The sequence below is a fragment of the Strigops habroptila genome, chromosome 7, assembly GCF_004027225.2.
Source record: "Strigops habroptila isolate Jane chromosome 7, bStrHab1.2.pri, whole genome shotgun sequence".
Classification (NCBI taxonomy): domain Eukaryota; kingdom Metazoa; phylum Chordata; class Aves; order Psittaciformes; family Psittacidae; genus Strigops; species Strigops habroptila.
In genome coordinates this window covers 57048168-57192346 of record NC_044283.2, presented here as the reverse complement: position 1 = coordinate 57192346, position 144179 = coordinate 57048168, and the positions used below count along the sequence as shown (strand labels likewise).

The window sequence follows — 144179 nt, the reverse complement described above, 5'->3', positions numbered from 1 at the left end:
TGCTGACAAGTCTTCTCTTCTAGAATGGAGTAGACAACATCCAGCCTGGTCTTTCAGGAGTCATTTTTCAGGACCTGCATTTATGGTCAGAAAGGTGAATTGACATGGGATTTTGAAATATGGGAACCACATCCTTGAGAAAGCTTCCTTTTAAATAGACAAGACATAGGTGGAACTGTCAGAAAACTTAATGAAAGTGGTAAGATTTAAATAATACTTCTACTTCCCTCATTAGTACTTTAGTAAAAAGCAGGAGCATAATTTTTTTGTCCAAAATTTTCTGCAGCTGTTCTTTGAAAAGGGACAGGATGGTGTGGACATTGCCTTCTATGTAAATTAAATTTCTGGCAAGTGAGAAACTCCATGGTACTCTCTTCAAGCATAACTGCCCACCTCTCAGTCCTTCTGTTGTCCTCACTTTAACCCATCCACTCTCCCTTGAGTCTGTGCAGCAGCAGTAGCCTTAAGGAGTAAAAAAGACTTGATGGACATGCTTCTTGGTTTCATGCTGAAAATCTGCTCTGCAAGTGCTTGGAAAAACAACTGCACTTTGTGTCAACAGTAAAACAAAGTATTGCCCTATCCCTTCTGCCTTGGAACAACAGGAATAGCTTTGCTTTGGTTTTCCTCTTGGAAAGACACTTCTCTCCAAGTTTGTTCTGTCTACCTACTTTACACCTGCTTCTACAGTGACTAATTAATGTGTCCTCCAGGGCTTCTTTCCTGGACATAGGTTTATCTATCTCTGTTTCTATTTACTGCTGTAATTTGACATAATGGAGCAGATTTCTAGTTGTGTCTTGATTTTATACAGATTTGTTTTCAAGTATGCGCCAAAAAGCCAGATGATTTATATTGATTGTTATGATTTTGATGGACATCAGCATTTGGGTGTCAAGCAGTTGGTTATCTCATCTTGTAAGGATGAATAAACTGCTTTCGTAAAAGATTTGGCATCACTTTTCTCATCCTTTTTTCCCCTGTAGTGATTTGCAGTTTTCTGTACCCCAGGCTGTAACATTTAGGCACCCTTCTGCGCTAAGTTACTTGGCGTAGCTCATGATACAGTGCTATTTCTAAGAACGGCTTATTATCTCTGTGCTGAGTGTCAGCATGCATAGAGAAAGGAGTTTATTTTTAGAAGGTAAGATCCAAATATGCTTACAGTTACTCCCAATTCCTCTCGAGTGCTAGAGACACACCACTTCAAACAACCATAAAAGTTGAGAACTAAATATTTCTTCTCTGAGGCAAATGTGTGTCTGTGGAGACAAATTCTATCCTCAGATGCTTTATGTGCCATTCCCACTGGAGTCTGGGGCCTTCCTGCCTGGGAATGCTAAGCAGATTTTGGCATGAGAGTTAAGATGTTATGAATTGGCACTTTTGTTCTTACTGCTTTTGTTACAAGGCAAGGGTGGGAGAAAATTGAAAAAGTGCTGTGAGGCTTAACAGCCACTTTGGTTTTCGCAAAGCAGAGATTGTCTGCTGGGGAGATTTTAAAACCTACATTTACATTTTGAAATAAGTGGCCTGAATCTTACATATATTTCAATATACATTGCTTTTTGAAAGTCTTACCCTTCTCTGCTGCAGTGTTTGCTGTTCTTCACTGTCCACATGGTGTTATCTTACCACCTATGAATGTAACTGATCCCATGCCACGTATCATTAGACTGGAGGTTAAACCAGCCATAGCCAGGTCAATGGCCGTAACATGAAGCATCCTTAGTTATAGGAGCTCAGCCCATGTTTTGCTGTTCCTCCCATTCTTACAGAAGCCTCTGGAAATTATACATATTGGTGGTTTGGGCAGCATTTCTCCCAAGTGAGAGCACTGCCAGCTCAGTATTATGACTCGTTGAACAGCACGTTCCTATAATGGTAGGCTTTTAAAATATTTTATGAGGTATTTGTATGGGATGGAGTAAGACTAAACAGAATTGCATAGAGCATTTTCCACAATATCTGCTATAAACCTCTAACAGGTCAGAGCTCATTGCAGACTAATTAAAGAGATCCTACTGAAATGAGATTTATCTTTATTGCTCTCAATAGAATAGCTTGGAGTATAGTGGTGTAAGCAGACTATAAGATTTTTAATTTTAAGATACAGTAGGAGTATTTAATATTTCTTATTGTTTAACTGAAAAGACAATAGTGTACAAGCTCATCTTTTAAAGGTTATCCAATATTTGGAAACAAACTTCCCAGGCACTTTCCCACACTTTACATAACCTCCATATTGTGTGCACTTTCTCTTCGGGTGTCAGCACCCTGCAGCTCCATTGAGCACCCTGTGCTGTGAGGACTGGGGTTTGCTGTGGTTTGTGGAGTTGCTGTCTTTATGTTAGGGTTTGAACACCTTCTATGTGAAGTCTGAAGCTGTAGCAATATCCTTGTGCTAAGAGATAAGTAAGAAATGGTACCTGGCTTTAGATAGACTAGGTGCAGCACTATTCCAGCTTCTCCGTATCTTTAGACTTTCACAAATGCCCATACGCTGTCAGGAGAGAAGACAGCAGATACCATAATCTTGATCCTCAAGAGAGAAAACATATCTTCATATCTTCTGGGTTTTTTTATTTTTAATCTCACCTCCTGAAACTTGGAAGAACTAAGCAATATGTGTAGTAGAGGGGGGAGAACTTTTTTAACATGTGTGGTAATTGCAATGTCTGCCCTGGTGTGTACTTCATTAGATGCTGATAGTTTATTCATTAAGAGTTTTGTTAAGGACACAGACATCTGATGCTTTGGTTGAAAGAAATAGAAAAATCATTTTGTACGAAATTCTGACATAAAAATTACAAACAATTATTCTTCCTGATATATAATGCTTTTTTTTTTGAGGTTTTCTTCCATGCTGGAATGCTCTACCTGTAAAATTTCATCCAAGAGTGCATTTTAATAGCTGAGTTCTTAACCCTTCCAAATAGAAGTGTATAATGGAAATCATAACAGAGTGAAACTCTACACTTAATTTGAGCTGTGTTAGGAAGAATGTGGGTATAATATTATTCTATTACTTTTTCCTTTTCTGAAAAAGAGTATGTACTTGTGCCACTTGGCTTTACACATATTTATACACCATTTATAACCTTTTACTCAGATGAGATATTATGTAGGTAATCTGGCTCATTTATCTTCAGCAATGCAACTTTTGCATGACATTATTCACCAGTGGGACCTGTTAGACTGAAATGGATTATTTTTTTTTTAGCAGTAATGTGTATGTTTTTTCAGTCGTGATAAATGCTAAAAGCTGTGTATTTAAATTCAAGTGTATTTCCGCATGACAGAACTCAGTTTAGGAAATACTATCTGTAGTGCTTTACAAACCCTATTCTCCACTACATTTTCCCGCTTGTATACTAGTGTGCCCATGGATGACTTCGGTATAGGAGTGATAGGGAGATGACATGATAGAATGGACCATCAAACTCCGAATCCCCAAGTGCTTTCCAATCTGTTATGAATGAAAGCTCATTACTGGCAGACAGCAGTTCATGCAAGCTTTTAGCTCAGGTGACTCAGTTGCACAGGGAGTTAGAAAGAAAAATTAGGAGAATTTGTTAAAAGTTTACAGGAAGGAATTGCTCAACTAAGGATGACTGCAGGTCTTTTGATCAGAGTCTTTAGGATGTAACATCTAATGAGAGCTTCTCTGATGCACATCGCTTTCCCAGAACTCTTGTTACCAGTATGCTCATGCAAGCAACTAGCAGTTCAGTAGTGAAGTCCTGCATGTCACAAGCTGTTTGTTAGTAAAGTTCCACCTAAGCCGATGCAAAGTCCCTGTGAGCCTCTTTTTATTCCACCTCAAATTCCTTCCTGGAAGACTGAGTGGGCTCACAGTTCTGGTCTCACCTTCAGTGCCACATCCTGGCTTCCAGCTCCAGCATTTTCCTGCTGCTTTCATGATACCAGGGAGACTTGGGGCTGCATAGGGCTACAGCATGGCTTTCTTAGTGGCATCTATCTTACCCCAAATACATGGGGCCAAACAGACAGTTGTGATGGCACAGCTCTGAGCCAGTGAAAAGCCCCTAACCGGCATGTGCTTTGCAGCAAGAATGGTGAAGTCTGGTCTGATGATCAAGTGGTAAACAAGTTAAAAGCAAAAAGGCCCAAGTGCCTTTTTTTCAAGTAAAAATAGCACATAGATCGAGGACTTGTTTAGAAGAGTTAAATTCTAGCCATTTTGGGCTTCTCTGTCAGGTTCTTGCTTTGACTGTGAAACAATTTATATGTACTTTTGTCCACCAGTAAGTGGCAATGGAAGGGGGGAAGCAGATTTCAAGTCTTCTTTATCATCGAAGTTGAAAAGGTGAATTGCTGCTTCTGGGTTTTTTTTTTAATGACTGAGAAATATTGTTACTCCTTAGCTTTAAACTTCAAGGCAATCAGTGTTTTATGCCACACAATTTAGAAGCACTTGATTTAGATAAGGTATTCCCTGCCACTCCCTAATAGAAAGAGGACGTCAGAAAAAAGCTTTGTCCCTGTATAAGCAAAGTATCCTTTTCATGTAAATGTCTCATCAACAGAGATCTGTTAACCTACATACATTTCAGAAAAAAAAAATAATTGTTTCTTCTTTTTTGCCTCTAGGCAATGGTGAACCATTCATTGAATCATAGAATAATTTGGTTTGGAAGGGACCTTCAAAGGTCATCTAGTCCAACTCCCTGCAATGAGCAGGGATTTCTTCAGCTACGTCAGGTTGCTCTGAAAGCACACTCCCGGCTCATGTCCAATCATTCATCCACCTTCAAGTCCTCCTCCTCAGGGGTACTCTCAATCCCTTCACCCAGCCACCTGTATTGATACCAGCAGTTGCCTGGACTCAGGTGCAGGACCCTGCACTTGGCCCTCTTGCGCCTTATGAGGTTCTCATGGACCCACTTCTCAAGCTTGTCCAACTTCCTCTGGATGGCATCCTGTAGGGTCCTATTTAGAGGACAATGGACATATGATGAACCAGCCATACGAGGGCCTCTTCTAAGCACACGGCCACATACCAAGAAGAAGATAAAAGGATGTGAACCAGCCATCAGAGAGCTTCTTCTAAACATGTAGCTGCATAGCAAGAAGAAGATAAGAGGAAGAAAACATCTGCAGTCAGATACATGGGAGGAACACCAGGAATTAGATGAACCAATAAGGACACTTACCGAGCCGCATGATTGCCTCGTGCAAGAGGGCTTTTACCAATCAAAAGGCGCGTGACCGCATGTAGAGATAGAAAACTCTGTATATAAAGGGATAGTGAGAACAATAAAGTGGCTTTTGCTCGATTCACTTTGAATTGTGCAGAGTCCGTTGTCGTCTGTCCTCAGCATCCCATCCCCTGGGTGTGTCGACTGCATCACTCATCTTGGTGTCATCTGCAAACTTGCTGATGGCACACTCAATCACACTACCTAGTTGTTGATGAAGATATGAAAGAGTACTGGTCCCAGTACAGACCCCTGAAGGACACTACTTGCCACCGATGTCCATCCAGATATTGAGCCATTGACCACTACCCTCTGGATGTGACCCTCCTGCCAATTCCTCATCCACTGAACAGTCCACCCACCAAATCCACATCTCTCCAAATTAGAGAGAAGGATGTTATGGGGACCATGTCAAAGGCTTTACAGAAGTCCAGATAGACAACATCCATAGCCTTCCTTTGTCCACCGATGTAGTTACTCAATCACAGAAGGCCATTAGGTTGGTTAGGCAGGACTTGCCCTTGGTGAAGCTGTGCTGACTGTCTGAAATTTAAAAAAGAGCCTTTTGTTTATTTACAGTTGGGTAGACCCCATGGGAGCACATATGTCATGCGCGATAGATTTATTGACAGATAATCCTTTGTTTGGGACTCTACTGTGAAAAAATGGTTTCACTTCAGAAATATCACCCTCAGAAATTATTAAGTATCTTTTCTTTTTAAATTATGAATCTTTTGCAGCAGGGAGAATTCTTGACAGAAACTGCCTGTAAGAACAGGAAACCTCATATATCAGTAGCATTAGTTCAGGAGTAATCTCCCCTAGTGTACATCTACATGGCCCATTTCTGTACAGTGGAGATACCCATGCTGGCTCAGAATGAGCTGCTGTAATGTAAAATTGTGAGCTGGTTTCTCTTTTAAAATATGTGTATACCTTGTGTAGCTCAGATAAATATGGTATAGAACTGGTCACAATCCAGATGCCTGCAGTACCTGGCCTGGGCTGCAGGGCTCAGATCTGGCCTGTGTGTTACACTGCAGCAGTGAGCTAAATCTGGTATGTGTGGGGAAATAAAAAATGTGTGGCTTAGTCTTCTGTGAGAATTAGAAAATGTGAGCTTAATAAAGAAACAAGCAGAGAAAGTTGCGGCTGTTCAGCCTGGAGAAAAAAAGGCTCTGTGGAGACCTCATAGTAGCCTTCTAATATCTAGAGGGGGCCTACAAGGATGCCAGAGAGGGACTCTTCATCAGGGACCGTAGCCATACGACAAGGGGTAATGGGTTCAAACTTAAACAGGGGAAGTTCAGGTTAGATATTAGAAAGAAGTTCTTTACTGCAAGAGTGGTGAGGCGCTGGAACTTGTTGCCCAGAGAAGTGGTAAATGCTCCATCCCCGCTAGTGTTCAAGGCCAGGTTGGACAGAGCCTTTGGTGACATGGTCTAGAGTGAGGCATCCCTGCCTATGGCAGGAGGTTTGGAACTAGATGATCTTAAGGTCCTTTCCAACCCTAAAAATTTTATGATTCTATGAAAAAAGTGAAGTGGGAAGAACTGGTCCTATTGGTCTGTTACAGTCTCTGTATTTTTAGTAGTACAACTCAGTGTAGCTTAGCTTGTCATGATCACAAGACTCTGAAGAAGAGCTTTACATCAATGCTTCATGAGTTGCTAAAACTTGCTGCTAATTGCCTTGGCCTGGAAGCCTCATAGGGAAACCAAAACAAAGATCCTGCAGGTGTTTTAATCAGTGTTCACAAAGCAGCCCTGTTGCGCTTCATGCATTTGATTCAAGCTGTTCTCATATTGAGATGTGAGGTCACAGTGCTGTTGTTATCTACACTCTGTGGGTGCTGCAGCCTCTCAAGGAACCCCAGCGGGCATCAAGGTTTCAAAGCAACTGGTGCTGTGCTGCCAAGCAGCGCAAAGGTATTCTCCTCCTCCAACAGCCCATGCTCTAGGATCCCAGCAGTATGAAGCAGGTGAACAAGCAGATGATGCAACATGGGGAATAGCGCAGATTAGCAGGTAACATAACACAGACTGTTGCAAACATGATGTAGAATCCGCATCAGTTAGCACTGTAACTAGTACCTGATGGCAATGCTTTTAGGCACTTTTGCAGTGAATGCTGGTTATTTAGGAAGATAAGGAAGTTATTTCTCCCAAAACACTTTTTTCTTTGGGAGTTTTTTTATGTCCTACAATATTTAGTTGATTCCTTATGAACAGCTCAAAGAAGTTTAATACACACTATACAGTAAATGCAGTGCTTAGAAACACTGCATGGATATTGGATATATGCTCATGATAATAGTGGCAAATAAAGGCAAACCTTGAATACCTGCCATTAGATGTTTCAGTATTTTTTGTTACAGTACATTATCTCAATACACTTGTGCTAGAGAGCATGGTGTTTTCTTGTCAGGCATGAATTGTGGTTACAAGAAAGAGGCAAGGTAGTCTGCTAGAATTAGCCAGAAATTAGGCAATATTAATTATTGTGAAAACTGCTGTTTAACTGCTAGCTTTTTTTTCTTACAGTACGTAGTTCTCCTGTGTCCAAATGATCGTAGATTGATTCAGTTGTGCATGAATAGTGCTAGGCGCTATTAAAATAAAACAGCGTTATTTGGCATTTACACACCATTGTGCGTATTCAAAGCATTTAAAAATATAAAAGTTTAGGTTATGATCCATTGCAGCTAATATCAGCCACAAGTCAGCGGTCAGCAAAGAAGGCAACACAGCATAATCATATCCATCCCTGTGTGAAATATCTTGTTTGCCACATAAGTGGGAAAACTATCATCAGGTGATGTTCATAGGTCTCCACAGTTGTATGTGCTTGGAATATCACAAGGCTGTGACTGTGAGTCAAGCTTGTTCACACAAAATGTGAAGTGCAGTTCTCATTTAAAGTAAAATCAAAACAGAAATGGGTCAAACTCTTCCCGTTGAAAGTTGATTGGAAATGTATGCCTGAATGTCGTCTTCCCTTTGAAAATCCAAGCTAGATATTTTAAGAATTACAATCAGTTAAACTTGCAGGGTTGGAGGCATGTAGCTTTGGACGTGCCATTTTCTATAAGACTATTTTATAGGCTGGTATAATCCTACACAGTTCTATAGCAACTTGACTTTATGGTGATAAACCAGTTCACTCAAGCGCTCTATAGGTTAATATTAATTTCCCTTTCCTGTAACAGGAGTGTAAATCTGATGCTTTTTTTTTTAAATGTCAATTTTAGACCCCCAGAGAGTATGACTTCAGGCTAGTGGGCACAGCAGTGAAATGTGGGGTCTGCCATAGCTGTTAGACTGCTGTGAGTGACTCATTTTGCTGTACTCCAGCTTCTGTACCTGGCTGTATTTAAAAAAGCCAGCAATAGTCTGGCCTTCTCTGTAAAGTGCTTGAGAGTTGTCTACTGGTTAACATTTTTAGTTTTGCTTGTTGTCTCAAAATATAATTTCTGTAACAAGAATGTAACATTGTCCTGAGTTCAGCTGTAGCAGTCATTTTTCTCCTTCTTAGTAGCTGTGCAGTGCTGTGTTTTTTAACTTTCAGCCTGGGAACAATGCTGATAACACCGATGTTTTTAGTTGTTGCTAAGTAATGTTTACTCCAACCAAGGACTTTCTCAGTCTCATGCTTTGCTAAGGAGGAGGGGAAGCTGGGAGGAAGCAGAGACAGGACACCTGACCCAAACTAGCCAAAGGGGTATTCCATACCACATCACGTCATGCCCCGTGTATAAACCAGGGGGAGTTACCCGGAAGGCCCAGATCACTGCTTGGGTCTGGCTGGGTATCGGTCGGCGGGTGGTGAGCAATTGTGTCCTCTCCCCTTGTTATTTCCCTTATCATTGTTATCATTGGTGGTAGCAGTAGTGGTTTTGTATTATACCTTAGTTGCGGGACTGCTCTTATCTCAGCCCGTGGGAGTTACATTTTTTTGATTCTCCTCCCCATCCCTCTGGGACCGGGGGGAGTGAGCGAGCGGCTGTGTGGTTCTGAGTTACCAGCTGGGCTCAAACCATGACAAACATGCAACCTTACTGCTAGAAAAGAAACTTGCAGTAGTCACTTTTTTCTCAAAAACAGAGGTTTTATTACAAGAAAGCAATGAATTAAAAAGCTACCCCAAAACTCTGAACTCATCTCCTTGAGTTTCTAGCTAGCTCTACATCTGCTAATGTTGGGTAACTTCCCCTCACAAAAACAGCCCTGTCCCATGCAACTGCATCAGGTTTGCTCTTGTGCTAACATATTTAGGGCAGGACACTTTTTGATGTGTTGACAGGGTTATAGTAGTGGAATACATACAAAGAAATCAGTGAAGACTACCAATGTCAAATTCATGAATTGCACTACCAATGCCTTATGGAAAGAGCCATGAATCACATTACAAGATAAAGAATGAATTTTTCCCCTCCGCTGTTGAAAGAAAAAGCAATATATGGTCTGAACTCTACCTTTGATATTTCTCTCTACTGTTCTCCCTCTCAAAGCTTTCTTAAAACCAATAAAATTCACAGGTTTACCATATCTTATTCAGCAAGAAGGCAAGTCAAAACTAATATGCTGCATTGGCACCAAGTGAAAGAAATTGATTTTGAAGATGACAGCAAAGGGGCCATGCTGAAATGTGTATAGCCAGGCAGTATCACAGTTCCTTGGAAAGCATTCAAATCGATTTCTCACGGAAATGTATTCCTGAGGAGCTGTATCAGACAAAAAAAGCTTCCTTCAGGAAGCGCTGATCCTTCCCTTGGGTTCCCACCAGTGCACTACCACAGTGCCACCCCGGACGGATTTACTGGATTAAGTGTACTTTAACCGTTGCTCTGGTATGTTAGTGCAGTCTGTCTGAGATGGCAGATTAGGCTGGAGTCCAGGGCACCTGGTGCTGATCTTATCTTAACTACTTTTTTTGTCACTTGGTCAGGGGAAAAACGTCCTTTTTAATGCACTCCAGTTTCTCTGCCCGTTGAATGGGACAACTGAATCCTTTTGCTCAGAGGGTAAAAAAGAAGTGCCTGAGGAAGAAAGGCTAAAATAGCCAGCTGTGTGCTGCTGCTGCAATTGTTAAACTTTAGTTCAAAACATATCTGATTTAGATATCAGTATTTAAAACCCAAATGGACTAGACACACTTTTCTTCTCCTATGCTGTGTCATAGGCTGTTCTGAGCTTCAGACTTATACAGGAAGGACCAAATTTCTGGTGGAAGTTGGGGGATTTGTGGATTGCAGTGCAAGGCAGACCACCAGCATTTACTTTTCAACATTAGTGTCGCTAGCCACCAGAAGTTCCTTTTAAGGTATTAGGGATCACTGTGTTTGAACTTGTACATTGACATGGAGCCTGGTGATTCTCAAAGGAAGCGGAAAGTTTTGGTAAACTCACAACGTTGTGACAAAGGTTGTTGGTTTAAAGAGTCAGGTAACACATAGAGAAATGGAGATTATATCCATAAAGAAGGGCAATGAGATGAGACTGTTTAGAAACTTGCCTTTTAAGAAATAGTGGCTGCAGGTTTCATATTCCCAGGGAATGAGATTGCATCCACACAGCAGTATGGAGAAGGAATAATAATGTAAAATAAAGCAGATGAGCAGTCTGTTTGCTGTTCTTTTCTTCCTCCCTTGAATCATAGAGACTGTCTGCAGAAGAAAATGTTAGAATCAGTTGCTGTTATTTTCCCTGGCAGCCAGAGTTTAGTAAGTTACTAACTCAGAGGTTTTTTGCTGTTTCTTAAGAAAGATCATAATCATTCTTCATATGGATGAAATCCTGCATACCTTTTTACTACTGCTGAACTTGCTGCTGCTTTGGCATTCATTATTTGGGGGATTAGTTTTCTGTTCAACTTAATGGTTTTGTCTGTGAGGAGTTTTTTTGTTTGGTTGGGTGTTTGATTTTCTTTTTACTACATAAAAATACACTTGAAAGCATTCCTGTATCTTCAAAATAAACTGCTCAACTCAGGTGCCTGTGTATCATCAATTTGGGTACATAGTTCCCTTTCTTCTTCACCCCTGTTCTTAGGGAAACAAGACTTGGCTGTTCCACTAATCAAATTAGAACCCTTTCTCTTTCCCATAGAAGTCTCCTATGTTTATTTCAGAAACTGAGAGCTTGGTTGGTGTATTGGAAGTTAGAATTTGCTTGCCAACTTTCGCCTAGCTGGTGGGGAATGGCAGCAGGCTGTGAAGGGTCATCTGTGTAAGGTGTGGAAGGGAAGCAGTTTTCTTTATGCCTGGGCTTGGGTATCTTGGTTTCTAAACAACCTAGACTTCATGGATGCTGTTAAGAGCTGCTTTTACCCTTTCAGATTGTTCCCCCCATGCTCAGTAGCCAGCTGTTTACCGTGGCCAGTTTTCCTCCGAGTGGCAGCTCATGAATATCTTATGTGAATCATGATATAAAGCTTCACAGGGTCTTGTATAGACTCTGCTGCTATGGTGAGAGTCAGGTGGGTAAGAAAATAAGTGTGACCAAAGCGGTCTGACCAAAGATGCGTGCATTCACTCCTATCCTCCTATAGTGACCCCAGCCAATTCTGCAAATACTTTAGCCTGTTCAGGACAGATCTGTCTTTGTTACTGCATTCCCTAGGAATTCACTCTGGAGTGGATCCCACTCCTGAGTGATTACTGTGCATCTGAAGTTCAGTTGGTATTGAAACAAAACAGTTATGCCAGGAAGCCACTCCACATCAGTAATTAATTTCTTACAAAATTTTTACATGTCCTCTATAAGCACATTTTGTAGGTGGCTCACATGCAAGTGCGTTTGGAGCAGCTGGAGGTACTGCATTAGTTTATTCAGTTACTAAAAGAGAAATGCAGCTCTTAATAGGGCCTCCTAGAAGAGTGGGTGAAGCTGTTGTGGAAAAAAAAATGAGCGCTACAAAAAAAAAATCAGATTTTGTCATGCTTTTTCCTTGTTTCTTTGAGAGAATGAATTGAAAAATGTTGGTTTAGAATTAAATATAAATTAAACGTTTTCATCTAGATGCTTTTTGAAGGGAGATGGAATGTTTTGGGTTTTCTCCCTGAGACTGTTGCTCCTTGTGTCTAATTTTGGTCTGTTATCTCAGTCCACTTTTGTAGTGATAAAAAGGAGAGGACAGGGAAAGAAGAAAAAATGCAAAACCTGAAAACCTAAGTTATCTTCTGATTTGTATCAGCATAGAATTTCTTTTCATTTGAAATATTTTGTTAAAATTATGTAAATCCTTGAGCCACAAGAAAACTTCTTGAATAAAAATGTTAGCACTGAAAAACTTGCTTTTGTTCTCAGAAGGTTTTACCTACAAACTACTCTAGCCAACTCTACCTATTGGTAAAGCAAGGGAGGCAGAAGTGTGACAGATAGGTGTGTTTGAAATAAGGTAATGTTGCTTAGACTGTAATATATTTTATAATAAAACACTCTGATCCTTTGTAAGCAAACGGAATAGTGTGTGAAGAGCTCGGATAATTATTCCCAGTTTTCAGTTTGGTAATCACTGGAGTACAGTGTCAGCATGTCAGTTTTCCCTGAGGACTAAGTAGAGATTATTTGGTCTCTTGGCATTTTGTTTTCCAACTGTTATATGGGAAAGGTCTGCATATTTTCAGATATCTGGCAGTCAGATATTGAGGATTTAATCTCTCTGTAGCTATTCTGTTGGTAGGACAAGACTAAGTGTCCAGAGAAGGATTTTGCTCTGTATTTGTACAGTACCTGTGTCATTGGGTTCTGGTTGATCTCTCCTGTGCAGCACATACTGTCATTTCTTCAGGACCTAAACGTCAGTAACAGCTCTAAGCCTCAATAGAGGGGCTTTCCTCTAAACCATCTTGGGTGTTTGAATGTAACCCCACTACCTGCAAAGAGCTGGCTGATTAGCCCTGTTCACTTATTTCTTTTGACTAATGGGCACAACAGTAGCTGTTTCAGACTCTGCACTGCTCATAAAACTCAGGTTTTATGAGTGTCGGGCTGAAAGCTGAACAGTGGCTCCTGCCTTCCAGTGCAGAATACCAATGTGTCCTCAGCATCCCCTTGTAACTGTGCTGCAGCAGAGCTGAGCTATGGCCTATCAATACCATTCATGGTGCTCAGATCAACTTCCCATTTGCTCTGGTGCTGTATGATATATGACACTAGAGATGAATGAATTGTATATTTTATTTAACAAAGACTAAAATAAATTAGTTAGCAATGTACTGCCTGACCCGAACACCCAGAAAGTACTAGTAGTTTTCATTATCCCTCAAGAAATCATTGACTATTTTATGTGATGCAGTAATGTATTATTCATAGACAATTTCATTGGTGACATTATTGCAGATTTGCAATGTAATGAGAATGTACATAAAGCTGTGAAATCCTTAGAAAGATAAAGATGGTGATCTTCCATAAAAATGAGAATATACGTGCATATGCATACACACAGAGGACTACAAGTCTTTGTGGAGTCAGGCAAATGCCTTTTAATCATGGCAGTGAGCCTTATTCTTAAAACATGTCTGCTACTAGTCCTTATAATCCACTAATCCCTCTCAGTTTATTAATGATAAATTTTGAACATTGGGTTGAAATGTTGTTCTCTCTGTGAAGCTGAATATTTCTGTCTCATTGATAACAATTCGCCTGTATTCATTACATGGATAGTGAGACGAGGAAGTCCAAAATGGTAAATAAGAAGATTCAGTTTTAAGTAACATTAAGCTTGGCGGCTTTGTACGTAATAACAAAACTTTCCAAACCCAAAAAGCCCAACCAAAAGAACATAATAAGGATCATTGTGTAAGATAAATGGTTGTAGCTGACATAGTTTTAGAACCTTATGACCTTTGCACAAAATTTATTGTAAGCAAAACAGGACTGTAGATAAAGAGTGTCTGAAACTAGCAGATGTTCAGGATGTGCTGTAGCTAAGTTAACCGATAGGTAGAAGGACGAGAAGAAATCACTCATGTCAGCAGTGTTACCGAACTAATTAAACTGGCGTAAGCACTTATCTACTGCGCAGGCCTCAAAGACTACCAGAACAAGAATTCAAGGAAAAGATAAGGTGATGAAGAGGAAGATGATGAAGAAACGACCACCAAAGACCACTACCATAATAAAGTGCGCGTGCAGGAAGAATGTTCTAGGAGTGTGATGTCATGTATAAACAACTTCATGAATATGTATACAATATAATGAATATGTATGACTAACGACAATATGATCACGGTTTGATTGATGCTCGGACAGAACACGCTAGGAGGAGCTATTCCCCATGTTCTCTGGCGCTGCAATAAAGAATACCTGCTTGTCAACTTAAAAATTTGTTGACGAGTTCCTGACGAGTTCTATGAATCAATAGGTATCTGCACTTCCAGCCAATTTATTCACCAGGCTTGGTACTTAAGAGTATGCACCTAAAGAAAACCTATCTGCATAGAATAAATCCCATCTTTTGCAATGACAGGACATAGAGCACAAAATTGTATACCCCACACTGTCATTGAAGGCAAGGGACTCAATTTCATAGAGTCTCTTTGGCAACATAGAGAGGGAGTGGCGCACTTGTTCAGCCCCTCCCTGGTGTAAAAAGGTGTAACACTTCTAGCATCAGGGAGGTTCAATTACCATCATTTCAGGCTGTGTCATCAGCCATAACTCTGCCTTTTCTGCTCCTTGAATCTCAGGTTGCTGAGCCTGAATGTTGCATCCAGGGCAAATTCTTCTGTTGCCACAGCAGGTTTTTGTAAGCAGAGTGCTTCTTTCCAACCTGCAGTTCCACCGGCATTGTGAAATGGAGGAGTGAGCCTTGACTCTGGTGGTAGCAGGTGGCACTGCTACTTTATGATTCCACCCTGAAGCACTACCCAGATGTCTTGGGCCCTAGGGCTGGAAGGAGTGAACTGTGTTGCTGCACAGGCTCCACCTCAAAGTTCAGCACATGGCCTCACCTGCCTTTGGGGACCTTGGTGCTGTGGCTGCACAGCCAAGATGCTCTAGAACTTACTGCTATGTCCAGCATCAGACCAGTATCTGTCTAAAGGTAGTGGAGAGCTTGGATTTCACATCATCATCAGAGGTCAAAAACTGGACTTGTATCCTCCCTTGTGTGTCTTGACTGGGTGATTGTGGCATGGAGTCATGAACAGAGACCTTGTGATACTTGTACTGAATGTAATATAAAAGCATATTGCGTTATTCCTTTTATTTTGCACTATGTCGTATGGTTATCCTTGAAACTTCAAAGGCAGTATTGTTATCTAAGCGAGATATATTGCAGTTAGAGCTGGCTTCACTGGGTTGGTCACTTTAGAAAGCTTTTACCACTTCATAATTTGAATGTATGTTTATCCCTCTTTAATGGAAAAGTATAAGGATTGAAAGGTTTCTGCGTTTTTGCACTGTTTGAAGGCTGCTTTGACTTTTGGTTACCAAGGAAACTGCTTTAATATAGAATAGGATTCCAGTGACCTTGAACTCTCTGTTCTTTTAGAGTTTGTGCAACCTTCAGGATGGGAACTGTTTCAGTGGGAAACTGTTTCAAGGGATTTTAGTCCCATCTGGGTTTAATATATCTAAAGCTGATGAGGCTTGAAAGTTCAGCTGGCACTCACACTTCTAGCCCATTTCTATGTTTCTTATGGATCAAGGGCTGGACCCAACACCAGCATTGATGACTCATGACTTTCAACTACGTGCACTGATACCTGACTCTTATCCTCAATTTCTTGTCCGCTTCTTTGCCTGTTCATACACGTGGAGCATGCACCAGTGATGTCAAGGTTTATTGAGTGATAGGTGTGTTACACTGGAGACTCTTTGTATTAAAGCAGCTATAAAGCTGGGAAAACTGCCTGCTTTGAACAGCTAATGATAAGATCTCATATGAAAAAATCAAAGGAGGTGATGGGTCTACAGGTCTGCAATTCTCATCCATCTCATGCTCAACACGTTGAGAAAAAGAACAAAGTGATCTCTTAGATAGATAGAAACCCATGTTGAGACTAAGATGTCTCTTAACTCTTCTTTCAGATATCTCTATTGTTCCCAAAGACCCATGGCATAATGCATAGGGTCTTCCAAACTTAGTTTAAAGCTGAGCCATGAGAGTGTAGATTGTGGATTTGCTAAAGCCCTTAGAAATATTGGCTTGATTCTGGTGTTTCACAGGCAAGTCACAGGACATCTAGGAATGCAGCCTCTGTCTTGGCTGCTCATCTCGTGGTCCTAAGGCTGGGAGTGAATAGGCACCTAACTCGACTGAACTCTACTGGCAGCATGGCCTCTTTTCTCACAAGCTGTCAGAACTGTGCAGCAAATAGATGCTGTGGTGCAACCTCCGGGACAGGAGGACACAATTAAACCCAGTTCTGTAGTGGAGGCACTTCCTTTTCATACTAAGTATCAGAAAGTTGGTTGGTAGACCCATCTTGCACCGACTATATTTAACAAATTGCACGGGATGGTGTAGGAAGGCGCTTTGTACTGCATGATAGTCAAAGCATTGGGCTGAGGAAACAGATTGGGAGGGAAAAACTCTTCTTATCTCAGCAGCTCAGACATCGGCCAGCCAAGAGCAGCTTCAGATCATGCAAGATGCAAAAGTGCTCTTCACAAACATTTCTGTCTCAAGTCAGGAAAAGATGAAACTTATCTACAGTGGTGATTTTATATACATATAAATTTATATATATATATATAAATTTTTATATATATATATTTTCTCCTGGAGGCACATCCTCCTTTTATGTGGAACATGAATATGCTAGTACAGAGAAAGAACTTACTTCAACAGCAGGCTCTGCTGCACAGCAAAAAGCCATGGCTGCATAGGTGTGAGCAGCCAGCCTAGAAGGGGAATTGCACATCAGCTTTGGAAGCTGATAAGGGCATGACCTTCTCTTCTAACAAAAGAAAGATTCCCAGAGGATGTCGTTCCCTGCTGGCTGTTTTATGTTTTTCCAGTCACAGGCTGCAGTTCTGGCCCTCCTTTGCAATCAGTAGCACTTGTGTTGTCACCCTGGAACCAACTGTGGGAGGGAACAGGTCTGGCTGGACATGGAGCTCTGGGTGAATGATCAGGAAATATTCTGGAGCTAAAGAGGTCAAGAAAATAAAACAGTTACTGCAAAAGGAGCATAGGACTTCCAGAAAATTGGCAAAGAAAATTCTTGATGGTGACTGGGAGGAGAAGTGTGGGTGATGAACCCTGTGTGTCTGAATGCTTTATATCTCTCAGAGTTTAGGCCATCTGGAACAATGCAGGTAGGCTTTAGGACATCTGGGCAATTTTTCCACTCCTGGTAAAATATGTTATTGATTTAATTGAGTTTTGAAGGTTCAAGCGCTGAACTAGGTCATAGGATGAGGTTGGCTGGAGAAACCTTGGTGAAACTAATGTATTCATTTTGGTGTCATCACAATCCAAATACCTTCTGAAAGTGAACTGATTTCTGTTCTGCTATTTTGGAAGGAGTGTGTGAGGAAAAGCTTGAGTTTGAGTCTCCTTTTTTTTTTTTAATATGCATAGCATCATTTTTAAGTTATAATGCAATATATAAATGCAATCTAAATTATTTCATAGCACAATGTCAGATGAGTTCAAAGCAATGTTTTTTCTCTAAGAACTTTATGTTTAATTTTGCTTCTTAATGAATTCAGAATTGAAAAACTTAAAGCTGTTGATGAACCCAAATGTTCATCGTTTTTTGGAAGGTTCTTTCTAGGTAGTCTACTCTACTAGTGGTAGAATTGCTCTGTAACACAGTCACTGTCTTCTCCTACCCTGAATCCTTTCTGGTTAGGGTGAAATCCCTTTAGAAAATAACTTTTTCCTGTGTAAATTGTGAAGGAGAAAGGAATAGTAATTGTCATCAGGTTTTCCAGGGTCTACTACAGTACTAATTCAGGCCATGTATCTTGTAACAGGCATTAACAACGACTGTATATATAATAAGCTTGACACATTTGAGTTCTAACAACCTGAAACTCCAGGGATTCAAGCCAACATCATTAAAACAGTGGGAGAAAATGTTTGCAAGTAATTTTAAATGGCGTTGACATATATACACCTTCTGACTTGAATCATTTCCTGTTGTCCCAGTAATTTAGTCTGGGTCTTCTGGCAGGCTGTGTGAATGTAAGTAGGAAGTGGTACAGTTTACTTAGGGTCACACTGATGCTTTAGCTGTATCTTTGCAGTACTTAGCTCCCTCTGTGTGTGTGTGTACATATACATATATATACACATGCATATTTATATATGTGTGTGAGTGTGTGTGTGTGTATATATATATATACACACATATATAAAACCTTGTATTTTCCCATAAGCAAAGTATTGTGAAGCATAAACCCAGGTTTTGGTGCCTAAGCCTCTTAAGTATTTTACACCCTGGTTGCTCAGGCAGGTAGAGAGGCTTAAATAATTCTGCTGTCTGGATACGTATATTTGTCTGTTTAGTCTAACAGGTTTTGAAGCTGTTGGCCAATTTCAATTATATTTGGAAGAGAAGCAGAGGTGTCAAAGGGACTGCATTCCTACAAATTTTTAAGTATCAGTGGCTCATAGAATAGCAGCAGTCAAGAAGAGCTAACCCTTTATTACACACTTGGAAAGCATGCAGAAGAGAGACTTGTGAACCCAATTTACTAGTTCCTATGGCTCATTCAAATTATTTGTTTAAACCTTAAATATACCTAATTTATAGAAAGTGCAGCATGTGTGTCTGTTATAGAAATGCACATTGTTCACTGAAATCCTTCCAGAAATTAATTGTGCTCCCCTTTGTTAAAAACATAACCTCAGCTCCATCTGGTGGCTCTGTATATTAATAAGACAAGACTGTTGAAATATATCTTGTCTGTGATTTTGCTTGTTGTCTAGTGAAAAAAACAAGTATAGCACCAGACATACAGACATGTGTCAGCTACCTTAAGACAGGTATGATGTATATAAGAGGAGACTTATGTTTTGATTCTTGTTTTTTGGGGGTTCCCATTTTCTGGACTTCATGTCTTTAGAGATAAGGGTTTTTTTCTTCAATCATCAGAGCTAAAAAACTATTTTAATTTTTTTTACACACACATACATATATATATGTATAGTTTCCCTCCACCTCACCCATGTATCTATTTAGAGGGGTAGATAAAGCTATATGAGGAAGGTCAAATATTGTATTGCCTTCCTTGTTTATAACACTCAACATGAGACCTTCAAGACAAAGCTTCAAGCTAGTTCTAAACCAGATATACTCATTGACTGCCCCATACAGCTAATTCTTCACTAATAACGTATTTTGCTAAAAGTCTAGTACTAACCGCGAGTATATTCTTTCATCATTGCCTTTCATCTGCTTATATTAGGAAGGCTTTTGACGTAGCTTTTCTATTATGCAAGCTGTTTTGTAGTCAGAAATTATTTTTATTCCAAGTGGGTTAACAAAAAGAATTCTGAAATTAATTTTTCATCAAAAATTAGTGTGAGATCTGGCAGAGTTTTTGTTTTGATTTTGATCACATGTTTCTAAAAAAAAAAAAATTAGGTCAATACTCAAAAAGTGAGGCAGGCATGGCTTCATGTTTTTGGCAAAATAAATGATACAAATGGATGAAACAGCATTTTGGTGAAAAAGAAAATTAGTTGCAGCAGTGGGTTGTGGAAGTGAGCTGTGCTCCCTCTCTGGCTTTGCATGAACATGAGGGCCTGGAAGTAGGGCAGTGAGAATCAGTATAGTTGTGTGTAAGGTCAGCTGAAAATTAGTTTCTTTGCTGTTTTCCCATTGTGAAATGATACAACAGCACTACTGAAATTTTAAGCTAGTTCATATCATTTAATTGCATTCTAAATTGAAAAATTTGTTTAAAAAATGTTAGAATTTAACAGCTTTATTTCCCTCTGCCTGCCTCTGCCTTTTGAATCTGACTTATATTCTGTAAAAGTTTGGATAGACTCAAAAAAATTTATTTCATTAATTTTAATAACGTAGTTGACACATATAATTCTTCACAATAGTTTGGCAATTAGCAGAGATGCTGGCTTGCAGATCTTGTTTTGTGTATTGCATGTGGTCATGAACTTGGAAAACCATTACACATAAGGTGTTGATAGGAGTAGGAAATTATGGACTAGTGTGATAGGAGGAAAGTCAAATCATTTCTTCAGCAGATACCTGCTAAGAGAAGAAGCGAAGCTGAAGATTTTGGTATAGAAACAGCAAACTAGAACTGGAATACACGTATTCCTTGTACCTTCTTAGTCCTCTGGCCATGCTGTCTCTGCTTTATAGCAACATCATCAATGCTGTTAGTGCTACAAGCAGAGACCAAATCTGAACCTGTATGGAGGAAGAGATGGGAAGACTAGGCCAAGGCATTGCAAAGTGCAGCAAATATATCCAGGTAGGACTTCTGAGTCAAGAGTCAATGCAAAACAAGGAAGTCTTGCAGGCAGTTTTAGTTCTTAATACATTCAGATTTTCTATAGGGGTCTCTTCACAGAAGTTTATGGTCTCCATGTGCTCCTGGCTTTTGTCACACCCATCATTAGGCATTTGGGAGTGGAACAGTTGCATATTCTCTGGTTTTTATACTTTGCACATTCCTACTTCTAGTATGGTGAAGAGTTTTATATAGCCACAAAGAGTTTTATATGTCTTAGTGACATTTAGCCTTCATATTCTCCTCTACTTCTGTTTCCTAATGAACAAGCTGTAGGCTGCATATTTGCATACATTAATGTTTTGTCACTTCAAACTTGAGGCAGAAGACTATTCCAGGCAGAAATGCCATCTTGTTCCTGTCAGAAGGCTTAATACAAGAGAATATAAAACCCATGGCATTTAGAATCTTTTAACCAATTCTTTGCACAGGGTGTTTTCCTTCCTCAGCTGTTTATAACAAATTTTTTAAGATCTCAAATGAGAGCAGTTTCTTGGTCCATGAAGCACTGGGTTCATTAATAATTAAAGACAGCCTTTATCCCTAAGCTGTGATAGATAGAGGCCAGGGAATGACCATCCCTCTTACAGGACCTGGTGTAAAAATCACCAGATATGCCTAAGATTCCACAGTGTGGTTCTGTTAGAAGGGAGATTTAAACTCAGCTGCCAAAAATAAGAGCACACACAAAATGTAGTAAATTATTTAAGACTGAGGCTAAAACAACATGTAGTCTACTGCTAAGCAATTTACTTTGGAAAAGAAGGAAGTGGCACCTTTCGCTTGGTAGTTGTAAACTGTGTGCTCCAGAGAAGGGAGACGTGCAGAAGGGTCAAGCAAAGCCCATGTGACAAAACCATATCCCTATTTCTGCCACCTGCACCCTTAAATTGGATGCTGAATGCATGTTTGAATGATGGCCTCTCAAGACAGTATTTTCCCAAGAACAAACTAAATAATGTTGGGGAGCAGAGCTGTTCGATATTTTCTATTCCACCTACGAAATACAGGTGAACACGAGAAAGCTGTCATACTTGCACGCATCTGTGTTTGCATTCAGGTGCAATAGCGGATTACAGTATAACAGGGCCAGGTATTGATCTGGGGAGCAGACACTTCTCAGGAAAGGCTGGAAGAATCCACAAAGAAGCATTACAGCCCACATCTTTTGAAATTAGCAACCCCAATTCTGCTTCATTGCATAGGGATACAATCCCTACATGTGCCTGTGTGCACCTCTTAAACATGCCATTAAGGACCCAGGCTGTCTATGTATGGAGACAGGATTTACTGAGGGAGCACCCTGTGCTACCTCAAAAAGGGCACTGACTTACGAGCTTACCATCCCATGTTCTCATAAAGGCTGTGAAATGTCAAATCATTAAGGCTACAGTAAATCTGAAATATTTGATTTAGAAGGAAAGTGGTCTTGCTTTGCTGATCCGTAAGGGGCATTGAAAAGAGGATGACTTGATAGGTAGATAAACACATAGCATACATCTCTCAAATCCCCTTATAGCTATTCAGACGCTTTTCAGTGGTATGGAAGCCTCTTTATTCTTAGGGACTTTTTGTTGTTGTTTTGTTTGTGCAAGCAGACAAAAGGGCATAAAAATCCAAACCTGCATGTTCACAGTAACACTGCCTGTCCATAGCATCACCAAGTTTGGATTTGTTTTGTGGGATTGCAGTATTCTGTAGCAGTAGCATTCCTTTACAGCAACTCAGAGAATTATTAGCTACAGGTCACAGGAGTTATGTGACAGCATAAGTAGTATCCACTTTCTTATGGAGTAGTTGGCTAAAACCTCACCTTTTTATCTTATTTTAACCAAAATGGGCAAAATCAATCATAAAATTCATATATATTCCCAAATCGAAGCATTCCTCTTAATTGGAAACTTCTACGGCGGTAACAGCTTTCAACACGCTTGAAGGCGATTTTGACATGTTGTAATTTGGTCTGTGGAGTTTTAGTGATTGTACGTGAGGCAACATTGATTTTTAGACTCATTCTGCTCCTTTACCGTTTTTCTTAGTCACCTACTATGGCATTTGAATCTACAGACATAAGATGAAGTGTTGCTCGGTCTTACCACAGTCATGGAATTGTCATTCCATCCGAGATTCTCTCCTTTGGTGTTAAAGGAACCTGAGACCAGGCTCCTGAGTTAAGCTTCTGAAGATAACTGCTTAGTACAGGCTGTGTGAATATCCCTTTGCTGCCCCTTGGCATCTCTTGTAAGGCTTACTTAAAGTCAAGTGTTTACTTAATTACAGTATTTTTAGAGGAATCTTTAGTATGGGCTCAGTGGATTTCAGATTGGGAATGTCTCTGAATGCCTTAACAGAAACATACTGTAGTTCTATGTGCTTATAGAGGAATAAGAGAACAGTTGTAGTGGTAGATTGTCTACATCTGTCTCGCTGGTTGTTCACTCTGTGAAGTTGCTTGAACTGCACCAGATCTGAGCAAGAAGGGTGACACTGGGTACAAAGAAAACGTTGGGAGGTCTCATTAGGGATAGCTAACCTTTCCATCCGAACTGTGCATCTTCAGTGAGTCCTGTTAGAAGCAAATGTCCAAGGACCTGATCAAAATAGGTGGTCACATTACATCAACAGTATTTCTCTGCTTTGTTGGGACCCCCACACAGGCACTTCATGGTCCATAAAAAAGTAATTTTTCAGGATCAGAGAAATACTAATTTGGGGACTGGCAGAAGGTAGAACGTTTTTCACAACAGCGATAAATTCTTGGTGCTTTGCTTAGCATTTTTTTTTAATTGAAATATCAGATGCCACAGGTTTATGATTTTGCCTTGGCTTCTGAAAATTTGGGCATGACACTATGGCTTTGGCCAAAGAAGATAGACAAGGCAGTCAAATTCATCTAAACTGAGCTTTTGAATAACTTGTATTTGTACTGCGCTGGTCAAAAAGCTGAATTTTTATAATCATCCCCTAGAACAGGTTGTTATTCGTGGCACTGATATTCATGTCATTGTCAATGATTGATCACTTTGTATGTGGTAGACCCACTCTTCTTCTCCTGGTCTATCACACACACTGCTCTACTCAGAGAGGCTTAGGAGGAGAAGACTTGGTGCCCAGTTGCAACAGCAGAAACTCCTCCTAGAGGAACTCTGGTTAAGATCATGAGACAAAGCACTGCGTAATTTAAGGAAAGATAATCCCCAGATGTGATATATTCTGTCACAGTTTAATTGAAATCAAACAGCATGCGAAAAGGAGAGACAGCAGACAAAAGGTTGAGTACCTTGTATCAAATGTGCAGCTGAAGATTAACTATTGATTGTGAGGTATAAGCCAAAAATCAAGTTTTATCGTGTGCCCTACAGTGATTTCTGTGTACAAAATGAAATCTGAAAAGCAGGCATTTGTTGATTTCTGTACATTACTGAATCATGTGTGACAAGAAAATGAAGTAATGAAACATCATTAAAGTTTTCTTTTTGTTGATTACTGAGTTTCTTTAGCTGCAGGAAATACTGGAGAAAAAGTATGGTTCCAACGTTTAGTTTAAAATTAGTGTAATTGTTAGGCTTTGGGATTATGAACAGCTGCTTGTTGAACAGTAACAAGAAGACACCTTTACAAAAAACACTTTATAAGTCTGCATGCATCAGGGAACTTTTGCACAATAAGAAAAGCTGATCAGTAAGAGTAATAAGCTGCTTTAAAAAGGGAGTGTAGGTGAGAGTAAATAAGAACAACTGTTGAAACTGGCAGCGCAAGGCACATAATGAAGCTATTTCAAGGAGATTTGCAGTAAATACAGCTTTTTTTAATAACAGGATGTTTACACGTTTCTCTTACTTTTTACTCCTGACTCCAGCAGAATAATTCCCCTGGCTTAGATGGCACAGTAATACAGTCAAGCCTGATGACAACTAGATTTCTGTTCTGTAACTAAATCATATCCACTTCAACCTCCTAGTCCACTTCTGCTCAAAAATGTTTCTTGTGGAATTCTGTCCTTTTCTTGCAGAAGAGTCAAACAGTGGGGGAAATAGCTTTATAAATAAGACATTGGTTCGTATCAGCTTTTGGGGTTGCCACCTCTTCTGTTCACAACTTTCTAAGCTGCCATTACAATGTTGTTGACTCTTCAATAGAGTAATGCCTCACTTTGCCTCATGCAGAACTCTTGCCCTTGCATGAGTTCTGTCTGTAGGGACTCAGGAGGAATCCTTTTAAAAAAACCCCAAAACACAAAATCTAAACGCTTTTAAAAGGTTGCTTCTGATTTATTTTTTATTTCTGTTCCACCCGCTGGCTGATACCCAGTCTGACCTGGGCAGTGATCGGTCCCTTCTGGGTAACTCCCCAGCATTTATATACTAGGCATGAAGTGCTGTGGTATGGAATACCCCTTTGGCTAGTTTGGGTCAGGTGTCCTGTCTCTACTCCCTCCTGGCTTCTTGTGCCCTTCCTCACTGGCAGAGCATGAGAGACTGAAAAGTCCTTGATCAGGGTAAGTGCTACTTAGTAACAACTAAAACATTGGTGTGTTATCAGCATTATTCTCAGACTAAAGCCAAAACACAGCACTGCACCAGATATTGGGAGGAAAATTAACTCTATGTCAGCCGGAAGGAGAACAATGGGAAATACAGTAGCTCACAGGTCTTCTGAGGATCTGGTAAGGGAAGCCAGTCAGGCAGGAGAAAAGCAAGTGATCATGCTTCATCAAAAGGGTCATTGTCCACAAAGCCTTTCAATTCTGACCATTAGCTCTTTCTATTGGAACAGTTCTGCTGAAAAAAATAGCTATTCAATGTTAGCTATAAGCCCTCAGGGATGTTTGCACATGTTTTTTATTAACACTAAGGAATAATCAAAATGGTAACATTGAAGTCATTCATGGTAGGAAACATTACAGTCATTCATGGTAAGAAAATTGCATGAGCGCCCAGTCTTTGTAAGATTGATTGAACAGATATGACCATGGGATTAACAAATACCCATCCAGTTAATCGCCTTGTATGACTCTTTCTCAGCTATCTATAGCACCCACACCAGGGATTATTGTTTAAAGAGCCCTGGGCTCAAAGGGACCAGATTTCTGAATGGCTTGGCACTCTTTGGGAACTACTTATTTGCCTAGCATCAGGAAGAGATATGCACAGGGTGAGCTGACAGAGCATGTTCTGACCCACTACAACAAAGGCACTTATCTCAGCCTTTAGTAACTAGCTGTAAGTCCTTGAAGATGGTACTGAAATGTAAAAGGATATGCAGCCTGAGAAAATAATGGCCAAATTTGTTTAACATACTTTACAACAACGGTTATGTCACATAATTTTAAGTGAATCTTGTTCATTAGAGGCTGAGCCTCTGTATTCAATACTGTAGAAGTCTGAAGGAATCATGAAGAATTTGTCTAATTGGCATCATGCATGAAGGGTGCTGAAACATTGGACAGGCTAGATCTTCCGCAACAGTAATGATCTTATCGCCATAGTTACAGTTGTCTGATTTTCCTTCTCCCTGCAAGTTGACAAATCACATTATTTTTGAAAACCTGAAAGTCTCACCTAGGATGCAATTAGCTGAACAGCTGCTTTAAAAGCAAGCTCTGCTTATAGTCATGCCTAATTCTGCTTCATCTGTGAGTGAAACCTTCACTGTTTGTAAAACAAAAACACCTACCCACTCCTTAATCCCAGGTACTGCCACCCCAGGGAGTTCTTGAGCAAATACTCTGTAGGGGCTTGGGGTATGCTGAGCCCTCAGAGGGCTATGGGGTAAAGCAGCAGTTTCTTATGTGCTTTCCTTCCTAGGAATATAAGTATAATGTTTGGGAACCTGTTCAGATCAGCAGCCTGGGTTATGTATATACAGCTGGGTAGGGCCACTGTTTGAGATCAGGGTGAGTTGCTGTTGACTTGTCTTGGCAAGTTCGAAATATCTCTTCTCTCCATGAGATAAGAGCAGTGATTCCAGGTGCCTCTGAAATATGGGCAAATGGAGCCATCTTTCATTCCCTGTCAGGAAGATGTACTTTACCTGAACCATGCAGGTGTATGGTAGCACAGGCTGTAACTAAGCGCCAGAGCAAAGGCACGCACCACTTTTAACTGAAGAGCCTGGACTATTCTGAAAATGAAAGAAAAAATGCTGAGAAGAATATGGTTGCTAACCCACTGGCACTTTTAATGGCAAGTCCCATTTCAACCCTCTTCATTTGTATCCTTTTTTCCTTCTTCCTCTGCATCTTCCCATTAACAAACAATAATAGCTTCTTTTTCAACTTTTTCCATTTCCAGCCCCTCTTGTCTTAAACTAGGTAGTAAACAGGGGGGGTTGAATAAGGCAGGTGTATGACAGGGGTTAAGAGGAATTTTCCCTTCCAAATCACCTTGTCTAAATTTCCTGGTCTGTAAGGATCTGTGTGGTGGTTTGGGTGGTTTCAGCATATTCTGTAATCCATTGGCTGCCTTTCTTCATGGAAAGTGTGAGGGTGTCATTTTGTGCTGTGCTCAGAAACTAGACTAATGGGTATTCCTTCATATATTTTCTTCTTCTTTTGAAATCTGACTTGGTAAATTGAGTGGCTTCCATACAAACAAGTAGGCCAGCAGACTTCAGAGGAGGTGTTTCCCAATGCCTTGCTTACTACAATTAATGAGATGGGCAACAGGACTTTCTGTCAAGCACATTGTCTTTGTATTCATCAGCCACCTCCTTTTCCAGCCTCATTTAAGGTGAATCTAAACTGTGTTCAAAGTTCCAGGAGAATCAACTGTTTCAATCTTTTAATTGAGCTCAGGTAAACAGAAGCAGCAGCAAAGCTGAAAATATGGCAAGGTGGAAAAATATCAGTTTGGGTCCAAGCCAAGCCTTGTTGCAAAGGGACAGAGTTTTGGTGAGAGGTAGGGCATGTTTTTTTTCTGACAATGTAGTGTAACTCCTGTGGAGGGTGGAAGTGAACCTCTCTTTCCCTCACAGGGACAGAGCTTGCCCTCTGGACCATATCTCAAGCAGGGCTCTGAGGGGGAACCTTTCAGCACCTCATGGAAAATGTAGTGGACTCAGGAGCTTCTGACTTGGAGGGAGAGAGGCTTTGGCACCTCACGAGGAAAATACCCATGAGGACCCACAGCAACATTTCCAATTGTGTCTGTGGCACTTCACAGTTGTCAGTGTTCAATTCTCCATAAAAAAAGAAACTGTTTCCAATGAAAAATGCTTCTCTAATGTGGGGTTTTTGTTTGTTTTGGTTTTTGTTTGGAGGGTTTTATTTTGTTGTTTTGTTTGTTCAGGTGTTTTCCCAAGCCTTTGCCTATATCTTTTGCACAAATAAACCCTATTATCAAACTATGTGGGAGGGATGAACTTTGTATCTGCCCATCATGCTCCACACTAACTACATTAGCTTCTCCTTGACCTTATGGATTAAGGTTTTGAGCTGTCACCTGTAGAGATTTCGTAATGTCTGTTAATAATATTTCAAAGTATATGTGTATTGAGGAGGGAAGCAAGCAAGTGCTCTCTTTAAGTTGTTTGAACAGCTGTTTCAGATTTGTATTATCTGGGTAAAGTGACTATTTTCCCCTTAAACTATAGCTTTTTTTTTGACTTGGTTGTTGACTGAATTGACTAAGATTGCATCAGGCATGACTTTGAAGGCATTAGACCTATGAAATACAGTGATTTCCACTGTATTATGCCATTCACAAGTTGTTTAAACAATGGATCAATAGTTCTTAATATTTTGTAATGAGAGATCAGGCTGTGGTCTTTTATATGGTTTTTAAGTTGAACCCTACTAATTTAACTGTTCAGGCAGAGTATATGTCTGCAATCGCATCTTCAATTTTAAGCTATAACCAAGCTGTAGGAAATAACAACTCCATACCGTGTAAATTATAGAATACTTTATTTAATTTTGCCCAGCAAGCTAAAATAAACATGCATCCTTAGATGTATCAGTAATTCATGTAACATGTTAATTACTCGGTATGCAGTCATTACATTTCCAGTAGCACTCATTATTCCAACAGCTCTCAAGTGTTTCTGCAGCAACACTTGGCTTGTAGCTGTAATGATACCATTTTGCAAGTTTCTGAAGGCGTTTTTTTACTCTGACTTGCATGGATTGCACTTCATTTACCTTTTTGCTACTGCTATTGTTTATTACCAAGAGCTTATCAATTAGCTCAGTCAAGATCCCAACGAAAACTACTGCTTCACTTGCTAAGAATCAATAAAGAAACTCAATAACTCCTTCCAAAACCAAATAAAGAAGCAGCAAATTAAAGTGTTCACAGCAGATATGTGCACAGTGCTTTTGTTGAATAGTTTATATGATGAAAAAATGCTGGGTTTTGTTATATGTAAGTACCCACTGAATGCTTCCTGAATCTGCTAATATTTTTTTTCTGCCTTGCCCTTTGATTAAAAATACTGAAATAAAGGTGGCATTTTCAAAAAGAAAGTATTTTGCTTGTTTAAAAATCGTATCTTGAGATAAAGTTTATGAAAATGTGAAAGAGTACCATTTGTGAAGGTTAAAACTGTGCTAAAGCCAAACTTCAATCTCGTGTGCAGGGATGGAAAGGGAGGATTTCAGTGCAAAGAAACAATGTTATGCTGCTCACCTTAGACCAAAGCAACCACTCTTTGCTTCTGCTTCCTATGTGACTCTATAGTTGTCATTTTGATATTGGTGGACATCCATTTCTCATGTTTAAAATGGAAGACCATCTGGAGTATGCTTTTTGGGGCATGGACTGAAGCTCATTTGTTTTGTTTATGCTAGGGTTAATGTAGCAGCCTTCATAGCAGAAAGCAATAAGAAATTACTATGCATTGTAGTTTGGGATGAAAAATTCAAGAGGAATATATCTGATGATGAGCTAACTAATTCTAATGCAGAAGCAGCAGGTGTTTTCAGCAGAGTTAAAGCAGGATCAGTTTTCAAATGCCATTTAGATATGTGTAATATTTCTTACTCTTTATATCACTATAACAGATAAAAGCTACTGGCTGAGCCAGGATCTGCTATGTTGTGAAATGCTGTTACTGTTTGTGCATACAGTGCAAGGCACTCCCATTCCAGAAGATGTGCTAATATAAGTAGATAAGACAAAAATACCAAGAGAAAGAAAATATTTTTTATTTTTGCTCAGTGGAGATAAGCGAGAAGTTAAGACACACTTTCTGATTACCCATGGAGTTGCAAGCACAGCCTTGAGGCAGACACTAGTACCTTGGTTTCTGGTAGGATACTTTAATCTTGTGATTATCCTTCATGTGCACAGGAACCAGAACACAGAACATTGTGTTTCTCACATTTTTAAATGGTCCAGAGCGAGAGGCCACTTTTGCATAACAAAACTGCTTAAGGCTTGTCAACAATTAACAGTATGTGAGAAGGGAAAGCTTATATTTTTTAAATCTGCTTCACTCTGATCAGATTAGGAAATCCTGTCAAGGCAATTAGAGGAAAATAAAGAAGGATGAAACTGCTCTCAGAGTAATGGAAAAATAATTGTCAGTGTGCTAGCTCATTGCATGTTGTCCCTGCTGGATGCCAGAGGAGAAACATCTATTTTCAAAATGTTTTTGGGGCCTCATCCTACATCATGTTCAGCTTGCTCAGTTCCTATGCAGTGTTAATGGAAACTAGACGCATACAGCACCTCAGTGGTTGCACTGAGCATTTTCCAGGATCAGCCCACCTGTCATTGACAAAAGCAGTTCATGTACTGGCAATGGGAACAACACAAAGGAGTTGAAAACACAACAAATGAAAATAAAATGTGTTGGAAAATGTGGTAACTAAAGATGATGGCATTTAACAATGATTTATTACCATGGTTGCTGCCATGTTTCCAATCATTATTTGTTGTTTTGGAAAAATGTCTCCTTGAATGTGCTTACACCTTTGTGTCTGCTTATCATGGAAGATCTCCACAAAACAGCTTAGCAGCTGGGAGAATGCCAGTACACTGGAAAGTGTGTGCACCTCCTGCGAAAAAGTCCTCTTGATTTTGGTGATGAGGATGGAGGTTATTGTGGAGAGACTTTGAAACCTTGTCCTTCTGCTCACAAGCAGCTACTTCGAAAAAAGGGCATAGAAAATAAAATAAGAGTGTGGGGGTGGCTGTCTTTAAAGAATCCTAAATTAGACTAAATATGCTTAGTCACTGCTGATAGGAAAAGAGTAGAGCTCAAGGGCTTATTGGGCTAGCTGTTGTACAAGCATAATTAAAAGATGGTCCTTTCCCATGGTTATTAGCATAGAGAAGTCAAAAACTGTGCAGTGAAATGACTTGCCCAGGGCCCCGGTGTCAGAGGCAAGAACGCATTTAGAGGTGAAATCTGGGGTTTACGGAAGTCAGTGGACCTTAGAGTTTTATCTGCATCTCAACACAGTATTCAACAGTCTCATACTAACTTATACCAATACAGATACTCACTAAATGACCCTGACTTTGATTTTAATGACAATTTTAGAAAGGTTTACATTTGCTTTTGTGGCCTTTGGTTTACAAACTCTTACAGCAGCCAAGGCAAAGGCCAAAAGAAGTACTGGGAGAGGGAGCTAGCACAGCTGCTGTTTCTCATGGCAGGAAAAATGTAATGAAATTCATTAAGCTGTTTTTCTTTTGCCTTGCTGCTATTTAACAAAAGTAAATGTATTCTGAAGACCAAGGGCAGAGCAGTCATATGCTCTGACCCGTGACATGAGCACATATATCGAACCATTTTGAAGTCTTCCCCTTGTTGGCCCAAGAAGATGATGGCAGCAGGAGTGCTTATGCTTTAAGCCTCCTGCTGTAAATGTACTTAGGCCTTTATAAGTAACAGCCAGGAGACAGGGATACACACACACACAAACTTGCTTAATCAACATCATTGGTGACCTAACTGGGAAGGTCTTTAGCAAGGTTTATTATTTTCTTCATCTTTGGCTTGCGCTGCTGAGGTGGGTAATTAATTATAGTTTATCCATTCGTCCGGATGATTAAAGCAGCTCAGCTGTGTAGCTTGACCTTCAGGTAACCAGAGTACTCTTTTCACTTAATGCTACCTACTATTCCATGAGATTTGTGTAGCCTTTTGCATGTAATATTTTCCTTTATATTTTTTCTCAACGTTTGTATTCTTCTAGTAGAGCTGTTCTTGGGGGTTTTTTGGGGTTTTTTTGTTTTGTTTGGTTTGGATTGGTTTTTTGGGTTGGTTTTTTTTTGGGGGTTTTATTTACTGGAAAATACATAGAATCATTCTTGTTAGGGTTGAAGAATTTCTGGGCCCCACAAGAAAATTCATATTGAATATCGTGGGCATTTCTTGTACATTTATCAGCTTCTCTACACACCTACAACTCCTTTATTGAAACTGATATGTAAAAATGTCCTGCCTTTTAGTAAATGATACTCTCTTTTTTTACCAAAGCTAAAGTTGTATTTTTTTGCAATCCTGCTTCCAGAGATTTCACTGAAAAGTGCACTCTTGCCTATAGAGGATCCTGAGAGATTCAGTTTAAAAGCCTACCAGGGTGGATGGCGGGTAGTGACGTTTTTGTGACTGTGAGCCCAGACTGATGCTGGAATGGGCATTCCTGCAGTTTTGCACATCATCCTCTTTCTTATTTTATTGCTTCAGCACAAGAATGACTTACAGATTTTCTTTGTCTTTACCATTCCTTGACTTTCAAAGTCTCTCAATTTCTTTGTCCTTCCAAATTAACTCTTTTGACTTGTCTAACTAGGCAACTTCAGCAGATGCTCCCGTTTCTGTCTTTAGAAGGACTTTTGACCTAGGATCCCAAACCTAGTGAAACAGAACTGGTAGCATGATAGAGGACAGTAAACCTGAAGCTTGGCTGTCTTCCCTCTGGTGTGCTCTTGAGAAGCACCTGCTTTTTATTCCCCAGCAATTTTTTTTACAGTATCATTGTGTGTTAGTTCACTGCATTTCAAAGGAAAATGTTCTAATTTAAAATATAATAGCACCTGGTGTTCATACTGTAATTGCATATTCATGTTCATGGATTACTTCAGAAGGGTTCACTACTTGCCAAAGTAGAGAATTTGTGAGCAAAGATTCCACAAATTATGAGATTGCCTTAAAATCCTGAGACTGCAAGGTATGTGTGCATGTATTTCTCTTGGGTATTTCTTTAGGGGTTACATTTTCAAGCTTTCTACTGCCAGCTGAAGGGCAAGTCACTTATGAATAATAGAAAAGCTGAGAATTTCCTTCATGTTAGAGGGCTTCAGGAGCCACAACTTCAGCATGAAATGTCACTGGATTTGTAATGAAATCATGGAAGCTGGCAGGACTGCAAACTTACTGTCCTTTGCCTACTCCTTTAAAATCTGGACGAGTTTTCCTGGAAAATTAAATATCACTGTCCTTTAATACATGCCTCCCTTGGACTCATGTTTCATTATTTTGCATTAAACATATGATTTGTAGCAGAGCAGAGTATTTAATATTGATAAATAGATGAGTATTTAATATATAACATAGTCCTATAGCTGTACTTTAACCTCTTGTTGTTTTTTAACTGCTGCTACACATCTGAAATAAAACTGTAGTAAATACTTTGAGGAAACTTTTACATTATACTTTTCAAGAAGATTTTTCTCCACATTCCAAACTTTTGTAATTTGAAACCAAACATATGCATTGTCCACACATTTCGAGAGGCAGCTGGGTTAAAACCTTTTGGATGAGATTTTAATGAATGACTGTGTTCTCTCACTGAGTCAGTGCAGGGAGTAAATTTTTAATGACTCATTAACAAAGTTAATAGTTTTGAAAATCATTACAGTGTAATTCCATTATTTTGTTTCTTTTTGCAGTGTGACTAATGCTCCATGCATCATAGTAATGCTTTGCTTTTGGTGCTTCCAGCAGAAGTTGTTTTGAGTCAGAGCTTCCTCTAGGAAATGTGTTATGAAAATGGCAATGAGAAATATTCTAAGACAGTCAGGAGTCCTTAATGGATTTAGGAAAACTACAGACCTACTCGAGGGCTAGACACCACAGGTCACATGGGTCCCTTGAGAAGCAGATTTATGCCTAATATGATTTTCAAAAGTGTTTTAGTAGCCTAATATCTTGATTTTAGTCTGAATTCCATAGGCACTCTGTGTAACCCTGTAAGCTGCCTAGCTTAGTTTCCCTTCCTTCACTATTTGAAATGTTTTAGATGGTCCTAGGTCTGCATTCATATGGCTGCTGCTCAGCAGCCATTTGCCTGAAATGGCAGAGCTTTATACAATACTATGTATCCCTTTCTGTCTACGGGAAACACTTTCTATTAACTATTTTTTATGTACAGACATATCTTTTATAGAAGCCTTTTTGCTACAGCTGTTGCCATGAAAATTATTCTGTTGCACTCATTTCAGATTGACTGCTTCTAGTGGATAAAAAAAAATACCTAAAATTATTTGCTGCAATTTATCTCTTAGTCAAATGTCTGTATAGTCCATTGCCCACTGAGTGAAGAGTATTTATAATAAATGTTAGCTAACAAGCTTCTTCCTTGCTAACTAGAGCATTAAATTCATTGACAAATGTTGTCATGGGTTGGTTTGTGAGCAAATAAATGTAGTTCAGAGGTAAGGAGAAGAAATATGAGGCCACAGAAAGGAGCCTGAAGAAATTTGAAAACTTAGAGTTTGTAAGCCTTAGAGAAGGCTTTTTTGCTAACAAAAACATTACAGGACAAAGTTTTATAAAGTGATTTACAGAAAAGGTAGTATGGTCCTCCAACCCATACTGAAAGGTATATACGTGATCAGAGACACCAAAATATGTGACTTTAAAACTAAAACAATGCTTCCTATTGATTAGAGATACTAAATTATATAAATACAACTAGTCTTATTTTTTGTGAAGATTGCCTCCCTTACAGGCTCATGGCCAGACTACTCAAGAAGTCTGTGGGTATCAGGAGCAGGTATTTATTATTTTGCAGACCACACCATGTTCCAGCCTGCACCCAGGGCACTCTGCAGCTTGGGCTGTATGTAAAATAACCACAAACAACTGGCTTCTTGTCCTTTAGATTACAAGATCTTTGGGGTCAAGAGACCTCCTACCCTGTAGCACGTACCTCTGCTGAGGCCTTGATGTGCTGCTATGGTGGTGGCATTATATTTCAGAAAGATGCTAAATTGCCATTTCTTGGCAAAGAACCTTGTCTCTGCTTTACAATTTTCTGCTATTCCTAACAGCCTTACTGCAGTGTCTTTTCCTTGACGTATGTCACCATCTTCATATGTACCTGTGTTATGATGGGGACTGTCATCCTGACAATCTTCATGGATGAGATTTCCTTTGTCTGCAGGAGAAGGACCCTGCAATAGTCTCAACCTCGCTGTTTTGCAGGGACTAAAGCCTGATGTCATAACAGTGAATTGGGTTACTAGCAGAAATGAATTTGAAGTGCTTTCATGGACAGGACCATAGAGAATCAAGGGTTTATGAAATGTGTAAATAGGAATTTGTAAGAAACTCTGCATCCACTTGCTTTTACCTACTGTTAATAAAAATGTATTTCTTTGGCTGCAGGCATGTTACCTTGCTCCTCAGTAATACATGATACTCTATTAACCACTGTATTTAGACTTGCCATTCATTCTGTACTTTTGCTTTCCTTTAAATAGAAGTATGGGGACAGAGTATCTTCTCATTGTGTATATGTGTGTAAAGCTCTTTTGTGCTAATGGAAGATACACGCGGTTACATTAATGCAAAAAGGAGCCAGCACCTCGTGCTCTTTTATCTCTCTTCTTCCCATAAGAACAGGAAACTCCATTTATTTAACAAGGTGACTCCACTTAGAATATTTGCTTATGAACTGGGGGGAGGTAGTCTTGCAGTCTGTTGCTGAGCAGGGCTCTGGGAGCCTGGTGCCACGCTTGAAATGGGCTGCAGACTTGGCTGCTTTCTGGGTATAACTTCTGCTTGCCCTGTCCAGTTGCTGTGCTACCCTCAGCCCCATGAGCCTCAGTGTGGTAGGTAGCTGCATAGGCAGCACCTACCACTGTTCTTTGTGCTTCTGGTTGGGCTGCAGGGGAAGGATGTGTGCGGAGGATGCACAGAAACACAGAGTAATTGTTTAGAAGGCAGCATTCAGTGCATCAGGCTTGCAGCAGAGAAGTTGTGTGGACTGCATATAGGGTGTGCAGTTTTCTCCACACCTTCCTGAGCAGTGTCTGAGTAGAGCCTGCTGTACCTACCTACCCAGGAAACACTTGCAGATCCGATAATTTCACTCATAACTGGGAAGATACCTGTGTGTCACTTATCCACTCTCACTCCTGTTCCTGATGCTCCCCAGGTCTGGATCCTTTTGACAAAGTCATCAATGTCCTCTGTAGTCTGTTGGTGCAATACTTAGAACTCAAAGCTGGCCCTGTCTGTGACAGGGGCCGGGTGGTGCTTAGCACAACTGAATAGGTCTTCAGGTAGTTTGATTTCAAATGGAGAAATTTATTTTTACACTGGAAGTGTCCCCTGATATTAAGGACTATAAAGAGATCCATGGAAAAAGGATACCCATCTTGAGGGATTAGACAATGTTGAAGAATGTGGACAGGTGAGAGGGAACCCGAGAGAGGGCACCAGCCAGCAACCATCAGGCCTAATTGCTTCTGCAGGTTCACTGTAGTTTCTAAATACTATATTGCTGTATTATTGTAGTTGTGATACAAGTTATGATCAACCCGTGTAAACAATCATAAAATTTTGACTTGTGCAAGCATGTTTAGGTCAATACACTGAAAGTGAGTAGCATTTGAAAGGGAGGCTATTTAGTATGTGCTGTCTGTTACTGGACATTTAAGTCAAGGGGAAATTCAGTGTGCTTTGTCCTCGTAAGAAAGCAGTGAACTATCTGTATACTAAAAAATTTGTGCAGAGCTCTTAAAAAGGAAAGTGCTTGAAAAATTTAATGGACTGTAGTATTGGCACATTCAGCATTGCAGTATTTTTAAGACTACTTATTGCTAATATATAGATTCTAATTGGTAATTCCCACTTTTAATTATCTTACATTTAGTTACAGCAAATGGTTCCCTTGCTCTTTAAGTGTAAATAAATTTGTGTAAGCATGTGTTTAATAACCTCTTTCATATTTTACTTTTCATCAACATTGGAGTTTATTCTACTCAAGCTAGACACCTCCATATTTTGTGGCTGTTTACTTATCTATCCTTTTTCTGAAAGTATCACAGTCAAGATAAAGGGATTGATACCTATTTGGTACTTGGGTGATTTAATGTGAAAGCCATTTCTGAACCATTAGTTTGTTTTATATGGCAGTTTGTCTTTGTTTAGGAAAAAGTGCATTAATTGCAGATGCTAACTATAGCTTAAGCAAATTTGGTTTGCTTTGAAATGTAATAAGCCTTGGAGGGGGGATTACCTCCAAAGGTATGGCCCTCACTTATAAGTGCTCAATGTGTCAAACATCTGTATTTTAAACCCACTCCTACTTTCGTTTGAGGTGTTTGTCTGTTCAAATAACACTGCACTCCAGAAACACTGATTCATGTTTTGTTTAAAAAAACAAAACTAACAAAAAACCCCAAACAAAACCAAAACCTAACACCACCACTACTCAAAATGCATCTTTCTGAAATGTGTGTTGTTATTCCTGCACATTCTCAGCAGCTGAGGACACTGACTAATTTTATATTCAATTTCCAGTATAAGATTTTGTATATGTCACTTCTGAGTGAAGATGTTTCATCTCCAAAAGTTTTCGTTAACATTTTTCATCTAACAAAAGTTGAAGGCTGTCCTTGAATACTTTTTTTTACTGATTTAAGTTACATATGTGTTTTTATGTCTGTATACAGCCTGGGTAAAGGCTTGGCTTTGGTTTCACACGTCCTTCAGTTTTACCAGCTGCAATTTCTACTGAAAGCAGCAAAATTTCCAGCCAGTTCGTGAAGGACAAGTTTCAGTCCTGAGTGTGTAACACATCAATGGATGTCACAATGGCCAGCTAAGAGCATCAAAAATTGGAAAACTTTTGGGAGGGAGTGATTCTGGGTGATACAGATGCACAGTCGCTATTTGCAGTTTGTCATCTGAACTTGCAGAGTAATAAAGCAGCAAAATGGTATTATCAATTACCATGGGCAGGGAAAGATGGTCAGTAGTGTGATATTAGTGAAATTCAAGGTATAGATTTCCATTTGCAGCCACAGTACTACTGATAGAGAAGTAACAACTGTGATGTCTCTAATGAACGTTAGAGCTCATGTGCTGTCTATTTAAACCCTGGTTTTGTAGCCCAAATCAGTTCTTGGTAGCTACAAAGTTATGCAGCAGCCCGAAGAGGTGACTTTAGTCCTTGACTAGATGGAAATTGAACTTAAGGAGTTAGTTGTTTGAAATAGCATGATTTATTCTGGCTTCTACCCTTAAATATTACTTTTTTCCTTCTATATAGTGTCTACAACATATTTTAAAATTTCAATATTTGGGGATTTATGTGGCCTGATTCTTGAAAGTGTTCATCTCCTAGGAGCAGCCAGGAGATGAGAGAAGCTTGCCACATAACTGAAGACATACTGTTAAGCACAGTTCCGCAAGGACAGGCCTCTTTAAAAGCCTCATTTTCCAGGAATCCCTATGGAGATCAACTTGTGTGCCCCAAACACCTTTGCAAATCACATGTTGTCAGTGAGGCATCTTTGTGTAAATTTGAAATGTTGATAGTCATGTATATCAGGTTTCTGCAGAGTTTACTCATACTGACTTCCTGTGGACTTTGGCGGTTCAAAGAATGCACTGACTGCAGAAATATTTCAGTGTGTCCTACAGCCTGTCTGTCATGTGGTATCTCATGGCTTAGTAACAAATGAAATAATTCTTCAACTGAATAAAAAATAATTTTGCAAAATGAGAGCTAGTAAGAAAGAAAATTTAATGCAGGAAAATAGAAAACAGCATGATAGAATTAATGGATTAATCTGTTCATCAATTACTCTTTGAAGTATGTGTCAACTTCTTTTTCTTTGATTTGTATCAGATGGATCAGCATTACTTCCAGGAATAAAGTCATCGTCTTTTTGTTCTTTTTGCTTTCTTTCCTTTCCTGTTTAGGACACATAAATGATATCTGAATTTCTTCATTTTTATTGTTCCAATGTAAAATCTTTTCAAAAATGTAAAATCATCTTAGCTAAGCCTTAATAGGCAAAACATTTTTTTCTTCATTTTTTCCCCTTTTTTTTTTTTTACAATGACTGCTTGAAGACATGTGTTCTTGATTCCTGCTCAACATTTGCAGTGACAGCTTCATCCGAAAAGGAGGGATCAGTGACTAAGGCATACCTTTATCTTATACCTCTCACAGCAGCTTCTTCATTCCCAGGTAGGAAATGCTGCAGGTTTGTTAACCACACATATATAGCATCCTGAAAATACAACATTAGTTCAGATTTTGGCTCTGTTGAGGACTCCTGAGCAAGTGGAGGGGGGAGCCCTTTCTTCTTCTTTTTCTGGGTAGAAATGGTCCCATTCTCCCAGATTTTATTTTCCTGACAAACTATAAACCTTACATAGCTAGGACTGCCTTTCTGCCTCTTTTGATGTGATATTAGCTACCGTTTGGAGATTTGCAAGTGGTTTCTGATGGATGGAGAAAGTGTTGGTATGTCTGAGACTGCTTTGCAGGAGCAGCAAGACCTACTCTCCTTTCTCTCTGACCCTTTCAGTGTGCTAGTGAAGGAGGAATGGTCACTAGGTTAAAATGAATGAGGAAAATAATGGAGGTGAATAGAGAATATGCATGATGATGTGGGTCTATTATTTATTCTTGGATTCAAGATTTCAAACCCAAATAGATGATTCCTTTCTGACCTTCATAGATCAGAGCTCATAAATCTTACATGGAACCTGTAGTTTTGGCAGAGATACTGCCTCTCCTAAAAGACGCTGGACCCTCATTTAAATGCTTCAAATGGCAAAGAAGCCCATGTCATCGCTTAATTAGGTTGTGATGTTAATTATATTCTCTGCTAAATAATAAATAATGGTAGGCAGTTCTCACCAGCATGCATTCAGCTCACCTTTCAGTCAAGTAATTCCACTGTAGTGTTGCTGGTTACATGCAGAAAAACCCAGTAATCAGCTATTTTCTCTATTGGTGTGTGATCAGGGACAGTAAGATAACTCGTTTCACTGAGCCCAAGACGCATTTTGCTGTTTCCATTATTCAGTAGTGATTGCTGTTTACCTTACCATATCAATGTGGGATCTGGGGCAAGGGGTCAGTATGTTGTGTGAGCATACCCCCTACTTTATATTGCTTCAAAGAGCAGCTGTTTGCAGAGGTGGAATCCTTCAGTGCTAATCACAGAAGCCTGTGATTCACTGTTCTGTGAAAAATTTCCCAGAGAAAAAATAAAAGATTAAATGTGCATGTCTGCATTTGTATGTGTGTACACTGACCTATAGCTCTAGGACTACTGCAGTCTTTGTGGCTAGGATTCAGGCATTCAGAGGATCTAGGAAACACTGTCCATGCCCCAACTATGAGTCAGCCTGTGTTCATTGCACCCCAGCAGATCACTTGATCTATCAACTTTTAAACTGAGTTTCCTTTTCCCCTCATCCTTTTGATTACAGCTGTTCCACTTTGAATGCATCATTAAATATTCCTTGGAACAGAGTGAGCCTGTTGCTCTCTGGCACATCAGGTCATTCCTAATTCATGGCATAAGACAGCTGGGGAGAGTTTGCCTGAGAAGGTACTGCAAGCACATGTGAATTCTCTAGCCAGTTTACTTTGTGACTGTTTTGTTTGCAGTCTTGTGTGGCATTAGTATTTGAAGTTTTCATTGGGCTTAGTTTCTGCTTAGGATTTTCCTTAGCTTAAAAGAAGCAGAAGTTACCGCAAAGTTGTATAATTTCTGGATGACATCTTCTTATTGGAGGGGCAATAGCGTAGGTGGGAATTACTTGGAAAAAGGAAAATAGCGACAGTATGCTCAAGGGTTGTATATTAGTGAAGTGAATGAGTGAACACATGTGCATTTGCTGCATGAAACACAGTAGGCCTAAAGCTTATGCTTGTAAATTTGTACATAATATACAGCAGGCTTGCCTGGGTAAAGAAATTCTGAGACTTTGTACAAGAAGCTCTTACATGTGCTAGTAGCTGGCTTTGGAGATGCAACATCATCTCCTGGCTTGCTCTCTGCAAGAATTCCACATTCTGCTTTATCCCACATCGAAGCTGTGATACCACTGAGGCTGTAAATGCAAGCATAAATAAAAAGGGTAGGTGGAGCAGCTCTGCATTGTCCCTTGGTGGTCTGTTTGCTACAATAGCTGGTATCAGGTCAGTGTGTGGGTAATCCTATTCTCTTTCCACCACATATGTGTATATCCAAAGGCAGTCCTCATCAGAGGCTGCATGATAGCCCTTCTCTGATGAAAGATGAGTTCATTGTTGTCAGTCCCAATATATAAGCTCTGAAAGTGGAATTTCCTGGCAGTTTCTTCTAGGATCTGTGGGGACATCAGATGCCATGAATGAATGCGTTCATATAGAAAAAAGACCAAATTATCAAAGGCAGCCAATGTTTTTATTCTATATTTTTAGTTCATAATGTAACACTTAATTTCAAATACAGTCTGGGGTATGGGAAAGCTCATTTAAATGTCCATGTGTGTGCTTCTTAAGGAGTCAAGTCACCTGCATCTCAGGTAGACTGTTTGGTTTCAGATCACATTCCAACAATCCTCAAAACAGACTTCTATGCAGTTCTGGGCCAAGAAAAATGGGGGACTTGAAAAATTTTAATTTCTAATTTGATCTGACTTTTGGTATGTATGGGTATATGACATCATTTGTATTATTTTATGTGTGGGCTGGTCAGAGAAATGATACATGTCTTACCGTCCTTCATGGAGCACCAGTTCAAGATGCAGCACAAGGTATGACAGCTTGGAGGGAAGGTGGGTCTCTGCAGCAGATGGGAATCAAGCTGTCATTTTGATTTCCCTATCCTGTGGCATCAGCCCAAAGGGATAAGAGAGCTGCTGCAGGCAAAGGCTGCAGAGCCAAGTGGCTGCTGAATCTTAATTCAGCTGCCCTTCTTAAAGGGCTAGAGGAGGGATCAGTTGGGACAGAGTGACTCTGCATTATACCTCCACACACTTTTTGAGGGGATTGAGTAATCCTTTGTGTGTGACTGAGGCCACTACACAATCTTGTTCACGATTTTCAACTGTAATGTAGTGTGTTCGCACTGGATCCTGACAAAACTATTTTAGGGCCATATTGCAAGAAGTGTGGTTTGGAAATCCATATAAATCGGCTGCAGTTCTAGTACTGTAGCAGAACATAGGTGTTCACAAAACTTCTACAAAGCAAAAAGATAAAAATATGAAACCTTTTTCGAAATACATGGTTTGATCAGAAAATGATTAAATATACATTTGAGAGTGTTTTCTTTCTCAATTTGCAAATTGAGTGTGAATGGCTTTCAAACAGGCAACAAGATGAAAATAAAAGTCAGGTTTATAAGAGATTTATGATTTTAGAGGTGATTATAAGGAACGGTACTAAGACAGAGCACCTAACACAATGCAACTGAATAATCTCAACATATATGTACAACAAATCCTGTCAAGAAAAATTAAGCTCACCAAAAATTGAAAAATTTCATGCAGGATAAAACCTAGGAGGGTTCCTTAGTCATTAATCCAATTTTAAACATTAAAGATCTTATAAAATTAAGCCTAACATGAGAGGAGGACAGGAATGAGTAACCCATAAAGCACAAAGTTGCAACATGGAATTTGAAGTCTTTGGTTTAGGGTCACCTTCATGATGGTCAGAAGGAACCTTTTCTGTTCTTAATAGAACAGCTAACTCTTTACAATATTCTGTAATTACTATTATATTATTAGTGTCTTTAAAGAGACACCACTTGTGGGTGAAAATTCAGCGTAAAATAAAACCCCTGAAAATAGTGATTAGTATTGGTAATTATGTTTGTCTGCTGTGTTTGATGTCCCTTGCTCTCCTGGAATCAGTCCATGGTAGTGCCATAAGCTTTCTCACCTATGTCTTCTCCACAAAACATGCCTGGAGATGTGAAAGCTCCTTTCTGCTATTCAGGTCAGGGCTGCATGTAGACTAAGAGCTTGTGTCTCAGAAGGGGCAGCTGCCGGGATTGCTGAGTCAAGTTCCCAGCATCATGAGATTGAGTCATCTTGGGCAACAGTATGGCAGGAAGTCCTCTCTGCATGTTGTTTTATTTCTACTGTAAATCAAAAGTCATGTTATTTGCCATTTCCTGCATGTAGAGTACACTCAAGTAGTGCACAGTGTAGGTGCTTGGGTATAAATATTAATAGGTCAGAATACTTGACTTGGTGACCTAATGTGGGCATTAACTCAAAAGATTCACTACTGATAGCATTAAAATGTGCACTCCTTTAAAAGCTTGACCTTTTAATTGCACACCATTTTGCAGGTTAAATAATAACCTTTCAGTGGGTAGAAGAGACTTGGGATGATCTAGATTTAAAATTCCAAGTGGTGTGTTCAGTGGCAGCTTTTCTTCTTATTTAGTTTAGCAGAACCTCACTTGCCCTAGCTGACAAAGAGATCCTTTTGCCAAATGGGAGGACACACTGGGTTTGTGTGCCAAAGTGGCTAGAAGCTCTGCAGACAAAAAGCACACCAAAGAACATCAGTGAGATACTTGGATTTGTCAGCGGAGTGTCACCGGGTAGCTGCAGAAAGCCTCACCTGAGTTGACAAGTTGGAAAAGGAGTAGAAGATTGTAAAAGAGCATTATGGTTGGCTGTGTTATGCTTAATAATATATATTTTGAATTGGGGAAGGTCACAATCTGATATGGACTTCTAGTGATATTTACTAGGATTGCTACTACTAAACCCCGATCAACACACGGTGCACAACCAGATGTTGCACCTGGTCCCATCAAACATGCTGTAGATCTCAAAATTCAACTAAACAGAGAAATTTCCCAAGCATGATCTGAAGATTTCTTTGCAAATGTTTGTGCTTTGAGCTAAAAAGTGCATTGTTTTCAAAAGACCTCACCATCTACTAGTTCTCACTGCTCAGACAGGAGTTGCAAAAAAAGTGGGCTTTCACTGTCATAGCCAGTTTGCTTACCCATGAACAAGGTAGTGAAGCCTTTTTTTCCCAGCAGACTCCATATTCTACATGTAGAAATAAGAGCAAAGAAAAATGTGGCAAAATTAGGTTTTTCCACTGGAATACTGTGGTTTCATCAAAGCAGAAATTTCATGGGCACATTTACATTTTGATGCCATCTTCAATGGGAAAGGGTGGAAGCAAATAGCTTGCCCATGTCAGTTAACTAATGCTGAGTTGCTTGTCTCAATGAGTTAAAACATTTAATTTTCATGCCATTTCATTTAATTCCTTTGAGACTTTTGTACTATAACATTCACTTTATGCTAAAATGCTCTTTATTTTCTTTTATACTGCTCCAATATTGATTTAAAATATTCTCTTGTTTAAAAAGAAAAAATAGATTCAGCATTATCAAAACAGGCTTTTGGTATTCCACAATTTTTAAGTTTCACAAGAAGTCTCAACTCTTGTGCTATTTTACAACACAATTGCGTTTCAAAATGTCAGAAGAGCCCACTGAACAAAAGTATTTTCTTTTCAATTCTAGTTGATAAATTGCTTTTGGACTGTTACAAGTACTGACAGGACATATTATTACTTCTGCTGGGTGGTATTTCTTCATTATGTCTTCAGCCTGAGTTCTGTCTAGAATGTGTTCAAGTAGTCATCATATTGGTCTTGTATCACAGGCTCTTTCTTTACTTTGAAAAAAAAAACCAAAGCATAATTCATTGTATTAGTAACCATGACCTTACACTATATAAAACAAATTGTCAGTGACTTTCCAAAAACGGCATTTTGTGCAATTTCTATTCAGGTTATGCTAGCATAGCCATCATTGCTGTTTGGTTTTTTGTTGCTTATTTTTGGGGGTTTTTTTATTGTTATTTTTCTCTCTGGGGGGCATGTTATTTCTAATCAGAAACCACACTGCTATTCTTATTAATCAGCCATTTGGGCTTTTTTTTTGTCTCTTATTGCTGAGGTTAGTTTCTTCTCTTGAAAAAGGGCTCATTTTTGTCACTGATCTAAATGATTCCTTATGATACCTGGGACAGATACGGTGATTGGGCTAGGTCAAAGCAAATTTAGGCAGCATAGCCAGCAGTTATGGAGCTCAGTCTAGGCTAACATGCAGGGCACCTGGATGTGTGCACTTCCTGGATTTGTGCACTCTTTGAGTCTGTTCTGCAGCCTACAGTCAGCTTGAAGTCTTCACACACTATTGTCAGTAACACAAGTAGCTTCTCTACAGTGACCTTGATAACACTTACCCACAAAGTAAAAGGTCATTTTAATATCAGGATGAACTATTGTGACAGTGATTGTGATTTTATAGATTCTGGTCTGTAATTTATCCTGCACTGTATTGTTTGGAGTGTCATGCGGCCTTCATTTGCAGGTGATATTTGCCCTGTCCCTGAGGACATGACTTTTAATATCAGTTTCTTCTACGGCAAAGCTCTTGCTTTTTTGAATCACACTTTTTGTCTTGGATATACCTTATCAAATGTCTTCAGTTTCCCATTATGAGGCAGGTGATCTACATCCTGACCAGTGATAGTAAGTGTTTTTAATCAGAAAAACACGGCAACAGATGGACATGCAGTGCTTTACATAATATAGCTGTGCAGAGGCAACTGTATTAGGCAGATGTGCAGTAAGTCAGAGTTGGTAGGCTGTAAGGACTGATATGACTAAGGTTTGGTACTGCTCACACATGACTTTATGAGGATGAGGGCTATATATTAACAGCTTCAGAACTGTTTGATATTGGTATTGCATTTTGAAGTTTAGTCTACATGCAGTATTTCTGACTGAAGATTTCTGGATTGGTTTCAGTTTGTGGTAAACAAGAACATAGCCTTCCCTTCCCCCTCACTCCCCACGCCAGTGCTGAGAAGCAAACCTACATGAGTGTGCTACAAGTGTGCTTTCTACCCTTATTTTTACAATCTTTGTAATCCATAAACACATTTTGACTTTATGTGAGGTACGTTTTGACAGTACCACAATTATCAAGACAGGATAATCTGTTCTCCTGTATAACATCTACCTAAATACCTGAGCTTCTTTGGATAGCCCTCCCCCTGTATTCCTGTTGGGAACTTATCCCTAAGGCTGCGTTATTGGATAGTAGGACATAGAAGAGGGAAGAAGAATGGCTGTGAATGTAACTGTTATCCTGCATAACAGAGAACTTGCAACTGTTCTTTCTGCTGTCAAAAAACAGGTACCAGGGATGTTATGATCCATGTTATTGGGAAATTGTTTTACCACTTATTTAATGCCCTATGAACTAATAGGACTGTATCATTCCTCTGCATCAAAGAGGAAAACTCTGATGGAAGATATAGTGTTTTCCTTAACTTGTCTCCCCTGCTAACAAAATAAACAAACAAGAGGGCATAGCATGTGTAAAGTCCATGGAATGCCATGTTTCTTACTCCTGAGGTTCTGCATAGGAGCAAACCAAATGGGAAAAGAAAAAAGAGAAGAAAAGAGAAAAGAGAAGACAGAAAAAACCTAATCCCAAAAAATTGGAATGATAAAATAAGCATTTCTAATGGCAGTATTAAGGGATCATTTGCTGTCAAAATGACATTCCATGTCTGAAAGAGGTGAAGAAATCCTTGGCCATGCTGGTCCAGATCTTTCATGGCACATTTTCCATTGCAGAGGGTCATGTCAGAGCTGGGAACAGCCAGGACAAAGAAAACAAAAAGTGCTAACCGCTAATGATAATTTCCAAGGTTAAAAACATGAGAAATAAAATCAGCGGCATGACTGTCATGTGGTGACACTGAAAATGTTTTGCTAAGTGTTCCAGTAAAGATGATACAGTAATGGTGTCACATTGTGCGTTTATATGTCACAATGCTTTTTACAGTAGCTATAGACTTGCAGATACACTCCTTGATAATCTTACAACTTTATCATCAGGGAGTGATAGCCTCTCAGATATGAAAGCTGATGTCAGCGTCTTCTGCCACTTTGATCTGCGTGAGCTGATGCCTTGAAAATTAATGAGAATGCTATATGTGAAATCAAAATCAATCTACTGTGGATTTTTGACTCTCTTCACCTTTCCAGGAGAGCTGGCAGGGGGAGGGTGTGGGTGGGACACATGTGTTATCAAGTCTGAAGCATGGCAGAGTATAAAGGCTGTAATCTCATCTCAGGATTCTTATGGCTTTAATAAACTCTCCATGCTTCATTTTTGCAGTTTACTGCATCATAGGGACCCCTCTGCAAAATTGCAGCCATAAATTTTCCCTTCTGCTGGACAGATTTTGCTCCCTTGCTTTGGTATATATGTCATTCTGCTTTCAACAGAGTCGAGACATGACAAAACTGATTAAATATTTGTATTCCTATATAAAGAACTACAATTTCTTAAATGGAGGGAAAGAAGGCAAAAGTATTATTGAGTACAGTTCATGGGTACTTCTTGGTGCTTACGAACACACTAAGAAAAGTAAAATTCAACTCCTCTCACCTCTTGGGATGAAAATTCTTTGTTGCTTGATCTAAGATGGGCAAAATGTCTTTATTATCATTGGCATTTGGTAAAAGGTATTAGTCAATCATCCAAAAAAACATTATTGTCCTGCCATCTGCTCCCACATCTGCCTAAATCCTGATGGCCCCCAAGAAACTATCTGCCATTAGCAGTGATCCCTAAAAATAAAGTCCTTCTTACTATGGGTGAGGTAAGCAGATCACATTCTCCCTTAAGGTGGTTGTCTGTCTGTGATTGCATGTTAATTATATTTGGGGCTGGCACGTGTAAATTGCAATAATTGTTTGCCTACTTCTGCTGGAAGAATTTATGAGGTGGAGCCTAATTCATCTGTATTCTTTGTCTCCAAGCCCATGCATGGCCTCAGCTCACCCTGCTGCTAGCAGAGCTTTCTCCTGTGCTGTGTGTATGGTTCTCTGGGGACAGCTTATGCAGTACTAGTCTGGCGGTAGCAATTGCTGTTAAAATGATCACAGCAATGGAGCTACCTGCCAGGTATGACATTTTTGTGTCCCTGCTGCTGTCACCCAGGTTGAGCCAGTGATCTTAGTGCTGCCTGTAGGGCCCATTCCAAGGAGGAAGCAAGCACCAAAGGCTGTGGTTTCCTCAGCCAGGAGTGCCAGAGCAGGGATGTTTTCTATGTTCTGCAAAGACAGAGTATCTGTGCTGGAGAGACAAGTGTTTTCCAGCAGGGAAGGCATCCCCAGAGCTGTCAAGGGAGGGAAAACTGCAGAATGCAATTAGAGTCAGTACAAATGGCAAATGTTTCTGTGCCCATGACAGTGGTCTGGTACACACGAGTGAATTAATATCAAATCAACAGTCAGAACAAAAGCATCTCAGGGCAGTCCATGCATGCATTTCTATTATGGTCTACACTCCATGGAAACCGTACTTACAGTTGGAAGTAAAGTTTTATGTGTTTGATCTTCACTGCAAGCTGTTTTGAGCAAAGTGTCATATCAGCATTGAAATGGGGTGACAGTGTGACATTCAGAAACCCTTTGCTTTATAACGTTTTGACCACTAGGAAGCAAACTAACTCTAACCTTGCCTTTGGTGGTTTGAGATGATCAGAGAAGTTGTTAAATGGACAAGGACATCAAGAGCTTCATCTTCCTTAAAATTTTCAAGTAAGTCATGGAAAAGGTAGGATATTTCTATTACAAAAAATGCTTTGTACTAAAACTTAGGAGTTAGAAGAGTTCTCCTTCTTTTGTTTCAGGGACTTGCATTCAGATTAATCATGACATGATATATTGAAGACTCTTTTACCGATAATGAAAAATAAATTCAAATAACCCTCGTGCCTTGGTATAAATGTCATAAAGTTTGAAAATGCAAGTATAGAGTATCAAAACTCAAAGGTCTTCAAATTAAGAACCTATTTTAAATTTGCAGCTATCATGCTGATTTCAGCAGGGAGCTAGTCTAAAAAGATGCAGTGCAGGAATTGAAAAAGCAGTTAAGATTTATGTGTCTGAATTACCACTGTCTAAAAAATATTTTCTTTTTTTTAAAAATGGCTCATATTAAGTCTGTAGATTCCTAAGGAAGGGAAGAAAAGTTACTAGGCCTTAAATATGAAGACAACCATGAGACAAACATTTCATAGTTAAGGAGGATTGTAAGATGGATGGGAAGATGGATAGACAATCACTGGGAGTTTCTTCAGGCCCTATTTCCGGTTGCGCTGCAAATCTGAGAACTCATTCTGATCATTCACATCCATGGTGGGACCCAGTAGTGCGTGGCAGTGGAGGTAATGGTGTCTTGCTCAGCTCTTTACATATATACCCACTAGGAGCACTTCTGCAGAGTGTTGCACCTCTGATGTGTAGAAGTCGGTGCTGCTTGGAATCCAGAGTGCTTCCACAGCATGCACACTAACTGTATTAAAGGCCTTGAGATGTATATGCTGTAAAGACTCTGAGGACCTTTATAGTGCCTCACTGATGTTTTGCCTAACAGGATGTAACAAAAAAAGGTGATTGAAATATGGAAGGCCAGATTTTTATTCTCAATGGGTAGGAAAAAACAAACAAACAGACAAAATGAGGCTTTCCAAAATAGTTATGGGATTGAGAAAGACTGTGTTCAGGTTTCAACGTTTGAAATTGTAGGGATCTATAGAGTTTCATTCTAAGATGTTAAGATGTGCATTCTTCTAGTAATCTGTATTTCCATTTGTTTCCATCTGGATAGTACTGGTATTTCCAAGGAGACACCATGCTAAATATATGTAACCAAACTGTCCAGCACAACCTGCCACCAACATAGTCACAGTGTTTTAGGGTAGACGTAGGTCACAGCAGGAGCTTGGGCCACAAGCAGGGCTAAGAAGTACCCCTTCTACAAGACACTTTAGGTATCTCAAAGGAAGACGCAACCACTATAGTGTTTTTCTGCCAGTTTTAGCCGGACAAGGACTATGCCCATTAACCTTCACATCACATTGCAAGGTCTGTTTGCTCAAGACTTTCCTTGAGAGAGGTTATATGCTGAGCTGATTTGACAATAAAGGCATCAATGTCAGTTCTGCATTCCTTTATGAACTCATAAAGTTTTAAATTGAAATACATTTGTTCAGAGACTGCGATGGGTATACATCCATCAGAGAGGAAAATAAAATATCACACTATTTCTGATTCACCAGCAGCTGTATAGAGCATTAGAGGCTGCTGTTCTATGTCGAATGTGTTACTTAACCAGGTGGAACAGGGGAAACAAGAATTTTCAAGCCCCATCCTCCTCCTATTGTCCTGCTGTGTTGGTTGCTGCATTTCCAAGGCACTGAGTTCCTAGACAAAACTTGCCTGAGCATTGGAAATTTTCAAAGACATTCAGGACAGTTTGTCACCCAGCTCCCACACCAGACCCTACCCATTTCGGGATCCAGATATGAGACTACCCAGTCAGATGAGATTATGTTTCTTGTAGGTTTATTCAGTCCCTGTAGCTGTACATACTGGAAGGTGAAATAGAAGAAGAGCAGGGTGCCAGAACAAGTCACTGCTGTGGCCAAGGGAGAAATGGATGAACATCTGCTAAGCAAGAGGATGTCCAGGGAATGTATTGGCCCGGTTAATCCCCAGAACTCTGATCAGACCTGTTTTAGTGAGATTTGTGGTCCATGCTGTGTCTTAGAGCCTCAGAGGATTCAGTCAGTGTAAAGCAATTTCTTGTTCAAGGGAAACATTGCGCTGAAGTTGCAACCTCCCTGTGTGCAACTAGGATGTCTCAAAAGCCAAAGGCAGGCTACAGGTTTGGTAGCAGTGTTTAGACTGTCCTCTGTCATTGTCATGCCTTATGCCTGTCATTTGGCATTTGTTAGCTTTCTGCCTATTATGCCTGCTCAGCTGCTTAATCTGTTCTCATAACAAAGCTACAAGAAACAGGTTAAGCTACATATTAATGTTTCAGTGCAACACTGCAATTTGATAACAATAAACAGAAGCTTTTATAAGGCTGTAAATGTCTCTTTCATTTATAAATATTGTACTATAACTGCAGGCTCTGGGGTTATCAGACAGTCAAACCTTTCATCAAAGCCAAATAGTTCCTAAAGTACCACTCTTAAAAATCTTTTGCAGGCATTAATGTTTCATTAGTTCTCTCAAACGAGTCTCCTTGGGAATCTATATAGCAAGTAAAATCTAGCTCGAACCCATGGAAAAATTAACAGCATTTTTAATTCATTTGCTCAGAATTTATTCCACATGGCTTGCAGTGATTCATAGCTAGTATTCCAAATGTACTCAATTTTAAAGGGTAGCAGTGAAATTAATAACATATGTACAAATGTACATTGAACAAATGCACACTCACCCTCCAGCCAGGTTTCTTTCTATATGCCCATCCAGCCCTACATCTCTCTCTTGCTTTTCCATGGAGAGGGGTTGTGTCTACCCTGAATATGCACAGAGCATATTTCAAAGCCTGCTGAATCTTTGAGTATGCTTATACTACCATGCAGCACCCTGCAGGGATAGTCTATTTCATCTTGAAAAGTTTGTTGTTCAGCTAGTATGATATAGCCCTGAAGTTTGGAAATCTGTCTTTAGGATATAGCTCTTGCTGCTGCTAGCTCCAGATCGGTCTTGTTTTGCCCATACTGGGGAATCTGCATTGTGTGGGGTCAGCATGTGCACAGGCAGGCAGGTCTGTATGTGCATCTCTACATGGTGCTTCCTGTCTCTGCTTGGCCAAGCCAAATATCCAGAAGCTACGCTGCAGTTGCATCCATGATGCAAGAACCAAAAAAAAGCACTGTCCAGGTATTTGATTGATTCACAGATTTTCAGGTCAGCAGGAACACTGTGACTGCCATAAGTGCACATATTACTTATCTAATATACTACTCAAATTGTGCCAGCAACACACAGAGCCATATTCACTGGTCTTTGATGGGTGTTTTTTACCTCTAGTCTTGTAAAATATATATCCTCAGTTCCTGCTCACTGTTTAAATGTAATTGGCAACCTGTTGTTACTGCACATTGGCATAGAGCTTTTTAATTGGTGTGAAAGAAACTGATTTCAGCATCTCTGCTGTCTTTGTTTTTTCCAGTTTGTATGTGGTCTTCCAAGCAGTGTTTAGTTTTGCGTAGCTTATCCAGTAAGCATTTAGTATAAAGTACAGCCAGAGTGCAAGCAGGAAAGATTGAACCTGCATCTTCGTTTCACAAGTGACTGGTGGTTTATTCTCTATGGGCAGGATTTTCTGGGACAGTCAAGGCCTGAACTGTTCAGTAGATGTGCTATGTGAGCATTTGTGCTCTTATAAGGCCTCTTAGAAATAGAAATAAAAAGAAATTCCTTTGTGATGTTAGGAGTTGGGATGGCAGGTACTAGAGGAAGAAGGGAGGTAGGGGAAGGAAGGAACACGAGGGAGATACATCTCTGGGTGTCTAGGGGACTGCAGGTGTGGAAATGGGCATGAGCATGTGAAGTCTCTTGATTTACATTGGTGTTCACACTATTGGTTTGAACAGGGTTGTAGTTCAAAGTACAGTGAGCTGAGCTGTTCCTTGCTTGGTCACACCCAGCTCGGTGTGATTTTGACTCTCATACCTCAGAGAACTTTATATTTGAGGCTGAAAAAACTGTTAGCATTGGGAAGAAGAGTAAGTCTGTCCTTGACAGTAAGCTTGAACATGGTTATACATGATGTCAGCATATCTGTAGATTTCTGCAAAATGCTGTCATTCATCTTGTTCATCTTGCATCTCTCTGCTATTGAACCAATTGCAAGTGTGTTTATTTATAGTTACCCAAAAGCATTAGTAAACAGGGACTCAGCGACAAAATGGTCACATACCTAATGACTCTCCCATGAACCTTTTTGGACTGATTAGTCTACATCATCTGTTCTTGTGGTCTAGAAGAAACTGTCTAGCTTTGCTGGGGGAAAAAAATGGAATTAGTAGAGTGAAAAATAGCAATGGGGACAACTGAATTGTATGGGGCAAGTGAGATTGTGTGGTGCCATTTTGATTTGAACTACTGATTTAGCACAGTCAACACAGGATTATGCACCCAGGAATGCACAGTATAGTTCCTGCTGACTAGATGGTGCTGAATATCTCAGAAAATGGTGTCTCAGGAAAGGAACTGAGCATCACAAGAGAGCAGAATATAAGTTGACAGCTTCTGCAAAAATCTACCTGTGCAAAATCACTATAATAGGCCCACAGGGATGCTTTCCTGAACTATGTGCTTAAAGCATTTGTTCTGAAGTATCATATGGTTGTTTTCAGTGAGTAGAGAGGCCCAATTTGTAAATTCATTCCCCAAGTTTTCCTTCTTTCTTTTTCTCACACTTTATAAAATTGCTATCTGTGGCAGTGACAAGGCAACATGTAAATACCTTGCGGAAGAGTTATTAATCATTAATGTAGACAGTTTGAAGGCATAAGCAAACAGCATTTGGCAGGAAAAGCTTTTTAATGAGAATGGCATTAAGGAATTCAATTTAAAAACTGTGCAGGGATTCTTTGCACATGCCTCTGGCTTCTCAGCCTTCTAGTTCCTTTCCCTGTCCACTAAAGATTTTTAAAGAAGTTTTAAAAAGGCGATTTGGGGATCATTGATTTCACATGTTGTCTTTGCCACAGCTTCTCACAAGCAGGAACTGAAGAAGAGAGTTCAGTGTTAGGGAGAAGTGCAGCAAGGGGTTTTGATACCAGAAATCTTTCGAAAGGGCACCATAAAAATAATTGTCTGGAAAATGAAGCTGGCCAAAATCAGTTTATAAATAAAGTGGAAATGTTTAACAGGGAAGGAACAACTAACCTCAAGTCGGGGTGAATGATCCATCTCTTCCTGTGACATCTCTCTAAAGCAACTGCTAGTGCTCAGTCAGGAATTATGGGGTCGATGCAGAGATTGTTTGGTATTGATCTTTGGCCTGGCTTTATGTGGAGTAGTCTGTAAAATTACAATGGTCCTTGCAAATTTATTAAAATGACTTAAAATTTATTAATTGTTTTAGAAATGCAGGTCATGGACTCTGAACTACAATAATAAAGCTTTAAGCCACTACTAATTATCTGAGAAGTTTGTACAACGAGGTGGTTCAATTACCCTGTGCGCACGTTTCCCAGCCAAACTGCAGTGAGGCCACACTAGTCATCTGTCCTTTCCTAAGTAAATGGGGCTGCCAGCACTCCCGAATTTAACACCATATTCCACCATCAACAATTAATTCTCATTAGTGAGGTGTGTCTGTAAATTATTACAAGGATATTCAAATAAAATATTACTATCGGAATCAAAATATGCCAGACATGAGAAATGGGAGACATTAGAAAAAGCTGCGGGCGTGCATCACTGTTCAGGGGAGCTTCAGGGGGATGCTTTCTTGTCTACATAAAAATTACAGCTGTACTGTTGTATCCCATTGCTACTGATAAAGGAAGAGGTCATTGTTGTACACATTTTTTGGCAGAATGAGGTCGCTGACGTTATCCCTTATTAGTTCAACAATGACTATGACAGATTCTTCGTTGCCTTACCTTAAAAATGACAGTCCAGTTTCCTATCCTGGCTGACTTTTTTTTCTTAAAGGGAAATACACTTGCAAAACAGCAGCAGAAGCTAAGGTCTGTGGGGGTTGGGTTTTTCCCTCTCTCCTTGTGAAAGGGTAGTGGGAATAAAAGGAGAAAAAAATTGAGTTCTGCAGCAATACGCATCCCTGTTTTTCTAGGGATGTATGTGAAGGATATAGTCTCTGCGGCAGCAAAGCTGCTGGAAGAAATTCCTCTCTCACAACCATGGCAGATTTTTGCCATCCTCAGAATGAGGCAGGAGAGCACCTTGCAGGGTTACTCTATAAAAAGGGTCATAGAAACAGCCTGAGTTAAAAGCAGTGCCTTCTAGATGGAGGAGTGGAGGTTTGCAGCAAGGGGATGGACATCAGAAGTAGATCTGCCCTCACTACCCTGCAGGGTTTCACAGGCTCACAGTGGCTGGAGGTATTGCTCCTCCCATCACTACCAGAGATAATATCCTTGTAGCAAGGCTTGCCACTTGTCATCATCCCACGGGAAGCAGGAGAGTGGTGTCAAAACCCCAGGGGGACCGCAGGCTGTGACAACTCACAGGACTGTGGTGAGGAGCATCCCACCTCGTCTGCCAAAATGCTCAGCTGGTTAAACTCGGTCTTGTACATCTGGGGCAGATCCCTGCTGAAGAGACCCTGAACAGCAAAGGGCTACTCCTTAAAGGAATAATTTAACTGGCTTGCCTGTTTCTTACGTTTGTCTGAGTAAGCTATGGTTAAAACATTGCAGAGCTGAAATTGGGGACTTATTTCAGAGAAGCTTAGCAATCTTTCCACACAACTTGATTCAAACTGGCACTTTTATATCAAAATGAGAGTTTAAGTTCATTTCATAAATTTTCATAAATTTTAAGGCCAGTAGGATACATTAGATCATCTGTTTTGCCCTCCACAGCATCTTAGCCCTGTGCCCCGGTACCGAGCACAATAATGTGACTAAAGCTCCTCTTAACATTAATTTTCCATTGATGCACCACTCAGACTAAGGGATTTACACCCTTGACCTTGGGCATCTAACACATAAAGATTATGTTTTTGCAATTCTCTTGGACACGTTCAGTCTTTCAGTGCTGGAAGCACAGACAGTTATAACCAGCTCAGTCAGCCAACATAAAAGCCACTTAAACTTTCCTGGCATAGACAAGGCTAGAGATGCAGGAGAAATTCAATGTCCTTGTCTTGTTTAATAAGTGTGCAAGCTTGAAAGTGTTATTAAACATTCAGAAAACAGAATGTGACACACTTAGAGGAAGTTTGTGGGAATTACCTTTTAAATTCCTGTTGAAGTCTCCTTGAAAAATGAGAACCGAGAACAGAATTCTCATTTATGGTGCTTTACAGTAATTTGGATTGAATGAGAACTGGTTTCTTTTCCTCTCCATTCATTTAGCCAGCAAATGGAAAATATTTTCCTTGAAAAACCTTTAGGGAGTGCATGGGAATGAAGTCATTCTAACCAACCACTGCAATAGAGATGTAATATAAATGAGGTTCATTTTTTTTGTGGAACTTCTCTTGAATTTGACCTGAAACGTAAGGAACTAGATCAGAGAGACAGTTATAGGAATAGTTAAATTATAGGGAATAGTCAGGAATGCAAAAGAGCTAGAGTTGACCTGTGCCCGTACTCTGGATCATCCTCCTTCCTCCCCACCAGATGTGGATAAAATTGGAGTTTGTAGTGGATGTTGTTAATTATTCACCTAAAGCAGCTCATGAGAACTAATTAAACACTAAGACTTCATGAGGGCAAACTTCAATGAGTCGAATGGCTGCTTTCCTTGGTGAAGTACCATGCTGTGTTTCTGACACTGGTGTGCCATGCTCAGAGCATCTCGGATTCAATAGTAAAACAAGGAGGCTGTGAGACCCTCTGCAGCGTCTATGCTGGGTGGTGTCTAGTCTCGCTTCCTGTGGGGCCCTTAGGGCTTCCTAGGCACTCTGGACCTCCAAATGCCATCTCAGTGCAGATGTTTTGGCAGTGTACAGTGTTTTCAGATCACTTACAAAGCTCATGGAAAAGCTGCTTATTTGAAAGAGGACCAAAGACCATGAAACGCTTTCTCTAGAAAGAAGTTTGTTATTCACCTTTGAGGCAGAATCAGAACTTGTCTTTGGTGTAAAACGCAGAGCACTGAGACTGTGGAACTTGGGTGCAGGACATGAGATGGAAATGGCATCAGTCACCCTGCAGGGGCACACAGGCATTCCCCAGATTGTAGCAAGACATTTTCTGAGGTGGCATTGGCCGGTGTCTTCTCTCCTTCAGCAGGGCTCAGCTTGCTAGCCCAGCCACCGGCCAGGCTGTACCGATCTCTCGGTAGTACCTAAGGGGTGGAGTTGTAGAGAGGAAGAGATTGCTCATGCAATGCAATGGGAGCAGGGTGGACTCGGAGCCAGCAGGTCTCATGCTGCAGGTTTTTTGAGGCATATTATAAGCAACATCATCTCTCTTTCTTTACTTGCAATAACTTCTCACTTTGAAACCCGTTAAAAGGCTAACTCAAGGAGCTATAGTGATTGGTTCATGATCCAGTATCTTACACTACAACGAAAATAATGACCCAGCAATGGTCATTATACAATGATGTTTATAGAAAGAAAGAGGGGCCAGTCTGGCATAGAGCAAAAAATAAACTGACAATCTAAAGTTATAACTGCACACTAAAAGACAAAACAATATTTTCCAAGGTTGTTATCAGGGAAAGTTAATAGAGGTTTAATGAATATTAATTTATCTCCATATAGATTGCTAACTTCTGTGCTTTTGCTGACATGGCGAGGAATCAGTATTTAAAAGTCTAGTATTTCTTTTGATTAGCCACAATTAATGTTTCATGGCATGTATGTGAGTTTATAAAATAAAAAAATTAATTAGAATTTGTCGTTCTTGGTTTTTTGTAAGGACTGAATGACAAGCAGAGCCATAAAGCCATGTCACACTCAGAATCAGGATGCTGATGTAAATATGGGTAGATGATGTTAATGACTCTGAGTTATTTCTTTTTAATCTCTTCATATTTTGAATGGAAACATGGCTTTAAATGAAATTGCTTATTATTCAAATTAGATGGATGTTATTACTAAGCACATTAATCATTTTTTTTTCCCTCCAAATGTTCACTTTACAAATGTAATTATTTTTAATCATACTGGTTCCACTAAATTAGAGATTTAGTTTCCTTTTTCTACTCAAATTCAAGGCCTTTGCTTTTAAAAGCACATTATTTTTTTATAGATTATTTCCTGCCATTTTACTTCAAAAGCACCTAATAAAATTTCAGCAAGTGTGATTAAATAGCACAGAAATGTTGCCATGGTATTTTTCTTCCTTTCAGCACCAGAAAATAGCTGGTTTCTCTATTGCATGTTTGCAGCTTTACAAGAGTGTGGATGTGTAATTAATCTGATTCCTTAATGTGCATATTGAAAATATATTTTCTTGCAGTTCAGTGACTGATAGTAAGCTACTAAGTATTTAACCCTGGCAGAAGATCAGGACAGGGCCTGTAAGGCATTCAAATACTGCCTATAGCTTATTTTGAAGTCTCACAAGGTACTTAGGAGGCCTTGTTGTCATGTCAAAGGCAAGCATGAATTCTATCCCATGCTTAAAAAAAATCCCAAATCCTCAAACCTACAGGAGATTTTGAGGCCTGCTTTTCCCCTGGCAGTTTGCAGTAGGAAAAGCAGCACAACATGTTGTGTTATCAACTGCCATCTGGCAAAATTTCTTTGTCTGAGCTTTTCACTGGCTTTATGAGGAAAAACAATTAAACTCCACACTGAAGACTGTTCAGCCTCACAACAAGATCCAGTCATTTTCAGTACCGGCCCTCTGTGAGTGTGTATAATTAATATCGACTTTGAGACATTAAGCAACAAATTCTGTAATTGGACAATATTTCATGTGCAGATTAGGAAGCAACCATCTGCCACTTTTGTTGTGCATTACTGTGGTTTATTTTAGAAAAAGAAGAAAAACCCTAACATATTCACTGTTTTGCAAAGACTAAACATGGTCCCAAGAGAACATGCCTTTGGCTTTGCTGGAATGTAGTTCAGCTACAAGTGTAAATTCACATTCTTTTCTGTGCACATTTTCTCTAGCAGTTTTGCTTATGTGTCAAGGAACAGTACTTCTGTGAGGCTCTGCTTAACAAAAAGCTCAGCAGAAGTAAAAAAAAATAAAATTAAAATAAATCCACACAGCAATCTATGAATAGCATATTATTTGTCTGTGACACGGTGTTACTTATGTTGGCATCCAATGCTCTAATGACAGTGTTGCATTCTGTGCTGCCATCCTCCATGTCCAATCTTGTATTTTACTGTGGTTCCATGGGTGAACTCCCCAACTGTACTTCAGTGATACATCCCCATCCAATCCAGTTTATATGACCTTCATGTTTTTTTAGAAAATAAAAAATGCACCTAGCTTCCATTGTCCCTGACTTTGATGTTGATTATATGACCAAGTCTGCCTCTCCACAATTTTTCTACAAAAGGGATAATGCAAAAATATAGAAGGAGAGAGATTAATTGATGGGATTTGTAATTTGGAATGAAGCAGAGATGTGCTGTGAATATCTGTGTTAGTCAAAGGGAGCATAGGCATTCTTATACATGTAAAAGAGAGAATCCATTCAAAAAGTATTCCATGAGAAAATACTGCTTATCTTATTGCATTAGCAATTTAATGCACTTTGAAAAATAATGTGAAAGACAGTTCATTTTCATTCATTGTACAGCAGGTTGCTGTTGTAGAGCATGGTGTTATAGCATTGATGATCTGTTTTTTCCAAGTAATTTTTGAAAATTGACAAAACGTCTATACCGGTTCTGTAAATTGAGCAAACACCTGTCAGAAAGAAGGACTGGGGGAAAAAAGGCATTAAAGACGTTGACAGGAGAGAGGTCTCACTGCAAGAAAGTGGGAGTCCCAGAAGAATGGATAGTCTGCCTATGTCCTTTGTTATGTTCTTCTGCAAGGGCCTCTTCCTGTCAAGAGCAGATGTAGGAACTTACTCCCTGGACATTTCAGTTGATCCACAAGGCCTGCGTATGTAATTCCCATGTTGTGTTTTACAGATTTTGTGGAGATGATTGTGTTGGGTCTCCATGTGAAGTTCAAGAAGGCACGGACCTCTGTTTCACCGAGTTGTGCTTGTCTCAGTCCAATAGAGTTTTGTAAAGTTCTAGCTGAATTATTTCTTTCTGCACTTCTCTTTACAGTGTCAAACTAATTTTTTCTTTCTGCTCCATAGTGGGCATGGGGGACTCATCCCCTCTTTGCAGCTCTAAATATAAAAACACTCAGGTGAATAACCATAGTCAGGATAACAGTTATTTTGCCGGCAGTATTGCACCTCACTTGCATGTTAAAGAGCCAGCAGCTCCATTGGTAGTGGGATGAAGCTTAGCTTGGTTTCCTATGGCTTTTTATGCCAGTGTTGACTTCTTGGAGGCTGATGCGGATGACTCATCCCCATCTGTTCCTTCAGTCACAGGCTGCTAATACATCTCTCTTTATTAGCTTTCCCAGTCTGTGAAAGTTTTTAGGAATTTACTGTTTTTAAGATCTCTGCCTTTTTGTCAATTTCAATGGAAATCTTTGTATTTACTGGGGAAAATGAGGCGCAGATGTATGCATACATACAGCATGATTACCTAGCCTTTGTTTCCTTAAGGAAGCTGGGCAAAAAGCGTCCACTGCATCCTCCCCAGTCACCATCAATGCACAGTGGTGAGGCTGTCTTTCTTAAAAGGCATTTTATTATGGTGCAATTTTAAAAGAGAATGAGTGATGTGAGGTCGATCTACATGGTAGTAAATGGGCCGTGATTTTTTTCTTTTCCACCCCTCAGAATCCTTGACGTATAACCTTTTGCTTATGTAAAACACTTCAGCTGTACATTCATAGGTTTAACTATGCTAAAGACTATCCAGTGGAAAGAAATCTTATTATCTCCACCTTAATATTTCATTATCTAGCACAATATGAGGATATTAGACTTTGATTGCTGGTGGTCTTTAGAGATTACAGCATTTAAAATCTTATTCCCATCTTAATGTTAATTTTTTTTTTTTCTTTTTTTAAACTGGTCACAATTACCTTACATTTAAACCTTGTCTTTCAGGTTTTTAGGGTAAAAAGTTTAGGCAAGAAATATTCTAATTAGGTTTGCCTTAAACAGCCTAGATTATTCTAGTGTTCCTCCAGTCATTTTATGTCCTAACAATATGTGGACAATAATGGACATGAAGCAATTGCAGTGGCCATTCACTATGCACGAACATCACACATCTGGCCAAAAAAATCTCTTCAAGAACTCTATGATAACCAGATGCACCTTTGCATATTAAAAAGCCATTAATTTGTGGCAATGTCACCCAAAGTTACAGTAAATAAGTTATTGAAGTAGTTTTATGGGTCACAGTAAGATATCTATTTAAGAATGTGTCGTACACTCAGAAAGGCATATACCTTCGCAATAAATGAATCTTCAATCTCTGCGAATCATTTTATTCTCTTTTTACACATTATAAAATTGCCATTTTTGTGGGCAGGCTTGATGTACAATATGGCTGAAGAATTGTATGAGTTAATTAAAGAATAAAGGGCTGTCCCTTCAGCTGCATATTTCTGTTCATGACATTAACATCTCAGGACCACTGGTTTGTACTGTGCAGACATTCAAGTAAATCATGTACGTTGTGGAAGGTGTGCTCTCATACTGTGCAAGAGCATGTGATTTGGTCCAAAATCACTAAGGCAAGTATCTGCTTTCCCAGGATGCCTTTACATTTCTTTGAAAGTGTCAATAACACCCAGACTGCAAAGCAGAGTAGTTTCAATAAATGTCAATCCCACCAAGAAAATGAACATGGAAAGTAGGGCAGGAAAGGCTTACTTAAATTCTGGCTGCTGCTATCACAGATAGCCATGCTGTCACAAGCCAGTCAGGCATGCATCAGCGTTTACCTTAAATCTCTTTGGTGTTTGCTTTTTGTTGCTTTTTGTATTTTTGCTTTTTCTATCCCCACTGGAAGGCTTTTCTAGGAATCACTCCTTGAATAGCTTTTCAGCCAAAATTTATTCATGCCAATTAATGCTCATTTGTTCTCATGTCAACATCATTCTTCAGCTTAAATTGCTCTTCTGGCTCCCTGATGCTTACCCCGATGTATTTATAGAGCTCAATCAGATCTCTCTTGGCCTCTGCTTTTCTAAACTAAGAAGGACAAACACTCTTAGTTCAGTCTCGAGGGAGAAATTTTTCGTTTCTTTGATCATCCTGCCCCCATGCCCTGTTGGGTTTATATTTTTGCACAGAGCTGACAAGAACTGTCCCCTGAACTTCACTGAAGGTCTCCCCAGGTTGTCTTATCTGGGAAATTATAGTCTTTTCTCCTGGGAGGAGGGAATCAGGGTCATCAAAGTAGCCTATTTTTCATCAGCTTCCAGAAGTGAATGTTTGTACCCAAATGCTTGACTCTGAACTTTACACTAGCCATGTATTTCCCAGCCAGTAGCTTTCATCTCATACCAGATCAGAGATGAGTAAAAGTTGCATAGGCAGGGTACACCTTCAGTTTCAGTTTTTTTCCCTTTGAAACCTAGCTTCTCTGTGTTAGAGTTTTTTCCTCCATAACTAAATGATGTGATTTTCCATAAGCACTTTTCTTTTTCATCAAGACAATATTATTTAAACAGCCAAAAGGAAGGCAATTGTAGCATAAGATGGTCATCAGAGAAAGAACACCTAATATTTACATTTTAAAAAGAATGAAATTGTTTAGCTTGCTCATCATTATCCAGTACGAACTAAGACATTTGCAGAATGTGTGCTTTCCAAAACAATTTTAAAAGAAAAAGATATTCTAATTGCTCTGAAGTATAGAACATTTTTTTTCCTTTCCATACTAGTCTCAGAGGAAAAATAGCACAAAAGTGCCAGGAACTATAACTCATCGTTGGTTTTCCACATAACTTAGTCATATGCCTTAATTTTGAAGCCCACATCAAATAATGCATTTCACTTTAATAAATCATCCTGCTTCTGCACAGAAGCTGGGCCCTTTCTGTGATATTTTTTCTTCATGTAAATGCTATTATATATGTAGATTTTTAATATCACATGGATGCCTATGTTTTCTCCTTCAGATCCTTTTGTTCTAAGGAAAGAGGAATAGCCTGTTTCAATTACAGACAGATAGAATGTCTCGTTCCTGTGGGGCACTGTTTTGTTGCAAACAGGCTAGAAAAGCTAGAAGCACAGTTAGAGAAATAAACACTAGGTATTGCAAAACACCATAAGAAAGATTTCTAATACCATGTGGGTTGTAGGGCTTTAAAAGGTACGTGTCTGCCATATTCCTTCCTAGAACCCAATTTTGTCTTCACAAATATGCCATACAACTATCATTCCTCTCACATACTAGGCTTATCAACTCCTTCCCCTTTACAGCCTTCTTCATGTCCTCTGTTAGCTCTAATAAAAGTTAATCCATAAAAAAAAGCTCAAAAGACCAAACTGACCAAGCTCAATTAGTTATTTGATTAACTTTATAATTAAGCAGGAATCCACAGAGCTATTTTGTTCAGCTGAAGGGAATGACGCTCTCAGGGACAAGATAGAGCCTGCTGAATATGCATTTCAGGCCAATTGTGTTTATGCTGCAGCCTTTTATACCTTAAAGAATTTGTTCTTATTACCTGAGTCTTCATGCATTTTTCTTTTATCTCACCCTGTCTGTAAGCCAGCTGGAAGGGCACTCGCATAACCTCTCTGTATCTCATCACATGTGGACTTTTGTAAATGAGAATGCCAGCGCTGTCTACTTGGCACAAGCCACTTAGGACCTGTAAATATAACTTAGCATGAGTGCAAACCATTTGGGAAAGAAACCTGTAGTTGCTCTTAAAACATTTCAGTATAGTAGAAGGAGGCCTTTGTACTCTAATGAATGTATACAATGGTATATCTTGCTTAATGCCAGGTAAATAGGTGTAAGACCACATTTTTGTTTCTCTTGCTGTGGTATCTGAATTAGGCAGATGTACGCCAACTGTAGTCTGCAAGATGCAAATCTTTTAAGTAGGGTGTATTTGCCTGGGCATATGTGCTGTTGCTGTTATGCATTTTCTGCCCCAGAAATATTTTGGTTTTGGCTCTTTGGACTGTATACTGAGCCTGTCTATTTCTGCCCAGATAGATACACCTGCTGAATCACAGTCATGAAGCATATGCAATCTTTTTGTCATTGTGTTTCTCCTCTGTTATCCTTTCTGGATGCTTTTAAAGACAAGATAGTGAATGAGATGGGCCTTTCATAGGATGCAACACCACTGTAGCCTTGTGCTCTGCTCTGGACCAGGCTGCCCACAGATGCGCTCAAACCTCTTATGTGCTCCTGACCTTCTCCCTGACATTATCTCATTTCCATATGCAAGGTTTAGCAAGGAGGTAGTCTGGCTGTAACATAGTAACATGTGTGTTTCTGTACTGAAATATTTGTATGTATAAAACGCTATAGATGTTTGGAGGAGGAGACAGAGAAATACATTTTTAAGGACTCTGAAAACAACTCAGATTGCTTTTCAGAAGTTTCCTCCTGCAATTGAATATTCAGAAAATGCTCTCATAATAAACCCATCTGTGATATTAACTAGCAGCTTGTTTTAACTTTATGATGCTGGAGACAGAACTCTAATCTCAGCGGGTGCATTCTCACTGAAGAAATAACCCTATAAAAGGTAATGGGTAATTAATATAATCAAAAATTCTTCAGCAATGGCTGAGATGATAGAAGAATTTGGTTCATATTTCCTTTTGGGACCATGGAAATTAGGTTTCATGCTTTCTGGCAAAAAGGCTGATCTTCCTATTCTGAGTACTTTTATCTCAGTGTACATGCAACACCAAATAGTACATTTCCACAGTTTTGTACCATTCTTACTGGAATTCAATTTCTTCCTTTACTAGCTAGGGAAGGAATATCTGAAACATCCTCAAATCTAATGAGATGTTAATGTGCTAGAAAAAGCCTTTGAATGAGCTTGGTTTTAGTCAAAATATTGCAAGTGTGTTAATTCTGAGACCTTCAATGACGGTAAAACCACTCATTGACAAATGCTTCATTTTCTCTTAATAACACTTGTTTTAATGTTGCTGTAAGTGACATCAACTTTGCTGTAATGATAAAACGCTAGCAGTTAAAATCTAACTTCAATGGTTATTTGTATTTTAAATTTCATATTTTCATTTGATCCCATATGCTTTTGACAACCCCTGATTGATTTAAACCCAGGTGGTTACAGAACATTGAATTAAAGCAGAATAGCAGGTACATTACAAAGGTGAGGGAGCAGCTAGATTCTAGGCAACACCTGAGCTAATATCTCTCTTCTAATTGAGTGATAGGCAGGCAGTTTGCAGTGCCAGCAAGTATGGTTAAATCAAATTGACTTTTAGTGTTAGCACCAGTGGTGCTAATAGGCTGGGTTCACAGTCTATGAATCGATATGAAAGACAAATACATTAAAAGCAAAGATCATTTTTATCTTTTGCCTTTGGCAGCACACACTTAACTGCATGGATTTAGTTTCCCCTCCAAGAAATTATTGTTCCTACAGTTTATCTCAAATGAGTTTGGTAATGAAAACCTACAAAGATTTTTTCTTTCCACATCATCCTCCATAACTCAAGGCTTATCACTGTCATACCTTGTTGCATTATTTGCCTCCCCTCATGCTCCAAATAGTAGTAGGTATTGTTTGCCTTTTTATTTTTGCTTACAGCATCCAGCACAACGATCTTTGCTTCAAGTGATAATGTAGCAACTAATAAGCAACAATAGGTCCAACTATGGAAAACAGAAGGAGGCTATGAGCTCTCTGGGGGAATGGAGCACATGGTAGGAAATGTGGATCATTGCTTCGTTTGGCAGGCAGTAGAAAAAGAAATAGGTACCCTGGTGAACTTGCAGTGCTATTCCCCTGCTGAGTTCACAAAGTCTTTGTTAATGCTAAAAGAATGGCCTTTTCACATAGCTGAATACTGTGGGCAGAGGAAGAGTTTTAGTACTTCTTTCTGTGTTAAGTCAGGTACAGGCGGCTGCGGAAGTCTTGGCCCATTGATTTCTGTGGGGCTTGCAGTTTACCTGAGGTTAAGTATGTGTCTGTGTCTTGGCTCAGGATAGCATTCAGAAAGTTCTGAATGCTCATGTAGTGCAGATTAGGAACAGTGCTGGTGCTACAGAATATCTATCTTCAGCACAGTGATAGCAATGACAGCACAGCAAAGATGCTGCATGTTTACAGCTGAAGGTTTGTGTCTGATGATGAGGTAGGATGAAAGCAGTTGCATTTCAGGAAGGACTTCAGTGAAAGACAGCAACATCTTATGCTAAGAAATAAGAAAACTATTTAGTCAATAAATAGCAGTATCCTTTCTGTATTGATTGTGTCTGAGAGTCCTGCCAGCATTTTGGTAATGTCTGATTTGTGGTCTTATCTAATATGGGGCTTCCCACTCCATAATAGGCCACTGAGAGCCCTCTGGACAATGCTGTCCCCAAAACCAAGTCAAACATGCAGGAGGGGGATATTCTCTTGAGAGCCTGATCTGGTCAGGGGATCCATATGAGACATGCTTCAAATCCTGCCAGCACTCACATGGTGGGATAGGAGAGAGAGCTCTTACATTGGGTTAGAGTAAGAATGAATGTGATGCCCGTGATTCACAATGCAGCACTTGCTCCCTGAGCTGCTGATTTACTAAGGTGCTTCTTTCCAGTCTTGAACTTAATGGTTTGTGTTACTGGAAGGTGCACATGGAGAGAGCAACTTCTGCATGCTTGGGTTTAACAAGGTGAGAACTGACAGTGCTCTGTATGTTGCTGCTGCAGCCAGGCGAGGTTGTGTCATGCTGCCAGTCACTGTGTTTTGGAGAGTATAGAAACATGAGAACTGTGGAGAACAGACACAAGGGGTCCAATGCTCAAGAGCAAGTAGGGCCAGAGACTCATGCACTTTGTAACTTAAGTTATTGGCACATTCCATGGAGCTGGCCAAAGTAATTGCTGTAACTATTTTTTGTTAGATAATACTCATTTGTTGACATCTGAAAATTCTGTAGGAAGATATTCAACAGCTGAATTCAGACAGAGCCCTGGTTTTTAATTGTTTTTTTAGTAGTTTCATTTTACCCATAATAGTACTGCCTATTTGTATTAAGTTGGATAATTCATTTTTAAATACAACTGTCATACCCCATACTGTGAATTGCAGTGATTTTACCATGTTGCAAGGAAATATTTTGTGACTATGAAAACTAAACTTTTTACTCAAAGATTTTTGATATCCACAAAGGTAAAATATTGGTATGGTCATCTCACGGTTTCACTATAGACCAGGTTTGAAATTCTGTTCCATAATACATTTTGAGAGTGTAACATATTTTTCTTTCTTGGTTTAGGGAGGGCAGAATAACAAGCAAGCTTAATAGCAAAAAACTGGAGCTTCTGGCAACTTGAAAATTCCATGGTTTGTTTCCCTCTAATACCAAGAGAGAAAAAGTTAATCTGAAAGTACACAGAAATTCACATTTACAAAATCTGGTCTCCACAAGGCCATGAAATCCTTAATTTGTTTATTTCTCCCAGAAGAATATAAATCACTGTTGCATCCCCCAAATGTTTGTGAGTTTATCAAAAGGAGCATTTATTCAGCATTCATTCCAGTCGGTCATTAAATCTTCTGGATTATATGGCTGTTGTTGTCTTTTAAATTCTTGGTAAATATGATGCTGACAACCAGCTGTTCTTTTCAATGCATCATAACCAAGCGTCCTAGAGTAGATCATTAGTCTGCTTGCATCCATCTATTTTATTTATGTCGCTCAGGGAGATTACAGTGGCCATCTGCAAATGTGGGCAGCTTTTGTTTTGGAGGAATGCACTCTGGCATCATTGAGGGCAGAGGAACATGAGGGGCAGGGCCAAACTTCTATGATATTAGCTCATTCAGAGAGATAAGACTTTCTTAGAGCCCAGTAAAGAGACACTTTGGTGTCTCTGGTGATTTTGTCCCTTCTTCCCCTAAGGTTGTTTTGGAGCCATGCAGACTGGTGGTGCTACAAGAAGTCTCTTGGGACTGGAGCTCCAAGCAAGGCATGGGGAAATGCATGACCCATTGCACCACCTGATTATCCCTGGGATGCAATGGGTCTCAGAGACCCTCTGCTTCATCGGACTCTCTGCTTCCTCCCAGCCCCAGGACAATGAGCATCTTAGTGACAAACTCCATCACATCAGCTGGGAGTAAGGAAAGAGGTAGACTGCTTCTCACCCTTTTTTCTGCCACTTCCATCCCACGGATGGATGCTGCTCTGATGTCTACACTCCCATTTCAAGCATAGGGGTAGTGCATTTTCAGAGCAATGATTTAGGTGTACACTAAGTATCAGTAATGGTACAGCCTTTTCTCCTTCATACTCTTACCCTATGTTACATTTGTTAAAGAAAAGGTCAGAACTTTCCAGCTACATTTCTTTCCCCCTTGGCAGCATGCTGAATCTTATTGCTGCTGCTTCTGACTTTTCAGTAGTCTGAAGCATCAGGTTTGGTTCACTAGCAGTTCAAGTTATGTCAGACACTCTGTACATGGGACATGTACAGACTGGTCAGAGGATGTTTCTGCTGGGGAAATCAAACACTGTGTTTTCCAGTTTGCAGTGCTCAGGACAGCTGAAAACTGTTCAGCCCTCTGAAAAAAAGGGAATGCTGTCCCTTGCACTTGTAGTTTATGGTAATTTGTTATGAAGTGATGCTTTGTTTGAAGGTAAAGCACTGTGATCAACTCATTCTTAAAAAGGAGATTGGAAAGGAGGGTCCCCACTGGGAGGTAGTACATCTTGATTTCTGGTGTAAACATAAATATTCAACACTTTCTGTAAATCAAAAATTGGAAGGGGAAAAAAAAAAACAAACAGTGATTTTGGGTTGATTGAACTTTTTCTCTCCTTGCTTATGTTTAAATGCTTGCTATTTCAGCTGCGTGAAATGCAAGCAAGCTGATCGATTACTTGTATTAATTAGGAAAGAAAACGAAAAAAGCAAAAACCCTAAACAAAAAACAATCCGAGCTGAGACACTTTACTTTCGAAGAACAGATGTCTTTCATTTCTTGCGGCTGTAGAATATTTTGCAGCAACATAAAGGCATATAGTATATCCTCTGGGGACAAAGGAAATGAAGATGAAGAGAAAACATTGCAGGGAAATTCATTAGAAGCTTTAGAAGTAATATAAATACCAGCCATGATTTTTGGTGCCACAAATCTTCATTGGCTTCAAGTAGCAAGTCCTACAGGGCTTGTCTGAGATTAAGGCATAAGGAGCCCTACTTGCCACGAGTTTTCCCTTCTTCTCCCCACCAGGACAGTAGCAGAAGCCCTGTCTGCAGATATTTGTTGTGGCAGTGGATGTTTTTTATGCTTTCTCTGTCAGCCTGCTTGGCTTAACCTTTTGACCAGCTTTCAGCCTACCTCTTAATGTGACCGTTTTATTGACAATTGCAGTTAAAATTGCAGTCAGTTTAGCCAGTCCTGTCTGCAGTTGCTTGAAATTCATATGTATCATGACCTTGCTTGTGCCCTTAATTTCTGCTGGAGATGCTCATCTTGTTGCATTGTAACCAGTAAATCAATTTTATTTTCTCTGCTGAAGGTGTAGGGAGGGAAACTTGTTAGCCCCCCACTCCTTATCTCCAGTAAGAAAACTCCTACAGTTTTTCTCTCTTTGTAACAGCCTATTGATTGTGTATGTCAACCGTACATTTGTGGGCACTGAAGGATATGATTTTATTTCTATTTGCTCAATGATATCTAAAAAGTGACTGCTTGAAGGGCTACTAAGAAGTGGATATCTTGTCAACGTTTTACAATGTGCTATTTGTATATAATTACAACACAACATGTGATTACAAGAGGTATTTACTTTTGCTTGCTTAGATACTCTTCTCGGATGATATATGCATCTGCATTCCCAAGGCCTCAGAACTGCAGTAGGCAAGATTGCCCCATATTGCCTGTTATGCATGCCCAGATTTAGTGCTCTTAGATAGACTGTTTGCCAGTAAATAAATGTAGTAGTATTTCTAAGTGTTTGATGGCAACATCTGTTGTGCTTGCTTCTGTTGGTCTGGGCAGTTCTCTGCCATTGAGAGTGATTCAGATGTGTACCTTAATGAAGCACAGGCTGGGAAGGACCGGAGTTGCCTAAGGGAGGAGAGGAGAAATGAACACCACTGACTTGCTCGGGGTCACAACGCCTTCAGCTCTTGAGGAGGGCTTGTGCACTGAAAATGCTGGCCAGGGCCATGGCCCTGGGCAAAGGGGCTCTCAGAGGGAGAAGCAGTGGCTGAGATGGGCTTTGGTCCACCAACACTGGAGCAGGGCAGTCCATGGAGACCGTCATGTTCTAGCTCTGAATGACTCCTGAACTCCCTCTATGGAGCTCATTCACTTTGACACACTCAGTCAGAGTCTTATGTTTTCCCTAAGGATTTGGTATTGCAGTTCATAAGGCCAGGAAAATTTACCACCACTTCTCTGGTAGGAAAAGCACTTAATTTCCCTGAGAGAAAATGAAGAAAAGTAACTACATATAACAACAGGGCATGCAGTAATTCCCTGTCTGTCATATGCTTATAGTGTGTGAGAATTGTTCTTAAATTGGTATTTCCAAATCCAATGCAAAAATGTTTCAGGTGTACCTTCCAGCAAATATTTGCATATCGAAATAGATTACCTGTTTATTCAACTTCAGATCCATAATCAAGATCAGCATTGCCTTTAACTAAATTGCACTGCCTTCTCCTGGGATAGGTGTCCAAGACACTAAGCCCCTGAGGAGATGCCAGCTCTCAGATTAGTACAGCCCTGTTTAATTTGTCCTAGTATCCACGTAATCATGATATCCACCTTCCTTTTGCCTGCTAGGACCCTCTGAAAAAAAAACCATTTCAAACGTGCAGGAAAGTGTTGCAGCTGCTATTGTTATAGAAGAATTACGCCTGTATTTTTGCAGAGAAGTCCCTGAATAGCTTCAGCCTGCAGAGGTTAGGAGCAAAGGAAGCAAGGAGAGTCGGGTTGAAGTTAGGGCTCAGGTAGTGCAGAGTATTGCAGTTCGCTGCTTTGAGATTTAGCTTTGTGCTCTGCAATAGGATTAAGGTGGGATGTTTGATGAGTCTCTGAACATGGCATCATGCTTCACATGGCTGTTGGAAAAAAAAATGGCAGCAAAATAATCACATATGTGTGGGTCAACAGCGTTGAAATTGGTCAACAGTGTACAAATAGATTCTTTGTCCTTATTGTTTTGAAAGCAACAGCTGGTTTTCCTGTGACACCACTGCATATATCAAAGCATTAATAGGTAAATAATTCAGAGTTAGAATGAAAAATGTACAAGTCCAAAAGCAAAGCACCTTCTGCAAAGTAATGACGTAAACGAGAGGGTGGAACAATACAGTGTTTGTATATGTGACAAATATTCCCTGTTGGTTTAAGAATAGATGCTTTGTTTTACATTACATACCACATTGAAGATGTGTCATCTTTAATCCATTTCTGTCAAGCTCAGTTGTCAGAAAGAGTGCAATTTCTTTCCAAAAAGGCACAGCTGCTAATCCCTAAAAGCGCACTGTGACCACGTTCTCGTCCTTCCAGCTCTCTAATCAGTTTCCTTCTGCAAGGTTGCCCTTGAATCTGGGAAACGGCCTCTTATCATTAATAGACAAGACAAAAAGTATCTTTTTTTCTATTCTTGTTTTGAGGAGAGGGATACCTTTTAAAATATTTGTTTGTTTTGTAACTTAGTGTCATGATGTTTCACCAGTCAACTGAAAACTCATCAACTTTTCAATATGAATAAGAGGAAAAGACTCTTTGATGTAGTCTGTTTTTTTCAGAGCCTGTCCTACAGTGCTTTAAAAGAGCCCCCAAATGGTGAGACCTGTAATTTTAAAACTAAAGTCTTCCTTACTGAGTATTCAGAACAATGAAAGGGATCATTGGAAGAGTTATATTACTTTTTCACAGAATAATACTGTGTATTAGGAGGAAGCTGGCTAACAATCAGATTTCTTTGACAAAAGCTATGAAGTTTGCTTTTTTAAATAAAGAATTCATTAGTATTATTGAATACACTTATTGTATTTCTTTTAACTCTAAATGGTTTCCTCTTACTTGGTTCTTCAGACTTCAAAGGCTTTAGAAGTTACATAAAAGCAGGTACATGTTAGAAACCTGGGTATTGTGGAGGTGTTAATATATGGTAGAGTTTTTTTAATCTAAGCTATCAGGACCCATTAACTTCTCTTTTCCTTTGGTAAAGAGGTTTTTAGATTGACTATTACATTGCAAGGAAATTCAGTGTGGATTATTTCATTCATGCAGTGACTGATGCTCCTTGCCTGGACAACTGCTTGTCCAGTTGAAAAACATGGATATGGAAATGTTTTCTCAGATGTCCTCACAAGGCAGAGCTGGGTGACAGCCAGTCTGGTGTGCGAGAAAATAAATAACTAGACACTGGGACCATAATAAAGGCCATGGGCATCTTGGCTCTTGGTTCTGATACCTGCAGAAAGAGTTGTATGTTTAAATTACATATGGGTGAAGATGTGCAGAGACCATTAAAATAAACATTCTTCCATGGTGCTAAACATGTGTGATGTGAAAATTGCCTTTAATCGTAGATATACAGCAACTATTATACACTCACCTATGATAAACCAGGGTTTTCATAATAAAATATTTTTCGTGCAGATACCAATCTATGTGTAGTGACAACAGAATACTTCATTTACATTTACCTATGGAACACTGGAACAGGCATATAGTGCGTTTCTCTAAAAGCTTTCATGAATGTTAATGACAGGGAATACTGCTGGAAGACAAAACTTGTGCCTAGGAAAACAGAAAAGGAAAGCTAATAAAGCATCATGTGGAAAATATTAGCTTGGTGGAAAACTCTTTATAGTTTGAATTAATTTTTAGTTCAGCAGCACTTTGTAAACTGTAATCAAATAGTCTCTTGCTTTCCTATAGCTTTCTTCCTCTTATGGTGTGCTTTAGAAATCTTCACATTCAGTGATTTTTATTTTATTATATTTAGCTATCACTGCAGGCTCTTTTTCAGAGAACTGCTTTGGTATCAGGCTGTTTTATCTCTGTCCTAATGTGATAAAAGCCGATTTAAAAACACTTCCTTTATACAAAACAATGGAAAATACTAGATATTTTGGTGATAATAGCATCTTTTTACAAGGATGACCATCTGCCTGTATTCATTTCTGCTTTCAGTGTCTTTTCCAGCTCTACTTTCTCTATGGAAAGATTAAATCACTGAGATAATTTTCAGTCCTGTGTGCTGCAAAGATGTGGTAACGATCTTCTAAGGCTCAGTCTTCAGGCCCTTTTCAAACTGGATACCCAGACATAGGCTGCCAAATTGTGTACAGGATCACCTGCCACTTTTGTTCTCTCCCAGGATAGAATCATAGAATCATAGAATCATAGAATCGTAAGGGTTGGAAAGGACCTTAAGATCATCTAGTTCCAACCCCCCTGCCATGGGCAGGGACACCTTGCCCTAAACCACGTGGTTCAAGGCTCTGTCCAACCTGGCCTTGAACACCGCCAGGGATGGAGCATCCACAACCTCCCTGGGCAACCCATTCCAGTGCTTCACCACCCTCACTGTAAAGAACTTCTTCCTTATATCTAGTCTAAACTTCCCCTGTTTAAGTTTGAACCCGTTACCCCTTGTCCTACCACTACCGTCCCTAAGGAAGAGTCCCTCCCCAGCATCCTTGTAGACCCCCTTCAGATACTGGAAGGCTGCAATGAGGTCTCCATGCAGCCTTCTCTTCTCCAGGCTGAACAGCCCCAACTCTCTCAGCCTGTCTTCATACGGGAGGTGCTCCAGCCCTCTTATCATACTCGTGGCCCTCCTCTGGACTCGCTCCAACAGCTCCATGTCCTTTTTATGTTGAGGACACCAGAACTGTACGCAGTACTCCAAGTGAGGTCTCACAAGAGCAGAGTAGATGGGTGGGATCACCTCCTTCGACCTGCTGGTCATGCTTCTTTTGATGCAGCCCAGGATACGGTTGGCTTTCTGGGCTGCAAGCGCACACTGCTGGCTCATGTTAAGCTTCTCGTCAACCAACACCCCCAAGTCCTTTTCTGCAGGGCTGCTCTGAATCTCTTCTCTGCCCAGCCTGTAGCAGTGCCTGGGATTGCCCCGACCCAGGTGGAGGACCTTACACTTGGCTTGGTTAAACTTCATAAGGTTGGCATCGGCCCACCTCACGAGCGTGTCAAGGTCCCTCTGGATGGCGTCCCTTCCCTCCAGCCTCCCTGCATCACCAGGGAGCCTGAGCTGCTGCCTGTTCTTTTCCAGGTTGGCATTTCAAGGCAAGAGCAGGCCACAGAAATGCAGAGCTGCAGAGTCTGAAGGCTTAACTTTAGGTACTTGAATTTGAAAGTCTCAGAAATACTTTGGGAATGATGAGACTCACCCACCTAGAGAATCACAGCAGAAACCCAGTTGCAAGCTGCAAGGTGAACATGGAGGGACCTGGATGTTGAAACTCTGCAGGTTTACCAGGAAGTGAATATTTTGAGAGATGCTTTGAGCCCACAGGCTGAGCAATGCTGTTCACACAGTCACTGTTGAGCAGGACAGGAAGGACCCATTAGTACTTCATTTGAGTTATTTTTACACAGTCCCCGTCAAAACTGTTGTCTAGTAGGCCCAATGTTCCTGTGTCTTCATATATTTGCAGGGTTGTCTGGGGAACTGCCACAGGGTAGATTCCATGCATGCCATCCACATCCCACCCAGGAAGTAGGAGTTGCATTTTATCCTAAGATTTCCTTAGTGTTATATTATAGCTTTGAGGGCCTGGGTTAAGTGGTCTCTAATTTACCCCATTTTCCCACACCCCCATGCCAGGAAGTTAACTTACGTGTTCAAATCACATGGAACTGACCCTGAAAATCAGAGAGGGGGGAGTAATACTGAAAGGTCTGTGAAGGTGCAGGAAGTTGGATTTATTGCTATTTGTGAAGCCACTTAACACCATTCAAAGCAATTGTAGCTGGTCAACAACCCATTGGTGAATCTCAAAATATATGCCATGTTTATCTGAGGCAGCCTTCTGTAACATGTCTTTATTTGTTCTTGCCTAGTATTTGCTCTTACCCCCTCATTTATTGCAGGAGCCAAAACCCTTCTCCCCACCCATGCCGTATAATGAATGACCAACTAATAAGGAGGGAGGTAAATGACTCCTGAAGCACATTCTTTGCCTAAGCTAACTGTTGAATAGGAACTGTGCTCCAGCAATTAAAATCATTCTGGAAACACACGCCTTGAACAGACTTCAAGCTGCAGCCATTTTAATCAAGGAATTTACATATAAGTAAGTAATTTTGGCAAGTTACCCTCCCACATGAACTTTTTTAAACTTGAAAAAATGAGATATTCAATAAACATGAAATGAAACCAATCCCAGTAGCTGGATTTAGAAAGTAGTGAACAGTCTTGACTCATACATCTAACAATGGCTCGGAAAAAAATGAGTTTCAAAAATATTGTTGTCAGGTATAAGTGACTAAAGAGAACTGAAAATATTTTTTCAAATATGGGTGTTTATTAGCAGTTTGAGTTAGAGAACTGGATGTTCACTGTGACTCGGGTTTTCCATTGAGAGCAACAAAAACTTCTAGGTGTTCACAGGTTACAAGTTAAAAATATGGAAAGTTATTTATTTACATTACCAAGATGAAATTGAGTTACAGTGGCTAATAGGATAAGTGTTGCAAGTTAGACATGAGAAGAGTGATACGAACCCAATTTACTGAGCAAATTAACTTTGTTAGAACACTTGAGCTGACACAAAGATAACACTTTTTTAGGAGGAAAACTGCCTGCCTTGCTTGTGTGCTCTGGTGTCTCTCTAATTATTATAAAGTTCTTTAGGCAAGCTTTTTCACCAGCCTAAAGGAGCCAAAAGACATTGATAAATGAGCAACAGAAATAGAAAGAAAACTTGACTTAATCCCTAACTCCCCTTATCTTAATACTTACTGAAGCAGTTCTGGTTCTTTTGCTCTGTGTAACTAAAATTGTACTTCTGCGTTACACAGATGCAACTGATTTGCAAATGGAGCTAAATGGAGTATCCAGGACTTGAATAACAAGCCCAGAGAATCCCTTAAAAAATGACGTCCTGGAAAGCAAAGTAGCAGGTAGCTACTGGCCAAATTGAAGGGAAGCTGAAGCCTTTCAGCAGTGTCCACCTGAGGCAGTTCAGATATGGACTGAAATGCATTTGGTAGGGTCCTTTTCCTTTTCAATAATGAGCTGTTCTCTGGTTCACCTTGTGCCCAAGGATTTCACAGTGCTTGACACAAGTAAGGTGAATGGTGTCTGGGTGCAGGCAGGCAGTGAAGAAGGGTTTTTAATGCGCTTGTTTGTCCAGAAAGTCTTCTGCTATTTCGAAAACTGTTCAATGTGAGAAAGGAGGATGTACTTAAATGAAGTACCCAAGGTTATGCTGCAAATTAGTGGCAAGGTGGGAAGCACCTCACAAACAGTCCCCTGCTGGGATTGTGGGGCTGATACACCTACCTGAAAAGAAAAGGAAGCCAGACCTCTCTGCAGTGATAAATTTAAGCCAGTACGTATTGAACAATTTGCTATGAGATTCAATTTTAAAAAGAGAAAGAAAGAAAACCTTGTAAAGCTAAACTAAACTGTGTTAACAGCATAGCGGTCATTCTTTGATGTGGTGCTTTAGAGGAGCTGAGGCAGAACATGCTGTTTCTGTGCAGTTTAATAATAAGCAGAATGTGAAACATCTTCTGATGCGAAAATCCAAGACTCTTGTCAACATCTAACGCTGAACCTTAAAATCATCAGATCTGAATATATGCAGATGAGCTGTATTCATTAATTTTAACAGCATCTGTGCTCATTTACACCAGCTAAATATCTAGCCTAACATTCAATATAAGCTATTTTCTTGTCTCTTCCCAATTAGCTCTATTACAGAAAATCTAATTAAATCATATCTTTTAGCAGGAACTAAGAATTCAAGAGCTACATTTTTTTCACATAATTAAAAGCTCTTCGGTTTGAACTGTTAATTTTCTGAAAAAGATACCCAGTGGTTCTTCCTCTGATCCACTTTGATTACTGAATGAAATGGTTTATTTACTCTGAGTTAGCTCTTGAACCGTACGCTTAGGCTTCAACTCCTGTGAAGAACTTAGAAGACGATAGGAATCATAGCTGCTTTTCTCCGCACCTCTGGATAAAATCTCTTCAGGTACAGCCTATGTTTCTTTTGTGCCCAGAGAGACATCTGGATGACCATCAGGAAAGCAAAAATGCCAACTACCAAAGAAAATGATTAAAAAGAAAAAAAAAAGGATTATGTGTCATTTTCAATGTCTCTTTCTGTGAATACAAGAGGGTTTATGGAAAAGTCTGCAGTCTCTTCTGTGGGTAGAGACAAGTTAACTCTGCCCTTGCTCTCAGCCTTGCAGTTGCTGATACACGATAGTCTGAGGCTCAGCTTCCACATCAGCATTCACACAGATGATGATGTCCAGAACTATTAGACACACCCTGTATCACCTATGGCTTCACCATAACTCACAAGACCTCCTTGGGCCTTAACTATTTTTCTGGTTTGCTTTTGGCCACCTTTGTTTTTACCTCTGGCTCCCAACCAGAACAGGGAGCTATGCTGCAACTTCCTGTTGCATGGAGGAAGAGGTTAGCCCTGGAGCAAGTAAGCAGTAGATGCACGAATACATTTAGCTGCCTGGCAGCAAGGTTTTGCAAAGCCTAACAACTATAGATACCAAGGCCTCTGCTGTGGTTATCAGGAGGCAGTAAGTGATGCCTCGGGAATCTCCCTTTGGGCTGAGTGGCACCGGATGGGGAATGCTTTCACACGTGCTTTTTGCAAATTCATTATCGCTTCTTCCTTAAAATAAGCTGGTGGATCGGAAACATTCATGTGGCATCTGGTCAAGTTTTGTTTTGGATAATGACAGCAAGGATGAGTGTGCTGCATATGTTACTGCTCCCTTCCCTTGTAAACGCAGCCCTACAATGTCTTCAAACTTTCAGGTTATTTCCATACCAGAGCGTAAAACACATAAACATTGTATCTTTTCAAATAAAATTAGAAGCTTTATTTTTGCATAATGCAGTTTAATCCACTTTTGAAATTCCTTTTTCATTTGTAAACCACATGGGACTACGTTTTGTAAGCAGCTTTTATAGGTTTCTGGTTTGGAATGGAAAAATAATTAAAAAGTGAAAGTTTTGGAGAGCTCAGTCCCAAGGACCACGTCTGTGTGGGTATTTAGGTCTCTGAGCATGCAGGAAGGTACTGAGCAAGAGTTACAAAAATGCTACTAGGCAGGCTGCTGTTATGAAGTGGCTGCCTGCTACAAGCAAACAGGGAAATGCCACCAGGAACGTGTGTCTTTCCTTTCTTTGAATACTATGTTTTCCTCTCACTATTAGAAGGGTTATTCCAGGTTTACAGTGAAAAGAAATTTTCTTCTATCAAAAATGATTGACTGTAAACGAAAAATACTGACTTTTTTTTTTTTCTCTAATTTTCAAAGTCTGCTTTCACTGTGGAAACAGAAAAGACAATGTTCCACAAAAAGCAGAAAGCTGGTTTTGATCAAAAGAAGGTGTTGCAGTAGTGTTCTCACTTTCTGCACTTTGAAGATTTGTACAGTCATGTCATAAGGGGGATTTGATGGCAGTATTTCATATGCTACAAAATTTAGGGCAAATTTTATGTTCCCAGAACTCACTTCTGCAAACAACAGTTTAGAGGCTATCTTTATTCTGTTTCAAACTTACCTGGCAGGGTTTGTGTCATCACTGTGAAACTAATCCAAGACCCAACCTGTTGTAAAGAAAAGTCACTGTTAATTGTTTACTTTCTGTAAAGCAAAAGAGTAAGTTTTCAAAAGCTCCCCCTTGAAGAAGAGCATGATATTTGTACTGGGAACAGGAGAGGAAAAATAGCTAGAAAGGAACCCCCCCAGTGTGCTGGATCGGGTGAAGAGATGGGTGGTAAATCTTTGGATCACCGGGGAGTCTGTAGTGGAGAGGAATATACAGAAGAGTCATGATACTGATGTGAGAGAAGAGAAGGTTCTGGTGGAGAAACAACTGCCAGAGTAAGAAGACTCTGACATACCGACCATAATGATTGATGCGCAGAGGGAACTGCATCAAGATATTGCAGACCTTCTGCAGGCAAAGGCTGAAACAGTAACTGCCTATTCTTTGCATATAATCAGAAAAAAAGCCATGTACCTCATATGTATAGTTGGGACAGGAAACCAGAAAGAAGAGCCATGTGAAGGGGTTGTAGGTTGGACTTGGAAAACAGGATTTACTTCCTTTATAAAAGCAAAATAGAAGAAAATTAAATAAAGACTCAGATAAAACCAGTTTCAATAGAGAGAGAGTAACTGAGCCTTACCACAACTGGCCTATGTAACAGCCATCCCCTGGCCAATGCTCCCAGAGTACAACTTGTTAGAAAAGTTTCAGTGAAATCTTTTGAGACAGCAAAGGCTGTATTTATCCTAGTGAGAATAGTGAGCACTTCATGAGCCATGCATCAGTTTTTACACAAAAGTCTGGCATGTCTAAAGAATGCAAACTTTGTTCAGCAGAAGAAAGACATGTAGTTTAATGCAGACTATCCAGCAGCTGAGGGCTAAGGGCATTCTTCTGGGATATAAAGGATGCAGCTGTATCTTATTTAGCCTGACTTAGCAATGTGAACCTGTCCCCTTTCGCACCCTCATCCTTCATCCCAGGGTAGAACAGAAAAAACTCCAGAGCTAACAGGATGACTCTCTACAACCACTGATAATGTTCACACAAAATGCCACACATGCAACACTTCATTTTTATGTTCTGGCAACACTGTTCTCTTTAATACTTGTAGGCACTGAGAATGTAGATTAATTATATGGCTCTTGCTGCTTTTAAACCAAATTAGGATCCTTGCAAAAAGCAACATAAGCACCTGCCTAACCATTGCACATCAAAAGCTGTCCAGAATAGAAACTGACTTCTGTGTTTGAAGTCGATCATACTGTGGTGAAGTATTTTCTTGAATAGGGTTGTTACAGTGGGAGATTATACTATTATTATCTGAAAATATATTTTACTTTCTAGTATATATAGTATAAGTTTTATTCTCATTGTACAAAAGATACTGAAAACCCATGCTTGGAGCAGCCTCTTAAGAGCATACGTATACATTGATGACTGTGTAGGTAGTTATTCATGAGTCTGTCTTTGTGTATTTGTACATGTCTCTGTATCTTTGCATGAGATGCACATATCTAAAAACTCTGCAATCTAGTTTAAAAGTTTTTGGAACTTATTTAAAATTGAGTCCTCTGTTGTCAGTCAACAGGATGCTTTAGAGAACTTACATGCTTAAATCCATATTTAAATTAGAGTTGTGTCTAATTAAGACAAATTTGCTATAAGCTTTGGAACAACAACAGTGTTGCTAATGTTTCCTTGACACCACATTTGTTTTGAAGATGTTATACCAATGGCATGGTACTCACTTAATCTTTCTTTATTCTGTGGATGTAGATACATAAATTACTGTATTCCAGCAGAAGACGGATAGGTTAAGTACAGTTCAGTTTTAAATAGACAAACAGGAAACAAAGACAGACCTGAATGATTTTGGTGAGCTAAAGCTACGTTGATAAAGTGATTTCCAGCTTCACACATCTGCAAGACATTAAAAACATATTTTCAGTTGTATGCTGAAAACACGGCAGTAACTGTTGCAGTGCATAACCAGAATCCTCCCCCATTACAACTTAGTCACTATATATAGAAAATATGTACTTCTAAATTACTTTCCCATGGGAAATACATTCTGTGATCTTTGTCAAACTCACAAGCGTGTAGTGAGCACTATAGGCACAGCCAGGGATGAGAGCCCATATTTCAGCTCCACAGAGCTCAGTGCAGGCAGGCCCTCACTGTGGTTCCCATGCCCAGCATGCACAACACACTTTCGTCTGGGGAGATCAGAGAGGCTGCCTGGGGTCTAAGGAACTTAGCAAGATACTTTCTGAATTGAACATCATTGTCATGATTTGGATTTAATCCACGCTGGATAGAAGCTGGTGAAAAACTGACCACTGGTTTTGTAAAGATGTCATGAGTTATTGTGCTTACCCTCTTCCTACACATGCTTTTAAAGCTGCTCAGCATAACACCTTTGTTCTGCTGGTTATAGAGCACAATAACTAGTTCTCTAGGTAAGTCATAGAGGAAATTAAAATAGGGTGAATAAAAAGGCAGCAGTTCTCTGAAGGGCAGATTGGTCGAATGGTTAGTATTTAGGAACTGGTAAATTAAGGCAGTCAGTATTATTCCTGGATCTGCTATTCTGGTTATGCCACTTCCAGCCCTAACCAACCTCTCAAACTTAGTCTGTAATATTTAGATGGTTTAAACTTTGGAAGAGGTACCACATCTTCTCACTTGGTTATACAGCATGTAATACAGGGTGATTTCAGATTAGCTTGTGGCTTCAGTACTTCAATTACAACTACTGTAGAATCAAAACAAATTACTACCCATACTTAAAGTAGGAACTTGTAGGAAAACCACTTCCAGTTCCTGAAAGAGAAAGCCTATTAGTCCAACAATCTAATTTTATGGTTTTCATTTCCCCCTGCTTTATGAAGAAAACCAAAATGCAGTTTACATTACAATCTCAGACTGAACTTTTTTATTCATTTCTGTGTTTGAAGACAGATTTCTCCTTTCAAACTAAAAAAATGCAGTGTTAAAAAGTTGTGTTTCCTTATGTCATTTGTCATTCTAAATTTTGTAAAGTTGGAAAAATTAAGAAATTAAAATAAAAAGGAAGAGTGCTAAAACCTAGAGAGGTTAAAAGTATAAAGTAAAAAAATTAATAGAAAAAACAAAGAAATACAATTGTAATTTTTTAAAGCTAATTCTGAAAGTCATCCATAACAAACTTCAATTAAAACTAACTGGAAGGAATATGTAACTTAATTTTGTATTGAAATATGCCATTATCTGAAAGAACACTGTAGATAACATTGCTGAAGAATTTTCCCCTTTTTTGGCAGAGAGATTTGTGTGGGTTTTGTTAGGAAAGTTTAAATCAGGTCTATTAACAAAACTGTTTTCTGCATGGAAATGTATTCATGGAGCAAACCCTGCAGTCCTTTTACGTTTTTTAATTACTAACTGGCTGTCATCTATCATAAACACCAGATGTAAAACACTAAATAGCTAGAAAAGGAAATTGTATTATAAAATACCAATCAGAAGCTGTAATTCCAGCCATAGCAGTAAAAGTAATTTTAATTTACATGCTTCCAATTATGAGCTAGGAACATGATTTTTTATGATTACCATTATTTGAAAGAAAAAAGTTTAAAAGTTAAAAGCATTTTTGTGAAACACCATACATACTAAAATGTGCAATGCCCACACCATTGTGGAGCAAGAGAGTTTCACTGTAGTTAGCAGCTACTAATTTTAAAATCAATTCTGAGTAAAATAAGCAAAGGCCAATTCTACAGAGATTTTTATATTCTAACTACGCTTATGTCCTTCTTCAGAAATGTGGCTGCTAATGCTCTATATCAAGAAGTATTGCTAAATGTACACTAGTCCTTAGTATCTCAGATGTAAAATATGAGGTAATAGGAAGCAACAGAAAAAAAGGCATCATATTAATGGTGGTAGAATATTGAAGTCTACATACTGTTCACTCTCTTCATATTCCATGTGTACCCTATGAGAAAAACGGCTCTGTAAAGCTTAGAATAATTTTCTAAATATAAGAATCTTTCAAAGGTGCCTGCTGACATGCTTCAAATGGCTCAGTACTGTTGTTTACAGCAGCTGCAGATATATACACTTAAATCAGGATATGTAATACAGACAAGATTTTAAAGAGGGGGGAAAAAATAATCATCCAAATATTTTATTTGTATGCTTTAAAAACCTGTGAAAACAGCTTCAAATTATTTTATTTTTTATGTTGCTGTTTTAAATTCACTGTTTGGGAACCTGCCAGAACAAGGTCTGAAAGGGAAAGGGTTTAAGTTTCCATGGGTAGAAAGTTATCAAAGGAGCTGGAGGAATTCAGACCACAGATGAGGTGTTGAACCAGATCTGAAGGGGATGGACATATTTTATAGCAAATACTCCCAACAAGATTCATCTCTTTCTTTGATGGCAATATTTTCCATCAAAGCTATAGCAGGCTGTGTTACATTGAGGTGAGGAAGGATGTTTCACTAGAAAACAAGGCTTTTTCTATGCAGAGCTTTTGACAAGATTTTACTGGTAGCACTGAATACTCAGGCAAGCAGTTTGCTTGGTTTCAAGTAACCCCTGAGTTTAGTAAGGGCGCAGACAGTAAGGCGCTGGGCTCACAAAGGTCTACCACTGCTACAACCTCCCATCTCCACAGTACAGGATTACTGCTTTCAGCTGTAGAGCCTCACTGAGTGCATGAACTTCATGTGAGTATTTTGTTGTCTTTGCTATACCTTATTAGGGCAGGAAAAGCTGAGAACTGCATGGCCAATCCCAGAGACAAACACTGCCAAAACCATGATCTTTATGGTCTTGATTTACAAAAGCATTTAAATTTTGCTAAGAAGTTGAAATGCTTTTCTGAATAGTGTTTGCCTGGAGGAGCCTAGACACATTACTGTCCCATCTCCCTGTTATATTTCTGGAAACTGATCTATATCTGATTTTCAGTAAGGCTGACTGTTTTGGCTACTGACCCATGCTTCCTTGGGTAAGTCAGCACTGAGCTTTCCAAGAGCAGTGCCCACAGAGGATGGAAGAGAATGTACATTCTCATGCGAGAATTTCTTGGTGAACCTCTGTCTCACTATACGGTTATATTCATTCAAATATGAGGTTCGGTAGTCTCAGCCATCCTTCCCTTGTCTCACCTGTCCTGCCCCTTGGCTTAACCCACTTTGGCAGGGATTGTTTTTATTGTTTTTAATAGCTGTTGAGGTTAAGTTATTCCAGGTGCGCGGTACTACTGCAAAGTCTGCTTAGGATGTAATTCTTTGGTATTAAAATACCTGGCAAGTTCCAATCTGTCTAAATATAAATACAGTTATGAGTAGTAATAATGCTGATGATATTCTCATGGCTCTCAGATACAGTACTTCACATCAAGCTTTTAAAGGTAAATAGTACTAGGAGACTCCATGGCCTAGAAATCTTAATAGATTTTCACTAAATCCAGTCAAAGGACACAGGGCTGTGGACATGGACACACACACATATACATACATATATACAAATGCATAACAGCATTACTGCATTTTGCTAGATCATGAGTTAATCTGAATCCACGTTCATTGATAAAACTTTATTTTTGTACATACCAGAAAAGCAAGGGCAGCAAAAGAAACTTGTCTGTAGCCAAATGCTAGAAAATAGAATGAAATTATAAATTGTGTTTTACAGTATGCACATGGATTGCTATAAGTGAAATTAATCTAGTGCCGAGGAGCAGAACTATTTCTTTCCTGACAGGTTCTGCAGAAAGAATGATATTGACACACACAATATGAAGACAATGCAAATAGTAACAGTACTTAAGAAAGGACAGTCTCTTCAGCACTGATCTCAAGGCAGTTTTCACCTAACTTTTCCTAGTATTTGTTAGCTTCATATACCCAAGTGCTCTGTCAAAGCAGCTAATTGTGTTAGATTCCTTGGAAAGGCAAGGGGAGAGAGAAAGTGGCAGAACCATGTCAGTGGCAGAACTAGGCCAGGAATCACAGCCTTATCCATAGGCCTTTCTACCACCGTGAGCAGAGAACCCAAGACATAACCTACCCATAACTTTTTTTTTTTTTTTTTTTCAGTAGTGGGGCAGTAGAGAGGCTTTACTACATAACCACTATCTGCCTCACAGTCTCACCATACTAGAAATGCATTTAGCCTTTGCAATTTTTACCTGACCTTTGCCTGCTCTTTCCTTTTTGCAGTTGTCCTCAGACCACCGTAGTGCTGTATCACGTTCACCTCCAAAGCTTTACAGTTCTGAGGGGCACAAACCATGTGTATGTACCTCACTTCCCTGACCAGGTCTCAGTGACCCTTTACTTTTAAGAAGCCTTTTGGTGGCACATGGCTCCTCTGAGGTGTCAAGGGCACATGCTAAAAATCCTCCATAGCATTCTGCAACTACCTGCTTGCCTTTCCTTACCTGTCCCCAAATCAGCAGTCTCTGGATATGGCTGTGGAAGTCACCTCTCCTGCACCCAACCTAAACCATAAATGTTTTACTAACATCTAACTGTGCCAGAGGGCTGCTGATCCTCCATCATTAGTCCCATATAACTATTACTGCCATTTTAAGGCAGTTGCAAGCAATTAGAAGCAGAACTTCTGAAGCAGAACTTTCTCTGTTGGAAAGCTGTGTCTTGACAACTGGTTTCCTCTATAAAGAAGCTACACCTACTGATTTGGTGGCCTAGACTGCTAAAAACTGTGTTTAAGGAGGTTTCAACATTGTTCGCAGCATTAGTGTTAAAGCTACACCAAATTCAATTAATCACATAATTTTTAAATAGAACTTGTGTGTTATTTTGAAAGGAAAGCAAGTGACATGTAGGAGAAATACTTTATTAAAAAAAAAAAAAAACCACATCATTTAACTGCATGTAAATAAAAATGGCAAAGCAAATCCTTTGTTCCCAAAGCTCATAGATAAAATGCAGGGGAAGAGAAAGACTAAGGTTTAACAAGGAAAGTAAAGGAACAAGAGACAAAATTTATGCCAATTATGCTCAAAAGAAGCAGAAGTTTAAAGAGTGAACAAGAAAAAAACCTGAAGAAACAGCAGTATAACAATGAAATGTGAGAAGGAACAAAATGATGAATGAAATCTGAAAGCAAAATCATAGGATTTTTTCCATTATTAGCAGCACTATCTGATTAAATTTTTCTGGTTTCTCACAAAAAAAAAAAAAAAAAAATTTATTTTAATTGAAAGGATCTACCTTTAGCAAATAAATATCTCCTCCAAGAAAATGGAGCCAGCTCTGCTTCAATCCTACATTCTTAATACAAATACTGTGAAGATGAGCAAAACATATCGATCTTTGTGTTTTCTCCTCTTGGCCAATGTTTCCAGTTCATAAAAATAGACAGTGATTGGCCAGGACTGGACAGGAACGTACCTTCAGTGGCACAGCAGGAGTGCCTCCTGCAAAACAATCTTCCTTCTGACATTGAATAAAGGCTAATCTCCGGCCAGATTAGTCATATGCTCTCATGTGAGAGCCTTCTATTGATTTTGGAGGACTTCTGGTTGCATTGCAAAAAAACTTTTTAAAAAACAAAGTCAGTTTTGTGTTCTGCTTATACATACATGGTGGTGTATATCGTGGGTGGTTGATGTAGTACGCAATCCAGGAAGTGAATCCCCAGTAAAAGGCACAGCCCTGGAAAGGACAAAAGAGAGGTTTTGGGTTTTTTTGTTAGAAAGGGCAATAAACAAGTACAAACTCTAACTTTATAAATTCTGGTAAGTGCTAAACACAGATGACTGCTGAAAGACTTTACAGTGGCTTTTTGAGTTGCAAAATATAGATCTTTTTAAGATGCTATGAAGCCACTGAATGAAAAAAGTAAAATGGTATACAGTGTAGATTTTTTGACTTGTTTTAAATGTGTTTTATGCCTGTTGTATAAGTTGACATTTGTTTTCTCCTTATTTGATTCCACTGCTAAAGGTCACATTTCTCTGAGTTGTACTATTAGAAGTCTAGGGCTGGTTAACACAGCTGAACTGCTACTATACCTTAATCTCAACATTTCCAAGCAATATAGAGCTAGCCAAACAGAATGCTAAACCAGCTGAGACAAGAGTAAAACTGAATAGTCCTGATTTAACCCTGACAAAAGAAAGGGCAACAGTTCCTATAAAGATATTCGAGCTATATGCTTTATCTACTCCATGGATCCAGGCCCACTTCATCCTCTTGTTAAAAAGCAGAACTCAAGCTGCCTTTGCTTGGTGACTGAAGTCATGGGATTGGGAAAGACCAAGCAGAGATAATATGAACATATTCTTGGTCTGTGTAGGGGGTCACTGCTCCCATCCTTTGTACTAGGGCAAAAACAAAACCCATTAGCCAAAGAACCAAAACCATCCTGGAGAGCGGATAAAGCCTTTCTCTGTGTCTAAGTTAAGGGTCGCATGCTCAATACCTTCTTGGGAAGAGCAGTGTGCTGGGACTGGATACAGCTCTATTCCATAAGTAGGGCTGCAAGTCAGGCTTTCTACTTTTAAATTTTTATGCAATGTCACTGTGATACAGAAGGGGATAGTCGTAATCATAAGCCTTTAACTCCCACATGCATGGATCACTTTGGAAATGGCACTCTGGTTCCAAAGCTCTTTAGCTTTCTCTAGCTGTGCATCTCATTAACACCTTTCTGACTGGAACTGAGTTGAGCCCACTAACATGGCCATATGTTTATCTCCTTCACTGAAATCTTAAATGTATGGCAAAACTTTTAAAGGGAGGATCTTTACATCACACTGAATGGGATAGGGGGTGAGGTGATACAAAACTGCCGAGACTAAGCATGTGAAATAAAAGAAAAAAGAGCCTGTAAGTAATGACACAGTTGAAATTCAGGAGGCTTTGCGAGACACAAGACTTTAGGCCACCTTAGTATCTTCCTTCCTGAGGCATCCACCTATAGAAGGAGAATATTTTTTTTTTTTTCCACCTGTAATTTGATTTTCACTTCCTAATGCAAGCCTGTCTCTTGCTCTGTATTTATATTGCACCAAGGAAGTGGAGAGTGATTTCTGTCAGCATTACTAGATGTTGCAGCAGCATATCTCATAATAAAATAGTATTCAGCCCGAAAAATATCCTAGACATGACATTCAGCCCCTTGGGTGGATGAGTCAAAGTGGACATTGACATGCAGCAGCAAAAATTGACATTGATCTCAGTTCATGTCCTTGGGGACATGGCCCTGAATTTTTTCCTGTATTTGTATTTTGACTAATTCCTGGAGCTAGAAATAAATTCTTTTTTATTTTCCTGTCTTCTTCCAAGGACTGCTTTGATATGAGAATATTATCTCTTACAATAAATGATAAACATATTGTCACCTTTATCATATTTTTCAGAGGAGTGTGCCCTCCTGAAAACTTGTGAACAAATAATGTCTCCAGAAGACGTCTGATGTAGTGTAAACAATGGCAGAAGCAGGCCAAACTGGAAGGAAAAGAAAAGAAATCAATGTAAGTGGAAACTGCTGTTTATTACTTCACAGTTTAATGTCACAAAAGGAATAACGACTAATATTCCAAAACTGCAGTTACACTGAATTCGTTAAGATATTGTCTTAATTGAAGCATCTGGATGCAAAGATTGATGGAATCATTTTCAATTTTAGAAAAAGTTGTTTTAATTTTGCAGAGGAGCAACTTATTTTTACTAACCTTGAATCAAAAAGAGTTCCTTGAGCTCTGAATGTGATACATAGCCTTGACAAGACATTAAAACAGGACAGCTGTGTATATAAGCAGGCATCTGCCGTGATTTTCCAAAAGATGTCTCCCATGTTTTAAGGACACTTTAATGCTCCTGTAGAATGTATCTGACATTTAAAAACCTTCTGAATATCTTCTGAATGGTTTCTTTGTCCTTTGCTAACTCAACTAGCTGCATGTAGGTAGTTTGTATTTCATTTCCTTGTAGATACAAAATGAGATTTTGTTGCAAAGTTAATCCATGCTGATGGCTTTTTTGTTGCACGTTACAATGAAATGAGGTAATTGTTGTAGAAATTATTATACTGATTCTTTTTTGAGGAAGATTATGAAACAATAACAGGCATTGCTAATTTGTTTCCGAGAATAAGTTGCAGCTCATAGAGATTGAGTTTCAGAAACAAATGTCAAGAGTGATTCCTGGTGGCATTTTATCTTGGTTACATTTACCGTATTACCAGAGCCCGTCTCACAGCAAACCAATTATAAGATATAAATGAAAAGAGGTTTTCAGTATATGAAATCTCAAAGAGTCAAAGATTAAACAATTTCAAAGTAATTAAACCAGAGAGAATTGAGCTAAGAAAATTTCAAACAATTAACGACTTATCTAAAAGTCTAGAGCAAACTTTAAGCTTTGTTGGGAATTTTAAAATTAATTTGGCTTAGGATGAGGACCTCAGATGAACCCATTAAGGGGCAGCCACTGGAAGGATTCCGCACACCCCTTGCCCTCTTACAATAAGGTAAAGGTATTGCTGGCTCTTCTGTGCCACCAGAAATGATCTCCTTTTAAGTGTATTAGCAAGAAAAGGAAGGCGAGCGTCTTGCCTTCTGGATTTGAATTCAACTATTCCATGTTTTCTTTCCCAGCTCCACTAACTCACTTAATGTATTTCCGTGTCTCTGTTTCTCCACCTGTAAATGGTATTACTCATTGTGTTTCTCTGCTGTATACCAGCAACCTTGATTCTGCCATCATAGCACGGAAAAAGTGGTGTGGGAAAGCTGTATAGTTTGTTGAGGCTCCTAGTTCCCTGTGTGCCCTCCCACTTCCAGTGCTCCAACTCGTGCAGCCAACAGGCTTTTCTTGATCATGTTCCACCCCTTTGCCAGGCACTAGTCCCCCAGAATGAAGACAGTCACACTGAAGGAAACTAAGTTCCGTAAGTGTGAAAGTTCCCAGCCTGCTTGGTACATTAACCACCATCCTGTGGAGGGCTACAGTTGGTGGTGGCAGTGCCTTGTGCCTCCTTTGGAGTTATCATGAATAGTGATTGCCACTTTCTTGTCTGCAAGAGCTTTTAATCCCTCTTATTGATCAGGTCTGCTTTGTTTCTTCCAGAGTCCTTCTAAAAGGGTTGGGAATGGCTGGGGCTGTTGAAGGTCATAAAAAGCTATCTCGGCTCTCTGTCCTCTCTTCATTGCTTTTTGGCACATTTTTGAGTGCTAGCAGACTAAGCAGGTTGTGTTTCCTTGTGGTCAGCTCCTACCGTATTATATCAGAGCTGTTTCATTTTCCTTGTTAGCATTCCAGTGATGGAAAGAAGCAAAGCTATCTGGTTTACGCTTATATATGAGCTCCTCTGGTTTATTTCTGTACAGTTAGGTACAACCTGTTCTCTTCACTGTTCTATACTAGTAGCTGAGCTCTTATTTTTGTTTGTCACTTAAGTGTTTTATTTCTAAAAAGTCTTTCAGAACACAAATATGTAGTGTATGGTCCTGGGGAACAACTACATTTTGAAGAGTAGTTTCAAAAATCAGAGTACCAGTTCTGAATTCCTGTGGTGCTTCTCTTGAGTTTCTCCGTTGTTCTCGATCTGACTTATGGCATGCAGATCTCTGAGAATCTCTCCTTGTTGTGCCTAGGTGAGAGCTAGCGTGGAGGTAATTATCTTCTGTGCTGGATGCTGATGCTACTCATCTTATGAGTACGGAGACTGGGAGTGGGACACCTGAAGTCTTGTCCTCACTTCCCTGTCAAGCATGACTTTGGGTGACTACCTCCTGTGTTTCTTATTTCACCTTCTGTCCAGGCTGTGAGTCTAGAGCACAAACTATTTGGGGAAAATACTACATCTTCCACTGTGACCAGGTGCAGTGACCATTGCAACTGGGATCCCATTTTTGGTCAGGCTTGTGAGTGCTCCTAAAATGGTTATTGATACTAACAGTCTGAAATTCCCACTGCCTCTGAGACCAGGCATGCAGCCTCACAGCCCCTGTAGCCTCCTCAGCCCTGGAAATGCAGTCTCCATCTCCCTGGCTCCCTGTCCTCCAGGGACATTTTATGCATGATATTTTAAATATTTTATGCAAGTGTCACTTACTGAACCACTGGGTGCCGGAAGTTCTTCTTACTTTCCACATGATCATAAATAGTTGAGAGGCGAACGTAAAAGAACAGATATATTAGAAGAGGCCCAGTGTATTCTGTTAGAAAAAACTAGAAATGAAAAAGAAAACAGCTGCATCAGAGTAGGAAACCGCACCAATAAAGGCATGAGAAAAAGAATACCCTTATCCACCACACCTACTCATCCTTTGAATGTCATTTTGGATTCATTTTGAGGACTTAAATGACACATAGGTTTTTTTCTGCTGTCTCTTTAGCGAAGGAGTAAAATCCACGTAGGAAGTGAAAAGAGTTTTCTGTGCAGAATATTAACGCAGTCAGTAATGCTTCCTGGAAGGTGGTCACAATCACCATTATCTCCTCTTTACACTCTTGGCTGTGCCATTGGATGCCTATTAGGAATCTAAATAACACTGAAAATTGTGGTCCAAAAGCTGAAGGCAACTTGCTTTCCACCAATGTTTTTTTGCAATGAAGTGTTACATCAGATAAAACCCAGCCAAGCAGAGGCAAACATAGCTTTGAACCCTGGCTGCTGGCAGAGTCATCTGGAAGGGACGGATTACTGCTTGAAATTTGGTGGTGGGTGGATGAGCAGAACTTGCCTGCCTGACTGTTGTATGGCCCTCTGAGCCTGTTGTTCAGTGGCTGAGTGGAACTAATCCCTGTTCAGTAGAAGCAGCCTGTAGTGGACAGACTGGACAAGTCAGTATGCTGTAAACCAGAAGGAAATAATTTCATCTTCACATTGTCACCCCTGCTAGCCACAGAAGGCCAAGAGAATATGTGGGGGCAGGGAAAGAAGGTAGAGTTATAGTGCTGCCGATGAGCCACCCCCAGTTTTACATTCTGGCTTTGATTTGGTGCAGCCCGTATTGCCTTTTTTCAGGGCACACTCTTAAGCTACAAACGGCTGGAAGAAGTAAAACATGATTAGAGTGATATGAGGCCTGGATTTGATCATCTGTTGCCACTGGAATGAATATCAGAATAAAGTGGAAATGGTTTAGTCCTACATATGTACAAAGACCAGCAACTGGCAAACTCAAGTGCATAGTATTGCTTGAGGGGTAAAGAGTCATAACTAATGGGCCATTTGGCTTTAAGGTGGCTATTTTCACTGCTATGGAATTGTAATGGATAAATACCTGTGGCTTAAGGAAGCAACACCGAATTTAGACTACCTTTCTTAAAAGTAGTAGTTGACAGGCAGTCTGAAACCCAGTGGGCTGTTCTTCTAATCACTTTTCAGAAAAGCTTTGAAGCAGGAAGGTTTACCTGCAGAAATATTCTGCAATTAGATTTCCTTCATTTGGGAGCCCCAGTATTGTTTTTTTTTCTCTATTATAGGGGGAAACTTTTTGAAATTTCAGCCTTTCATATCGGGACTGTCTCCAAAAGTAACAGACTTCAGTGTTCTCTAACAGGGAAATGTCAAATTCTCTTTTTTTCTATGTGACACCATGATTTCTCTGCTCCATTTAGACTCTGCATGATCCCAAGTGTGGGGGTGTGTGTGTATGGAAACATTTAATCAAGGAGTGTCTAAGAGCCCACATTGTTGTGGAACACATCACAGCCAAGGGCTTATTAGAGTTTTTTCCTAATAGCAGTTGTATGTGTCTATTCCTAGCTGCGAGCCCACAGAGTGTGTGTTAGACACTCTGTAATCACTGGTAAGAGACCACTTCTGCTATAAAAATGTGATACATTAAATATAGACAATGGTGGCATAGAATACAGAGGTGCAGATAATATGGTATTGGACAGGCCAGTAAGAGCTTGGAATAAACTGCTTTCTTCAGTGTAGCTTTTCCTATCAGCACCACAAAATACACCTGTAACTGCCAGCTTTTATCATCTGTTTGGCATGACCATATTACAAAGCTGCCAGGAAAAGTCTGGCAGGACTTAGCACCAAATTGTGGTTACTTGTCACGGCATCAAGTGTTCCCCCTTGCCCCCTAGCTGATTTCAGATGCTGCAGAGGAAGGAAAGTTCAGGATTTAGTAAAAAAAATACATTCTCTATTTAACAGCCAAAGCTATCAGCCTTGTGATACCTCAATACCTGTGACTCGGGGAGGAGGTGTTTTTGATGTAGGAAGGGGGATGAAGAGCTTCCCACCAGAGTAATTCAGAGAAGCAGCTGAGAGCACCAACAGCAGCTCTTGAGCTGGGATTTCTGGAGGTGAGCAGCGTCAGCACACTCAGGGTGCTTCACAAGCTGGAGACAAGATCCTGTCTTATGTGTGTGTCAGCCACATCTGACACAAAGCGTTTATCACCCACGTAGAGGCAGGTGGTCCAGGGTCAGCTGTGAGATTTGCAATCAAAGTAGGTATTGTCTGGCAGAAAATTGTCTGGCAAGACTGTATTTGCCTTTGTCATAACTGCATCACACTGCTGGAACATAGTTGAGATCAGTAGCATTCTGGTTTAGAGGATGAGGTTCAACTTGCTGTAGTGTTTTTCTTTGGTTTGGGGTTGGAGGTTTTTTTTCACATTGTGGGTGAGTTTCAGTCTGTTTCCTTCTATTGCATCTCCCATGCTGTAACCTCCGCTCTCCTTCTCTGGCCCACTGATTTTAAATTCATTAGAAATGAAAAGTGAGTTCCAGTAGGGTAGGCAGAGAAATTCTGTTAAAAATACCATGAGTTCAAGTAGGTGGAAGGGAAAGTACCCTTAAATTAACACAAAATTACAATCAGTTCTAACTGTTGACAAAGGCAGGCACCATTCTTTTCCTATTGATTCTTAATGAATGTATGCAATTCAGCACACCTAGTATCTTCATATTCATTCTATAGCTGACTAATTGCTGGGCTTAGGGAGTTATTAGATGTGTTAAGGATCAGTTCAACCCATCATTTTTACAGATGCTCAAAAACCCTACAAAATTACTAAGATACTAGTTCCTGCTGACATATCTTGAAAAAATGATAAGAAAATTTTAAACAAAACCCTGAAAATAATAATATTGTACCTTGTAGTTTGCGGAAAAAAGAAATATAATTTTGTAAAGGAAAAAAAGTGGTTATTTAAAACAGAGCATTTTTCTTCTGTAGAAATTAAAAAAAAAAATAAATCCAGTATTTAGAAGAAAATTACTTTTTCTTTATCATCTTGTGGGCCTGCCTAGAGTATTTTGATGTATTTGGTGCAGCCAAATATGATAGTCCCTAGTAAAAACAAAGATCATTTCCTGAAGGAGCTTTACATCTCCATTACAGTACACAAAGCTCAACAGAATTTAACTGCTGAGCTCATCATTAACTCCCTGAAGAAAGAAAACAGAAGATTGTCACACAATCCCACATCTGTACACTCTATTTTATATCTTGTGTAATGTCCAGTTGTCTTACCTTCTTTCTCTCCTTACCAGTGTCTGACATTATATAGGCTATATATCTCTTTTTCTCAGTGGCATAAAGGACTGTTGTTGAATCAAACCTCTCCCAGGCATGAGCTCCATACAGGGTGCTAAACTCAAGCTTCTTTAACTGTTTCAATTATCAGGCCCTGATACTGATTCAGTAATACGTAAGCTGGAAACATCTACTACATATACAACAGAAGTGAGACCTGTAATGTGTCAGAAGAGAGATAAGGTAGGAGTCTCCATGATTCAAGAGATGATGAGACAAATGGGAAAACAATACAGGATAGCCAATTCGCAAACCAGCAAGGCATCTCATCTTTCATAAGCCAGACTGTACATGCTTCTATTATCTGTGTTCAAGGCCAGTTCGATGGGCCTTTGAGCAACCTGGTCTAGTGGATGGTGTCGCTGCCCATGGCAGGGGTTTGGAACTAGATGAGCTTTAAGGTCCCTTCCACCCCAAACCATTCTGCGATTCTATGATCTCTGTTCAAATGATCATGCCAATAACACCTTGCTGAACTGAGTAACCAGGTCAGGAATTACAATTCCAGACCTTATGTGTCAGGGTGTATATTTAGGGAGATATGAATGCAGCAGAGGTGAAAGGAGCTCTTTAAAATTATAAAAGGGAAAGTGAGGTGAATTTTCTGGCTGACATAGTGCCTGGGACCATCCCAACATGTCTGCTACAGGGAATGGAAAGAGTTTTGAAGTGAGTTAATAGTATCATGTGTACTGTTTGGAAAAAGGCGGAAAAGGATAAAAGGAAGCTATAAACAGAGGGGTTGGATTGGAGGGAGTCTGAAAAAAAGTCCAGCAGAATCTTTATAAATGAATGATCCATGGATTAACAATCTTCACATGAGGGCATCAGCTAATTACTCTCTGTAATGTTTACAACATACCCTTTCAGTAATATCACACAACACACCCTACCTTGTATCATGTTGCCTTTTGGCATAATCTCACATTATCTCGCTTATGACAAGCTGCAGAGCAGAGCTGAGGAAAGGCCATACAGCCTTTTCCATACTCATCCCCTCCTGCAGCTCTTTCCATACCATGTAGGGTCAGTTTCCCAGTTCATCGGTGCTGATCGTGATGTTTTCTATTCCACTGCCAACAGGATGTCTGGGTTCAAGCTGGGGAAGTGGAGGGCGTGGTATGAAGATGATACCTGCAGCCAGGACAATGACTTTGGGTCATTGCCTGAAGCTCTCAACACAGTGAGAGATACAAAATAGCATGAGCGTGTGCTGGGTAACTTTGGAAAAACAGCTGCAGTATATAAATTATCTACTGGACAGAGCTCCATTTTGCTGATAAATGTGACACAAAAGCACTAGTTTCAGTTCTGAGCCAGGGTCAGACTGAGCAGTAGGTACCGCATAAAGAGGAGGATGACTGATATCAGACAGCCAATTACTATGTGTGAATGTATGCAGCACAGCTGGGATTTCTGTGAAACCCAAGAGAAACAGGCAGTTGAATGCCCTCAAGTCTCCAAATCATAGTAAACTTTGCATCTAACTACCATAGACTCCCTTTACAATCCCAGCCCTAAGTACTCTTAGCTAATGATCATTAAGAAGCATTATTAATTTCCGGAATAATTTCTATTTCATATGCTTTGCTACCTCATTAAAGCCCGTATAGTTACCTAGAAGATGATAATGGCATAATTTTAGCATCATCTCTTAAATTTTCACCTCTTTAAATTTTGTATTTTCATGTTTGCAAAAATCTGCAACAACAGCAGCTGTTCTGCATCAGATAGTACAATTCTTAGGGGCTGCTTGAATATTCATTGATTTTTGTTCCAGCTTTCATGGAACTGGCTAATTCATTCTAAAAAACTTAAATAGTGCACGAAGGGGGACCTGAAACTTCCCTTTTTGCAGAGTATTTCAGGCTGCAGCTCAATATTTACTGCAAATAGACAGAGATAGAGATGGATTTGCTATAGGATTGTATAAGGAAATTGCAGCTGGCTCAGGCCAGCTTCAGGAGGTGGGGATTGAATAGTGATGGATGCTGTTTGTCCCTGATCCAGGGCTGTGCTCCCTCTGGGGGAAAGGGAGGTGAAAACCCAGCTTCCTCTTCCTGCCTCTTCTAAGACTGAGTTGCCTGAAACCACTGGTTTAGCATCAGAACACTTCATACTCTGGTCAAGATTCTTCCCTGAGAGCACAAGCCTTTTCATGTTTCTTATTCAAAATGGAAAATCACTGCAAATTAATTAATGCTCTTCTCATACACATATTATGCATGTTATGTATGCAAAGCACTTAAGTTCTGTTTGTAACCAAACACCAGTGTGAGTTCAGATTTGCTGCCAAATATCTGCAGGGCTTTGACAGCATTTTGAAATCTGTCACATAATGTGTATCATTTTAAAATTTATATTTATCATCTGCTATGTAGATACCTAAATGAAATAGTTCTTTTTGACACCTGGCAATTACTAATAACCTCAAGCAGCTCTTCCACAATGCATTTCATCTAGAAGCCTCAAAGCAATTTGCAAAGAGGAAAATACTATTGTTTTCTTGATGCACATCTGGAAACTGAAATGCTGAGAAATTCGGTGACTTGTCAAGGTCACCAGACAAGCTAGGCAAAGAATAACAAAGTGGTACCTGGTCCTCTTAAACACTGGTTCAATCTCTGGTTCACTCTCCCAAACACTGGTTCACTCTCCTCTTTGTGCTCTCCTTAACCCCAATACGGGATTAGGCAAAAATTTCCTATACAAAATAATTTTGACAGACTTATACATTCTAAAGGGACTAAAACTTCTCAAATATTTGTAGATCGACAAATTGTCAACCTCTGTACTCCAAATATAAATAGGAAAGGGTCTATACTTACCAGCACCTTACATAAAGTAGCTCTTTGTTTCTTAAGTAGCAGGAAAGGTTTAAGCATAAAGTTGTGTATAACTGAAAGAAGCAGCTTTTTCTCTTTATGCTTACTGAATGCCCTCTACCTTCTTTTTGCAGTTGAATTGGTAAAAACTCAAGGGTATTACTATAAACACCTATGCATAGGTTCTTCAGCCTGTACTGTGTTCAACAGCAACTAAAATATTCACCCGTCAGAGTCAATTTTCCTAGTAGCTCGCTAACTCTCTTTGGCGCCTGAAAAAAGGACACACTGGCATGGTCCATTGTGAGCTCATGGTATTTGTTGCTGAGGCCAAGAGAAATTATTGCAACACTGTTTTCCTTATTATAAACAGCATCTGAGGAATCACAATTGCCAGCTGGGCAGTTTCACAGTTCTCCTCTTCCCTTATCAGTTGACTTCATGCTGCCACTGGGCAGTAACGAAGAGCCAAAAGTACATGTGGCCCAAGGAAAGGCACAAACAAGTAAAACCATGGCAAGAAATCAGGCAAATGCAAGCTGCTCTGTCCTGATAACTCTGAAGGTTGAAAATTATTAGACTTCATCAAATGAATAGTAAGACCCATCTTGCATGTGTAGCTTGCCTTTGTGAAAGGTTACAACGTTTTGAAAGTTCATAGCATTTGACTGGCATCAGCTCAAGACTTGGCCAGCTGTACCAAGGTAGAGCAACACTTACTGTGTGTTCAAGCAGAAACCTCTGCCAAGTATAAGCTGTTAGCTGTAAAATGGAGGTATTTTGCATTACAATTAATTGTAGTTGGGAAAGGTGCTGTAGAGGAAATAGTGACTTCTTTTTTTCCTGGAGATCATCTTCTATTATCAAATTATGTATTGATCCAGAAGGTTTAGCAATGAAAAGCCACTTGGGGATTTCTCTCTCTCTGACACTGTGTTGTTCTTTAGCCAGCTACAGATCTACACAGAATCACACATTCTGTTTATTTGGCACTGCTGCTAAGTTTTTCATGTACCCACAATTCCCTGAAAGTGTAATTTAGTTTGTAGGGTCCTGTCCCACAGCTAACTGTGTTTGAATGCAAGCTCTAATATGTATCCACTGAGAAATATATTCAGTGACATTCTCCACTGTCACATCCTACAGATCCTCAGCTTTCTCTCTTACCTCAATCTCAAATTTCTTCCTAAGCAATGACCATATGAGTTTTCTTACATTTATCTTCTTCACACTGGCCCACTAGTTTTCTGGGACTCCCAGCCCTCCTACTCCTTCAAATTTCTCAGATCCTGTCTTTTTTTTTATTATAATTGTCTGTACTTCTACATCTTATCGGCATGTTACTGAAGTCTCTTCTTCCCTTCCCAAATTAGGGGAAACATCTCAAGTTGTTCCCCATGGAAAGCTTAAAGCCGACCTCAAAATAGAGAATGTGGAGAAAATCAATCTGCAGCAGTTTGCTGCCTCTTTTTCAAACCCATCAATACTCATTAACTGCTTTATATCACACTCATCCCACTGACTTCATGGGATTGTTCCACATTTGCAGGACCAGCTAAGTGAGCTCTGCCAGCCACAGTCAGAACAAATTTGTTCCTTCCCTATTCACCACCCACCCACACCCACAGGACAGAAGAAAACTGGTACTTGTGCGCCAGTAAGGTGAGAGGAGAGAACCATATTGACCCAGACACTGACTTCCCCCAAGAGAAGAGGTGCACCTCATTATTCAGTACAGCATGCACTTGCCCACTGTGTACACCTGCTATACATAACTGCAAAGCTTCAAACATAGATCTCTTGGCTTGCTCATTTTCCACAATGTCTAATTCAGTATCTGAAGGGGGCCTACAAGGATGCCAGAGAGGGAACCTTCATCAGGGACTGTAGCAATAGGACAAGGGGTAACAGGTTCAAATTGAAACAGGGGAAGTTCAAGTTAGATATAAGGAAGAAGTTTTTTACTGTGAGGGTGGTGAGGCACTGGAACAGGTTGCCCAAAGAAGTTGTAAATGCTCCATCCCTGGCAGTGTTCAAGGCCAGGTTGGATAGTCTTGGGTGACACGGTTTAGTGTGAGGCGTCCCTGCCCATGGCAGGGGGGTTGGAACCAGGTGATCTTAAGGTCCTTTCCAACCCAAACCATTCTATGATTCTATGATAATTTTGCTTTGCCATCCAGAAGGGAACAGACTCATTAGTGAAAGCATGGATTTTCAGATTTCAAAGATGTTCTTGGGTTTAAATAAATATTAGTCTTTAGATTTCTAAATCGAGCAGAAGCTTTGAAATGGAGAAGTTCTGCTGCCAGCCTCAGTATATTAAGGCTCTCAGGAGTCAAAGGTGTTTAAGCGATCTCTAATTTTAAATCATAGTTACAAAAAATATTTACTGAAGTACTGTGTTTCAGAGTTAATCTTATGAAATTCACAGACTTGGAGATAAAATATATTTTTCACTGTTCTATGCTGTTTCCTCAGTTCTATTTTGATCCTTCTGGTAGCCTGCCCGGGTAGCAAGTAGACAACAGAAACTGATAAATCAGAAAGTGCAACCGCTGCTCAAACGAGGAAAGCGTTAGTAGAAGTCTGAAATTGATCAGGAAAAATTTTTTTCTTTTTCCTTTGGACTACAGCAGCAGTACACATTCTTAGCAGTAAAAAGCCAGCCATGTTTTCAAAAAGTCACATGCCAGGTTGCAATATGTGAAAAGAATATGTCTCTGTCAAATATGCTTAGGCCCAAAATTGGACAGAGATTAAAAGTAAAACCCATGACTCCAGTGGTGGGAAATTCAAACACTCCTGGGGGTACAGTCTTTACAAAAGGTATATAGAAAAGATCTGTAAACTCAGCTTTCATTAGTATCTCTGCAGCATCATTCAGCAAACCTCAACTCTCCCCTCCAGGTTGGGTGAAGTAATTGGTAAATCTTGTGCAAAAGTAAATTATGTGTTTCAGGTAATATTTGTTTTATAAAAAAGAAGGCAGAGTAGAGAGGAAGTTCTAACAAAATCCATGATGCTAAGAAAACGTTTCTGTTTTGCCCCTGAATTTCTTTTTGGAAATGAGCCATGAGGGTGTCCTTTCTTCTAAAAGAGCCAGATGAGGTTAGATTTATACCCACATCATCCTAGGAAAGGGTCTTCTACTCAAGAGATTGACAAGTAATTGCTCCAGTGGAGGAGAACTGTAAATCCCTCACCCCAGTTTCTCCTCATCCTCTCTCAGAGCAACCCAGCCTCTTTTTGTTGAAATCTGGTCAACCAGTCTCAGAGGTCTTAGCGTTCTTGATCTCAAGTGTGATCTCCAGTGATGTGACAAAGCCGTATAAGACCCACCTCTATGCTTAGTTTTCCTCTAGACAGATCATGCCTAATGCATCAACCTCTGGAGCATTAGCCTATCGCCGTGTCTTTCTATGTGCCTGTTTTTGGAGTTCGGATCTGAATGTGGCCCTTTGTGCCTCAGCTATCATTTTGCTGATGAGATAAGAATATTTTTATTCTGTGCCTCCCTTATTTAAATGTCAACCCTTTAAATCAGAAGAATCCCTCACCATGTGCATGAATCTGATAAAGCATCAAGGGGAATGGAAAAATGGGAGCTCTAAGCACAGTAAAAATGAGAGTAAAACCATACATCCTGTGTACAAATGCATTCTTAATTGCTATTGTTAAAATAAAATGTTCTGTGAACTTTATTGCTATAGACTAACTATCATAAAAATCTCTTGACTTTTTAAATGACATAGCTAGGAAGATTTCTCCCACTGAGAATGAGGATAATTTTGAATACAGAACAGAATAGTATAAGATGAATATTCGGAAACTCATGGAGTCAACTTTCCGTATACACAAATGAAATCATAAAAAAATGCCAACTCCTGCAGTATCAACACATAGTCATAACTGCACTATTTATAATGGGATATTAAGCTTTAGTTATGTTATTGTCTTAGGCTACATAAACCACTAGGAAAGAAGAGAATAAATAAGGTTCTTGCAGATTGCATAATTGTAGAAAACAAGAGGCTGTACTACTCACAATTTTGCTTTGCAAGGAAATTTCATGGTTGAAAGGTGGTGAGATGGGTTGGGGGGGGAAACAAGGCCCCAGCTAGCAATAACCAGTATGGCCCCAGTAGACCATTAATCAGCATGGGAATCACTGGGATAAAGCCTCAGCCTTGGTAAACTCACAGACCTCTACTGAAACGAGCAGGTCACACAGTGTGAACTGCTCTAACTCTACTGAAATAAACTGCTTGTCACTACCTGGGGGTTAGGGTCCTGTTGTTAGAACCAGGAAAGATAGATACAGGTCATGTACTTGTTCACAAGGGCTAAAACTTGCCAAGTTTGTGCTGCTAAGGGCTATCTGCTTCCTGACACGTGAGCTTGAGGAGGTGAGATGGATCTGTGACCTTACAGTGCTGATTCAGAAGCTGACTCTTGCCAAAGTCAAGGGCAGCGCTAGCAGTAACATCCACCTTGAGTCTACTGTTTAACAGAAAAGGAGCTGTAAAAATAGCATGTCCATTCTAAGAATCTTGTAGTAATGTTTCCTAGCCCATAGTGACCTACTGGAGAGAACTGGTAATATCGTCTGCAAGGTGCTTAAAGACCTGACACTCACAAGCTCCACCCGTAAAGGCATAGCTAAGGAAGGGCAGTGGGCCTCGTCGTCCCCGCATGTGAGCAGGGTGGGATCTGTGGGCTGCCTGAGGGAACAATCTAATAATTTGGCTTACAGCCATGATGCCAGTTAGTAAAAACTCACTTGCAAGGATCTAAAGGAATTCCAAGCAGTTGATGGTTTATTTTCCATTGCTATGAATGGCTTTAATGGCTTACATAACCTGTAGTTCTGTCTTACTTATGTTTCTCACTGCAGAAATTGGGAATCTCATTACTCAATATACAGATGTGGGCTGTGTGTTACTCCAACCAATACAGTACATGCACACTACAGCAAAACCTAGGTTAGATTAGTAGTGAGACTACTTTCAGCTCCACCACTTATGCCTGTTGCAGAATGTTGGAAAGGTCTCTTCATCTCCCATTCCTTCACTGGCCTTTCAAACCCTTCTGCTGTCTTGTCTTTGGGCTGTGAAAGATGAATCTTTCATTTCCTCCTTGCACAGATGAGCCTGTAAGGTTAGAGTTCCCCACAACCTTATTTGAGTGGAACATGTTGCCTCTCTCCCACCAGCCTGACCTTCCAACACCTGCTTAACTGTAAAATAACTGAAGTCAAACTGAGAGCAGAACTAAACCAGACAGACATGGTTGCTCATGGCAAATGCTTTTGTTTTACAAAGAGATTCAAAATTTCTGTGACTCCTGAGCCTGGCTGGGCATCTTCTGCCTGGAATCCTTGGCCTCACCACTCTCTCAAAACTATGCTTCAGGTAATCAAACAGTAAGACATTCCCATTCAATAATTTTCCTGCGTTAGTAACAGGGTTACCAGAAATCCGTTTTTTGTTTTTAAAATATTTCCACTTCAAAGCTGAGGAGCCTTGCACCACATTAATGTATTTGGCTACAAGTCCTGCACAGGCATATAAACCCTAGATAAGCTAAAACTACTTTGCATTTTATTTTTTTCTTTCCTCAGCAATATTGCTATGTCCACCTTCTAATTTTTAATTGGATGTCAGAGTTAGCACACTGATAACTTGGCTCACTGTCCATTTAATTCTGGTTTGACTACTGATAAAGTATTTACACCATTTGACATAGGGAAGGACAGGCTGAAGAAGTTGGAGTAATTTGATGCTAAAACACATTACACATTAAGATGTATCATGTTGATTGCTACAAGTACATACTTACTGTGGTCCAACCGACCTGCTGACCCAGGTCTGTAAAATACAGTGTAATGATGGAGGAAACGGCAAGGCTTTGAATGCTAATAGAATCCTTCAAATAGGGCCCATCTATAATGACAAAAAGGAAGGAGGAGATGTCAGGAACAACAGGCATTCTCTCAGAGGCTGAACATAACATATAGGCTGCCCTGTAATGGTCAAGGCGTAGGCCCACCTTGTTTTCTGATTTATTTTAGTGACTTAATACTTATTCTCCAGGTTAGCAACTTGTAACATTTCTATTGGAGTTAGTCTGCTCTCATTTTAACAAAAGCATTAGGCTGACATGACATTTGGCAGCAATGCATAGCAATTGTTATGGTGCTATCTCTGTTAATCTAGGCCATTAGAAACATGCCATGCAATCACACAGACAATTTCATAGAGCACTTTTTGTTCTGTCTTGCAAGACTAATGGGAAAGTCAATGTTATGCAGTGTCTCTCTCAGTGGTATCTTTTGCTGAAGCATTTGCATTCTCAAGCTATTTTACAATAGGTGGCACCATCATGATGAATGCAACTTCTTGGGCAAAAGACCACAATCCATGATTTCTTTTGTAAGCAGACTGACCTAGGCAAACCATGTATATATATCTGAGCATTACATTGCTTTTCACAGTACTCTGAGGCATTTGCTTCCAGTCATGATGGACCCAGAGTGTGCAGGCAAAGACATAAAACAGCAATGCCATTGAGCTGGATATTGGGAACCCCCAACTGACACTTTATGTATTGTGTCTCCCTTTCAACATATGTTTGAAGGCTGTTCAAGTAAGTGAGGGTGCTAAACTCCACCAGGTGCTGAGCCCTCACAGAACAAAAGCCACACAGCCCATGGAAGCTTCACGTCCCACTGCCATGTCCACCAAGAAATAGTGTACTGACAACACTGCCAGTTGCATCTTCTGATGAGGTTGTGAGCAAGTATTAAAAGGGATAATGCAGTGAGTGAGGGAAGTGAGTAAATGGTTGTAAAACTGCCTTGTCTTCATTATTTGATCATATACTATATCCTGAAGCATTTTTACTCAGTGGTTATAAAAACCATCAGATTCCATTATTAATGAGAAAGCTAATAAGTTAATCATTGATATCAATTAATGAAAAAGTGCTAACAATTCACCAAATAACACATAGAGAGAGACCAATACTGTTAGGAGGAGAACTTGTGAGAGGATTAGTAATGCATTAGGTGGCCATATTCAACCATATGAATACTTACTGCGTTCTAGTTGCAGGCCAACACGGGAAGGGTACCACTGGGGACCTGTTAAAATCACAAAGCATGGCTGTTAAATTCATGGAGGAGGGTCTAAATTTCTACTAGCATTCTTTTCAGGTGATTGCTACAAATGTGAGGTTAAAACAAATCCTCTCTTTTAGTCTCAGCTATACAAGGAGAATACAAGAGAGCTAGGAGGAGCACACAATACACTTACTGGAATAGAAAACCCCTCTCCCCACTTGAGTGTTGGAAGGGCCAACCTCAATGCTGAATGCTCCATCAGCACACAAAAAATGGGGATGTGTGCGCACCACTGGGAAGTATAAAGACGACCCTATTTATTAGTGTATTTGCCAAAACTCTGTAATAAATGTGTCAGTCTTAGTAGTACCATCACCACCCCCAGCCATTTCTACCGCATTTTCTTTATTTCCTTTGATACACCTTAGGACAGTTGATAGCCTGAAAGAGATTTGCTTTGTCTTTTCAATTCAAAGTCTGGGTGAAATTGGTCAAAAACAGCCATGGTTTCCTTTAGACCTGTTTTACAATTGTTACTATTCCTGTATATCAGTATTTCTATATCTTAAACAAATGGAAAAAAATTCTTCACAATGATTGTGATCAAACATGGGAACATTTGCCTGAGAAGCTGTGAGATCTACTTCCCTGCAGATAGCCAAGCTTCAGCTGGGGAAGACCCCATGAAATCTTATTGGTCTGGAAAGCTGGCCCTGCTCTGAGCAGGAGCCTGGTCCAGATGAACTCCAGATGTTGCTTCTACCTTAACTGTATTTTGGATGATGAGGAGAGATTGTTGACCCCACCAGCTGCCAGCTGGAGGAGAAAGGGAGCTGTACACAATGTGCACTGCACCCAACGTGCAGTGGCACCCAGCACACTCTCAGAAGCACTTGGTCTCAGTTTTGTAGGCAGAAACAGGTGCTAGATGAACCCATGAACCAGGGCTAATGGCAGGAGGCAAGATATCCATCAAATAAATCACAAACATTTTTTTCCAAGGTATTACAACAATCCATGGCTATTAAGGATAACAAAAGGAAGATAGAGAAAGAGCAGCTGTCTGACTGGTCAAGGAAGATATGATTTGCTCCAGGACAGCAGATATCAATAGTTATTTGGAAGCCTGAAACGCAATGTACTTGTGTTAAATTGGAATCTTCTCCTTAGGTCTCCCCTCCCCATATTACAGTATGTTTCAATAAAAGCCAATTTACCTGATCCTGTGGCAATGTGCTTTTAGGTATGGCTCATAATCTTCACAAGGACAAACAGAGGTTGTGCTTTTCAGCACATCATCACACATTTCCAGTCCTTTAGCCTCAGTACACCATTATGTTCAAGCGTACTCAAAGATTTAGACTGATGGAACTGTGCCTTTGCTGCTGCTTGGCTGCAGTGACCTTCTTATCACACCACTGTGTCTCTCTGGTTTCCAGACCACCCTTTGGGTGCTGTGTGTATTTTGCTGGAGGGACCTGGAATTAGCTGTTGGGATAGTCCTTCCCAGCTCTTGTTATTGGTGGGTGGACACTAGCTAACATCAAATGGAAATAATATGCAAATGGAGTAGGGGACAAAGTCCAAATGCATTTCTTTTTGTAAGCATGTTGAGTTTAGTCTGAACATGAAAGTTTCTCATTTTCAGTCTTTAGGGCAGCAGACTTTAGCAAGGCTCTTCCCAAGTCTTAGCTGTCTGGGTTCCTGCAAAAAATGATGTTGCTTTCTGGAAAGAAATGTGACCTCACTTTATTTCTTGGATCTCGGAGACTCATCAGCCTGATGAGACTTGTTTCATAGAGAGGAAACCCCCCACATTCCTAAGCATCAAAGATTTTCCTGCTCACCACTTGATAACAGTCAGCCAAGGGGACTGTGGCCCCACTTGTCAGCATTTTTCTGCCTTCTATGTGTGACTGAGTGTTTTCCATGCAGATTCTCCAGAGCTCTCACTAGGATAGCTCTGGATTTCCATTTGGCAATGCGGGAAGCCATTCCAGCCTGGAATCTGGTAAAAACATATTCATGTCATTCCTATAGAAAAAGAGCTCTCTTTTAATAGTGAAAAGAAGCTAAGTAACTGATTATCACCTGTATTAATTCTTGCTACTACCTGTCGGAACAAGGGGTTGGTGGCTCTCTTGGATACCTAGAGGCAGCAACTGGCAGATTAGCTTAACCTGCCATTAGCAAGAGTATAGAAGTGCATGTGGAGAGTGCATGCTCCCAGATAGAGTAAACAAGTACTCACTAAAGATAGAGGCACAGATGCAGTTGTGTGCAGCACTCCAAGGCCTGTCTGCACTCGTACACCTGGCAAAGCTCCCCTCACTTCCAATCTAAAGCTGGAGCATTTCTATTTTCCAGATTTTTAATTTTTTTTTTTAGTATGGTTTACTTTCCAGTTTATTCTTATTAACGCTTTCCATTGGTGCTTCCTACAGGCAGTACAAGAGCATGGGTGACTGAAGTTTATCTTGTTGCATCTAAGATCAGGCATGTGTTATTATTTACTTTCTGACATTACGATAGTGCATCAGAGCTCAGCCACATGGTATTAAGTAGATCACAGTCCCTGTATAGTCCTTGTGATCAGCAGAACTGTTCAGTTCCCTTAAGCAGGGTTACAGTTTTGGCTATGTATTTCACACTTCGAAAAAGTTGCAAAAATAACATTTCAGCCCACTTATATCACAGACCAGTTTGGACTTGAAAAAGCAGATATAGACTTGACCATAAAATAATGGTTCAAACAAACATCATGGTTCAAACAACAGCTCTATTTAGCCATTATTATATCCTCTGATATTTAGCCAATATTGTGGGTCCTCCATCACATTTCTTAGGTTTCTGAGTTTGTGTAGAACAGCTTCGGTTCCTTTCTTTGCAGTGTGTTTGGACAGCTATTGAAATGTCATCCTGGTTTTCCATCTCCTATTTGATTATTTCTACCCTCCTGACTTTTCCTTCTCTTGATGTTTGTCTTGGTCTTTTAATACGGTCACCCCTCAACTTCATGCTCATAGGCACCTGAAAGCTTTGCCCATTCCTCACAAATGCCTTGATTTTAAGTGACATCAACATCATTCTTCTTCACTGAGCAACCTGATCTAGTGAAAGATGTCCCTGCCCATGGCAGGGGGGGCAGCCTAGATGATCTTTGAACATCCATTCCAAACCAAACTGTTCTACAATTCTATGGTTCATACTGTTATGGTTCAGACAATGTTTATTCCATGTGTACAGGCTTCGTTAGTCCAGAAGTGTAAGCAATTCATGATAAGTCTTAAACCTTTTACCTTATTCCACCTTCTCTGTCAGAAATCTGTTCCAACTTTGTGGAAAAACTCCATGCATTTACTTCAAAAATCTTAAAATACTTTAATGCTATTACCTTTAAAGCATTGTAATTTTTCAACACAGGAGAGTATTTTCTTGGAAAGTGACTCAATATTCACTTTTAATAATCTGTTTTAAAAAATGGACATGAGGAAAAGTAGTTGATTTTGCATGGGTCATTTGTTGTATCTGCCACTATTTAAAACAAAAATTAAAACATAAGCAAACTGACAGGATATATAAAAACTGACAGCCACCTTTAATTTGACCATACTCAAGTATGAAATCATCTATTGATACTGGATATAAAAAGGAGATGCAGTGCTATTAAATAACCATACAAATGCTTGCTACAATGACAGTCTCAGTCCTGTGCCCAGCTGCCAATACCACTATGCAAAGACGCACAAAACCCCAAGTTCTATTGGTCTCACTGCTCACACAGTTTGTTTTTTCACTGCATTTATACAAGAATTTCAATAAATGAATAGGCTGTCGATCACAGGACCTGAGGGCAGTTTTAAAAGCCCATATTCAGTTCTAAAGTATCCAAAGGTACTGTCTATCCGCATGATTCAAACTGAGCTTCATGTGTGCTCCACTACTTAAATATCACAAGAGGTTTTGAAAAGTTAACAACTAAGGAATCTAAATACTAGATACCTTCCAATAGTTATGAAATTGAAGGAATTTGATAATTTCTGAAACTTATCAAGTTTCAGAAAGAGCCTTCCATAAAAATTCTTTAGTGTACTGCTTGTTCTGTGGCAAATTACACAAATGCCTATTTGTCACAAAGTATTTATGAAGTTACTTGAACCTGTATGACAGCAAAGGTATAACATGATGAAGACCTTTCTTGCTGGGAAATTCAGTGTGTTCCTTAGAACATGACCCTGCAAAAGCTATTCTGCTGGGGAGTAAGGAGCATAAGAATTGCAAAACAGAGTTGACAGACACAATTTGGAGATAATTAGCAGATTGACTTTCCATGATCAGCTAATTTTGCTATCAGTGAAATTGTTTGCTTCTCGTTGTAGTTCAGCACCCACGCATCTGTAATGACAAACAGCCTTAAGTAATTACAAGCAATACCCTCTGTGATATGAATAGGATCATATGAACAACGAAATAACTATAATCAATCAGCAGTAGCAAGTTTAAATTTGTTTTCAAGTTTAAATTGTAAACTTTCTTTTTTTTTAGTTTTAAAATTTAAATTTGCAGAAATATGGACAATCCTGGGGACCACTGCGGCACCAGTACTCCTTATATCTTCACAAAATGTTACACACTAGCTGAGAAACATAACAGCATTTGGTTCTGTGAACTGAGCACGGCTGAAATGCATTCCAACACTTTAATCAGACGTTAGTTTTGTTATCTATGTAGCATTAAGAAGAGGTTGCTGGGAAAGATTCACGTATCAGTATGTGTGGGGATCGTGTCTTTGGACAGAAAAGCCTCTGAGAAAATGGGGATAGAGATATTGCCATGCTTATAGTTGTAGCCCTGCTGGACTGAAGTTTGCATACCCTTGCTTCACTGAGCTGACTACAGGAAAGTGGGATGCTGAAATGGCTTGAAGCTGTTGCTTTCTGCTTTTATTTGGAAGAAAAGGCTGTGAGATTTATTGTGCTATCATTTCACTTAAGTGATTCCTGAGCATGATGGCAGTAAACAAAGCACACTTAAGAAACCACAGTAAAACTAAGTTGGGCCATAAGACGAAGAGGGAAAGTATCTGAAGCTATTACTTACTATTTTTGCCTTCACTGCAATAAATGACAGCCGCTGAATACTGCAATCTGAACAGCTGGCCCACTTGAAAAATTGCAGCAGTAAGCCTGGGGCAAGCAAGGCCCCGCTTGAAAGGCCCTTTTTGGCCACAGACCTAGAGATGTTTTGCTGCTTTGACCCACTAAATGCCAGCACAATCACCTGGGTCTCTTTTTTCACAGCTGTAGTGCTGAGACACCGGCTCTAGCCAGGCCTCCTTCAGCTACTGCCCAGCTGTACTGGCCTGGCACCATACTGAGCTCCTGAGCCCAGGTGTGCTTGCAGGTCCACCAACTGTGTGCTGCTTCCAGCTCTTGCTAAGCCTTTAGGGCACAGGGCTGGCCTTCGGAAGTGTCATGGTTTAAAGCCAGCTGGCAACTAAGGACCATGCAGCCACTTGCTCACTTCCTTCCGCTTCTCCCACTTTGCCAGGAAGGATAGGGGAGAGGAGAAGAATTTGGAAGAATGTAAAACCCACAGGTTGAGATAAGAACAGTTTAATAATTGAAATTAAGTAAAATATAGTGATAGTAGAAATAATACCAACGATAACCATACTGATAATAATAATAATAGGCAGCTACAAAAAAAGAGAAATGAGAATTCAGAAAACCCAAGCGATGCACGATGCAATTGCTCACCACCTGCTGACCGATACTCAGCCCAACCCAAGCAGTCCCTTCCGGGTAACTCCCCCAGTTTATATACTGGGCATGATGTGCTGTGGTATGGAATACACCTTTGGCTAGTTTGGGTCAGGAGTCCTGTCTCTGCTCCCTCCTGGCTTTCTGTGCCCCTCCCCCCTGGCAAAGAATGAAAGATTGAAAAGTCCTTGATCACGGTAAGCATTACTTAGCAACAACTAAAACATCAACGTGTTATCAGTATTGTTCTCAGACTAAAGCTAACACTCAGCACTGTGCCAGCTACTGGGAAGAAAATAACTCTATTCCAGCTAAATCCAGGACAGGCAGGTACTTGCTGGATCCAGGATCATTTAGCTAGACTGTTTTTTGGGTTTTTTTGTAGATGGACCTATGATGTGCTATAGTTAACATATATTAATTTATATTTAATGTATATTAATTAAGAATATTTAAAGAACTGTAGGAAGGTCTTGAACTAGATTCATGTTTTTATCAGAAGCCAGTGGAAGGAGCAGATCCAGTGTGCCCTGTTCAGTAAAATCTCATCAGGGTACAGAAATGGATGATGTTTTAAATGTCTCCATACCCAGGGATAAATCCATTTTCTTTGTCAGCTTTTTTTCTCTGAGCATTTTCTCTGATTTGTTTAATGTGTAAGGTTTCCAGGGAAGACCTCTGGCCACGTGTTTTACAAAGGCACCTTGACCTCCAGTTGCTATGGGGACAAAAATAACTACTTTCTTAATGTCACGTGGAATTTGAAAAAGGAGCTATTTGATCATAAGCATCCATTTCTTTCTTCTGGGTTTTGTAATACACGTATGCATCTAGCTACAACCATACTGCTTGCACCAGGAGAGCAAGCAGTGAGTTGGCTGAACAGATGTCTCCAGGTATTGGCTAAGACCAGCAATGCTAAGGACAGGGTCTGGCCAAGGTGCAGACCAGCATACACTTCCCTCAGACTGCTAAGCTAGTAAGCCTCAGCCTGACAAAGTGTCTGGCTAAATGCTTCCTTTTTAGCTGTTTATTTGATTGTTCCCATTGACCTTAAATGCTTAAAATCTGGAAGCATCCATTTTTCCTCCATAAAGTCAGGTACTGTCACCCTGGCATCTCCACTGAAGCACCACAAAAGCCTGATCCAGAAGGTTTTTCAGAGCATAACTATCATCTCTATAGCAAAGAGTATTATATTGCATATAGTGCTTCCAGTCATTTATCTTAAAAAGTATCAGAATTTTTATTTTCTTGCCCAGGATCTGGCAAAAAGGATAGCCCTGTCCATAAGTTAGTTCCTGGGAGCAGTTAATCTGCTGTGACTGTGCCCAGATGTGGAATTCAGGCTTGTGAGACAATGCTCTGCACCTTCAGTCACAAATTCACCTGATTACATTTTCATTGGAAAAAACTTCTATAAATGCCTGAATAACTTGAAGAATAGAATACTACTTCCCCTCCCCCCCAGCCTTTTTTTTTCCCCCCATGTAAAAGAAAATATATCAGATTTTAGCTATATTCTGATTGGACAATAATGGAAAAGTTTCTTAAGAGTCAGCAGTTTTTTTCCTAATGAAGATCAATTTTTATTAGTGGTAAACAGAATATTATTTGTCATTTAGAGGTCAATTTGTGTCACTACCAGATTAAGTTTTCAATTTTCCTTCTGAAACAGCTTGACACTGAAAGCAACTGTGGAAATTCAGACAAGCAAAAAGCATCAGAAACTAAAAGCAAGCAAGAATGCAACATTTAGATCTGTATTTTATTATTTTTACTATATTGTTTATCCTTCCTACTTCCAAGGAAAAAAAAAAGGGGGGGGGGGGGGGAGAGAAAAAGAAAAATCCAGCCATGTGCATTTCAATTTTCTTTGTAGCCTGCTGCAGAAAGTATAATTAATTTTAATCTTTCTATGTGGATTTGCATTTAAATGAATGTGCGTGGGCAAAGGAAGGGAAGGCAAAGGGAATGAGGCTCACCTTTCATTTCATTAGTAACAACCACAGAGCAGGATACAGAAAAACAAGAAAACAGATATTCCAACAAGCCTGGAGCTTGAGGCATCATTCCCATAAGGGACTGCCCTTAATCAGCGCAAGAAGGTGAGAAGGTGCTGAGGGCATCAGGTGCTGCAGGGCACAGCAGCCGGCCTGGCTCCCCACAGCTTGGGCTGCGTGCTGTCTTTCCTGCCTTTGCGACACACAGAGTAGTGCATTGTCGCTGCGGGGCGGGGGGATGGTGGTCAGGTTGGTCAGTGAAGCCGGACTCTGTGTAATGGGTTTGGCTATTCTTTTCACCAGGGACTCCCAGGGAGGACTGTGTCCTGTGATCCGTGCACTAAAATAGCACGGAGTCTGCTTTGTATTTGTAGACAGTTGTGTTTGGGCTCTGAAATGCCAACCCCAATTAAGAGAGGTGTGTGTAATTTATGCTGAATGAGGATTTGTATTCTGGGAGTTATCTTTGTCTTTGATTCTCCTGCATCTACAAGTTTGGAAAGGGTAACAAATATAACTGTTGAGGGGGTTGTGAGAACTCGAGAAGGATTCTCTTCCTAAATGTGAAGTCTGTCAGTGAAACCTTCATACAAAGAATGACCCAAACACAAGAAACTGCATGTTAAGGAGCATACATTTGCCAAACTAAATATGTGTTTCGGGGACTAAAAATATCCTTCCTTCTCTTATCTGGCTTTCCATATTCTATCATGGGATTTTTAAAAATGCAATTTAATGTTTGGTGGTTTATGAAATCAGTTGCTGTCTATCCTGAATCTTTAACTGTTCAAATACCTTTAATGGTGTGGCAGTACCTAACCCAGCCAAGGGATTCGGAGGCAGCAAAGCAGAACATTTAAACACAAGTATCTGACCATCGTCATGGTCTCAGAAAACACAAGTAGTAAGATGTAAAGGCCGGTTTTAAAATGTTGCTTCTTTCAAAACTTTAGCTCATGCTCAGCCTGTGCCAGGTTCTGAAAGAACAAACAGTGCTGTGCCTTGCAGTGTTACAGATAGGCTGTGTTTCAGGACACTGATAACACAGGTCATTGCTTTCTCACTTCAGAAAGCTCTAGTTTAGATACTGCCACAGTCAGCACAGCTGCTGGGCACATTTAGGTAGCAGCACGAGGGGCAGAGCAGAGAACTGGCAAGGTCACTGTTATACCCTGCTCTGTCTTCGGGCTAGGGGCTCTGCTGGTTTACGTTCCAGCATCAGAAAGTACCCAGTGCTCCAACAATCTGAGCTGATACAGCAAAGATGGCTCAAAAGCTCATTTGTGCCTCCATCACAGGAGTACTGGGCAGAGGAGAGTCCTACCACAGGTTCTAGCTGTGTTTCATTAAAAGAGTTCCTTAGTCAATTAGCTAATAAAACATGCTAATGAAGCATGATTTTCTTTTAGTATTTGACTGTCCAGGGGACAGCAATCTCTCCAGCCTCTAATCTAATCAGGATGCATTCTCTCACTAACCCCAATAGCAATGTGGATTTTCTATCTAATGGCCATACCAGTGCCACCAACAGTTAACTGAACACATTTGAACTGACATGATTTCTGCCTTAGTGCAAATTAACTTTTCATAGATTCATTGGTAAATTCACCACATTGAAAATTAATCCCCAGTAATAACAGGTCTAAACTGTAGTTTCCCCACAAGCAACAAAGAAAAGGCAGCACAGATCTGCCCTGATTTGGCAGCAGGTCAAACATGAGAGCCAGAGGCTTACTCATGTTCCCATGTCCTTCCTGGGAGAAATTATTTGGGCTGGTTTAATTCTCCCATCCCACCACCTTACTTAGGTTGAGCAAAGGCTTCAGGGTCTCAGAAACACTGCCACAGGGTTTGAGAAACTGCTTTTCCCATCTCAGCTCTGACAAATAATTTTCCCTAAATAAACAGCAAACCTGGTTGATTCTAGGTCACCTCCTGTGCATGCTGTGAATGATGCTCTGGACCACATGGAGAGCACAGGACACACCATCCCAAGCTCTCCCAGTAGGAGATGAACCCAGGAAGGCTGTCTGCGCATCATCCATGAGGCAGCCATGTAGAAAGAAGTGTAACATGCTTAAAACTTCTTTTCCACACTTACAGGGACATGGCCGATGAGGGACTTGATTATGGTGACAGCGATAGGTGAATATGTTCATTCTTGTACTTGAAGGATGAGATTTCATCCCAATCTATATGGCAAACACTTAATGGCCTTTGAACACTTCTACTGCTTTTCCTCTGTAAATGTTATAGCCACAACTCATCTAGACTGTTTGTGAACAAAAACTTGCACTCTAATGGTAGAATATAAAAAAATACTGCCTTCCCTTTAGTATGTATTTAAACCAGAGCAATATATGTTGAACGAAGCAAATAAATCACTGGCATAACCTTCTCTTTGTTCTACTTCTGTGCCATTCAGTAACAATTTTTGGAGCTGGCCTGCTTATTTGCAGGCAGAAGTAGTTGAAAGTTGCCACAAATATTTTTGATGCTGTAGAAACATGGCTTTTGTTTCAGAATTCAGAGTTGTTTATGGAGAATGTGAGATTATATATTTCAAACATAGAAAAAAACCCTAGTATTGTGATTCACGACTGGCTTATTGGTTCTTTTCCAGCCTCTGATTTTCCATGTACAGTTCTCTTTTTACTTTTTCTATCTCCAGATTTTCTTTCTAACCACATTTATGAAATAATTTAGATTATAAACTTTCTTTTCTTTGAAGTTTTGGTAACTTCTGGTTGCCAGGCTATGAAGTTATGTTTGCCTGCCTAAAGAAGAAAATCGAGTCTTGTTAACTGACGCTAGGCATGACTTAGCTTTCTGAGCTGGAAATCTTGATTGGAAAACATTGTACCTTCTATATTCATTTTGACAGGAAATCAAAAGTATGAGCCATATTACCCAAAAAACCAAGTCAGAATATAAATGTGCATTAAACAGAATAGTGTCTAGATTGCAGCCTTAAATCTACATCCGATATATGCCATCACAAAAGCAATAATAAAAGAGGTGAAGGAAAAGTTAAGACTTCCCGAGGTGTATGCTAAATAATTAAAAAGTTTATCTATAACCAAAATGGAGCAAAGTATTTATAGAAATGGCCACCTTTCCCCTGGGCTCCAATACCTGTACCTTTATGTGGTAAATCTTGTTCAGATGACACAGGAAATGTGGCTATAGATTGCCACATTCAAAACTTGCCTTATATCAAGGCATATAGCCGGTAGTGATTCCAATGTGTTTGGACTTACACAGTTACTTGGTTTGAAATTGAAGTTTTATGGCAGATCTTCAAAACCTCAGTGTTTTTTGTGTTTTTTCGAAGAGATCAGAAATGTTCCTTCAACCAAGGAGCTGCCATGCTGTCATCTCAGTGTAAATTAAGAGAGTTTTTGGCAATGGTCAAATTAAACAACTTGTTAGCAGCCTTCTACATGGGAATGCAGCAACCTAGTGGATACTGGGGTTATCTCAGGAAAAACTAGCTTGTTCTGCTAAAGATGAGCATATTCCAGAGAAGTCCCTATCCTGTCTTAGCTATATACCACTAAGCTTTCCACACTTTCAGAGACCCCATCTATACGTGTATGTTTGCTTGTTTTCAAATATCAAAACAAGAGATTAAAATGAGAAAGCGAAGGTAGTAGGTGCAACATTGGGTAGCTTCTCTTTCCCGAGTCTTTTGCAGGATCAAGAGATGGCTGTATCCCTTTATTTTCCCCAGGCAGGAGACGAGGTGTTTAGGTTCCTTATTGAAAACTTTGAGACTAATTGTTGAGCATAGGAAGTAGTTTCAATCTAATGTCAGTTGGTGGAGCATGCCTGGGGGGACTGGACATAACTAAATGCTAAACTGGAATACAGAGGTACATGCACAAAAGCACAAACATCCATTAGCAGCAATGAGAGCCAGGCAGTGGGCAAGACAAGCCCACATTTCACATGAGCACAGCTTGTGAATGAGCTGCAGATCCAGTTTAACTCACACATCAATTATTTCTATGGTGAATCATTTCCAGCAAATATATTCAATATCACTGCAATTTGGAGACAATTTAGAAAGAGGTGGAACTCCCCTCTACTACATTATTTTTATTGTGAATCATTTGTTCAACTTCTTGTCTTTGATGCATTGCTTTCATTAACTTCAAACAGTGTCAAATACCAAGTTTTGCTTGAAAGATTTCTAATTTTGATTGTTCCTAGAGTTTATTTTCGCCCCATGCCAAAACAGAAAAATAAACAAACAGGCTACAAATATGAGAAAGAGTGCACATGAAAACAAATGCAAAACAAGTCACCATCACAGAGTGACATCCTTCACATTCAGGTCTGAACAGCCTTCCTTGCTTTTATTCTGCTTACCTGACCCTACCCCCAGAATTGCAGATACCTTTTATGCAATACCTCCTCTTGGCCCTATGGAAGCTGAGGACTGCAAAAGCACAGTCAGTGAAGCCATAAGGCAGAGAAGACCTGGTGGAAAGTCTGAACTTAGCAGCTAAAGCTGTTGCCTCTTCTCTAACCTGCCTAGCAGAGGTGACACCATGGGCCTTGTCATTTTTTTCTCTCCCAGAGCTTTCCAAGAAGGAGGTAAGCTCCTCTCATTCTGGCATGGGAGATTCTCTTCCTTTCTGTTGTCTAGAGCCTGTTTTGTCTCTTTCATAAGAAGTTCCTGGGACATTTCATGCAGACCCAATTCATGCAGTTCCTCATAGGAGAAACCATTGGATCCTTCTGTAAAGCCACCTGCCCAACTTTGGTGTCCAAAAGCACAGGGACTCCTATGAAAATCCTGGTACAGATGCAGAGCACGTTTAAAGGCCTGAAATGATCTCGACCATGCCGTAACCAACAGGCATCAGTCTTATTAATGGGTATGAGATCCTTTTCACAATCATGAAGACCTACTGGGGCTTTTAGTATCTTGAGTTCCTTGAATGAACATTAAACCCACATGAGTCTGGTGGTAAACACCAAGTTGCTGCTGGAAGTCTACCTGTTCTTCAGACAAAAAAATAGTAATACACAAGTTTAAATTGACGTAGAAGGTGTTTAAAAAACAAAATTACATTGGCATCTTCTATTAACAGTTCAGTATGCTTTAATTCTTCATTTTACATGAGACTAAATATTCTCTAGGGCCTGGTTTACCTCTATAGGGTCTTGCACTATTCTTTTCTCGGTTGAGCCATAGGCACTAATACAAGACCCATTGTAAATAATAATAGGCAATTCTGGTAAACAAATTTTGTTGTTTCTCATTTAGATCTGTCAATTAAATCTGCTGCAAAAGCAAGAAAAGCAAAGAATTTAGCTATGAAATTTCCTTTTCTTAATGAGGCATTTATATAGCATCTCACATTTGTTCTCAGATTGTTTACATAGGATGTCATTTGTGATGCACTGTTAGAGCCCTGTAAATCTCAGCTGGGAACAATATCCCAGAGAGCAGAGAGGGCCAGTTCTGCTTCAAGCTACATCTCAATAGATTTGCTGCCTTTTCTTTTATTATGTTACACATCTGAAATGATATCTGTAATCCTGCTAATGAAATGCAATAACATCAGATGCAGCAGCTGCCAAAATAAGAGAAATAATGTTCATTTCCATTAAAGTTTTTGAGTTGATCTTCACTTTTTCCATTGCTGATTTAAAAATTGATGATTTTTCTGAAGGTCATCTTATTTCTGTGAGCATTTAATGGATAGCCTGACTTTTGTGTTTTAGACACCCTACTCCCTCTGGTTCAATAGGTCATTTGGCATATATTTAAGTCATTCTTTGTCCCAAATGTTTCTTATGGGATCACAGCCAAAACAGACAAAAGATCCCAAGGTGGATGAAAGGCAGACTAATTATTCTTCTTTTATAGATGAGAAAATGAAGCTCAAAAAGGAGAAAGCGTCTAGCACACAACGAACCCCAGCCAATATCATGACTCCCATTGGGTTTCAATCAAGTCTCAAAGACCTAAATCTTAAAAATCACATTCATTTCCATGTAAATCAGGAGACTTCAAAAATCGCAGTTGGCCTTTGGGCTTTTATTGTTATTTTTAGAAGACCAAATGCTTTAAAAATTGGACCCTAAAAGTCTTGCTTAAGGTCCTATGTTACTAAGTGCACTGCTTCTAAACCATCTGGGTAAGCCAAACCTCAACTTTCAAAATTCACTACATAAGGAAAATGTTCTTTGGAACCACATGTACATTTCATAAAGGAAAACTCCAGGGATATTTGATCAGATGCTTTTCAGACTGATTTAACATCTCTTTCTCCACGACCTATAATGAGATTCAAGTGCTCAGCAAAAGTGAACGCAGGTGCCTAGTCTGGTGCTTGCTCTCATTATTAAGCCCAATCATGCTGGGAGCAAGAAGTCAGACATCAGGATCCAGCTAGAAATGTCTAAATGCAAGTTCTGGGCTTTGGCAGTGTCAACAAGACACATGAGTCAGGGCTCGAATGAGAAGGTTCTGACCACAGTTCAGGATGCAAAATAGTGTCTGTGAAGTGCACGGCACCTTCTGGAGGGCTACCCAATGGCTACACCACTGTGATTTCAGCTGGAGCATTCCATGCATTGTCTGCCCCTTTTGAAAACTGGCTAGAATTGGTTTTCTGTAATTCCAATGCAGAAGGAGGCAAGGGGGGAGACATTTTGGACTTTTAAGTATAAGGTAAATTTTGAGTCAGTTTGAAGATGAAAATCATGATGCTAACTCAGTTTGGCTTCTTTCTTTTAACTGTTAGGTTAATGAAGCCATTTTCATTTCCTGACTGGCTGTTACAAAAGAAGTGAAAGTATTCCCAGCTTTCACAGGTGTGCTTCAGTTATTTTGACAGCTAAGCCATAAATTCAAGGTACTCAAATCTGTACCAGCAGACTTTTCTATTTTCTATAACGAGATTTGCAGATATGCCACAAATAAGCTGAGAGGAGGTCATCCTCCTGATACTTCTTCCTGTACAGATCAGAAATGAAGCCTACTGCACAAGCTGGCCTCATGGCTAAAGCAGCATGTCAGGGCAAGAATTTAGGTGTCTGTTCTGGCATGCACGCACTGGAGAGGCAGGAAGCAATTTGCTCATGGATTAGGTCTCTGATTCTGAGCTGGGGAAGAAGATGGTAGCAACTAATTTGAGGTTTGTGGCAGGAGCTGTTGCTTACTTTGTGCTTAGTCTTGCAAAATAAAAAGTAACAATTTAAGTATATGCAGGCCTCACTGTGACAGTAACAAGAAATTCAAAGAGCTTCTAATAAACTTGAGTTGTGTTGACAGGTGTAGAGAAGTAAAGAGTTTAGAATTGTGTTATCTGAGGGGTACTGAAATGCATTGTAAACTAATCTTCTACTGCTATCTGCTGTGTGACTAAGACAAAAGAAAAATAAATTATAAGATGAAATAAACATCATCATGTTTCTTCCTAATCTAGTAATTTTCTTTTACAAAGTCAAGACAGATGAAAAAGCCATTTACCCAGATGAAATCACTGTACTTCTTAGTGCCCATTTGCAATAACTGCCCATCCCTTCCTAGTGATTCGCCTTCATTGTTAATTTCCAATTGAGTTGTTATGAATGCAGAGAGGGGGAACTTTATTGAAAACAAAAGTTGGATGTGACTGCCAACCCAGTGCATTCTGCAAATCCGTGCTGGGGATGTGATGCTGGGCCTATGAGCTCTGCAGTCAGACAGCCTGCACAGCTGGGTATTGCCTGTCCCTTTGAATACTCATCCATATATGGATTCAAGTTGTTGCTCTGGGCTAGCATGCACTACTTAGGATAAAAATGAAGAGGAAGGAGTTTGAGATTTGTTAAAAGCCATAGACTTTGTAGCTGCCTTTCTGCCTGGGGAATTCATCCAGCTCAAGACAACCCCTGGCAAGATCAGATTGTAGCCCTCTTTCAAAACTTTTGGCTTTTTCAATGTCTGATCTCCTAACATAAGGCAGAAGAAAGATCCTTCTGCAAGGCTTTATGCCCTAGATATAACTTATTTGGGTCCCTTCAGTTTGTGAGACACATGAAGGGCTCCTAGTTGATTGACAGGCCAAGATTGTGAAGTCAGCTTGGGAGAGCCATAAATAGCATAATTCAGCTTCTCTGAGTCAACAGCAGGTGTATTCATCAGGCACATGAGTCTCTCCAGGCATCAAAATTGACATATTTCATTAACTTTCTTCAACTTGAGAATCCAGCTGTAGTAGACAGTGTGGAGAAATCAGAGGAATGGCATGTTCTCAGCAAGGCTGTGTTATTAGACAGTCCTGATTTTACAGAACCAGTAGGCAGGGCACTGTCTTAGCAGTCACCATTCTCCCTGGTACTGCTCTTAATGACTAATCCCCACAGCATCCTTTCTCACCTCTTTGAGCCTTGCAGTTTAACATCACAGCCAGCCTCTAGAAGGGAATTATGTGATGCAGTATGAACAGTCATTCTTTCCAGCAACAGCTCTGCATGCAGCTCTTGTGTTTTAGCATAGGCCTGGCAAAATATGGAGTTTTCCTTAAGCTCTTGCTCTTGGAATCATGCTGCTAGCTCTCAGATGTCATTAAACTCAGGAAAGTTGCAGATTCAGAGCATGAAAACCCTTAGCAGACTTTTCGGAAAGGAGAAAAGAAAGAGGACCTCCTCCACTAAAGGATTAGCCTTAGTACCTCATGTGCCTTAAGGTCCTCTCACAAGGCTTGCCTAGTGATTTCTTAGCAGTGAGAGATTCTTCTTGCTCTTCACCTGGCCAGCATGGCTTCTGCTCTTCTGTATTTTAAAGATCTGCTTCAGAGTTTTGGGCAAACAGGAACCTCTTGTTTTTAAAATGCTGCTCTCCTCCCAGCTGCTCAGCGCTGCCTGAGCTGAGCACTACTGACCGGCAACTGGGGAGAGAAGCAAGCTGGCAGCAGTAATGGGTCATTTTGGAAATGGAAGGAGGGAGAATATGCACAGGCCTTCCATGCAGCTGGAAAATAATTGTGTGATATGGTACTTCTGCTTATGCTTGTCGTCTGGGATGGTAAGGTATCTCTTTACATTAGGTGATGAAGATCTTATTCAAGGCACTTAGAAGTCAGTGGGAGTGTGTGATAGACTCAGTGAAATGGTGTGTTGGAAGGGCCTGCACAGGAGCCTCTGATCCTGCTTTTGTGCAGGGTGTCAGACAAGGTGTGCTCTGACCAGGAGGTCTGCAGGGTAATGACACCTAAGGGGCTACCTGTTCTCCTATGGCTTCTGGGGAACATACAGGACAAGAGCAGTAGGTAAAACCTGGCAGATAATTGCATCCTAACACACTGCCCTACAGCCTGGTAAGGAGGAGCCTAAAGGAGAGAATGATCCCCACCATGAAAAAGGAATTTCACTGTCTTTCTCCTTGTCTTCTCTCTAGAGGAAAGCAACAGAAGATAGCGGTTTTCCAGGAAACATAGCTCTTAGGAGTGCTATAGAAATACCTGTAAGAAGCAGTTGTAAGATAGCATAGCAGTCTTCTGAAGTTCCATAGAGTCCAGAAATGATGGTGTTTATTCTTCAGTGCCACCTACTGACAATTTCTTTCTTACTGATTTACTTTCATTGACATTGTTTATTTTAAATGTCCGAAGTAACATCTGTTAGGTTGGTTGGAGGGGCCTGCAATTTTGGAGCTGAAGGGTTAGGAGTTAGTATTTTATTGGGACAGCAGGCAGCTTGTAATATTCCTTGAGCACCTCATTCCTCTCTGCAGACCAGGGTGCTCTGCATGTGTTTTCAGTTCTCTTTCAACTTCTCTTTTTCCTTCCACCCATCTCCAGGCTTTCTCCCATCTGCTCTTCCTTCCTTGCCTGCTCCTTCCATCTAGGTGGCAGTTCCTGGCCTCCCTAAGCTCATTTTTCTGACTTCAAAGGGTAGTGCCAGTTGTGCTACCTCCTTGTGCAGGTTGCATCCATGAGTTTGTTACGGTATAGCTGAGATCTTATTTCCCCCTCTCTTTTCTGTTCTTCCTCTTCTTTCAAGATCTTTTTCAGCAACTTTTGTGCAGTAACCTTGAAAATATTTAATGATCATTGGCTTCACTATATTACCTGTTCTACAGGTATTTTATTTTAGTTATGTGATACTTGAATTTGCATTATTATCACGGTTTTTCATTTCTACCAGTAAGATTTCCTCCCCGGTAGTCCAATGCATTTTGCAAAGATAAAAATAAATTAAAGGTGAAGACTTATTTCCGAGGACAAGAGCTTGCAAAGTTTAGCCTACAAAGTAAAGAAAATGCCAGGTACTTAACTCATAAGCAACTGAAAAAATGGGACAAGAGCCTTGCTTCTTATACACTTAGCTTTTGGCTTGGTTTCACCTCTGCCAGCTAGCCAAAGGAATGAGGAAAATAGTAGTAAAGTCACCTAGTGTACAGCACCAATTTGATTGAGGCTTCTTTGACCATACGTTAGATTGTACAGTGTAATGGCCAGTAAAACCCAGGCACTCAGCTGCCACTCAATTTCCTGCAGAAAATATCAAGAAATAGAAGAATAGACATTTGTCCAGAACATACTTATATTGTGGAATTCCTTCCCAGAGGGTTTTGCTGAGGTCAAAACTGTAAGTAGGTTTAAAAAGGATTAGGTAGATTCGTGGTGGGCAGGTGTGATGATTGCTATTAAGCACGACAGCCTGGATTTAACATCTGTTATAAAAAGTCCCTCTGGAGCCAATGGCTGGAAAGCTGCAACAGGGAAACTGCTGTTCTGTGCTGCCCCTGTTTGTCCCTGCAAGAGGCAGTGGCTACAGCGGCCGGAGGCTGCTTCAAAACCACTTAAAAAGAGAAAGCCTTTCATTTCCCATGGAAATGCCAGTTTATCTTAGATGGTTATTTTCCACAGAGCTCATGGGTTCCCCAAATCTCCAGTGATAAAACTGGGATTGCCCTCCAGAACTCAGTGCCACAGAAAACACAGGGTTATGTTTTGATGGGGTTGTTTCAGTAGAGAGAGTTTTGGTCAAGTAAAAGCTGAGGAGTATTTCTGTATTTGTTTCTGGACTTCTGAGTTCATATTCTGCTTTTCATATAAACACAGATCCAAACTAATGTTTGACTGACTTAAACACTACTTGGCAGTAACATATTATGTGTCTCTTGCATCTCTTTTTTTTTTTATTATTTTTCATTTTTTATTTTAATGATTAACATCCTCCTGTGCAGTAATTCATAATTCAGATTTTTTCTTCTTTCTTGAATCAGGCAATGAAAACTGATCAGTGACAGAGATGATGTTTGCGAAATAGCTGCACAGGGGTTCCTCTCACTAGAGGGCTGACAAGATACCAGCTGAGCAGAAAGCTTAATTGCATGGATTATCAAAGGAGCATGTATGAAGACAGGAAGACTGTAAAGGGGTGTGCGTAGGAGTGTGTTTTAGCGAGAGACTGTAGAAGAACATGTGAGTCTGGCACACATAAAATGAAAGGAATGAATGCATGAGCTAGTACAAAATAACACGTTAACCATAAGCATCCACAGATCAACTTCAGCCCCTTACCAGCTCTTGCCTAAAAGAACTGTATTCTATTAGCTGTCATCCTCCAAACTGTATGAAAAGAAAAAAGTGAAGGCTTGTTCTTTGAAAGTGGGAAAGGAGGAAGAGGATGGGGGAACCTTATGAGACAACAACATCCAGGCTGAACTGGAAAAGAGAGATCAAAGCAATGAGCTGGAATGGGAAGAAAGGACACAGGACACTGATATGGTGTACTCTGGAAATGTGAGGAATTGACATAAAAAAATCGAGAACTGAAAAAGTAGTGGAGGCACATGCCAGCCCTTCCATATACTGTAAAACCTTGTACTGCCACAAGTTCACAATTTGTACCGTGTTTTGTTGTATTGCTTCCTTTGTACTCAGCTTCACTTACGGCACTGGGAGTAAGATATCTCTAAATATGAATACAGGAGCCATTAAAATGGCTTATACAATAAACTTTCACCATTTTAGCCCAAATCCATTAAAAACCTTATTACAGTTAAATTGGGATAAAACTCTGTGCCAGTGATCTTCAGCTAATTTAAGCTGCATCAACATAAATCCAGTTTCAATTGATTTAAGAGAGTCTAGTCAGAAATGCACTGCATTTCATAAACTGATGGAAGGACATACTTTTACTGAAATATTAAAACTTATGCACTCAGCCTTTTCATATTTAGCTGTGGGGTTTTTTTAACTTTTACCGTTTCGTGTTTTACAGGCTCTTACAGGGAGTGAAAACAACTAGTTTTAGAGCAGTCAGGTCAACAGCCTTTTGCTTCATCAACTGAATGTTTGTGCAATCACAAAAGCCTTCAGCTCTGGCGTTTATTAAATTCTAAGGACAGAGGAGAAGCATAATAGTTTTTCTACCTCCCTACTCTGAACTCAAGAGTATTAGTGTTTGACTAAGCACCCTTTTTTTTTTTTTGTAATAAAAGGCATCTAGCCTTTAGTTGAATACACCCTTTTTGTAAATATAATGAAAGTCCATCATCTAAGATGATTACTCCAACAGTAAACTGTCCTGTCTCTTGAGAAAAATACCTCATTACCTCATTCCTAACTTGAGTTTCTCTGGCCTTCACTTCCAACCCTCAATTTTTGTTGCACCTTTTTCTGCTCAGCTAAATACCCCTGTAATTCCAAGAAGTCCAATTCAAGGTAACAGGCCTTGCATAGACCTGTACATCTCTAATGCTGGTGACACTCAAGTTTTTAAGTCTTCATTACAAGTAATACCTTACTTCCTACAGGCAGAAGTGGGAGAACCGTTTTGCAGTCTAGGAGCAAGAATGCCACACTTAGGATCTCTACACATGCAAATACAGCAGTATTTTAGCATTTCAGATCTCAACTGCATACACATACGTGTCTTGCAGTTTTCAGGTACATTTGGCGCCACTCCTCAAAATCCTGATCAGCAATTCAGTGGATAAAGGCAAATGCCACCAAAATTTGGTGCTCAGCTACTTTCATTGTTCCTTCTCCCATCTTTCCAACAACCTCCCTCCAGTAAGAGCTGGAGGCATAGAACTAGGAAGAGGCAAAAGGGAAGCCTCCAGCAAAACTGCTCTGTTCTCTGGCAGGAAGAAAAGAGGAATTTTTTGAGTGTGATTGCTCTCATCTCTTCTTATGTACAAGGTCCAAGTCTGCAGTCTGTATGTGCAAAAATTACATCTCCCCCACTATTTTTTCCCCACCTCATGGATGTGAAAACCAAGAAAAGTGATACTAGAAGAAAGAGAGGTTGCCCAGGTTGCCCTGACCATTAAGGAACTGGTCATGGCTGAGCCAGTTGAGAAGTCTGTCAGATTGCCTGCACAATCCCAGAGAAGTCATTTAACCACTCTCTGCTCCAGTTCCTCACTGCAGTAGATTTTTAGTCTACAGGGCTTGTCTGTGGCCAGCTTGAAGCAACCTCATGTTATCAAAGCTTATCAAATATAACACTGGGAGGGCAAATGCAGTTGTGGTCTTGAATTGACACTGTGTACTGTTAAAAAGAAGATAGAAAAGTATTGCCCCTAATGGGCCGGCAGTGATAAATTATGAAGTCCTCTCCTTCCAGCCTTTCACATCTATGATAGCTCCAGTAGAACCTTAGCCCAAACAGTGCTCTTATATAGCACTAGAGTGTCAGGCCAGCCTCATCTTTCCTGCAAGATTTAATGAAAAATAAATTTGACAATTTCTCCAAGCTGAAAAGCTTCTAGCCATGCCTCCAGCCTGCTACTGTAGTACTCACATGCTTTGTGAAATTTGTGTTTCACATCAAGAAGGGTAGAGGATGGAGGTACCTGGAAAAGATAACAAAATGCACGCAGATTAATTTGTCTGTCTTCTTCACTCTGGGATCCCTTCTCTCCTCCTCTAATGAAGAGATGATTCAATTTGTCTGCAAGTTCCTTAGGTAATAATGAAGCAAATCAGTAAATTTGCTCTCCCATGTTAGTATGTTATTAAAATTTGTCCATCTCTGCTTGTCTAATAGAAGGGTCAAGAGGGAAAGCTGCCAGCCTTGCTTGAGGCAATAACTGTTCCCAAGATGAAACCAGAGGGAAAGCTTGAAGGGTTAGCTTTAAAGTTAGGTTCAAGCATGCTGGTGCATGTCACTTGGAGACATGAAAGGGTTTTCCTGAGGGGCCAGTAGCAGTGGCAAAGGTGGCAGGTTCTGTACTTTGTGCCTGAAATAAATTTGTTTCTGCATGCTGTTATTCATGTTCACTGAAGCAATTCAGGTGTCACAGTGTTAGATGGTGATCTGGAGGCCTTTTAGGCTCTATTTTATTATGTATATTGATTTCTTAATACACTTTGTAGAAAGTATCTGAGAACAGAGTTACGATTTACTAGAGCAAAAGACTAAGAAGTACCTTGCATTTACAAAGAAAGGCAATGGAACATTTCAGGAAGTAGCATGCTGAGCTTGAGAGCGAGGTGGCAAGAGGTGAAGATCTGGTCTTAACAAGACTATCCTTTGCTGTTGGCACTGATTTCATATTCTGTATTGTTCATTTAAGCAGAGAGACTGAGAAGTAAATTGAACTGTGTGTTAACTATGGGGATCTGTTTTGGCTCTAGCAAGAGATCTCATTGCTGCATTTAGACAACAGAATTCAGAAAACCACCTTCCTTGGAGACTTAAGGCACCTGCACAGGCTAATAACACTATGAAGTGGTGGTGACGTATAGCAAAATCTTGAGGAGCAGCAGAACTTCTTTGGGTTGAGGTAGAGAAACAGCCATAGTACCATTTTCCCTGGCTGGCCACTCCTCACCTGGTTCACCCTATCTCCAAATTCCCCCAGTTGAACCAGAATGTGTCAGTGGCTTGGCATAGCCTCATTTGTAGTTACACAAGAACCCAGCGGTTCTGCTCTGCAGAAGTATGTCTGCCTCTTCCCACCTAAAGATTTCTATGGTGTTTGCTGGGCAGTCCAATTCCTGTTTCATTGCATTAGTTAGAACTTGTACACTTAAGCATTAATTGACTTACTGAGCCTTGCTTGGATCTTGGCACCATCTTTAGCCTGCAACCCCACTTCTTCCAAATGTGATTGGTGATATCTATCTATCTATCTATCTATTGTACTTATTAGTGATACTAATCTATTGTACTTATTAGTGATATTAGTGAATTGTGACAAAAACCATGTGGAAAAAAAAATAGAGGAAAAATAAGAAATTCTGCTAGTAGTGATCAGCAGGTTAACATATGTTGTTTAGCTGATAAGACTGAGTTGGGAGAAATACTGATGTAAGAAAATAAAGTTGCTGACTTCAAAGCAACAAATTAATATAGAAAGAAAAGTTTTGGTCTTATATAATTTGCCACCCCACACAATTATACAGTATACATGCTATTAGTGCTCAGGAGTAAGCCAACTTATTTCTAGTAATAATATGAACAGGCAGAGAGCTCAATACAGATTTCAATGACTTAAAGCTGTAAAATTATATCTGTGCTAAATGGTATGCAAAATTCAGATTTTTCCTAGCTTTTTCTTTGGGTTTAGAATACTTTCTTTTCCACAGTTACAGAGGGGTTTAGTGGGCATTGGAAAAGTCCTTATTTGCAGAAACTGCCATAGGTGAATCTCTACTTAAACCATGACTTGTGTCTCTGATGCAGCTGCTAAGCAATACCAACTCCACCCAGATCAAAGGCTGGGCTCCTCGAAGCCAAGCATGTACCCTTCCTTTCCCCCCTCCCCAACATCACTAAGGTCTGCGTTGCACCCAAACCATGTTGAACAGTACTGGGTCAGGAAGGGGACATTGCCCTTGGAGTTCCTAATGCCAGCTGTGTCTCTTTTCTTCCTAGCTACAGGGAACAATAGAAGAAGCTAAGAAAACATTTTATCTGTATTCATTGTACTTAAGCCATTTCATGCAACATCCAGTAGACCACCACATTCCCCTACTCTACATGTGTCTTTTCTTCTGATGTGTACCACTGCTGTGGTTTTGAATATGAGAGATAGTGGGGGGGTTCTGTTTTCAAAACCTCTAAAATTATCTGAATTTGCTTTCTCACACCTTGTAATCTCACACCCGTGAGGTCTGGAGCCCAGAATCTCCCCAGGTATGAATGCAAATGCTGTTAGCTGGCAATGACTGTACAGCACACAAGACTGCAGACCAGAATCTGTCATGTGTCCTAGTGCAGGGCGGGTGTGCAGCTTTTCAGACCTGCAGATCAAGGACAGGGATCGTCTTTTCCAATGTGATGGAGAATGATCTGGCTTTCTAAATACAGCATAAGCCATGTTACTGAAGAGCCTGCATCCCTAAAAGAGATCTTACCGTGATGGGTTCTGCAAAAGTTTGAAGCCAGGGCCAACTCATGCTCTGGAGAGCTGGTCATCTGATTAAGTCAAGGGAAGCTGAAAGACCTTTAAGCTTAGCATGCTCACAGAGCAGTGCTAGCACAAAACAACTCATGGTCTCCATCTCCTGCTCTTCTGAGTATGTGTCATCTTTAGCTATCAAAAAATTAGTTTAAGCTTTGGTTTCAGGTCTAACTACAGAAGCATTCGTATGCCTTAGGTGTTTAAAAGTTACAAAGTGCCTGCCAGGATCTGTGTTTAGAACAGCCTGCTGCAGCGGAGGAACCAGTCAGTGTATCCATGTGCTGTTATGTGAACCACCACACACAACCTCTCCTTCCTCCAAAGCTGGTGTTTGAACCACATAGCTGCAGGTGGGGGGGACTGTGCTCTGTACAACACCTGTGAGAGAGGCAAAGATCACTAGCAAGAGCCCTGCTGTGCTTGAGTACATCCAAGCTGCTTTAGGCCAGAGCTGGTCTAGATGCTGCCAGCTCAGGACCAAGCAGAGCATGTACTTGGTTGGTTAGTCGCAGTCTGGCAGCTCTGTGTGACAACACACTGTACGGGCTGCATGTGCAGAAAGGCCTAGAGCACGCATCCAGCCAGGAGAGCAGGAAGACATTTGTTTTATGGATCAGCTGGATTAGAGAAGGACCTTTCCACTTGAGACGAACTACACAGATCGCAAGTTGAAAAATAAAATGAATGCTGTCCTCTTCAGAATGGGCAATGACATAGAGGAATCACAGTGTCCTTTCCCAGGAAGAATAATGAGTCTATAGCCACAAAAGAATGAAATACGTTTTTTTATGATCTTGATAATTCTGTGTCCTTTTTTAAAGGCCTCATAAAACAAGTGGTGAAGTTATAGTTTCTAATATTGATCAATGTGAAGATGGATGCTGAAACATCAGCTTACTACTAAAAGTGTCCTCTTTATAGAACATTAATTATCTTTTGTTCTTTTCATTGTACATCAATACTAGCTAAAGAATTGTATGGACTGGAACAGCATCTGCTCTTATTACCCTTTGTGCTAACTGAATAAGGAACCCTGGAATGTTTCACTGTAATTATTTGTCTTACTCTCCTTTTATTCATTTGAATTATTTCTGAAAGTGTTATAACCTTCCTTTTCCTCTATTTCAGCATTTTTCAAATACGAAAAGAGAAAACAGAGTGAAAGACCATCCTTAGCTTATTTAAAACAAGATAGATTTCTTTGTAAAAATACCTCTTACTTGACATATATCTTCTATGTCTGATGGTCAAGCCAGTTTTACCTCCAACTTAACTTGTACTCTAACACCAGATTTTAAATATAGATAACTTTCTAGTAGGTTGTTGTCATGTGCAATGTTCAAGGCTAATTTTTCTTCACAAAACAATGTTACGAAGAAATGCAGATTTTACAGGTGTGGGTTGCATTCGTTACACTTTTCATTCAGAAAAGGATTATTTAAAAACTTCAAATCCTATTTTTCCTGTATCTTCATAGCAAAATTCTTCTACTTTTCCATTCAAGGCAACTTTTCATTTTTTAAGAGTTCAAGAATGAAAGCACCTTTCTGGGTCAGCCATTCTAGTTCCATCCTTCCTTTATGCAGCAATGCACAAAGCATCACATTTCTTTTTAAGATTTAAAATACAGTATTAGTAATTTAGCCTATGACTCAAGGAAGAGCAGTAAGTGAAAGATGTGGGAACTTAATACTGCCTTTTGTGAGCGAAAGCGAATCCGATAGTTATCTACTTCATACCTCTTTCACATTTATAAGTCAAGGAATTATAACAAATCTGATGATCTGTGAGTAATTGCATCACACAGTTCTTGCACTCAATATTTATTTTAGGGGTTAGAGGTCAGCAGAATATCAATAAGAGTTTGAATAATAGAATTTTAGCGAATAAGTGATCTTTCATTCAATATTTCCCTTTGAATATTTTTTCTCTTAGTGACATACCAGTACCACTGCACTGCTGAGTCACCTGCTTTCCAACAAGCACTCATTTTCCGTAATTGAAGAAATCCAGAAATACTGCCACTCCAGCTGCTCATTAACCAAATGAAGATTACCCATCTTCAGCCAGGGTAAATTTGTTCAAAAGGATGACAGCTTGAACAGCTTATTGCAGCTGAGGATCTGACCCCAATACAGATAACCAGCTAATGGGAAAGCCAGGTAATTTCCAAATTCAGCACTCAGCAAATACTTCATCATTGCTGGTTTCACACCCTGTCCTTGCTTTGGGATCATGCCGTATTATTAGAAATCAGCAACATTTCACAGAAAGTTAATCAGGAAAACATCTGTTCTAATTGATTTCCATGTTTTGTGAATTTGGCTTCTAGATCAGATTACTTTTTCTTACAATTAATTTTCAAAGACAGTATTAAAAATTGGATATTGTTTTACTGTAAACTCCCTCAGTGTGTCCCACACTGCTCTCTTGTTAACTTGGTGAACCAGTATGCTGGTCATGTCCAAAGAGATATAAACAGGTGAGCTCACCGTGGAAATTATATAGAAATAACTACATGTAGACAAGTGTTGTCAGCTACTACACAAAGGTATTATATAAAATTTAATATTTTACTCGGTAGACTGCAGTGAACTGCCAAACAGCTAGCTCTGATCTCAAGCCTGTCTTCCCAGAAACTGGAGATATTCAGAACTATGGTTTTAGCACATCAGTTCCACTTTACGTGAGTAGAGGGATGTGTCTCTTAGCTGTCTCCTAGATTAATATGTGGTCACATGAGCCTTGGATATGAGATAATCCAACTGACTAATCTTTCTAGTGATTATGGGTCAAATTATCTAAGAATACATACACATAGCCGTATGCTTGCCAGCTGTAGTCATGTCGGTTATCACTAACCAAGCTTGTCTCTAAAGCTGCTGTGGTTTTTTTGTACTGCTAGCTGGGTATTTATATTAAAAAAGATCTTCCCCTTTGCAAAAAATTTTCTGAAAAGGTGTCAGACACTAGAAGGAGCTTTTTCTACCTCTGCTAAGATGAGAGTGGAAGCAAAAAGAATGCAAACCGTTAGCAGACGGAGTGCAGGCCATCCCTCAATTTACAAAATTCGACACATTCACCTATTTCTGAATGCATCTGACTAGAATTGGTACATCTCCATGCCTTCTGACCTTTTGTTAAAGGGAACCAAGTAAGGTTGTTGTATTCACTTTGAAAGTTTTAACAGCAGAACCAGTCACTGTCACAACACTTCTCTGTAGGGAAATGAATTGTTCTGGCAAAACTCTGGATGTGTAGATTTGCATTGACTTCAAATTTTAAAAATGAAATAGAAAATGTTGTTTTGTTTTGTTTTAAATCCTGCTTCAGGAACATGCTGAAAAATAATTTCCTTGTGTTATTTTCATGTCTTTCTATTTCTCACCAGTATGGAACTTTCATTACTTTTGCATTATTTTATGACACATCAATCATGATGGTGTAAAATAATACAACACATGGCTCTTAGGGCATGAAAAATAACCCAATAGGAAATAATATTCAAATAAATACACTATTAAATTTAAAAATAAATTGTACTTGAAATATTTATTGTGTCATAACTGATTGAAGATTGAAGGGTTCCAGAATTAATCTGTAATAAAATCTTTCCCAGATTCTACCTCATAAAAAATTCAAGACCCTTTTTTTCACTGTAATTCGCAAAGAAAACAATATTTGGGATACACACTTAAAAAAACCCACCAAATTTGACCACTTTTTCTCAGGAAGAGGTTTAGGGTTTTGTTTGTTCAGATTTTGATTGCCAGTCTTAGCAAAGATTAAGTGTGTAGCTTAGCTGTGAAATCTCTCTCAATTTGTTTTCCCGTTTCTATCAAATGACTGTAGAGGTTTATGTTTGCTTTTTTATTCCTATGCAGACTGATAACATCTAAAATAAAGCAGCATACCAAAGAAACACAACCAATACTTAGCACAGGATGGTCACAAACTATTTAGGAGACTGTATCAAAATAAAAAGCAGGAGAGAGATCAACTCTAAAGAAAATTCAGAGGAGAACATGAATTGGCAAAACAAGAGGTTCTATGAGAAGCAGGGCTAATAAAGTCTTACTTTCTACTAATAAAGGACCTCAAAGCCTTTTCCAGCTGCCCCATAACCTTTCCCATCTGCCATGATGTTTTCACAGGGCAAGAAACTGGAGCTGTATTGCTGCCATGCGCTTACTGATAGCCTGGTCAGAAGGTGCATGTTGAGGTGACTGCTGGCATACAGCGGGGGTGAAGGCTGCACTGTGCCTGTGCTCCCTGCTTTGAAACTATGCAACACAGCCACCAACTTCCATTAAACAAGCAGGAACCCTCTTGCAGAAGTATTTATATTTGGCCAGTAGGTCCAAAGTTATGTTGGCAAGAACAGGCAGGGAAAGATGGAAAGACAGCAAGCCCTCTGGTCCATGAAGGGAAGCAGTAAGCTGAGAAGCAGAAAGGAATGGAAAATGAAGGTGATCTATGAGAACAATTAGCCATCATCAGGTCAGTTAGAAGTCTAAGTACTTTTCACAGTACCAAGTGCAATGAAGAGTTGCTTGCTATATTTCTGGTACAGATTCCCTGACTGTCACAAGTTGTTCTCTTGTAACACAAGATCTGTATGTATTAAAAAAGGAAAGCTTGTGTTTTAAGGTTTAATTCTTTAAACATAGGCAGATATGTTATAATAATAGCACTTATAGATACTGCTAGATATTTACAGACTCATTACTACATGGCTCAGGTATTTAATGTAGAATCACAGATCTGATTTCAGAAAAACTTGAAGCATGGTCTGATGGACCAATAAATCATGTGCAGGAGTATTTTAATGCTATAACAATGCCTATATGAGATGCCATTATACACCTAAATTTCCATCATGAGCTGCACTGACTAACTCTTAGTCTAATAAAACACCTATAGCTCCCTGTGGTCTTGTATTGCTCCAGTACATTCACAATTTGCAATAATCTGTGAATTGTCTTTGATGTAATAAATTAGGCAAATGTGCAGCTGGGGTAAAATGTCATAACTATGGTGGAAAAGAGGGCATTTTCACACTGGGTGGGAACCTGTCTTTATAGATACACATTTGGCAATATTCACTGCTCTGGTAGCATAGCTGGCTTTTACCATTGGCCAGAATGGCTTATGTTCATGAAGAATTGGAGCGCTACCAGTGTCTCAGAAGTACATTTTCTTGTTTTCACCAAACTTTGAATTGAGCTTTTTTTTTTTTTTTTTTATCATTTATTATATCTAACTCTTTCTTTCTTCCCCCAGGCTTAGATTTTTCTGTCTAAAATGAGAGATGTATAAACCCTGTCATTTAAAGGCACTTCTAAGTTTGAAAATTAGTATCAGCCGAAGCATTAGTCTTCTGTAGTAAGTAGCTTCTAAGTCTTCAAATCACCCCTTTACAAATGCTAAATGCCTTAAAGTTACCAGCTTCTCCTCTCCTCAGTCTCTCTCTTCTAGATAAATCAAAGGCTATTTTTCCAGGTATTCCATTTAAAAAGCTATATTGAAACAAGAATGGTGACAGCAAAGATGAAGCAAAAATGAGTATATCTACCTGCCTCTCTTTATCTGGAACAATCTGTAGCTATATTACAGTAAAATGATGTAAATTTGTAGTAGAGCAGGAAGAAATGAGTGTAATGCATTGCTTCAACAGAATTTGAATATGTTTACCTATTTTACCAAGTGTAACTAATAACCGAGGAAGAAAATACTACTGTCATCACCTCCAGCACTCTGGGGTAGGGATAAGATTCAATTCTAAAGGGCAAGAAAATACATAGATTTTATAACACGTAACATACTTCCTTGCAGTACCTCCCAGCAGGGACCAGATCCCCATTGTGCTGAATGTTGTGAAAACATACAGTAAAGACACAAACCAACAAAAGAAAGTAAAAAAGAGGAAATCCACAGTAATAAGCCTATATCTAGCTAGTTTTTTTGTCTGTGTTCCTTTAGCCGTACTGCTGTGGGAATTCCTAGTCTGTGGGACTCAGCATCAACGAGTGGTCTTACCAGCAAAGCCTCCTCCTTGGACACAGATGGTTATTCAATTCCTTCTGGGCATCTTTGGCATCAGAGGCAGGACATCTCTAATAGTAGATTGCTTGACTGAGAAAGACAATGATCTTAAAAATGAAATAAAATGCGTGAAACGAGGGCACTGTGGAAACGCACAGGTTCTGGTCATTCCACAAGAAGAGTATAGAGTCCTGTGAAGTGCCATATTATAATTGCAAGATTTAGGGGGGGGAAAAAAAAACCCAAACAAAAAAAACCCCTGACTATATAAAGCAAAGAAAATACTAATTTCTTTCCTGGGAAAGGACTTCTTTAATATACTGTCCTAGAATGAAGCAAACAAGGAGAGTCTGATGCTAAAAAGCAATGCCCTGCTACTGCAAAGAGGTCCTTTGCAGAGTCTCATTACCTATTTTAATGATTGATTGCATTTGCTCACCTAAAATGAATGTGATATGTCTAACCTCCAACTTATGATGTGAGAAGTTATTTTTATTTGCTAGAGATAACTATGCAAAAGAAAGCTGGTGATTGCTGTTCTTCTTGGCTGCTCACTTTGTGTGACAGAGCCGCAACCCACAGGCAAGAGTAATAGATTTCTGGTACTGGAGATATCAATTCTATATGATTTTGCTGTCGTTTCAGTGTAAAACCACTGTATTGTGAAGCCGTAGTGGACAGATACAAGGACACTTGGTTTAGGTGTTTTACGAACAAAAATGCTTGTGAACTCTTTCAGAAACAGACAAGCCTTTCAGAGTAACCACAATAAGCCCTAATTCATCTTTGGCAAAAGATGTAGTAATACATATACTGTGTTAATATTTAACTGCAAGAAGAGTTGTATATACAAGTGACTGAATTGATGTAAAGACTTGTTTTATGCTGGCTGTGACAAAAAACGTGTAACAAAAGCACAGGCCCTATGCAAGGGTCCTTTAATTTAAGAAAAATAACAGTGTTCACATGAATTTCATTGTGGGCATTGCATGGCATATCTACACTCACCAACGAATAGTTAAATGTTCCTACAGTATATCATTAACCATAAATATTTAACTAGCAGTAACTGTGTTTTCCAAAAAAAGATTTCAATGGGAAAGGGCACTGGGTACGTGAGGGCTGGTTTAAGGAACAGTTGGAAATTACTTTCTATCATGTTTGCAGAACACCAATTGAAAAGGCGTTTTCCTGCACACCTTAGGAAGCAAGCTCTCTTCTGTAGGTCTTAAGAAGTGTTCTGGAAAGGAGGGCCACTGCATAGTAGCCAAAATCTGAGTTTGCACCTGTGCTTATAGCTTAACTTGCAAAATTGCATAGCATGAAACTACTGAGCTCTGAGGCTTTTGGTGAGAAAAAGCTTTCTGTCCTGGTTTTTCCCCAAAGGTGATTTATTCTGTAAAAACTATGTTGTGTAACACTTTCTGCCTTAAAAGCAACTCATATAAAATTAATTACATTGCACTATGTTTGTGGAAAAATACGTTTTACTACAATTTGAAGAAAAAAACATTATACAACGAATGCGATAACAGAAAGAGTTATAAGTTGCCTTAACAGCATTTATAAATCAAATCACGGCACATCAGTAACTTTAAAACTAACCTACATCAGGCTTTTGGAATAATGCACAAGTAAAACAGTTTTTGAGTAACTATGTATTTTTTATAAGTTGTGGCTGATGATTAAAAATGTGGATTATTTGTAAAAAAATACAAAACGGGATTATTTTCTTTCATTTTTAAGACTTAATAAATTTTGTATGCTATGTTGTTTTCTGTAGCTTTTTGGAAGTAATGCAGGAGTCAGTATCCTTAGACATTTTGGGACTCTCTTCAACTGAAAATATTTCTAATAAGAAATCATTAATTGCATGCCCTATCCTCTTTACAGACAGACAGGAATTTCATCCATAGAAATTAATAGATTGTGAGGAAAAAAGGCACTTGTCATCATCCAGGCTCACCTGCTGTTTTACACTGGCCAAAGAAGAGATTTATTCCTTGCTGAATACTTCTTTCACACCCTGAGCAAGAAAACTGTATGATTCATGTTTCCACTACAGAACATGTTAAAAAAAAAAAATGCAGTATTGATGTGCATGTTGAAGAGACTGAAGATTCGCCCACAAGATGCCCAACTGTTACTTGCCACCCCTTGATTGACTGTCAAAATATGGGCAAAAATTTCTTGGCTAAATTTGCCTAATTGTGGCCTTCAGCCACCAGCTGTTGTAAGGTCTGTGCAGGCTTGGGTAAACACCTTTCTGTTCTGAGAAATCCTCTCCTGGGCTGTAGAAGGATCTCAGGTCAGGCACGATGCTCTGCGTATGGCCAAGCCATGCTGTGTGTGAGGACACCGGCCTGCCTCTCTGGGCAGGGAGGAAGACCTTGGACTTTCTCATTCAAACTGGCCCACATATCCAGACTCTTGCCCTCTCGTGGACAGCGCACAGAGCACTCCTCAGAATGTAAGTGCCTTTTGTCTCCCTGCTGCCGTCAGATCAGAGTGTGGATAGTTCTGTTCACGTGAGTACAGTCTCAGTGTACCTCTCTCAGTGTACCTCCTCTGAGCATTTATGTACTGCTTTTAAGGACAAATGGATGGGCTTGTAGCAGAGGTTTAAATTAGCTTTCCCTACTAACTCCTTTTTGATGCCCTTTTCCAACTGTCAGAGGTAGCCCCCTTTTGTCTATAAATCACTGGTGCCTGCTGTCCTGCCAGAAGTAGTCTGGGGACATTTTGTAGAGTAACTGGAAAAAAATTTTGGGACACGTTTGTTTCTCCTCCCTTCTCTCCTCCTCCCCAAAATATGAAGTCTCTTTTCCATGACATCTCACCTCAGAATTGATTTCTGTACCAAGAACAAATCTGGGGAAAAAAATCTCACACTGCTATTGTTTATAGCACCATAGAATGGTTTGGGTTGGAAGGGACCTTAAAGATCATCGAGTTCCAACCCCCCTGCCATTGGCAGGGACACCTTCCACTAGATCAGGTTGTTCAAAGCCCCGTTCAGCATGGCCTTGAACACTGGCAGGGATGTGGCAGCCACAATTTCATTTCTCTTTAAAATTCTTTAAGTAACTCACTGGAAAAGCTCGTATGCACCAAACTGCTAACATAATGTCATATCCATAACAGAAAAAGTCTCCAGAGTAGGTTGACAACATTAAATAAAAGAAATTATACTCCTGCAAATAATCTCATGTTCAAAGCATGCATGTGTAAAATGACTGCCAGTGTTTCTGAGTCTTCTGAATTTACTTCAAGTTTTACAAGGTTAGGTATTTTTCTTCAAGACCCTGCTCCTGGGGGAGAGGGGATGACTGTGGGACAAAATGTCTGGGGTTTTCCTCTTCTACTACTTTCTTTGAATAATTTTTTCCTGCCTTTTCTGACAATGGAAAATACCATAGTAAAATGTGAATTCATCTTACAGGTTAAAAAAACTGGCAAATATGTATTTATTCTGTTCCTTTAAGCCTATCTTAAAGACGGTCAGCGCCTTATAGTAACCACTCAGTTCACTTAATCTAAGTGACTGATCCTTCCCCAAAGTATAAGATGGGTAAGAAAGCCAAAGGAAATAATGTTATTTTCATTTTACAGATAGAGAATTAATTCACATTCACTTATGTTGGATTCAAAGCCTATTAATGTCAATTGATTGCTTGAGATCAAACAGCCAAACACACCTCTTCTAAATGCCTGACACCGCAGTGAGCACAAAACATCTTTTCTTTCTAAATACCAAAACTAGTTAGATGTATCATCATTGTGCAGACTTTACAAAGCTTACACTAATCTGAATAGGATTCATATGCATATGCAGGGGTCTCATAGAAACTAACCCTCTGGAAGCAGTAACTGGTATTTAATGACATAGCATTAATCATCTAGTCACTCTGCCTGAGTTTCTATTATGTGGAGAAAGAAAGGAGTCTTCTCTCTGCCATTAGAATATTGTCTGTCCTTTTAGATTTATTAATGTATATGTATAAATGTATTTGCAAAATCATAATAGTCTGAGCTACTAACAATATACAATAAGAGTATAAATACATACATTTTAAAATCTATGGTTCCTAGTCTCTCCTACTCTAAATCCTGACAAGTAATAACTACATACAACGCTGAGAAATGAAGCTAATCATAATTGTCTTACAAACAGAAAACAGGCCTTAGAAGTGCCATGTTAGGTCTATATCAGTGTTATACTTAGTTCAGCAGAAGATTATGCAAAATCCAGTAAAATGTTCTCATTCTCTCTAATAACAAACTGAAATGAAGTTCACCAATACTAACAAATGATCATGGAAGTAAGGAACTTCTGTACTTTCAGGGTTGCCTTAGGAAGGGATTATCACAGCAAATTAAGGGACTTAGAAAACTAGGTGAATGTGCATTCAGAATCCAATTTTTTTTTTTGAACCATACTTGTACCATACTTGTACCAATGCCTTAGTGCTATGAAATAAAAGTAAAAAATAAAAAGGTCCATGCTGCTGGCCATGAACATGTAAATTAAACACAGATTCCTGAGCAGACGCTTTCAGTTTACAGTTGTTATTGCTCCTCTATGTGTATTTTACCTCTATATAGAGAGTACTTCACAATCACCACTTGTAACTCTCTTTCCACCACTTCAGGGGCAGAGCCCATAATTTTGAGACGGTGCAGAAAATGTTCAGGTTCATCAAAATTCAGAAAAAAGTTTAAGACGCAGGTCTACTGTTGTCCCAGCAGACTACAGTTCTTCCATGCCTCATGGAAGGATTCCTGAAATGTGGCTCTTTGCCTAATTCTATTTCTCTTAATATAGTTGTTTTAATGACACTATAGCAAAGCTTGAGTTAGGAAGCAGACTAAGGGGTTTTTTGAAACCATATTCAGTATAGTATTTAGATAATTCATTTTTAATGACTGAGTAAATACTATTCAATAAATTAAATAATGCAAACACTATCATTAGGACTGGTACCAATAGTCATCATATTTGTTTGACCATTTTGTACATGTTTCCCCTTTGGCTAGATTAAAAAATTCTCAAAAACTGTTTTTCCCCATTAGAATGAACAAATGAGACATTTACCTTTAGGCATACAAATAGCAAAAACACTCTTTAAATGATCAAGAACACTAGGAATCTGGTAGTATTCCACCCAGCGTATTTCAAAGGCATTAAATTAAACATTTGAAGCAAACTTATCTACTGTTTCCAGCTGTTGCCAGTGAGGATAAGGGAATTTTTTTATTTTATTTTTTCTTCTAGCAAAGTAGTAAGTCTCAAAACTCTACTATGTTACTGAAAAGTTCTGTAGTCTAAATAGATTAGGTTTCTCATTTTCATGGCATGCAAGAGCTCAGCTTTTCTGCTGAGGGACAATGAATCACAAAAACTATGATAAAAATATTTATGAAACATTTTCTCAGCTGCTTTTTACTGTGTTGTAAACTTCCTTCTTACCCAGTCCTCTCATTCTACTTACACAATTAGACTGTAGTTTTTATATTTTTTTAATTCACATTATTAAAAAAAAAGCAAACCAAGACACTTTGATTCAAAATAAAATCTCTTAAAATTGCCAGTTTCCTGCCCAATCTGATAAACAGAACGCAGTAGAATACATTTAGATACTAACAAGAAACCACAGTATTGCAGAGATGCTAAGCTTTACGAATGTATTAAAACTCATTATCCATTCTGAAGTACACATTCAAGTATCATGTTCTGAAATAAACAGTCATCTAAGTGTCAAGAGACAGCCTAAGGACATAGCTTGAGTCCACAGAGCAGCCAGGAGGTCTCAAAGAAACCTGTGTTGGACGATTTGTAAAAATCTTGGAGAAAAACAGCCAAGGATTGTGACTAATTAAAAGTTTTTAGTATCAGAGAAAATAACGAAAGTATTTCTGTTACAGAATAAGACCACAACAGAGTGAAAATGGAGTCCCTAAACTGGCACCATGTGACCCAAGCACATCCCCACTATGCTGGAATAATATACTCACCTTGTCCACAATGCAGATCTGCTTCTTGCTTTGCATATCAAGAATTTCCACTTCAAAGTAAGTGATTTTTGAATGTTTGAGTACTTGTGGTGGTTTGAGATTGCCAGAGGAGAGCACAAGTTGAGAGAAGTTGAAAAAAGAGCGTGTGTCATTGCGGGATATGGACGGAGCTCCTCCATGAGCTGCAGGATCCCCCTTGTGTTCTGGAGTGCAGAGTTTCTGCGCCCTGTGCATTGTGTGACCCAGCAGTAGCGATCGTCATATCAACAGGGGACAGTTCCAGGGGGAAAATGTTTCCTCTCTGCATCAGTTAAATACAATCACAGACTGATGAGACACAAAAGGTCAAGTGGTGTTCCATTTTAAGAACGCTGTCTTATTTAGCAGGAGTGAAAACAATGGCTCTGTAATCCATGTCTATATTTAACCTGCTATTGTGATGTGCTCTATTGCTGCTGCTTTTTTTTTTTTTAATTTAAACCACCATTTGAAACAACACATCTAGAGATTCCCCATTAGAAGTCAGATCCTGAAATTCCAGAGCCCCAAAGGAATCACAAATAAATGCAGCAAATTCCACTGTTATCTACTGAGACAGATGTTTAAAGGTGTCCACATGTACGCATATGTGCATGTGTATATGTGTGTGTATATATATGTGTATATATATCTATTATATATGTGTGTATGTGTGTGTATGTATGTACCCTTAGTATGTATCTACAAAATTATGTCAGATTTCATCTGTTCTAGAAATATTTATTAACAAAATACCAGGAGTTCTTTAGCACAATTTAGGGGTTGCTTGCCAAGAGAGAGAGGATCTCATACCTGCTTGGTTTTAGTACTATGGACTCTCTGTTTTTCAATAGGGTAGAGCTTTCCTTGCAGCTGTTCCAGCTGAAATAAAAGAAATAAAAGAAATTATAACTATAAAGGCACTAATTCAGGGATTGTATAATTTGACTTCTTTCCTGACAGTTCATTTTCACAATGCAAAAGTCTGCAGCAAAACAAAAGTAGCCTTAATGTTAAAAATAAGGATTACTTAAAACAACAAATTTTCTCTAAAAGTGCTTTTGCAAACCTTGTTTATACTTCATTTTTCCTTGTATTGCGTTTTGATAGGATTTAATAGAACTAGCAGCATCTTTCCATCCTGAGATTCTGGGCTGTCTAGGTTTACAGTGTTAGAAGGGCACCACGGATTTCTGAAGACAGCTGTTTCCAGTGGAGACACAGAGTAAGTTCTGAATACATTTCTATGTGGGAAGATACAATACCTATTATAAAAATCACATAGGTTGGTTACACTAAAGAATTTTAATTAAGTGAAAAAAATGTTCCATAAAATAAAAGTGACCACATGACTAATATGCCCTCTGGATGGCAGGGTAGGAACAGAACAGGTCTCTTTTCTTTAATTGTGCTATAACTTACAGAAAAATTTAGTGATCACCGCATCTTGTTTAGCGGCACATACAATGGGATCATAGAAGCCCTATGAAATAATGGAGAAACTAGTTGATAAATTGTTGCAAGAATTTCAAATGAAAGTGAAGGGACACACACAAGCGCACACACACACCCCCAAAGGAAAGCAATTTCCAAGCTAAAGTTCTTCTAACAATATTTACAGATATAATCATCTTTGCATGTATGAGTTATCTAGTTGTTGTCAATGGAATAAGCCATGCTACATCAATTTGTATATGTGCTTAAGTTCTGGAGAATCAAGCCTGCACACATGATATGTCCTGGTTATAGACACATGTGAAAGACATGGGAGAAGGAAACAGCAAATTAGAGGGGCTGAACTCATGAGCAGGTCTGAGCTTGGTGGTAACAGGACTGGGCAGTTGAAATGACAAAGTATTTGCAATGCCAAGAGCTTGTCTGATTTATTTATGATTCTTTAGCCAGTTCTGACTAAAGAGGCTAACCCAACTCCTAACTAAGATGCTTAATGTCCATATGACACAACAAATTTCTGTGTAGCTAAGGTCTGAGAGAAAAGTCCCTGTTACTTGTTGATGCAGTCATGCAGCCTTTGAATGCCTTCACTGCCTTTGTTAGTGGAAAGCCCTGACTGTGGGAATGCAAATGACTAACAATTGCAAACTAACAATATTGGTCACCTAATACAAATTAGGATTAAATTTTGGCTATACTGAAATCAGTTCTTGTCTTACCATTGATGCAAAACATGTCATCATCTAAAGAAAAAAATAGTTACAACTGAAGAAAATTATATTGTGATCAAAGACATATACCTGTCTCAGAGTTTAGATGAAAGGTGTGCGAGGAATCCTTGGTGGAGTCTATATAGGCAGCAGAAATTTTGGTATAAGCCAGTCAGAACACGGAGACTGACAAATTATTGGCTAATCGTAAGGGGCTTGCTAAAAACAGGCTGGTAAAGGCCACAGAAAACACAGGTCCTAAATTCCAACTGTGAGATACACTTATTTTAACAGACTATTATAAGGAAACTGTATAAACTGCTGTAAAAGAGATGAGACAAACTGATATAAATCCCCTTTTAGCCATAAAATCTATTAATCATTGAGCTGTAATAGCATATATTAATGCATTTCTAAATTTATTTCAATTCAAAAGCAATAAAGAATAATATTGATCATCATGGCTACTTTCTGTGTATATGAGGAAGTAGTGTTGCAGTCATTAGGGTGGATGTATTTATAACGTTATTTAAAATTATAACATCTGAGCCGCTGCTTCTGAAAAAAAGCTTTAGATTTACTGCAGACATTGAAATGATCAAAATTTTATTACTGACCAATGAACACTTGAATATCTAAACCAATTCCAGGAAAATGCTTACAAAAAATATACTTTTATTCTTTTAATCTAAGATAATCATATGCTATTTCAATATTTTGATAAACAAAAATCTTTACAGAGCCAGATACTTTGCTGACATAAACTAGTAGGGCTTTCCTGAAGGTGGCTGGACCATTCCTCGCTGTATTAAATTATGGGTCTACAGCAAACATATTACTTGCATATAAGGTGGGTGAAAGCTACTCCACCAAAAGTAAGCAGAGATAGTTACCACTGATAACCTAAGCTCTAAAACGTAGATGCATAAAAGAGGTGGAGATTTTGCCATTAATGTGACAAGTGCTGCACTTGTCTGGAATGTCATCAATGGGTTTAGATCTTCTAGCTCAACGTAAAGTGATTCAGCCCGTTCTGTGTAGAAGTGCACATAGAAGGAAAACACTAATTCCTGCACAAAAGGCACATCTTCCCTTTCAATGCAGTTATATGTACCTCATCTCAGTCCCTGACACTGGTAATGGGGAGTCCCAGCACACGGGGACAAGCAATCAGTCCTGTGGTGAGATTCATTGATCCACATTACACGGGCACGAGCTGCTTTTCCTGGACCTATGGCAGGGCTAGTAGCCAGCAGTCACCGAGTCCCTAACCTTAGCTTCATTCTGGGACTCCGAAAGGGGCCAAAGAGCACTCAGAAAGAATTAAATCATCTCTCACAGCTTCAACTCAGACTGAATTTCCTGCCATATGCAGGGCTGGTATTTTTGTGAAGCCATGAGGATGGGCATAACTCTTCTCAAACTGTGGCTCTACCTCCTCTCCTCACTTGGCACTTGGCTGACAAGACCCATTTTGGAGACAGGCAGGCATTTTGTTAAGCCATCCTTCTGAAAGGCACTTTTTCCAGGAGGGAGGGAATGCCTGCCCCTAAAGCATGCAACAGGGCCATAATTTCTGGTTAACTGAACTGCTGATATTTTCACAACAAAAGTAACACATGTAGTAGAATTTCTGCTTTCTTCTATTACAGTATCTTGAAATGACCATCAAGCTGTGGAGGTCATGACAAAACAGACAACAAAGCACTGGGCAGGGACTAAGACTCAGCATTCAGTTTCTGCTTATGACACTAATTTCCTGTGAGGTATTAGGAAACTGCTGTTTTTCCTGCTTTTCCCTTCCCATTCCACATACCTTCTCCGTGTGAGGCACTCTTGCACTGTGCATTTTGTAGACAGCCTGGCGCAAAGGGATTTCACAAGATCAGAGCTGGGACCTTAAGGTGCTTCTGAAGTTTCTTTTCATCTTGGTCATGTTTCGT

The 144179-nt window shown here is 39.7% G+C and overlaps 1 protein-coding gene across 1 annotated transcript; it reads right to left on the bottom strand.

The window, feature by feature from the left end:
• Positions 1–75118: 75118 nt before the first annotated feature.
• Positions 75119–140328, bottom strand: TECRL (trans-2,3-enoyl-CoA reductase like). The gene is made up of 12 exons (XM_030491943.1): positions 140054–140328; positions 125386–125437; positions 103833–103877; positions 102575–102678; positions 90459–90574; positions 87742–87847; positions 85978–86050; positions 83981–84024; positions 80240–80297; positions 78846–78931; positions 78384–78429; positions 75119–76886 (listed from the first exon to the last, which is right to left on the bottom strand). The coding sequence occupies exons 1-12, from the start codon at positions 140285–140287 to the stop codon at positions 76759–76761; spliced, it is 1092 nt and encodes a 363-aa protein (XP_030347803.1). The 5' UTR covers positions 140288–140328; the 3' UTR covers positions 75119–76758.
• Positions 140329–144179: the final 3851 nt, after the last annotated feature.

Coding starts and splice junctions, on each gene's coding strand:
- TECRL (XM_030491943.1), bottom strand. CDS start 140,287: ATGCACAGGGCGCAGAAACTCTGCACTCCAGAACACAAGGGGGATCCT. Junction 103,878..125,385: donor ACACAAATTTCACAAAGCAT/GTGAGTACTACA, acceptor TGATTTTAACAG/GTCCCCAGTGGTACCCTTCC. Junction 90,575..102,574: donor AGCAGGTCGGTTGGACCACA/GTAAGTATGTAC, acceptor TTTCATTTCTAG/TTTTTTCTAACAGAATACAC.